The following is a 144179-nucleotide window of genomic DNA, read 5'->3' as shown; positions in this document are numbered from 1 at the left end:
CACTGGTAGTGTGAGATAGTTCTTATGATCTTCTAGATGGAAAGTCCTTACCAGGCCCGACTGTAGCAATGGAGATAACCCAGGATTGTGCCAGCTGGTGTTCCAGGAAAAGCTGGGTTGCTGAAGATAAAACAGCTGCTGTGGATACTGGCTGGAACCAGACTGTTGTTAGCACGGAGTGGATACTGGCTGGAACCAGTTAAATAATAAATGAACTTGGGAGCGATGAAATATGAACTGAAATGTAGAACTTGAGAGCGGAGAAATAATAAGAGTCAGGCTACACCGCAGGTGGAATGCTGGTGCGGGTCTCTATGGTGGAAGTCTTGAGACAGGAGCTGGAACCTGGAAGACAATCACAGGAGAGAGACAAACAGGAACTAGGTTTGACAACCAAAGCACTGACGCCTTCCTTGCTCAGGCACAGTGTATTTATACCTGCAGCAAGGAAGGGATTGGCTAGGCAATTATGCAGATTAACAATACTGAGAACAGATTGGTGGAAATGATCAGCTGACAGAATCCAAGATGGCTGCGCCCATGCAGACACTTGGAGGGAAGTTTGGTTTGTAATCCATGTGGTAATGAAAACAGTAATGGCGGCGCCGGCCACCGGAGACAGTAGGCGCCAGGCTGACAGATGCACATCCAACCACGCGGACACAGCAGAGGCCGCGGCTGACGTAATCGCCACTCAGACACTCTGCATGCAGAAGTTCAGGGACGGCGGCGGAGGCCGCGGGAGACGCCATGCCAGGTGTAATATGGCGTTTACTGTGACAGCGTCCCAGAGTGACAGGAGAGGATACAGGAATGTACACATCAGGATAACAGATGGAATCCGGTCCTGGAGCGCTGAGCCAGCCTTAGGAGGCATCTGATGGGTAAGAAATGGCGTCCAGATACCCGGATCGTGACAGCACCCCCCCCTTTAGGAGTGGCCCCAGGACACTTCTTTGGCTTTTGAGGAAACTTGGAATGGAATCTCCGGACCAAGGCAGGAGCATGGACATCAGAAGCATTGGTCCATGAACGTTCCTCAGGACCATAACCTTTCCAGTCAATAAGATATTGTAGTTGACCGTAACGGTGACGTGAGTCCAGGATCTTGGCCACTTCATACTCAACGCCTCGTTGAGTTTGGACTTTCGGAGTTGGAGGAAGTGAGGAATGAAACCGATTCAAGATCAGCGGTTTCAACAGGGAAACATGGAATGTCCTGGGTATTTTTAAGAAGGGAGGCAACTGGAGTCTGTAAGCAACAGGATTGATGACTTGTTCAATCTTGAAAGGACCGATATAGCGAGGTGCAAACTTCATACTGGGAACTCTTAACCTCAAATTCTTCGTGGATAACCATACCCGATCACCCACCTTGAGAGCAGGAACTGCTCGACGCTTCTTATCCGCAAACTTCTTGTACCTGAACGATGCCTTGAGCAGAGCTGATCGTACGCTCTTCCAGATATTGGCAAACTGATGCAAGGTGATATCCACTGCGGGGACAGAAGTTGCTGGAAGCGGTTGGAACTCAGGGACTTTAGGGTGGAATCCAAAGTTAGTGAAGAATGGTGTTGAAGCAGATGAAGAATGATACTGGTTGTTATGACAGAACTCGGCCCAGGGAAGTAATTGAACCCAGTCATCTTGAGAGGAGGACACATAGATGCGGAGGAAGGCCTCCAAGTCCTGATTCACCCTCTCGGTTTGACCATTGGTCTGAGGATGGTAAGCCGTGGAAAACTTTAGCTTGACTTGGAGGACTTGACATAAACTTCGCCAGAATTTGGCTGTGAATTGAACTCCTCGATCTGAGATAATTTCTTCAGGAAGACCGTGGAGTCGGAAGATCTCTTGTATGAATACTTGAGCCAACTTGGAAGCTGACGGAAGACCGGTGAGAGGAATGAAGTGTGCCATCTTGGTGAACCGGTCAACTACCACCCAGATGGTATTGAACTTGTTGCACATGGGTAAGTCTGTAATGAAATCCATCGACAAGTGGGTCCATGGTCGACGGGGAACGGATAGTGGAACCAGTTGCCCCGCAGGCGACTGGTGGGATACTTTATGTTGGGCACACTTTGGGCAAGATGCAATAAACTCCAAGACGTCCTTTTTCAGAGTTGGCCACCAATAGGACCTAGAGATAAACTCCAGGGTTTTTTGGATACCTGTATGTCCGGCAAAACGGGAAGCATGGGCCCAATGCATGAGCTTCTTCCTTAGCATCGGCTTCACAAAACTTTTCCCTGATGGGGGCGTAGAGTCCATCCCTACCGTGGAGAATGCCAACGGATTTATAATAGGATGCTTGTCTGAAGACTCTGACTCATTTTCTTGCTCCCATGAGCGGGAAAGGGCATCGGCCTTGCGATTCTGAGAGCCCGGACAGAACTGGAGTTTAAAGTCGAACCTGGAAAAGAAAAGTGCCCATCTGGCCTGACGAGGGTTGAGACATTGTGCGCCCTTCAGGTATAAAAGGTTCTTGTGGTCTGTAAGTATGGTGATTGAATGAGAAGCTCCCTCCAACAGATACCTCCACTCTTCTAGAGCGAGCTTGATGGCTAGCAACTAGTGGTCGCCAATGGCATAGTTGCGCTCAGCTGGGGAGAACTTCCGGGAGAAGAAACTGCAAGGGTGTAAATGGCCATCTTTAGCCCTCTGAGATAACACCGCTCCTACTCCAACGGAGGAGGCATCCACCTCTAAGATGAAAGGAGAGTCGATGTCAGGCTGTTTCAGAACAGGCGCAGAGATGAACCTTTGTTTTAAAAGATGAAATGCTTGCATGGCTTCTTCAGACCACTTGGACGGGTTAGCACCCTTCTTAGTGAAAGCAGTAATAGGCGCCACAATGGTGGAAAAGTCTCGTATAAACTTTCGGTAATAGTTGGCGAACCCTAAGAACCTCTGGACCCCTTTGAGGGTTAAGGGTACCGGCCAATTTTGGATTGCTTGTAGTTTCTCAGGATCCATCTCTAGTCCGGAACCGGACACAATGTACCCTAGAAACGGAATGGACTTGACTTCAAAGACGCATTTTTCTAATTTGCAATAGAGATGATTGACACGGAGACGGGACAGAACCTCTTTAACCCAAAAACGATGTTCCTCTAAATCGTTGGCAAAAATGAGGATATCGTCTAGATAGACCACGACATGACGGTATAGAATGTCTCTGAAGATCTCATTGACAAAATGCTGGAAGACAGCTGGAGCATTGCTCAATCCGAAGGGCATGACGAGGTACTCATAATGTCCGTCACGGGTGTTAAAGGCGGTCTTCCACTCGTCACCCTCACGGATCCGGATGAGATTGTATGCACCTCGCAAGTCCAGCTTTGTAAAGATGGTAGCTCCGCTAACTCTGTCAAAGAGCTCAGTAATCAGGGGTAAAGGATAACGGTTCTTGATAGTAATGTCGTTCAAACCTCTGTAGTCGATGCACGGCCGCAGACCACCATCTTTCTTTTTTACAAAAAAGAAGCCTGCGCCGGCTGGAGAAGAAGAAGGTCGAATGAACCCCTTTGCTAGGTTCTCTTTAATATATTCCTCCATAGAATGCGTCTCAGGCAGAGACAACGGATAAGTTCGGCCTCGAGGTGGGACCTTCCCTGGAACGAGATCAATCGGACAGTCCCATTCTCTATGAGGAGGAAGGATATCAGCAGAAGCTTTACTGAACACATCCGTGAAATCTTGATATGGAGGAGGTGGAACATCAGACGACCTGGGGGAGGAAGAACAGACAGGCAATACTTTAAACAAACATGCCTCAGCACAGGAGGAACCCCATGCCAGGATTTGCGTAGTCGTCCAATCAATTGTAGGATTGTGAAGACGGAGCCATGGAAGGCCCAGGACCACAGGATGTGTGGCTCTTGGAATCACTAAAAAAGAAATAAGTTCGGAATGAAGAACTCCCACTCTCAGACGAACTGGTAGAGTCCTTAAAGAAATAACTGCATCAAAAATTTTGCTGCCATCCAAGGCAGTTAAAGAAATGGACGAAGGAAGTCTCTCGGTGGGTAGGGACCACCGTTTAACATAGGCTTCGGTAATAAAGTTCCCAGCTGCTCCGGAATCAAGGAGGGCAATGACGTTCCGATAACGTTGAGCAACTTGAAGCGAGACTGGGAGATTACAATCTTGAGGAGATGGAGAGGAGATCATTACTCCTAGCCGGTCCTCTCCTTGGCGAGCTAGGATTTGGAGTTTCCCGGACGTTTGGGACAGGCATTAATGGTGTGAGACGGAGCTGCACAATAGAGACAGAGAAACTCGGAGAGACGTCTTCGGCGCTCAGCAGGAGTTAAACGGGAACGGCCAAGTTGCATGGGCTCATCTTTAGATGGTGACAGTTGACGAGGAGGAGGAGCAGAAGATTTTGGAGCAGATGATCTTCCACGCTCAGTTGCTCTCTCTCTGAAACGTAAATCAACTTTCGTGCAGAGTGAGATTAGCTCATCTAACTTAGAAGGTAAGTCTCTGGTAGCTAACTCATCTTTAATACGCTCAGATAAGCCATGCCAGAATGCAGCATACAGGGCCTCGTCGTTCCATGCCAGTTCGGATGCCAGGATCTGGAACTGTATCAGATATTGTCCTACAGTACGTGACCCCTGGCGTAAACGGAGAATCTCGGATGAAGCTGAGGTTACCCGGCCTGGCTTGTCGAAGATGCGCCTGAATGTTGACACGAAGGCAGTGTAGGAAGATAGCAGGGTGTCGGACCTCTCCCATAACGGTGATGCCCAATCAAGGGCTGAGCCACTGAGAAGAGAAATAATGTAGGCAATTTTGGTACGGTCACTGGGAAAATTGCCAGGTTGTAGCTCAAACTGAATCTCACACTGGTTGAGAAATCCCCTGCAGAATCTTGGAGATCCGTCAAATTTTGCTGGCGTTGGAAGATGAAGACGTGGAGCAGAAATGGGTAAGGTGGGTGGGGTTATAGCTGGAGTCACTGTGGTTGACGCACCAGACGCGCCTGATCCACGGAGAGTTGTCTGAATCCCATCCAGCCGAGTAGAGAGATCCTGGAGACAGCGGATGATGTGGCCCTGTGCAGCCTCCTGATGTTCTAGTCGGGCTGCCAGTTCTTGCATCGGCCTGGCCGCTTGATCCTGGTCTCCGGCTGGATTCATTAGGTCAGTGCTTACTGTCACAACTGAGGGCCTGAGCTGACGGGAGGCAGGGCCTGAGCTGACGGGAGGCAGCCTCAGTTGTAGGGGCTGAGATGTACCGGAACCTGGGAGGTTGTATCAGGCCCCTGGACATGTAAGTAACATGAATAATAACTGCCCGAAGGCGTGACCACGACAACTTGGATAAAAGTCAATGATGTTTATTATGACAACTCCGCAACACAGCAGCAGTAAAAGAAAACGTAAAAGTCAGCAAATAATAAATACAGTTCCTGGGTACTACAGGATGGCAGGAGCCACAGGGCACTGGTAGTGTGAGACAGTTCTTATGATCTTCTAGATGGAAAGTCCTTACCAGGCCCGACTGTAGCAATGGAGATAACCCAGGATTGTGCCAGCTGGTGTTCCAGGAAAAGCTGGGTTGCTGAAGATAAAACAGCTGCTGTGGATACTGGCTGGAACCAGACTGTTGTTAGCACGGAGTGGATACTGGCTGGAACCAGTTAAATAATAAATTAACTTGGGAGCGATGAAATATGAACTGAAATGTAGAACTTGAGAGCGGAGAAATAATAATACCGGTGGAGAGTGGTAAAGTGTAGAAAGGACACCGGCCCTTTAAGGGAAGCTGTACTCTGCTGGAAGCTGAGCTGGAAGCAGGTAATGTTGTAGCTGGAAATAGATGAATCCACAATGGATTGGAGAGTCAGGCTACACCGCAGGTGGAATGCTGGTGCGGGTCTCTATGGTGGAAGCCTTGAGACAGGAGCTGGAACCTGGAAGACAATCACAGGAGAGAGACAAACAGGAACTAGGTTTGACAACCAAAGCACTGACGCCTTCCTTGCTCAGGCACAGTGTATTTATACCTGCAGCAAGGAAGGGATTGGCTAGGCAATTATGCAGATTAACAATACTGAGAACAGATTGGTGGAAATGATCAGCTGACAGAATCCAAGATGGCTGCGCCCATGCAGACACTTGGAGGGAAGTTTGGTTTGTAATCCATGTGGTAATGAAAACAGTAATGGCGGCGCCGGCCACCGGAGACAGTAGGCGCCAGGCTGACAGATGCACATCCAACCACGCGGACACAGCGGAGGCCGCGGCTGACGTAATCGCCACTCTGACACTCTGCATGCAGAAGTTCAGGGACGGCGGCGGAGGCCGCGGGAGACGCCATGCCAGGTGTAATATGGCGTTTACTGTGACAGCGTCCCAGAGTGACAGGAGAGGATACAGGAATGTACACATCAGGATAACAGATGGAATCCGGTCCTGGAGCGCTGAGCCAGCCTTAGGAGGCATCTGATGGGTAAGAAATGGCGTCCAGATACCCGGATCGTGACACAGCCCTTGGAAGTTTCTTCCTTGAGTGACTGCCCCCCACCCTCGGAGGCTTGCATCCGTGGTCACCAGGACCCAGTCCTGTATGCCGAATATGCGGCCCTCGAGGAGGTGAGCACCTTGTAGCCACCACAGAAGAGACACCCTGGCCCTGGGGGACAGGGTGATCATCCGATGCATCTGAAGATGCGATCCGGACCACTTGTCCAGCAGATCCCACTGAAAGATCCTTGCATGGAACCTGCTGAAGGGAATAGCTTCGTATGACGCCACCATCTTTCCCAGGACTCGTGTGCAGTGATGCACCGACACCTGTTTTGGCTTTAGGAGGTCTCTGACCAGAGTCACGAGCTCCTGAGCCTTCTCCTCTGGGAGAAACACCTTCTTCTGGTCTGTGTCCAGAATCATGCCCAGGAAGGGCAGACGCGTCGCAGGAATCAGCTGCGACTTTGGAATCTTCAGAATCCAGCCGTGCTGACGCAACACTTCCTGAGAGTGTGCTACGCTGATCAGCAACTGCTCCCTGGACCTCGCCTTTATGAGGAGATCGTCCAAGTATGGGATAATTGTAACCCCTTGCTTCCGAAGGAGCACCATCATTTCCGCCATCACCTTGGTAAAAACTCTCGGTGCCGTGGACAGGCCAAACGGCAACGTCTGGAATTGGTAATGACAGTCCCGTACCACAAACCTGAGGTACTCCTGATGAGGCGGATAAATGGGGACATGCAAGTAAGCATCCTTGATGTCCAGAGACACCATAAAATCCCCCTCTTCCAGGCTTGCAATGACCGCTCTGAGCGATTCCATTTTGAACTTGAATTTCTTCAGATAAATGTTCAGGGATTTTAAATTTAAAATGGGTCTGACCGAACCGTCCGGTTTCGGTACCACAAACATAGTGGAATAGTAGCCCCTTCCCCGTTGAAGGGGGGGAACCTCTACCACCACCTGCTGGAGAAAAAGTTTGTGAATTGCCGCCAACACTATCTCCCTTTCCATGGGGGAAGTTGGTAAGGCCGATTTTAGGTAACGGTGAGGGGGCGTCACCTCGAATTCCAGCTTGTATCCCTGAGACACAATTTGTATAGCCCAAGGATCCACCTGTGAGCGAACCCACTGGTGGCTGAAATGTCGGAGATGCGCCCCCATGGCTCCTGGCTCCGCCTGTGGAGCCCCAGCGGCATGCGGTGGATTTAGTGGAAGCCGGGGAAGACTTTTGTTCCTGGGAACTAGCTGCATGGTGCAGCTTTTTTCCTCTACCCCTGCCTCTGGCAAGAAAGGACGCACCTCTGACCTTCTTGCTCTTCTGAGAACGAAAGGACTGTATTTGGTAATACGGTGCTTTCTTAGGCTGTGGAGGGACATAAGGCAAGAAATTTGACTTCCCAGCCGTAGCCGTGGAAACTAGGTCCGAGAGACCGTCCCCAAACAATTCCTCACCCTTATAAGGTAAAACCTCCATGTGTTTTTTAGAGTCAGTATCCCCTGTCCATTGCCGAGTCCATAAGACCCTTCTGGCAGAAATGGACATTGCGTTTACTCTAGAGCCCAGCAGGCAAATGTCCCTCTGGGCATCCCGCATATATAGGACCGCGTCCTTGATATGTGCCAGGGTCAGTAGAACAGTGTCCCTGTCCAGGGTATCTATCTCCTCAGACAGAGTATCCGTCCATGCAGCTACCGCACTACACATCCAGGCCGAAGCAATTGCTGGCCTCAGCAGTGTGCCAGAATGTGTATAAACAGACTTCAGGATAGCTTCCTGCTTTCTATCCGCAGGATCCTTTAGGGCGGCCGTATCCTGAGACGGCAGGGCCACCTTCTTAGACAAGCGTGTCAACGCCTTGTCTACCCTAGGGGAGGATTCCCAGCGTAACCTGTCCGTTGGCGGGATAGGATACGCCATAAGTAATCTCTTGGAAATTATCACCTTCCTGTCAGGGGAATCCCACGCTTTTTCACATAATTCATTTAATTCATATGAAGGGGGAAAAGTCACTTCATGCTTTTTCTCCCCATACATATAAATCCTCTTGTCAGGGACAGGATTTTCCTCAGAAATGTGCAATACATCCTTCATTGCTACAATCATGTAGCGGATGGCTTTAGTCATTTTAGGCTGCAACTTTGCCTCATCATCATCGACACTGGAGTCAGATTCCGTGTCGACATCTGTGTCAACTATCTGGGATAGTGTGCGCTTTTGAGACCCTGACGGCCTCTGCGCTGTAGGATCAGGCATGGGTTGAGACCCTGACTGTCCCAAGGTTACAGTTTTATCCAATCTGTTATGCAAGGAGTTTACATTATCATTTAACACCTTCCACATATCCATCCAATCAGGTGTCAGCACCGTCTGCGGCGACACCGCACTCAGCTGCACTTGTTCTGCCTCCACGTATCCTTCCTCATCAAACATGTCGACACAGGCGTACCGACACAAAGCACACACACAGGGAATGCTCTGACTGAGGACAGGACCCCACAAAGGCTTTTGGGGAGACAGAGAGAGAGTATGCCAGCACACACCCCAGCGCTATATAACTCAGGGATTACACTGTACCTTAGTGTTTACCCCGTAGCTGCTGTTAAATATATCTCTGCGTCTAAATTTATGTGCCCCCCCCCCCTCTTTTTTACCCTCTATTGCACCTGTATACTGCAGGGGAGAGCCTGGGGAGCGTCCTTCCAGCGGAGCTGTGAAGAGAAAATGGCGCTGGTGTGCTGAGGAAGAAGGCCCCGCCCCCTCAGCGGCGGGCTTCTGTCCCGCTTTAATGTGTAAAAAATGGCGGGGGCTCGGGCATATATACAGTCCCAGACTGTATATATGTCTATTTTTGCCAAAAAGGTAATTAATTGCTGCCCAGGGCGCCCCCCCCCTGCGCCCTGCACCCTACAGTGACCGGAGTGTGCGGTGTGCTGTGGGAGCAATGGCGCACAGCTGCAGTGCTGTGCGCTACCTTAAGTGAAGACAGGAGTCTTCAGCCGCAGATTTCGATGTCTTCATGCTTCTGCTGCTTCTGTACTTCTGGCTCTGCGAGGGGGACGGCGGCGCGGCTCCGGGAACGGACGATCAAGGTTAGGTACCTGTGTTCGATCCCTCTGGAGCTAATGGTGTCCAGTAGCCTAAAAAAGCGCTACCTAGCTGCCGTGAGTAGGTTTGCTTCTCTCCCCTCAGTCCCTCGTAGCAGAGAGTCTGTTGCCAGCAGAAGCTCTCTGAAAATAAAAAACCTGACAAAATACTTTCTTTTCTAGCAAGCTCAGGAGAGCCCACTAGGAGCACCCAGCTCTGGCCGGGCACAGATTCTAACTGAGGTCTGGAGGAGGGGCATAGAGGGAGGAGCCAGTGCACACCAGATATTACTGAATCTTTCTTTAGAGTGCCCAGTCTCCTGCGGAGCCCGTCTATTCCCCATGGTCCTTACGGAGTCCCCAGCATCCACTAGGACGTTAGAGAAAGCCATATGAAGAGCATGGTGGGGACATATGATGGGCATGTGGTGGACATCGAAGGTATAACAGGCATGGCAGAAATCTGATACATATACGGGGCACGACTCCGGCAATTATCTTGATTCTTTTGGTGCAGTCCCACTATCTTCCTGGAGTGCCATCTCCAATCAATCAATCTATCTATCTATCTATCTATCTATCTATCTATCTATCTATCTATCTATCTATCTATCTATCTATCTATCTATCTATCTATCTATCTATCTATCTATCTAATCTATCATCTATCGAAAACCCCCTGCATTTGACCCAGCGCTCTCTCACCCCCGTGTCACTGTTCCTACCCCTCGCTCTCATCCGTGTCACTGCTCCTACCCCTCTCTCTCACCCGTGTCACTGCTCCTACCCCTCGCTCTCATCCGTGTCACTGCTCCTACCCCTCTCTCTCACCCGTGTCACTGCTCCTACCCCTTTCTCTCACCCGTGTCAGTGCTTCTACCCCTCTATCTTACCCCTGTGACACTGATCCTACCCCTCTCTCTCACCCATGTCAGTGCTCCAACCCCTCTCACTTACCCGTGTCACTGCTCCTACCCCCCTCTCTCACCCCCCTTTGTGTCACTGCTCCTATCCCTCTCTCTCTTACCCTACTGTGTCATATCTCCCACCCCTCTCTCTCACCCCTGTGTGACTGCTCCTACCCCTCACCCCCCATGTGTGACTGCTCCTACCGCTCTCACAACCCTGTGTCACTGCTCCTACCCCTTTCTCCCCCCATGTGTCACTGCTCCTACCCCTCTCTCTAACCCGTTTCAGTGCGCCTACCCCTCTCACCCCTCTGTGTCACTGCTCCTACCCCCCTCTTTCACCCCCCTCTGTGTCACTGCTCCTACCTCTCTCACCACCCTGTGTCACTGCTCCTACCTCTCCCACCACCCTCTATGTGTAACTGCTCCTACCCTCTCTCATCCCCCTCTGTGTCACTGCTCCTACCCCTCTCTCTCAACCCTCTGTGTCACTGCTCATACCCCCGTCTCACCCCCTTGTCACTGCTCCTACCCAACTGTGTCACTGCTCCTACCTCTCTCTCTCACCCCCCTCTGTGTTACTGCTCCTACCCCTCTCTCCCCCCCATGTGTCACTGCTCCTACCCCTCTCTCTCACCCATGTCAGTGCTCCTACCCCTCTCTCTTACCACTGTGTCACTGCTCCTACCCCCTCTCCCACCCCTGTGTCACTACTCCTACCCCTCTTTCTCACCCCTCTGTGTGACTGCTCCTACCTCTCTCACCACCCTGTGTCACTGCTCTTACCCCTCTCTTTCACCACCCTCTGTGTCACTGCTCCTACCCCTCTCTCACCCATGTCAGTGCTCCTACCCCTCTCTCTTACCCGTGTCACTGCTCCTACCCACCTCTCTCACCCCCCTTTGTGTCACTGCTCCTACCCCTCTCTCACCCTCCTCTGTGTCACTGCTCCTACCCCTCTCTCACCCCCCTTTGTGTCACTGCTCCTACCCCTCTCTCTCACCCTCCTCTGTCACTGCTCCTACCCCTCTCTCACCACCCTCTGTGTCACTGCTCCTACCCCTCTCTCTCACCCCCCTCTGTGTCACTGCTCCTACCCCTCTCTCTCCCCCGTGTTACTGCTCCTAATCCTCTCTCACCACCCTCTGTGTCACTGCTCCTACTCCTGTCTCTCTCTCACCACCCTGTGTCACTGCTCCTACCCCTCCCTCTCCCCCGTGTTACTGCTCCTAACCCTCTCTCTCTCACCACCTTCTGTGTCAATGCTCCTACTCCTCTCACCCCCCTCATTCACTGCTCCTACCCCTCTCACCCCCTCTGTATCACTGCTCCTACCCCTCTCACCCCTCTCTGTGTCACTGCTCCTACCCCTCTCTCTCACCCCCCTCTGTGTCACTGCTCCTACCCCTCTGTCACCCCCCTCTGTGTCACTGATCCTGCCCCTCTCACCCCCCTCTGTGTCACTGCTCCTACCCGTCTCTCACCCCCCTCTGTGTCACTGCTCCTACCCCTCTGTCACCCCCCTCTGTGTCACTGCACCTACCCCTCTCTCTCCCCCGTGTTACTGCTCCTAACCCTCTCTCTCTCACCACCTTCTGTGTCACTGCTCCTACCCCTCTCACCCCTCTCTGTGTCACTGCTCCTACCCCTGTCTCTCACCCCACTGTGTCACTGCTCCTACCCCTCTGTCACCCCTCTCTGTGTCACTGCACCTACGCCTCTCTCTCCCCCGTGTTACTGCTCCTAACCCTCTCTCTCACCACCTTCTGTGTCACTGCTCCTACTCCTCTCACCCCCCTCATTCACTGCTCCTACCCCTCTCACCCCCTCTGTGTCACTGCTCCTACCCCTCTCACCCCCCTGTGTCACTGCTCCTACCCCTCTCTCTCAACCCTCTGTGTCACTGCTCATACCCCCGTCTCACCCCCTTGTCACTGCTCCTACCCAACTGTGTCACTGCTCCTACCTCTCTCTCTCACCCCCCTCTGTTACTGCTCCTACCCCTCTCTCCCCCCCATGTGTCACTGCTCCTACCCCTCTCTCTCACCCATGTCAGTGCTCCTACCCCTCTCTCTTACCACTGTGTCACTGCTCCTACCCCCTCTCCCACCCCTGTGTCACTACTCCTACCCCTCTCTCTCACCCCTCTGTGTGACTGCTCCTACCTCTCTCACCACCCTGTGTCACTGCTCTTACCCCTCTCTTTCACCACCCTCTGTGTCACTGCTCCTACCCCTCTCTCTCACGCATGTCAGTGCTCCTACCCCTCTCTCTTACCCGTGTCACTGCTCCTACCCCCCCTCTCTCACCCCCCTTTGTGTCACTGCTCCTACCCCTCTCTCACCCTCCTCTGTGTCACTGCTCCTACCCCTCTCTCACCCGCCTTTGTGTCACTGCTCCTACCCCTCTCTCTCACCCTCCTCTGTGTCACTGCTCCTACCCCTCTCACCCCCGTGTCACTGCTCCTACCCCTCTCTCTCACCCCCCTCTGTGTCACTGCTCCTACCCCTCTCTCTCCCCCGTGTTACTGCTCCTAATCCTCTCTCACCACCCTCTGTGTCACTGCTCCTACTCCTGTCTCTCTCTCACCACCCTGTGTCACTGCTCCTACCCCTCTCTCTCCCCCGTGTTAGTGCTCCTACCCCTCTCTCTTACCACTGTGTCACTGCTCCTACCCCCTCTCCCACCCCTGTGTCACTACTCCTACCCCTCTCTCTCACCCCTCTGTGTGACTGCTCCTACCTCTCTCACCACCCTGTGTCACTGCTCTTACCCCTCTCTTTCACCACCCTCTGTGTCACTGCTCCTACCCCTCTCTCTCACCTATGTCAGTGCTCCTACCCCTCTCTCTTACCCGTGTCACTGCTCCTACCCCCCCTCTCTCACCCCCCTTTGTGTCACTGCTCCTACCCCTCTCTCACCCTCCTCTGTGTCACTGCTCCTACCCCTCTCTCACCCCCCTTTGTGTCACTGCTCCTACCCCTCTCTCTCACCCCCCTCTGTGTCACTGCTCCTACCCCTCTCTCTCCCCCGTTTTACTGCTCCTAATCCTCTCTCACCACCCTCTGTGTCACTGCTCCTACTCCTGTCTCTCTCTCACCACCCTGTGTCACTGCTCCTACCCCTCTCTCTCCCCCGTGTTTCTGCTCCTAACCCTCTCTCTCTCACCACCTTCTGTGTCACTGCTCCTACTCCTCTCACCCCCCTCATTCACTGCTCCTACCCCTCTCACCCCCTCTGTATCACTGCTCCTACCCCTCTCACCCCTCTCTGTGTCACTGCTCCTACCCCTCTCTCTCACCCCCTCTGTGTCACTGCTCCTACCCCTGTCACCCCCCTCTGTGTCACTGATCCTGCCCCTCTCACCCCCCTCTGTGTCACTGCTCCTACCCCTGTCTCTCACCCCCCTCTGTGTCACTGCTCCTACCCCTCTGTCACCACCCCTCTGTGTCACTGCACCTACCCCTCTCTCTCCCCCGTGTTACTGCTCCTAACCCTCTCTCTCTCACCACCTTCTGTGTCACTGCTCCTACTCCTCTGTCACCCCCCTCTGTGTCACTGATCCTGCCCCTCTCACCCCCCTCTGTGTCACTGCTCCTACCCCTCTCACCCCCTGTGTCACTGCTCCTACCCCTCTCTCTCACCTCCCTCTGTGTCACTGCTCCTACCCCTCTCTCTCCCCCGTGTTACTGCTCCTGCCCCTCTCACCCCCCTCTGTGTCACTGCTCCTACTCCTCTCTCTCCCCCGTGTTACTGCTCCTAATCCTCTCTCACCACCCTCTGTGTCACTGCTCCTACTCCTGTCTCTCTCTCACCACCCTGTGTCACTGCTCCTACCCCTCTGTCCCCCTTCTCTGTGTCACTGCACCTACCCCTCTCTCTCCCCCGTGTTACTGCTCCTAACCCTCTCTCTCTCACCACCTCTGTGTCACTGCTCCTACCCCTCTGTCACCCCCCTCTGTGTCACTGATCCTGCCCCTCTCACCCCCCTCTGTGTCACTGCTCCTACCCCTCTCACCCCCTGTGTCACTGCTCCTACCCCTCTCTCTCACCTCCCTCTGTGTCACTGCTCCTACCCCTCTCTCTCCCCCGTGTTACTGCTCCTGCCCCTCTCACCCCCCTCTGTGTCACTGCTCCTACTCCTCTCTCTCCCCCGTGTTACTGCTCCTAATCCTCTCTCACCACCCTCTGTGTCACTGCTCCTACTCCTGTCTCTCTCTCACCACCCTGTGTCACTGCTCCTACCCCTCTCTCTCACCTCCCTCTGTGTCACTGCTCCTACCCCTCTCTATCCCCCGTGTTACTGCTCCTAACCCTCTCTCTCTCACCACCTTCTGTGTCACTGCTCCTACCCCTCTCACCCCCTCTGTATCACTGCTCCTACCCCTCTCACCCCTCTCTGTGTCACTGCTCCTACCCCTCTCTCTCTCACCCCCCTCTGTGTCACTGCTCCTACCCCTCTGTCACCCCCCTCTGTGTCACTGCACCTACCCCTCTCTCTCCCCCGTGTTACTGCTCCTAACCCTCTCTCTCTCACCACCTTCTGTGTCACTGCTCCTACTCCTCTCACCCCCTCTGTATCACTGCTCCTACCCCTCTCACCCCCTCTGTATCACTGCTCCTACCCCTCTGTGTCACTGCTCCTACCCCTCTCTCTCACCCCCCTCTGTGTCACTGCTCCTACCCCTCTCTCCCCCCCCCGTGTTACTGCTCCTAACCCTCTCTCTCTCACCACCTTCTGTGTCACTGCTCCTACCCCTCTCACCCCCCTGTGTCACTGCTCCTACCCCTCTCTCTCACCTCCCTCTGTGTCACTGCTCCTACCCCTCTCTCTCCCCCGTGTTACTGCTCCTGCCCCTCTCACCCCCCTCTGTGTCACTGCTCCTACCCCTCTCTCTCCCCCGTGTTACTGCTCCTAATCCTCTCTCACCACCCTCTGTGTCACTGCACCTACTCCTGTCTCTCTCTCACCACCCTGTGTCACTGCTCCTACCCCTCTCTCTCCCCCCGTGTTACTGCTCCTAACTCTCTCTCTCTCACCACCTTCTGTGTCACTGCTCCTACTCCTCTCACCCCCCTCATTCACTGCTCCTACCCCTCTCACCCCCTCTGTGTCACTGCTCCTACCCCTCTCACCCCCCTGTGTCACTGCTCCTACCCCTCTCTCTCAACCCTCTGTGTCACTGCTCATACCCCCGTCTCACCCCCTTGTCACTGCTCCTACCCAACTGTGTCACTGCTCCTACCTCTCTCTCTCACCCCCCTCTGTGTTACTGCTCCTACCCCTCTCTCCCCCCCATGTGTCACTGCTCCTACCCCTCTCTCTCACCCATGTCAGTGCTCCTACCCCTCTCTCTTACCACTGTGTCACTGCTCCTACCCCCTCTCCCACCCCTGTGTCACTACTCCTACCCCTCTCTCTCACCCCTCTGTGTCACTGCTCCTACCCCCCTCTTTCACCCCCCTCTGTGTCACTGCTCCTACCTCTCTCACCACCCTCTGTGTCACTGCTCCTACCTCTCCCACCACCCTCTATGTGTAACTGCTCCTACCCTCTCTCATCCCCCTCTGTGTCACTGCTCCTACCCCTCTCTCTCAACCCTCTGTGTCACTGCTCATACCCCCGTCTCACCCCCTTGTCACTGCTCCTACCCAACTGTGTCACTGCTCCTACCTCTCTCTCTCACCCCCCTCTGTGTTACTGCTCCTACCCCTCTCTCCCCCCCATGTGTCACTGCTCCTACCCCTCTCTCTCACCCATGTCAGTGCTCCTACCCATCTCTCTTACCACTGTGTCACTGCTCCTACCCCCTCTCCCACCCCTGTGTCACTACTCCTACCCCTCTTTCTCACCCCTCTGTGTGACTGCTCCTACCTCTCTCACCACCCTGTGTCACTGCTCTTACCCCTCTCTTTCACCCCCTCTGTGTCACTGCTCCTACCCCTCTCTCACCCATGTCAGTGCTCCTACCCCTCTCTCTTACCCGTGTCACTGCTCCTACCCCCCTCTCTCACCCCCCTTTGTGTCACTGCTCCTACCCCTCTCTCACCCTCCTCTGTGTCACTGCTCCTACCCCTCTCTCACCCCCCTTTGTGTCACTGCTCCTACCCCTCTCTCTCACCCCCCTCTGTGTCACTGCTCCTACCCCTCTGTCACCCCCCTCTGTGTCACTGCACCTACCCCTCTCTCTCCCCCGTGTTACTGCTCCTAACCCTCTCTCTCTCACCACCTTCTGTGTCACTGCTCCTACTCCTCTCACCCCCTCTGTATCACTGCTCCTACCCCTCTCACCCCCTCTGTATCACTGCTCCTACCCCTCTGTGTCACTGCTCCTACCACTCTCTCTCACCCCCCTCTGTGTCACTGCTCCTACCCCTCTCTCCCCCCCCCCCGTGTTACTGCTCCTAACCCTCTCTCTCTCACCACCTTCTGTGTCACTGCTCCTACCCCTCTCACCCCCCTGTGTCACTGCTCCTACCCCTCTCTCTCACCTCCCTCTGTGTCACTGCTCCTACCCCTCTCTCTCCCCCGTGTTACTGCTCCTGCCCCTCTCACCCCCCTCTGTGTCACTGCTCCTACCCCTCTCTCTCCCCCGTGTTACTGCTCCTAATCCTCTCTCACCACCCTCTGTGTCACTGCACCTACTCCTGTCTCTCTCTCACCACCCTGTGTCACTGCTCCTACCCCTCTGTCCCCCTTCTCTGTGTCACTGCACCTACCCCTCTCTCTCCCCCGTGTTACTGCTCCTAACCCTCTCTCTCTCACCACCTCTGTGTCACAGCTCCTACCCCTCTGTCACCCCCCTCTGTGTCACTGATCCTGCCCCTCTCACCCCCCTCTGTGTCACTGCTCCTACCCCTCTCACCCCCTGTGTCACTGCTCCTACCCCTCTCTCTCACCTCCCTCTGTGTCACTGCTCCTACCCCTCTCTCTCCCCCGTGTTACTGCTCCTGCCCCTCTCACCCCCCTCTGTGTCACTGCTCCTACCCCTCTCTCTCCCCCGTGTTACTGCTCCTACCCCTCTCTCCCCCCCATGTGTCACTGCTCCTACCCCTCTCTCTCACCCATGTCAGTGCTCCTACCCCTCTCTCTTACCACTGTGTCACTGCTCCTACCCCCTCTCCCACCCCTGTGTCACTACTCCTACCCCTCTTTCTCACCCCTCTGTGTGACTGCTCCTACCTCTCTCACCACCCTGTGTCACTGCTCTTACCCCTCTCTTTCACCACCCTCTGTGTCACTGCTCCTACCCCTCTCTCACCCATGTCAGTGCTCCTACCCCTCTCTCTTACCCGTGTCACTGCTCCTACCCCCCTCTCTCACCCCCCTTTGTGTCACTGCTCCTACCCCTCTCTCACCCTCCTCTGTGTCACTGCTCCTACCCCTCTCTCACCCCCCTTTGTGTCACTGCTCCTACCCCTCTCTCTCACCCTCCTCTGTCACTGCTACTACCCCTCTCTCACCACCCTCTGTGTCACTGCTCCTACCCCTCTCTCTCACCCCCCTCTGTGTCACTGCTCCTACCCCTCTCTCTCCCCCGTGTTACTGCTCCTAATCCTCTCTCACCACCCTCTGTGTCACTGCTCCTACTCCTGTCTCTCTCTCACCTCCCTGTGTCACTGCTCCTACCCCTCCCTCTCCCCCGTGTTACTGCTCCTAACCCTCTCTCTCTCACCACCTTCTGTGTCAATGCTCCTACTCCTCTCACCCCCCTCATTCACTGCTCCTACCCCTCTCACCCCCTCTGTATCACTGCTCCTACCCCTCTCACCCCTCTCTGTGTCACTGCTCCTACCCCTCTCTCTCACCCCCCTCTGTGTCACTGCTCCTACCCCTCTGTCACCCCCCTCTGTGTCACTGATCCTGCCCCTCTCACCCCCCTCTGTGTCACTGCTCCTACCCGTCTCTCACCCCCCTCTGTGTCACTGCTCCTACCCCTCTGTCACCCCCCTCTGTGTCACTGCACCTACCCCTCTCTCTCCCCCGTGTTACTGCTCCTAACCCTCTCTCTCTCACCACCTTCTGTGTCACTGCTCCTACCCCTCTCACCCCTCTCTGTGTCACTGCTCCTACCCCTGTCTCTCACCCCACTGTGTCACTGCTCCTACCCCTCTGTCACCCCTCTCTGTGTCACTGCACCTACCACTCTCTCTCCCCGTGTTACTGCTCCTAACCCTCTCTCTCACCACCTTCTGTGTCACTGCTCCTACTCCTCTCACCCCCCTCATTCACTGCTCCTACCCCTCTCACCCCCTCTGTGTCACTGCTCCTACCCCTCTCACCCCCCTGTGTCACTGCTCCTACCCCTCTCTCTCAACCCTCTGTGTCACTGCTCATACCCCCCGTCTCACCCCCTTGTCACTGCTCCTACCCAACTGTGTCACTGCTCCTACCTCTCTCTCTCACCCCCCTCTGTGTTACTGCTCCTACCCCTCTCTCCCCCCCATGTCACTGCTCCTACCCCTCTCTCTCACCCATGTCAGTGCTCCTACCCCTCTCTCTTACCACTGTGTCACTGCTCCTACCCCCTCTCCCACCCCTGTGTCACTACTCCTACCCCTCTCTCTCACCCCTCTGTGTGACTGCTCCTACCTCTCTCACCACCCTGTGTCACTGCTCTTACCCCTCTCTTTCACCACCCTCTGTGTCACTGCTCCTACCCCTCTCTCTCACGCATGTCAGTGCTCCTACCCCTCTCTCTTACCCGTGTCACTGCTCCTACCCCCCCTCTCTCACCCCCCTTTGTGTCACTGCTCCTACCCCTCTCTCACCCTCCTCTGTGTCACTGCTCCTACCCCTCTCTCACCCGCCTTTGTGTCACTGCTCCTACCCCTCTCTCTCACCCTCCTCTGTGTCACTGCTCCTACCCCTCTCACCCCCGTGTCACTGCTCCTACCCCTCTCTCTCACCCCCCTCTGTGTCACTGCTCCTACCCCTCTCTCTCCCCCGTGTTACTGCTCCTAATCCTCTCTCACCACCCTCTGTGTCACTGCTCCTACTCCTGTCTCTCTCTCACCACCCTGTGTCACTGCTCCTACCCCTCTCTCTCCCCCGTGTTACTGCTCCTACCCCTCTCTCTTACCACTGTGTCACTGCTCCTACCCCCTCTCCCACCCCTGTGTCACTACTCCTACCCCTCTCTCTCACCCCTCTGTGTGACTGCTCCTACCTCTCTCACCACCCTGTGTCACTGCTCTTACCCCTCTCTTTCACCACCCTCTGTGTCACTGCTCCTACCCCTCTCTCTCACCTATGTCAGTGCTCCTACCCCTCTCTCTTACCCGTGTCACTGCTCCTACCCCCCCTCTCTCACCCCCCTTTGTGTCACTGCTCCTACCCCTCTCTCACCCTCCTCTGTGTCACTGCTCCTACCCCTCTCTCACCCCCCTTTGTGTCACTGCTCCTACCCCTCTCTCTCACCCCCCTCTGTGTCACTGCTCCTACCCCTCTCTCTCCCCCGTTTTACTGCTCCTAATCCTCTCTCACCACCCTCTGTGTCACTGCTCCTACTCCTGTCTCTCTCTCACCACCCTGTGTCACTGCTCCTACCCCTCTCTCTCCCCCGTGTTTCTGCTCCTAACCCTCTCTCTCACCACCTTCTGTGTCACTGCTCCTACTCCTCTCACCCCCATCATTCACTGCTCCTACCCCTCTCACCCCCTCTGTATCACTGCTCCTACCCCTCTCACCCCTCTCTGTGTCACTGCTCCTACCCCTCTCTCTCACCCCCTCTGTGTCACTGCTCCTACCCCTGTCACCCCCCTCTGTGTCACTGATCCTGCCCCTCTCACCCCCCTCTGTGTCACTGCTCCTACCCCTGTCTCTCACCCCCCTCTGTGTCACTGCTCCTACCCCTCTGTCACCCCCCCTCTGTGTCACTGCACCTACCCCTCTCTCTCCCCCGTGTTACTGCTCCTAACCCTCTCTCTCTCACTACCTTCTGTGTCACTGCTCCTACTCCTCTGTCACCCCCCTCTGTGTCACTGATCCTGCCCCTCTCACCCCCCTCTGTGTCACTGCTCCTACCCCTCTCACCCCCTGTGTCACTGCTCCTACCCCTCTCTCTCACCTCCCTCTGTGTCACTGCTCCTACCCCTCTCTCTCCCCCGTGTTACTGCTCCTGCCCCTCTCACCCCCCTCTGTGTCACTGCTCCTACTCCTCTCTCTCCCCCGTGTTACTGCTCCTAATCCTCTCTCACCACCCTCTGTGTCCACTGCTCCTACTCCTGTCTCTCTCTCACCACCCCGTGTCACTGCTCCTACCCCTCTGTCCCCCTTCTCTGTGTCACTGCACCTACCCCTCTCTCTCCCCCGTGTTACTGCTCCTAACCCTCTCTCTCTCACCACCTCTGTGTCACTGCTCCTACCCCTCTGTCACCCCCCTCTGTGTCACTGATCCTGCCCCTCTCACCCCCCTCTGTGTCACTGCTCCTACCCCTCTCACCCCCTGTGTCACTGCTCCTACCCCTCTCTCTCACCTCCCTCTGTGTCACTGCTCCTACCCCTCTCTCTCCCCCGTGTTACTGCTCCTGTCCCTCTCACCCCCCTCTGTGTCACTGCTCCTACTCCTCTCTCTCCCCCGTGTTACTGCTCCTAATCCTCTCTCACCACCCTCTGTGTCACTGCTCCTACTCCTGTCTCTCTCTCACCACCCTGTGTCACTGCTCCTACCCCTCTCTCTCACCTCCCTCTGTGTCACTGCTCCTACCCCTCTCTCTCCCCCGTGTTACTGCTCCTAACCCTCTCTCTCTCACCACCTTCTGTGTCACTGCTCCTACTCCTCTCACCCCCCTCATTCACTGCTCCTACCCCTCTCACCCCCTCTGTATCACTGCTCCTACCCCTCTCACCCCTCTCTGTGTCACTGCTCCTACCCCTCTCTCTCTCACCCCCCTCTGTGTCACTGCTCCTACCCCTCTGTCACCCCCCTCTGTGTCACTGCACCTACCCCTCTCTCTCCCCCGTGTTACTGCTCCTAACCCTCTCTCTCTCACCACCTTCTGTGTCACTGCTCCTACTCCTCTCACCCCCTCTGTATCACTGCTCCTACCCCTCTCACCCCCTCTGTATCACTGCTCCTACCCCTCTGTGTCACTGCTCCTACCCCTCTCTCTCACCCCCCTCTGTGTCACTGCTCCTACCCCTCTCTCCCCCCCCCCCGTGTTACTGCTCCTAACCCTCTCTCTCTCACCACCTTCTGTGTCACTGCTCCTACCCCTCTCACCCCCCTGTGTCACTGCTCCTACCCCTCTCTCTCACCTCCCTCTGTGTCACTGCTCCTACCCCTCTCTCTCCCCCGTGTTACTGCTCCTGCCCCTCTCACCCCCCTCTGTGTCACTGCTCCTACCCCTCTCTCTCCCCCGTGTTACTGCTCCTAATCCTCTCTCACCACCCTCTGTGTCACTGCACCTACTCCTGTCTCTCTCTCACGACCCTGTGTCACTGCTCCTACCCCTCTCTCTCCCCCGTGTTACTGCTCCTAACTCTCTCTCTCTCACCACCTTCTGTGTCACTGCTCCTACTCCTCTCACCCCCCTCATTCACTGCTCCTACCCCTCTCACCCCCTCTGTGTCACTGCTCCTACCCCTCTCACCCCCTGTGTCACTGCTCCTACCCCTCTCTCTCACCTCCCTCTGTGTCACTGCTCCTACCCCTCTCTCTCCCCCGTGTTACTGCTCCTGCCCCTCTCACCCCCCTCTGTGTCACTGCTCCTACCCCTCTCTCTCCCCCGTGTTACTGCTCCTACCCCTCTCTCCCCCCCATGTGTCACTGCTCCTACCCCTCTCTCTCACCCATGTCAGTGCTCCTACCCCTCTCTCTTACCACTGTGTCACTGCTCCTACCCCCTCTCCCACCCCTGTGTCACTACTCCTACCCTTCTTTCTCACCCCTCTGTGTGACTGCTCCTACCTCTCTCACCACCCTGTGTCACTGCTCTTACCCCTCTCTTTCACCACCCTCTGTGTCACTGCTCCTACCCCTCTCTCACCCATGTCAGTGCTCCTACCCCTCTCTCTTACCCGTGTCACTGCTCCTACCCCCCTCTCTCACCCCCCTTTGTGTCACTGCTCCTACCCCTCTCTCACCCTCCTCTGTATCACTGCTCCTACCCCTCTCTCACCCCCCTTTGTGTCACTGCTCCTACCCCTCTCTCTCACCCTCCTCTGTCACTGCTCCTACCCCTCTCTCACCACCCTGTGTCACTGCTCCTACCCCTCTCTCTCACCCCCCTCTGTGTCACTGCTCCTACCCCTCTGTCACCCCCCTCTGTGTCACTGCACCTACCCCTCTCTCTCCCCCGTGTTACTGCTCCTAACCCTCTCTCTCTCACCACCTTCTGTGTCACTGCTCCTACTCCTCTCACCCCCTCTGTATCACTGCTCCTACCCCTCTCACCCCCTCTGTATCACTGCTCCTACCCCTCTGTGTCACTGCTCCTACCCCTCTCTCTCACCCCCCTCTGTGTCACTGCTCCTACCCCTCTCTCCCCCCCCGTGTTACTGCTCCTAACCCTCTCTCTCTCACCACCTTCTGTGTCACTGCTCCTACCCCTCTCACCCCCCTGTGTCACTGATCCTACCCCTCTCTCTCACCTCCCTCTGTGTCACTGCTCCTACCCCTCTCTCTCCCCCGTGTTACTGCTCCTGCCCCTCTCACCCCCCTCTGTGTCACTGCTCCTACCCCTCTCTCTCCCCCGTGTTACTGCTCCTAATCCTCTCTCACCACCCTCTGTGTCACTGCACCTACTCCTGTCTCTCTCTCACCACCCTGTGTCACTGCTCCTACCCCTCTCTCTCCCCCGTGTTACTGCTCCTAACTCTCTCTCTCTCACCACCTTCTGTGTCACTGCTCCTACTCCTCTCACCCCCCTCATTCACTGCTCCTACCCCTCTCACCCCCTCTGTGTCACTGCTCCTACCCCTCTCACCCCCCTGTGTCACTGCTCCTACCCCTCTCTCTCAACCCTCTGTGTCACTGCTCATACCCCCGTCTCACCCCCTTGTCACTGCTCCTACCCAACTGTGTCACTGCTCCTACCTCTCTCTCTCACCCCCCTCTGTGTTACTGCTCCTACCCCTCTCTCCCCCCCATGTGTCACTGCTCCTACCCCTCTCTCTCACCCATGTCAGTGCTCCTACCCCTCTCTCTTACCACTGTGTCACTGCTCCTACCCCCTCTCCCACCCGTGTCACTACTCCTACCCCTCTCTCTCACCCCTCTGTGTCACTGCTCCTACCCCCCTCTTTCACCCCCCTCTGTGTCACTGCTCCTACCTCTCTCACCACCCTCTGTGTCACTGCTCCTACCTCTCCCACCATCCTCTATGTGTAACTGCTCCTACCCTCTCTCATCCCCCTCTGTGTCACTGCTCCTACCCCTCTCTCTCAACCCTCTGTGTCACTGCTCATACCCCCGTCTCACCCCCTTGTCACTGCTCCTACCCAACTGTGTCACTGCTCCTACCTCTCTCTCTCACCCCCCTCTGTGTTACTGCTCCTACCCCTCTCTCCCCCCCATGTGTCACTGCTCCTACCCCTCTCTCTCACCCATGTCAGTGCTCCTACCCATCTCTCTTACCACTGTGTCACTGCTCCTACCCCCTCTCCCACCCCTGTGTCACTACTCCTACCCCTCTTTCTCACCCCTCTGTGTGACTGCTCCTACCTCTCTCACCACCCTGTGTCACTGCTCTTACCCCTCTCTTTCACCCCCTCTGTGTCACTGCTCCTACCCCTCTCTCACCCATGTCAGTGCTCCTACCCATCTCTCTTACCCGTGTCACTGCTCCTACCCCCCTCTCTCACCCCCATTTGTGTCACTGCTCCTACCCCTCTCTCATCCTCCTCTGTGCCACTGCTCCTACCCCTCTCTCACCCCCCTTTGTGTCACTGCTCCTACCCCTCTCTCTCACCCTCCTCTGTCACTGCTCCTACCCCTCTCTCACCACCCTCTGTGTCACTGCTCCTACCCCTCTTTCTCACCCCTCTGTGTGACTGCTCCTACCTCTCTCACCACCCTGTGTCACTGCTCTTACCCCCTCTCTTTCACCACCCTCTGTGTCACTGCTCCTACCCCTCTCTCACCCATGTCAGTGCTCCTACCCCTCTCTCTTACCCGTGTCACTGCTCCTACCCCCCCTCTCTCACCCCCCTTTGTGTCACTGCTCCTACCCCTCTCTCACCCTCCTCTGTGTCACTGCTCCTACCCCTCTCTCACCCCCCTTTGTGTCACTGCTCCTACCCCTCTCTCTCACCCTCCTCTGTCACTGCTCCTACCCCTCTCTCACCACCCTCTGTGTCACTGCTCCTACCCCTCTCTCTCACCCCCCTCTGTGTCACTGCTCCTACCCCTCTCTCTCCCCCGTGTTACTGCTCCTAATCCTCTCTCACCACCCTCTGTGTCACTGCTCCTACTCCTGTCTCTCTCTCACCACCCTGTGTCACTGCTCCTACCCCTCCCTCTCCCCCGTGTTACTGCTCCTAACCCTCTCTCTCTCACCACCTTCTGTGTCAATGCTCCTACTCCTCTCACCCCCCCTCATTCACTGCTCCTACCCCTCTCACCCCCCTCTGTATCACTGCTCCTACCCCTCTCACCCCTCTCTGTGTCACTGCTCCTACCCCTCTCTCTCACCCCCCTCTGTGTCACTGCTCCTACCCCTCTGTCACCCCCCTCTGTGTCACTGATCCTGCCCCTCTCACCCCCCTCTGTGTCACTGCTCCTACCCGTCTCTCACCCCCCTCTGTGTCACTGCTCCTACCCCTCTGTCACCCCCCCTCTGTGTCACTGCACCTACCCCTCTCTCTCCCCCGTGTTACTGCTCCTAACCCTCTCTCTCTCACCACCTTCTGTGTCACTGCTCCTACCCCTCTCACCCCTCTCTGTGTCACTGCTCCTACCCCTGTCTCTCACCCCACTGTGTCACTGCTCCTACCCCTCTGTCACCCCTCTCTGTGTCACTGCACCTACCCCTCTCTCTCCCCCGTGTTACTGCTCCTAACCCTCTCTCTCACCACCTTCTGTGTCACTGCTCCTACTCCTCTCACCCCCCTCATTCACTGCTCCTACCCCTCTCACCCCCTCTGTGTCACTGCTCCTACCCCTCTCACCCCCCTGTGTCACTGCTCCTACCCCTCTCTCTCAACCCTCTGTGTCACTGCTCATACCCCCCGTCTCACCCCCTTGTCACTGCTCCTACCCAACTGTGTCACTGCTCCTACCTCTCTCTCTCACCCCCCTCTGTGTTACTGCTCCTACCCCTCTCTCCCCCCCATGTGTCACTGCTCCTACCCCTCTCTCTCACCCATGTCAGTGCTCCTACCCCTCTCTCTTACCACTGTGTCACTGCTCCTACCCCCTCTCCCACCCCTGTGTCACTACTCCTACCCCTCTCTCTCACCCCTCTGTGTGACTGCTCCTACCTCTCTCACCACCCTGTGTCACTGCTCTTACCCCTCTCTTTCACCACCCTCTGTGTCACTGCTCCTACCCCTCTCTCTCACGCATGTCAGTGCTCCTACCCCTCTCTCTTACCCGTGTCACTGCTCCTACCCCCCCTCTCTCACCCCCCTTTGTGTCACTGCTCCTACCCCTCTCTCACCCTCCTCTGTGTCACTGCTCCTACCCCTCTCTCACCCGCCTTTGTGTCACTGCTCCTACCCCTCTCTCTCACCCTCCTCTGTGTCACTGCTCCTACCCCTCTCACCCCCCGTGTCACTGCTCCTACCCCTCTCTCTCACCCCCCTCTGTGTCACTGCTCCTACCCCTCTCTCTCCCCCGTGTTACTGCTCCTAATCCTCTCTCACCACCCTCTGTGTCACTGCTCCTACTCCTGTCTCTCTCTCTCACCACCCTGTGTCACTGCTCCTACCCCTCTCTCTCCCCCGTGTTACTGCTCCTACCCCTCTCTCTTACCACTGTGTCACTGCTCCTACCCCCTCTCCCACCCCTGTGTCACTACTCCTACCCCTCTCTCTCACCCCTCTGTGTGACTGCTCCTACCTCTCTCACCACCCTGTGTCACTGCTCTTACCCCTCTCTTTCACCACCCTCTGTGTCACTGCTCCTACCCCTCTCTCTCACCTATGTCAGTGCTCCTACCCCTCTCTCTTACCCGTGTCACTGCTCCTACCCCCCCTCTCTCACCCCCCTTTGTGTCACTGCTCCTACCCCTCTCTCACCCTCCTCTGTGTCACTGCTCCTACCCCTCTCTCACCCCCCTTTGTGTCACTGCTCCTACCCCTCTCTCTCCCCCGTTTTACTGCTCCTAATCCTCTCTCACCACCCTCTGTGTCACTGCTCCTACTCCTGTCTCTCTCTCACCACCCTGTGTCACTGCTCCTACCCCTCTCTCTCCCCCGTGTTTCTGCTCCTAACCCTCTCTCTCTCACCACCTTCTGTGTCACTGCTCCTACTCCTCTCACCCCCCTCATTCACTGCTCCTACCCCTCTCACCCCCTCTGTATCACTGCTCCTACCCCTCTCACCCCTCTCTGTGTCACTGCTCCTACCCCTCTCTCTCACCCCCTCTGTGTCACTGCTCCTACCCCTGTCACCCCCCTCTGTGTCACTGATCCTGCCCCTCTCACCCCCCTCTGTGTCACTGCTCCTACCCCTGTCTCTCACCCCCCTCTGTGTCACTGCTCCTACCCCTCTGTCACCCCCCCTCTGTGTCACTGCACCTACCCCTCTCTCTCCCCCGTGTTACTGCTCCTAACCCTCTCTCTCTCACCACCTTCTGTGTCACTGCTCCTACTCCTCTGTCACCCCCCTCTGTGTCACTGATCCTGCCCCTCTCACCCCCCTCTGTGTCACTGCTCCTACCCCTCTCACCCCCTGTGTCACTGCTCCTACCCCTCTCTCTCACCTCCCTCTGTGTCACTGCTCCTACCCCTCTCTCTCCCCCGTGTTACTGCTCCTGCCCCTCTCACCCCCCCTCTGTGTCACTGCTCCTACTCCTCTCTTTCCCCCGTGTTACTGCTCCTAATCCTCTCTCACCACCCTCTGTGTCACTGCTCCTACTCCTGTCTCTCTCTCACCACCCTGTGTCACTGCTCCTACCCCTCTGTCCCCCTTCTCTGTGTCACTGCACCTACCCCTCTCTCTCCCCCGTGTTACTGCTCCTAACCCTCTCTCTCTCACCACCTCTGTGTCACTGCTCCTACCCCTCTGTCACCCCCCTCTGTGTCACTGATCCTGCCCCTCTCACCCCCCTCTGTGTCACTGCTCCTACCCCTCTCACCCCCTGTGTCACTGCTCCTACCCCTCTCTCTCACCTCCCTCTGTGTCACTGCTCCTACCCCTCTCTCTCCCCCGTGTTACTGCTCCTGCCCCTCTCACCCCCCTCTGTGTCACTGCTCCTACTCCTCTCTCTCCCCCGTGTTACTGCTCCTAATCCTCTCTCACCACCCTCTGTGTCACTGCTCCTACTCCTGTCTCTCTCTCACCACCCTGTGTCACTGCTCCTACCCCTCTCTCTCACCTCCCTCTGTGTCACTGCTCCTACCCCTCTCTCTCCCCCGTGTTACTGCTCCTAACCCTCTCTCTCTCACCACCTTCTGTGTCACTGCTCCTACCCCTCTCACCCCCCTGTGTCACTGCTCCTACCCCTCTCTCTCACCTCCCTCTGTGTCACTGCTCCTACCCCTCTCTCTCCCCCGTGTTACTGCTCCTAACCCTCTCTCTCTCACCACCTTCTGTGTCACTGCTCCTACTCCTCTCACCCCCCTCATTCACTGCTCCTACCCCTCTCACCCCCTCTGTATCACTGCTCCTACCCCTCTCACCCCTCTCTGTGTCACTGCTCCTACCCCTCTCTCTCTCACCCCCCTCTGTGTCACTGCTCCTACCCCTCTGTCACCCCCCTCTGTGTCACTGCACCTACCCCTCTCTCTCCCCCGTGTTACTGCTCCTAACCCTCTCTCTCTCACCACCTTCTGTGTCACTGCTCCTACTCCTCTCACCCCCTCTGTATCACTGCTCCTACCCCTCTCACCCCCTCTGTATCACTGCTCCTACCCCTCTGTGTCACTGCTCCTACCCCTCTCTCTCACCCCCCTCTGTGTCACTGCTCCTACCCCTCTCTCCCCCCCCGTGTTACTGCTCCTAACCCTCTCTCTCTCACCACCTTCTGTGTCACTGCTCCTACCCCTCTCACCCCCCTGTGTCACTGCTCCTACCCCTCTCTCTCACCTCCCTCTGTGTCACTGCTCCTACCCCTCTCTCTCCCCCGTGTTACTGCTCCTGCCCCTCTCACCCCCCTCTGTGTCACTGCTCCTACCCCTCTCTCTCCCCCGTGTTACTGCTCCTAATCCTCTCTCACCACCCTCTGTGTCACTGCACCTACTCCTGTCTCTCTCTCACCACCCTGTGTTACTGCTCCTACCCCTCTCTCTCCCCCGTGTTACTGCTCCTAACTCTCTCTCTCTCACCACCTTCTGTGTCACTGCTCCTACTCCTCTCACCCCCCTCATTCACTGCTCCTACCCCTCTCACCCCCCCTGTGTCACTACTCCTACCCCTCTCACCCCCCTGTGTCACTGCTCCTACCCCTCTCTCTCAACCCTCTGTGTCACTGCTCATACCCCCGTCTCACCCGCTTGTCACTGCTCCTACCGAACTGTGTCACTGCTCCTACCTCTCTCTCTCACCCCCCTCTGTGTTACTGCTCCTACCCCTCTCTCCCCCCCATGTGTCACTGCTCCTACCCCTCTCTCTCACCCATGTCAGTGCTCCTACTCCTCTCTCTTACCACTGTGTCACTGCTCCTACCCCCTCTCCCACCCCTGTGTCACTACTCCTACCCCTCTCTCTCACCCCTCTGTGTGACTGCTCCTACCTCTCTCACCACCCTGTGTCACTGCTCTTACCCCTCTCTTTCACCACCCTCTGTGTCACTGCTCCTACCCCTCTCTCTCACGCATGTCAGTGCTCCTACCCCTCTCTCTTACCCGTCACTGCTCCTACCCCCCCTCTCTCACCCCCCTTTGTGTCACTGCTCCTACCCCTCTCTCACCCTCCTCTGTGTCACTGCTCCTACCCCTCTCTCACCCGCCTTTGTGTCACTGCTCCTACCCCTCTCTCTCACCCTCCTCTGTGTCACTGCTCCTACCCCTCTCACCCCCGTGTCACTGCTCCTACCCCTCTCTCTCACCCCCCTCTGTGTCACTGCTCCTACCCCTCTCTCTCCCCCGTGTTACTGCTCCTAATCCTCTCTCACCACCCTCTGTGTCACTGCTCCTACTCCTGTCTCTCTCTCACCACCCTGTCACTGCTCCTACCCCTCTCTCTCCCCCGTGTTACTGCTCCTACCCCTCTCTCTTACCACTGTGTCACTGCTCCTACCCCCTCTCCCACCCCTGTGTCACTACTCCTACCCCTCTCTCTCACCCCTCTGTGTGACTGCTCCTACCTCTCTCACCACCCTGTGTCACTGCTCTTACCCCTCTCTTTCACCACCCTCTGTGTCAGTGCTCCTACCCCTCTCTCTCACCTATGTCAGTGCTCCTACCCCTCTCTCTTACCCGTGTCACTGCTCCTACCCCCCCTCTCTCACCCCCCTTTGTGTCACTGCTCCTACCCCTCTCTCACCCTCCTCTGTGTCACTGCTCCTACCCCTCTCTCACCCCCCTTTGTGTCACTGCTCCTACCCCTCTCTCTCACCCCCCTCTGTGTCACTGCTCCTACCCCTCTCTCTCCCCCGTGTTACTGCTCCTAATCCTCTCTCACCACCCTCTGTCACTGCTCCTACTCCTGTCTCTCTCTCACCACCCTGTGTCACTGCTCCTACCCCTCTCTCTCCCCCGTGTTTCTGCTCCTAACCCTCTCTCTCACCACCTTCTGTGTCACTGCTCCTATTCCTCTCACCCCCCTCATTCACTGCTCCTACCCCTCTCACCCCCTCTGTATCACTGCTCCTACCCCTCTCACCCCTCTCTGTGTCACTGCTCCTACCCCTCTCTCTCACCCCCTCTGTGTCACTGCTCCTACCCCTGTCACCCCCCTCTGTGTCACTGATCCTGCCCCTCTCACCCCCCTCTGTGTCACTGCTCCTACCCCTGTCTCTCACCCCCCTCTGTGTCACTGCTCCTACCCCTCTGTCACCCCCCCTCTGTGTCACTGCACCTACCCCTCTCTCTCCCCCGTGTTACTGCTCCTAACCCTCTCTCTCTCACCACCTTCTGTGTCACTGCTCCTACCCCTCTCACCCCTCTCTGTGTCACTGCTCCTACCCCTGTCTCTCACCCCCCTCTGTGTCACTGCTCCTACCCCTCTGTCCCCCTTCTCTGTGTCACTGCAGCTACCCCTCTCTCTCCCCCGTGTTACTGCTCCTAACCCTCTCTCTCTCACCACCTTCTGTGTCACTGCTCCTACTCCTCTCATCCCCCTCATTCACTGCTCCTACCCCTCTCACCCCCTCTGTGTCACTGCTCCTACCCCTCTCTCTCACCCCCCTCTGTGTCACTGCTCCTACCCCTCTGTCACCCCCCTCTGTGTCACTGATCCTGCCCCTCTCACCCCCCTCTGTGTCACTGCTCCTACCCCTCTCACCCCCTCTGTGTCACTGCTCCTACCCCTCTCTCTCACCCCCCTCTGTGTCACTGCTCCTACCCCTCTCTCTCCCCCGTGTTACTGCTCCTAATCCTCTCTCACCACCCTCTGTGTCACTGCTCCTACTCCTGTCTCTCTCTCACCTCCCTCTGTGTCACTGCTCCTACCCCTCTCCCTCCCCCGTGTTACTGCTCCTGCCCCTCTCACCCCCCTCTGTGTCACTGCTCCTACCCCTCTCTCTCCCCCGTGTTACTGCTCCTAACCCTCTCTCTCTCACCACCTTCTGTGTCACTGCTCCTACTCCTCTCACCCCCCTCATTCACTGCTCCTACCCCTCTCACCCCCTCTATATCACTGCTCCTACCCCTCTCACCCCTCTCTGTGTCACTGCTCCTACCCCTCTCTCTCACCCCCCTCTGTGTTACTGCTCCTACCCGTCACCCCCCTCTGTGTCACTGATCCTGCCCCTCTCACCCCCCTCTGTGTCACTGCTCCTACCCCTGTCTCTCACCCCCCTCTGTATCACTGCTCCTACCCCTCTCTCTCCCCCGTGTTACTGCTCCTAACCCTCTCTCTCTCACCACCTTCTGTGTCACTGCTCCTACCCCTCTCACCCCCCTCATTCACTGCTCCTACCCCTCTCACCCCCCTGTGTCACTGCTTCTACCCCTCTCTCTCACCCCCTCTGTGTCACTGCTCCTACCCCTCTGTCACCCCCCTCTGTGTCACTGATCCTGCCCCTCTCACCCCCCTCTGTGTCACTGCTCCTACCCCTCTCACCCCGTGTCACTGCTCCTACCCCTCTCTCTCACCTCCCTCTGTGTCACTGCTCCTACCCCTCTCTCTCCCCCGTGTTACTGCTCCTGCCCCTCTCACCCCCCTCTGTGTCACTGCTCCTACTCCTCTCTCCCCCGTGTTACTGCTCCTAATCCTCTCTCACCACCCTCTGTGTCACTGCTCCTACTCCTGTCTCTCTCACCACCCTGTGTCACTGCTCCTACCCCTCTCTCACCTCCCTCTGTGTCACTGCTCCTACCCCTCTCTCTCCCCCGTGTTACTGCTCCTGCCCCTCTCACCCCCCTCTGTGTCACTGCTCCTACCCCTCTCTCTCCCCCGTGTTACTGCTCCTAACCCTCTCTCTCTCACCACCTTCTGTGTCACTGCTCCTACTCCTCTCACCCCCCTCATTCACTGCTCCTACCCCTCTCACCCCCTCTGTATCACTGCTCCTACCCCTCTCACCCCTCTCTGTGTCACTGCTCCTACCCCTCTCTCTCACCCCCCTCTGTGTCACTGCTCCTACCCCTCTGTCACCCCCCTCTGTGTCACTGCACCTACCCCTCTCTCTCCCCCGTGTTACTGCTCCTAACCCTCTCTCTCACCACCTTCTGTGTCACTGCTCCTACTCCTCTCACCCCCTCTGTATCACTGCTCCTACCCCTCTCACCCCCTCTGTATCACTGCTCCTACCCCTCTGTGTCACTGCTCCTACCCCTCTCTCTCACCCCCCTCTGTGTCACTGCTCCTACCCCTCTCTCCCCCCCCGTGTTACTGCTCCTAACCCTCTCTCTCTCACCACCTTCTGTGTCACTGCTCCTACCCCTCTCACCCCCGTGTCACTGCTCCTACCCCTCTCTCTCACCTCCCTCTGTGTCACTGCTCCTACCCCTCTCTCTCCCCCGTGTTACTGCTCCTCTCACCCCCCTCTGTGTCACTGCTCCTACCCCTCTCTCTCCCCCGTGTTACTGCTCCTAACTCTCTCTCTCTCACCACCTTCTGTCACTGCTCCTACTCCTCTCACCCCCTCATTCACTGCTCCTACCCCTCTCACCCCCTCTGTATCACTGCTCCTACCCCTCTCACCCCTCTCTGTGTCACTGCTCCTACCCCTCTCTCTCACCCCCCTGTGTCACTGCTCCTACCCCTCTGTCACCCCCCTCTGTGTCACTGCTCCTACCCCTCTCTCTCCCCCGTGTTACTGCTCCTAACCCTCTCTCTCTCACCACCTTCTGTGTCACTGCTCCTACTCCTCTCACCCCCCATTCACTGCTCCTACCCGTCTCACCCCCTCTGTGTCACTGCTCCTACCCCTCTCACCCCTCTCTGTGTCACTGCTCCTACCCCTCTCTCTCACCCCCTCTGTGTCACTGCTCCTACCCCTCTGTCACCCCCCTCTGTGTCACTGATCCTGCCCCTCTCACCCCCCTCTGTGTCACTACTCCTACCCGTCTCTCACCCCCCTCTGTGTCACTGCTCCTACCCCTCTGTCACCCCCCTCTGTGTCACAGCTCCTGCCCCTCTCACCCCCCTCTGTGTCACTGCTCCTACCCCTCTGTGTCACTGCTCCTAAGCACTCTCACCCCCAGCTGTGTTACTGCTCCTACCCCTCTCTCTCACCCCCCTCTGTGTCACTGCTCCTAAGCCCTCTCACCCCCAGCTGTGTTACTGCTCCTACCCCTCTCTCTCACCCCCCTCTGTGTCACTGCTCCTAAGCCCTCTCACCCCCAGCTGTGTTACTGCTCCTACCCCTCTCTCTCACCCCCCTCTGTGTCACTGCTCCTACCCCTCTCTCACCCCCCTGTGTGCCACTGCTCCTACCCCTCTCACTCACCCCTGTGTCACAGCTCCTACCCCTCATTGTTGCAACGTACCCGCAGGTTCCCGGCTCCCTCACCTCAATGCCCCGCCCCCTCCCCCTTACTTTGTGTCTTTAAGCAGAAGGAGTAGAGGAGGAGGGGGCTGGGCGCCAGCCGCACGTGACCCCTCCCATCCAATAGTACGCCACCCCCGGACAGCACCCCCCCAGCGCCGGAGAGGCCGGGCAGAGCCGGGAATGTAACATGGCGGAGGGATGCCCAGGAGCGGAGCATGTAGGACAATAAGAGGCCGCAGAGCAGGGGGGCATGCACCGGCCCTACACGTCCACACAGCCCCCCGAGCGTCATTCATTCCCTGCCTCCGCTGCAGCACGGCAGCACAATGGTGAGTGTGTGTCCCCCCAGCTGGGGTTATTTGTCTGCTGGCTGCGGCCTGCACTAGGGGGTGGTGCATGCAGCAGTGGCAGCAGATATGCATGCACCTAGCCCTGCACACATATGGGGGACTCATCTGGGATGAGTCTGTGGAGCCTGAGCTGGGCCTCTGCTTCTGGGGGCTGCAGATTTCCTATTCATTCCCATCCAGACCCAAGTTTCCCTCTATATTTGCTGAGAGACATCAGTGCACCCAGTGTGCAGAATGCTGGAGCTGCCTACACTGTAATTGCTATTGTCATTATAATTATTTCCCCATGCAGGAGTTCTATTCTTAGTAACTCATTCATATTATGTCCAGTGCAGGAGCTGTATACAGTGTAAGTGCTAATATTATTTATATGTTCCCAGCATCTGTGTGCCCATGGTGTCATGCAGTCTTTTGTGCCATCATCTGCAAATGCAGCTTATTCATATATTGCTCAGCAAATCTCCTCACTGCTGACTGACAAGTCTACTATACATGGCTGCCCCTATCTGCACATGCTGCTAGTCGTTGCTGTTACAATGTTTCTTAGACAGCATAGGTGGGTGTGTTGGATAAGATGGAATGATAGCACTTCTTTCCATGTGTTAGAGTGCTGGCCTGTTACATACATTTGTGCCTACTGGGAAGCTGCTACTGTGTGTGGCCTCCTAGAACCAGATCCTGGATCGGCTTTGTGTACGGTGCGTCTGCAATCAGACTTTTCTCTGCAACTTTGTAGCTTCTTAAAGTTGTTCAGGAGAATTTGCATAATTAATAAGGCCAGAGCGTGATGGGCGCTCTGCATGCTGTACAGGTTGCATTATATCCACCTCTCTACAAAACTTAAAACGGGCTCTCAAGACTCACTTCTTCACCAAACCCAGCCAAATCTCATCCTAACCTTCTGTTCCACATTCTCTATGTACCCCATCTGTGTCACCCCTGTCTGTCTACCCCTCCCCTTTAGATTGTAAGCTCTCACGAGCAGGGCCCTCTTCCCTCATGTGCTTATCCTTTGTCTTACTTTAATAATCTTCAACTGTACCACATCCAGCAGTCTTCTGCCACCTAATACTTATTCCAGTGTCATCTGCTGATGTAACTATGTTTATTTACCCTGTACTTGTCCTGTACTGTCATCAACTGTAAGTTGCTTTTTTCCTGTTTGATTATTTATGTACTCTGTAATTGGGCGCTGCGGAACCCTTGTGGCGCCATATAAATAAAGGATGATAATAACAATAATAGAGGGGCCTGTATGCATATTACAGTCATGCACATTAGTTCCTACACCAGCGGAGCTTACGATCTATATCACGTGGGCCCGCATACGCACTAGGGTTAATTTTGTTTTGTCAGATGCCAATTAACCTACCTGTGTGTTTTTTGTTGTTGTTGTGTTGTTTTTTTTTTTTTTTTTATGTGTGTGGGAGTAAACCAGAGGGCCTAGAGGAAAGCCATGCAAACACGAGAACATAAAAACTCCACACACATTGTGTTTTGGTCAGGAAATTTAAAACATGTTCTCCGTGCTTTAAAGGAAATCTTTCAGTCCCTGCCCCAGTAGAGCTTAACAATTTCTCTTTGGTGTGTACACTGGGGGATTTTTTCTTACGGTTTGACTATATAGTCAAAATTGTAAGAAAAGTTAGTGCAGATCGCAAGGTGAAAGTCACCTTGCGATCCCGATTTGATGTCGATGCGCGGTCGGCATCGCAAGAATAGATAGACTGTGCAGGCAAGTCAATTTTGACTATCTCTATAGAAGAGATAGTCAAAATTGACACTTAGCCAAAATCAAAATCGCACATATTCAGTATCGCAAGCAGTGTCATTATGTGCTTGCGATGCCGACCTAGCCCCTGTCGCATAGTGAGAATTGGGCATAGCCCGAATCTCGCCGTGTGTGCGCCATTTCTCTTGATTTATTTATTTTCCATTTGTATTCGCTTTCTAAAATATCCTTTCTAAAGTTGTGTTGACACTGTTAAGATCCTTGCTTTACCCGTTTTTTTTTGTTTTTGTTTTTATACTGTGCGGTTTCCTTTGAACTCCCACAGAGCCCAGATAGGACAGATTTTGACTATCTGTACTTTCGATTTTGTCTATGTACAATTTTGACTAAGTACCAATTTTGCCTATAGTTTGTACTAGATTGTACACTAGATAGTCAAGATTGACTTGCCTGCACAGTCTTTCTAGCCTTACGATACCGACCCAGCGGGAGAGGGCATCTGGATCGAATCGGGATCGCAAGCTGCCTAACACCATGAGATATGCACTAACTTTCCTTAAGATTTTGACTATATAGTCAAAATATTACAGATTTATATCCCCGTGTGTGTGTGTGTTCGGTTATTGTCTTATGATGGGTGCTAGGCTTTCATAGATATATGGCAATGGGCGCAGTTTTTGTTCCAAGCCATTCTGATACTTTAAAGCAGTGCCTGCTAACTACAGTACATACAAATATATTTTAGGTTTTAGTTTTTACTTTGCAAATGAGTTGTAGGAATGCTCTCTGGGAGGGTCCAAAAGCACCTCCTTGTTGGAATTCCTTCTATTCTTTCTTTCTATGTCTCCTGCCCATCTGTGTTCAAACCAATCTACAGTTGTGTGTCTTGTAGTCACCCCCACTGATGAGCAAACACAAATCAGCTGAAAGATATATAGAAATACCAGGGCTGCAAGCATTGGGGTATGGCTCCCCTCCTGAGTGTGACCCATGCAACCTCTTATCATTTCTTTTCACCATTCCTGTAACTTTGTTAGAGGTGTGATCTAGGGATGGACATCGGACACAAAGCTTCAAATGATGGCTGGGCTTCCGCCATCAAATCTTTTGATGCAATGAAAACTGACCATCGCATCAAAAGTATTTGATAAAAAAGAAATTAATGTAATTTGGCCCTGGGCAAAAAAAAACCTGTTTGTACATGTGCGGGATGGATTGGGGACGTGATCATCGCAACACCATCAAATGATAACCATTTGATGGCGGCAAACGTCGGAATGCCACCGTCGAATGGTAAAATTGCTTTGCAGTAAAAACATTGATGGCTGCTTTATTCAGACTTGAGGTTGCCCTGGGGATTCAGTATGAAAAGCCGGCGGTCAGGATCGCAGCAGTGCCAACAAGGGTGCATTAAGTACTGTTACCTCCCTACCCTACACCCTAACCCTTCCTGTCTGCAGCCTAACCCTCCCCTCTCCTATTGGTGCTTAACCCTAACCTCCCGCCAGTGGTGCCTAAACCAAACCCTCCCCCCTTAATGCCTAACCCTAACTCCCCCTCTCTGCAGCCTAACCCCCCTCCCACCCCTTCCCGCAACCTATACTTACCTTCGGGATCGTGACTGATCCTTTCGGGATTCCGTCGTTTGTGTTCCGACGGCTGTCTGTATTATGGGTGCCAGGATCCTGACGGCGGGGATCCTGAAAGTGTACCTGCTCTGGGATTGTAGGGTTCCTCTTGTGGCATGTGCTTGTGTTGCTCTAAGCCAGTGATGGCTAACCTTGACACGCCAGCTGTTGTTGAACTACACATCCCAGCATGCCCTGCATCAGTTTTAGCATGGCCAAAGAGCAAACCTGTAGCAGGGCATGCTGGGATGTGTAGTTCAACAGCTGGAGTTGTCAAGGTTAGCTATCACTGCTCTAAACAACAACCGCCCTTCATTTGTTTTCCAGAGAACTTGGTACTAGTATGAAACTAGAAAATTGAAAGGTATAAATGTAGATGCAATTTAGATGAAACCACTTTTGTTACCCCTGGTACAACTCTGCCTTTATGCTTGTGCCTAGTTTGCCTATATGGTGATTCCTAGGTGGTCCTCTGTGGAGCAGAGACTGGCTCTGTGTTGGTGGCAGCTCTGTGATTATATGCTGAGGGTCCCGGAATGGTCACTGTAAGGATAATGCAGTTACAGGTCAGTTTGGATAACTCTGCCTCCCTGGATCCTGAAGTGTGGATACATTTATCCAGTTCTGATCATGTGTTTGTGTCATTAGCGTTCTCCCGAGCTTTAAACAGCGGGAAAGGAGCTCTTGATGTGTAGTAAAAGGTGGTAAAATGGCACCATAGGAGGTTTTATTTTTTCTTAAAGTGCCTGAAATCCTTGGTGATGATATTGCCTGCTGTGCACATCTATTTCGTGTCTAAAACGCTAAAAAGAGAATTTAGATTGCAAAGTCCTGGCCCAAGATACTGGAAATGTGACTGTCGTTGTAAATATTGTATTTTCACAGCCAGGAATCTGCAGGATTTCTATGGATGTATAGTCGGCATAATTTTGTTTCTTGCTTCATACAAGTTGTATGTGGTGTTAGCACTGCAAACGCATCCAGTGTTATCTGGTGTCTGCTGTATGAAATCATTTTGTTAGAGGAGAATAAAATAAATGTCTGTATTATCCCTGCATTCGTTTCTAGCCTAGCTGTGTTTTGCCCTTCTAGCACCAAACCGATTTCCACACTTTCATAATTTGTCAGTGATGGGGCCACTGAGACATCCGTAGGGCCTGTGTACTAAGGGGGCGTGGCCTTACTACCTGCATTTTTCTTTACTACTCCCTGGGCGGGATTCAAATCTTTTATCGCCCCCGATCTTCCGTCTAAAGTGATGGGAGATCGCGGGGCGATATTCTAATGACCCCCGTTTTCTCGCTGATCGTGCCCATAAGAGCAGCTAAACCCGACTAAAGACATGAGCGCAATCGTGAAAAGTCCCGTTTGGGCGTCCAAACGGGTAATTTTTCACGCATTTCAGCTCGCCACCCCTGGGGGTGGCAAGCTGAAATGCTGATATCGTGACCATCGGCAGTAACATTTGAATACTGCCGGCGGGCGCGATGGGGACGGGAGGGGGCAGAAAAGATTTGAATCCCGCTTATATGTTGTTCTATACTACTCTATGGGCTGGATTCAAATCCTTTATCGCCCCTGATCTCCCATCTAAATTGACGGGAGATCACGGGGCAATATTCTAATGACCCCTGTTTTCACGCTGATTGCGCCCACTAGAGACTGGTTTAGCCGCATAAAGCAGCTAAACCGACTAAAGTCCTGGACGCGATCGCCGATGGTCGCGATATCAGCATTTTAGCTCGCCACCCCCAGGGGTGGCGAGCTGAAATGCGTGAAAAGTGACCCATTTGGACGCCCAAACGGGACTTTGCACGATCGCACCCATGTCTTTAATCGGGTTTAGCTGCTTTACGCGGCTAAACCTGGCTCTTATGGGCGCGACCAGCGCGAAAACAGGGGTCATTAGAATATCGCCCTGCGATCTCCTGTCACTTTAAACGGGAGATCGGGGGCGATAAAAGATTTTGAATCCCGCCCTATATGTTGAATTGCTAACCCAGAGAAGTACACTGTAAGGTTAAGTACCTCTTGTACGGTATGTTTTTGGATTGTGGATCTCTTGCTCATTGTTGAGGTCTTGACTGGGAGGTTGTGCAGTTCTGATATTAGGACCTTGGATCAGCGCCTGAAAACAAAATCTGTGGCTACTCTGGTCCTTCTGGGTGCATCTCTCTAGGGACACTGTATGACTAAGGATGCTGCTGTGAGAGTGTGGATAGGAAACCACTTTGGGAGGGATACGGTCATTAGGTCGACATGCGTTAGGTCGACAGGGTCACTAGGTTGACTGGTCAAAAGCTCGTCATGAGTTTCACTTTTTTTTGCATTTTTTTTGAACTTTTTCATACTTTTCCCAATCGTAGTCCATGTGGACTATATAGTTGCTCGCCATACGAGGGGACACGGTGCACTAATTGGGGTTCCCGGTCACTTTTAGAAGAAAACGACACCAAAAAAAGTAAAAAATCTCATGTCGACCACTAGTGGTCGACCTAATGACTATCGACCTAAATGTTGTCGACCTAACGTCCCATACCCCTTTGGGACAGGAGCCATTGGAAAGTGGACATCGAAGAGGCGTCCATGTTGTGTCTAGAACGGTATTCGCAGCACTCCTTGTGCCTTGTCACCAGTTTCCCATGAATTTCTAGGCTGGATATTGATCTACAAGGTTATTTTCATTTTAGTAACTTTTTGTTTTAGAATAATTTTTTGATTGCCTGCAGGGTTCCTAGTCTTGATCCTACTCCCCCCTTCCCCACCCTGCCGCTCCTGGTTGTTTGGCGATTGGGAAGTGCATTCTGTTTATGGTCCTGCATCGTTACATAAAACGGGATCATCAATGTGGAATGACCCTTTGGTCAAGGACTCCGAAGAGGAATGTTTCTGATTGATTAAACACCACTGAGCACCTTGGTGGATGTAATGCTAATTTAATCTCTCCTTTGTTTCGGGCCACCACTTCCACAGCACTGTACTGTTGAAGGGCGTTCCTGCCTGTAAGCGGCCTTTAGCAGAGATGAGCAATTTTCAGAGACTATTTAAAAGAACCATGGGACTTTTTTCATTTGTAAATTTTTGTTTTTTTTAATTTTACATCCAATAATGTTTGAGAAGAACACCCTCCAGACGTTTGGGCGTGGGTGTTCATGTCTTATGTAGTACGCACGGCTGCATGAAATAATTTTGTTGTAGGATAAGAAGAGGACTGTATAATATTTGTGCATCCCTTTCTAGCCTGGCTATGTGTTACCCTTTTAGCACCAAACCAATTTCCACACCTATGTAATTTGTCGGGGACTAACAGAGACTCTGAGACATCCATGGGGCCCGTGTACTAAGAGGGCATGGCCACACTCCCTCCTACAAAATCTATGTAAAGTATAATGACACTGTGTGCTGCAAAGGGGGGCCCTCCAATAGGACCGGTCCGAGTAATTAGTACCCCTCTTCTCTCTTCACCCCTGGTCAGGGATTGCACTTAACTAAAGTTCTGTTCTTTGTGTTTTTAGCTATAGCTATATTTCTGATGTTTATTACATACATTAATTTACATAGTTCCATCATGTACTGTTGCGCTTTACAATTGGGAACAAGACGTTAATAAAACAAGACTGGGTAATAACAGACAGAGGTAAGAGGGCCCTGCTCACAAACTTGTAATCTGTATGTAGGATAACACTAGTTTAATACATTAGAATAAGCACTACACATTATATAATGGTTCAGCCAGTTTGTAAGGGTAAGAAGTAGTGTCAACTCCAGGAATCTGGCAGGGAGCCGGACTGAGGGGGGCATATGTGTGTGCGTGCGGTGAAAAGGGGGCGTGGCCTTGTAAAATAGGGGCCATGGCCGTTCTACATCATTGAAGCGGGCGGTGCGGCCCACAGACGTTATTACAGGGGGTGTGGGCGGCGTCACTGTTGGGGGCGTGCGTGCTGGGCTTCCCCCAAGCTCTCTTCCACAGCGTGAATGGATCTTTACACGCTGGGGGAGCAGGAAGCGGATGGCTGTTTTAACAGGGTGCCGCAGGAAGGGCAGGGGTGGATCTTGCCCTTAAAAAATTGGGCAGGGCGCGGCACCCTGCTAAAACAGCCTAGCGTGAACACTTAAGAAGGGCTTGGTGGGCTGTATGATTCAGTCATACAGCAGGGTCTAGGATTAGAGAGCTGTTTCAGTATAAGAAGTGAACACATGCAAGTTTTGTGTGAACTGTGTAGAGGGACAGTAATTGGGTTATAGACGCTCAAATAACGTTTTCTGGGATATTTAATGTGCATGCTTTGTTTGCTGTTCAGTCCGGTGAGAAGGAAGATAGGGGCAGATGTATTAACCTGGAGAAGGCATAAGGAAGTGATAAACCAGTGATAAGTGCAAGATGATAAACGCACCAGCCAATCAGATCCTAACTGTTCATTTACATATTGGAGCTGATTGGCTGGTGCCTTTATCACCTTGCACATATCACTGGTTTATCACTTCCTTATGCCTTCTCCAGTAGAAGGTGCAAAAGGCCCTGAAAGGGATATGTGTGGATGCCATCCTGTAGCCTGTCAGTATTCCTCTACCAAGGTATTTGTACTGTGTAGTGATCCTTATTTTACAGTATGTCTAAACTGATTTTGCTAGTGTCTTATAAAATCACGGGCGCTGTAGTTGCTATGTAGGAGTTTTCCCTCACTTCTCTATTAAACAATCATCTGCGCGTTTCCCATCCTAGCATGTTACATTGGTCCACACGCGTGTTTGATGAAGACTGGGCATGGACGGGTTAATGGAGTTTACCCGCCTCAGCTGTTCACCATTGATGTTGCCTGTGGCTGGGGACCTGGGCTGTCCTATCAGGGTGAGCACAGGGAAACTTTTTGGGGCTGCCTGTAACACTGATGCATTCATGAGAGGCGGTAAATAGAACGCATTCACAGGAAAGAAAAGTCGGACCCCTGCGACTAAAAGTCTCTCTACTGCCAGGGGCTCGTGGTGCTAAGGGAAAGTATATAGTGGTCTGTGCATGTGTGTGTGTATACATATATAATCTCTGAGCATATCTGTATATGACATTTCATCACATATTTGTATCTTCCTATACAAGTGTATTGTGCCACAATGCTATGAGGCTAAATGAAAGCTCTGTATGTGACCTCCCCCTGTTACATACACAGATTAAGACCCCCTGAATACCAGCTGCATCAGTGGAGCTCCATACAGATGAAGCGTGCAGGCTGTAGTACAGTCCATTCTCCAGAACAGAGGGAGTCTTTCCCTCCGCCAGGTTATAGTAAGGCAGGGTTTATAAAAGTGGGTCATCATGTGAAATACATTCCATAGGGGTCGATTCAATTAAAGGTGAATTGAATAGAGGAGCTCCCGCAGCTATTCAGTTCAGCACAGTGTTATCCGACTAGAGCAGGGCTGGCCAACCAAGTCAAAGAGCCAGAAGAGATCTGTAGTCAAGGGTAAGAGCTGCTATCATGCGTGCGCGTAAAAATGGGGGGGTGGCCTAGTTGTCACAAAGCCACACCCCATTTCTGTGCGCACACCTTTCGGTATGACGTTTGTAGGAGTATGACCTTGTGTCATAACCCCATTTATAGTCATGTCCCCACAGTGCTACATACATGTAATGCCCCAGAACAGTGCCACATACATATAAAACTGGCAAAAAATAGTGCCCCCACAGTGCCAGCTACACACACGCCACCCCAAGTGCTAATCACGCTGCAGTGCCACATACAAATTATTCCCCAGTGCAGTGCCACACACAATGCCCCCAATAAAGCTCACCACCTGCTGTCGCTGGGCTGCTGTCCTGGGTTGATGCTGAGGGCTGGCCATCTGGGAGGCTACAGCAGAGCTGCCGCCCGCCCTGTGAGCCTGAGGGGAGGTGAGCGCACGCCTCCCCTGCCCCTCAGCAAGTCTCTTTTATGCATATTAATTATGGCGCCAGCCCGTGAGTCAATCGGAGCTTTCAATCCGGCAGCCAATCAGTGGTCACGAGCTCTGATTGGCTCACGGGCCGGTTCTCTTAGCAGGGTGCCAGGCAGCGGGAGGCAGGAGCGGGGAGCTGAGCCGCATGCAGAGGTGGAAAGAGCTGCGTGTTGGCCACGACTGGACTAGAGGATGTCTTCAGAAATTCTACAAAACTAGTTCCGTGATGCGGTTTTGTGCCCTAGTGCTGCGCAGACAGAGAATGACAGTTCTCGTGACTAAACACCTTGTTTAGTCTGCGAGCACGGGCATTCTCCGACATAGCATCACGCTGAATTGAATAGCTCTGGGAGCTCCCTCTCGGCACTATTCAATGCGCTATAAATTGAATCAACCGCCATTGATTCAAATGGAAGTGTCTACTTGCCAGGTTTGTAGTATATGCTTATTTTAGCACATACTTTTAAGCTTAGGCTGGTAGTTAAATAATCAGGGGCCAAAGAGCCCCAGGTTTCCACTTATCGGCAATAGGCTTTACCAGCTGGGGAGGGGGTGCATACAGTATGGGAGTACCCACGCCATAGTGCCAACCGGCCCTGTGCTGGCTAGAATCCCATCATCTGTAGAGCTATATAAAGTACTCACTGATTGACTAAGGGAAACTTACACCGAGTGTACTGCAACCACACGTGTATTATGTACATAAAAGTTGTAAGCTCTTCAGCCTTTTCTTTATTTCCCTACTTCTCACAGCACTTGCACGTACCCCTGTAATGTGTCCCTTGCATCTCACCCTTGTCACTATGTATGTACCGGCTGCTAATTTGCTTCTGGTACATACTCTCTCTATTCCTATGTTAGGATTTCCCATCCTGCCCCGTGCATCTCTCAGGAATAGTCTCAGGGCTTCCTGCAGACACCGCATGTGCCACATCTCCCCACATGTTTTCCAAATGACTGAAGTCTGGAGACTGACCGGCATCCTGATACCCCCCCATGTGTGTACCTCATGGGTGATGTCGGGTGCTTTGAGTTGTTGTTGTTGTCTTGCCTAAATATCCAAACTCACTCCAGCGTCTCTATCATCAGTCCTCAGGACGTTTCCTTTTAGGAGTTACTGATTATAAGTTGTATTTCTCTAACGTCCTAGTGGATGCTGGGGACTCCGAAAGGACCATGGGGAATAGCGGCTCCGCAGGAGACTGGGCACAAAAGTAAAAGCTTTAGGACTACCTGGTGTGCACTGGCTCCTCCCCCTATGACCCTCCTCCAAGCCTCAGTTAGATTTTTGTGCCCGAACGAGAAGGGTGCAGTCTAGGTGGCTCTCCTGAGCTGCTTAGTGAAAGTTTAGTTTTAGGTTTTTTATTTTCAGTGAGACCTGCTGGCAACAGGCTCACTGCACCGAGGGACTAAGGGGAGAAGAAGCGAACTCACCTGCGTGCAGAGTGGATTGGGCTTCTTAGGCTACTGGACATTAGCTCCAGAGGGACGATCACAGGCCCAGCCATGGATGGGTCCCAGAGCCGCGCCGCCGTCCCCCTTACAGAGCCAGAAGAGCAGAAGAGGTCCGGAAAAATCGGCAGCAGAAGACATCCTGTCTTCAATAAGGTAGCGCACAGCACCGCAGCTGTGCGCCATTGCTCTCAGCACACTTCACACTCCGGTCACTGAGGGTGCAGGGCGCTGGGGGGGGGGGCGCCCTGAGACGCAATAAAAACACCTTTTTTGGCAAAAAATACATCACATATAGCTCCTGGGCTATATGGATGCATTTAACCCCTGCCAATTTTTCCATAAAAAAGCGGGAGAAAGGCCGCCGAGAAGGGGGCGGAGCCTATCTCCTCAGCACACTGGCGCCATTTTTTCCTCACAGCTCCGTTGGAGGAAGGCTCCCTGACTCTCCCCTGCAGTCCTGAACTACAGAAACAGGGTAAAACAAGAGAGGGGGGGCACTAATTGGCAGATAAATATATACAGCAGCTATATCAGGGAAAAACACTTATATAAGGTTATCCCTATATATATATATATATATATATATATATATATATATATATATATAGTCACATGCCAAACACTCAAGATGAGGGTTAAGACAGAACCAGCACTCTGCGTGATTTTTCAAGATAAATTTTACTCCAAGCAGTGTTTCCAAACAACGGTAATCACATCGACATCAGCATAAGGAACAAAGGCATATACTCATCACTGGTAACATCCCAAACAGCCGTTTTCGGTGAACAACCTTCCTCAGGGGAATAACCATGCATATGATCTAGCTGCCATGTGAAAAAAGTGCTTGTGTGCCGTGCAACTATTGCATCAGTTGTGAGCTTCTTATGTATGCTCACAATATCATACTCACCACCAGCACCTGGAGTCCAATGCCGCCATCAGGGACCCATCAGCTCATCAAACACGTTTCCCGGGGCGCAGGCCGTGGAACGCACGCCGGTTACCACGTGACCGGAAGTCCCGGCACGTGGAACGCAGGGTGCGTGTCACACGGCGGAAGTGTCCCCAGTCCGTGCAGAGCAGGTCGACAATGGTTCCCCAGGCAACATAAAGCGTCCACCAAGGTTCTGGTGGCGATGACTGGAATACAGCAGCAATGAAATAACCATGTGATGCAAGATTAGTTAAAAAATAACATAATTATGAGCATGTATTGATAACGACGTTAGATGTAACTAACGGTAACAAAGTTAATTAAGTGTGTTATGTTAGAAAATGCTCATAATAATGTAAAGAAAAAAGAAAAGATTATAAAGAAAATGAAGAGTGATGCAGCAAACATGAGGGATACTTATTGAAAACTGTAAGTGTAGAAACACAGAGATACACAAAAAGAGCATTAGTTTACAAAACGTCAAGAAAATTGGACACACTAATCACTGTGTCCTCCATCAAATAGAGGGATCCATCAGACTACTGCACCATAACACAACTATCAATAGGACATTAGGGCATCATAGGATCCAACGAATCACTGCATCCTACAGGAAGGGTACCATAGAGAACTCTTCGTTAAGCCCATGTGGCGTCATGGAGTCCATCTGATAGATCCAACGACATTCCTGCTGAAGTAGCAGTCTGTGTCTATCCCCTCCTCTCCTCAAGGGGGGTACATGATCAATCGGCATGTAGGTGAAGTCACTCATCTTGTGTCCAGCAATGACAAAGTGCTTAGCAACAGGGGGTGTACTGCCATCAACCTTCTGGTAAGCTTTTTTAATCGAGGATCTATGCATGGCTATTCGCTCCTTGAGCATCCGTATGGTTTTACCAATGTACAGCTTCTTGCATGGACAAATAATCATGTATGTCACATACTTGGTTTCGCAGGTCATTCTATGTTTCAGGGTGTATTTGATACCCTTAGACGGATGATGGCAGAACTTGCCAGTTAGCATGAAGCTACAATTGACGCATCCGTGACATCGGTAAGCACCTGATTGAAGCTGTAGCCACTGAGTTCCTCTGCCCACTCGTGGGCTGATGTCCGAGAAGGTTATGCGTTCCTTCATATTGCGACTCCGTCTATAGCAAAAGCGTGGCAGTTGTACACAATGTTGTCCCATCACGGGATCTGTTTGCAATATATGCCAGTGTCTCCGAATAGATTGTCGGGCATTATTAGATGAAATTGAATATGTACTGGCAAATACCAGTCGCTCAGAGTCAGTTTTTGCCCGAGGTTGTAGTAGATCCTCACGTGAAAGTTGCATGCACTTGTCAATGGCCTGGCGTACTTCGTTCTTCTGATAACCCCTATCTATGAAGTTGTCACCCATCTTGATGAGGGCCTCACGCAGTGACCTCCGATCAGAGGTAATTCTGGCCACACGGACCAGTTGGGAGTAGGGTAAACCTCTCTTTAATGATGTGGGGTGAAAGCTTGATGCAAGTAGGAGAGAGTTCTTATCAGTGGGCTTCCGATATATCTCTGTGGTTATGGAGCCATCATGCACTCGTACATTCACGTCGAGAAAATTGATCACAGACGTGTCATGAGTGCAGGTAAATCTGATGGATCCCGGGACACTGTTAAGTAAGTCAACAAACTCCAGCAACATCCGTTCACCCCCAGTCCACAGTATAAACAGGTCATCAATATAACGAACATAAAAACTGATGTACCTAGAAAAAGTAGCGTCACCCATAATGTATCTCCGTTCATACTGATACATGAACAGGTTGGCATACGATGGGGCCATATTGGACCCCATCGCTGTGCCCTTCAGTTGTAAATAAAACGAATTGTTAAACAAAAAATAGTTCTTGTGGAGTACAACTTCCATCAACAACAAAATAAACTCCAATGGGGGACCCTTATACTGTGGACTGAGGGAGACAGACTCTTTAACAGCAGACAGACCCTCGGTATGCCCAATGTTGGTGTACAGGCTGGCGACGTCAAGCGTCGCCAGTATACAACCACTTGGAAGCACACCAACGGTATTCAACTTAGAAAGAAAATCAGTGGTATCCCTGATATAGTATGGGGTAGCCTGGACCACTGGTTGAAGATGGAAATCTATAAATTGGGAGATTGGTTGACCTAAAGACCCACGAGAAGAGATGATGGGCCTTCCCGGGGGTTTGGAGAGAGATTTATGCACTTTTGGCAGAATGTATATTAAGGGAATTTTAGGGAAATCCTGTCGCAGAAACTCAGTAGTAGGTTCGTCAATCCAACCATTAATAAGGCCTAAAGAGATAATAGAATCAATTTCTCTCTTATATCTTTCTGTCGGATCACTGGGAAGAGATTTATAGCACTGTGTGTCGGACAGTTGCCGTAAGATCTCATCAATATAATCCTGACGATTCATCATTACAATTGCCCCGCCCTTATCCGCGGGACGTATGATGATCTCAGGATTATCGCGTAAAGTTTTAACGGCCTCGGCTTCCTGTCTAGACAAGTTAGAATAATGCATGCGTCCCTTACGTATTGAGGCCAGAGTCTCATCTCGGACTAATCTCATAAAGGTCTCAATAGAAGCATTACTGGGTGGGGGATCAAAGGTACTCTTACCCCTGAAGACCAATTGTTGTCCAGTTCGTTCACCCTTAGAAGAAAAGAAATTTTTTAACCGCAACTGTCGTTGGAATTTGTATAGTTCAATTTCACAGTCGAATTTGTTTTGTCGGTATGTCTGTACAAATGACAGTCCCTTAGAGAGAACAGTCATTTCTAGTTCAGAGGGTGAATAACCGGACAAATTGATCACTGTTACTTCCTGCCTCCCCTCTGATTTTTGTTTGTGCTTTTTATGTCTCCTCCCCCCTCGCCTGCAGGGTTTTTTGGGTTCTTGTTGCCCCTTGCTAGACTCCTTGTATTTGCTCTTTTGTCTAAAAAAGCCGCTGAGCTTTTATTATAAGAGGAGTGATCCGAGTCGCTCTGTGAAGTATGTGACTCAATATCAGTAAATTGTGGATCATTCCTTCTCCTATATCCTGGTCCAGCCCTCCAAGGTCGTCGACCAGAGGAAGAGTGTACCCACGGATAAACCCTGGATTCTTTATAATCGTCCTTTACTTTCCTGTATTTAGATTTTTTAAAGGCCAAAAGATCACTTTTAAAAGTGGTCAAATTATCTTCCAATTGTGCCAACCAATCTGTAGAACTGTCTGCTTTCAGTGCTTCAAGACCCTGTGTTTCACAAGATACAATCTCCTTTTTTACACTATCAATTTCACTATTGACCTGTTGGACAATTAATACCATAAGATCAAAACTGCACTGATTAAGTATCAGGCACCACTGTCTGCAGAACTCTTTATTGTTGCGGCCTATGGTGGGCTGATTCCTAATTCTCAGACCGCGTGGTATAAACTTTTCTTTATGATATTGTGAGAGCGTGAGCCCATGCAGCTCTAGTTCAATTAACCTCTTGCGTAATTTCAAGAGGTCACTGTTAATCTCAGACGGTGTGTCAATATCAAAAGCAAGTTGATCCGTGGTATTAAATAGAATCTTGGTCACATCTTTGTCTAAAAATCTCTTAGTGCCTGTTAAATCCCCTATGTCACTCTCCATGCCGTATTCAAGAGAGAGACAAAGTGCAAGTGCCACAAAACAATACAACTGTACAGAAATACACACAAAAAGACAAATACAAAAATAATCCACTAAAAAATTGATAGTGGTGCAGCTCCAAACATAATTTAGCAAAGTCACAGAACAAAGTCCCGGGAAGCCGCACTGACACTCTCCATTAATTAAAAAGCAGGTGTCCGGTTAAATTCATGGATAGAGTCACATGCCAAACACTCAAGATGAGGGTTAAGACAGAACCAGCACTCTGCGTGATTTTTCAAGATAAATTTTACTCCAAGCAGTGTTTCCAAACAACGGTAATCACATCGACATCAGCATAAGGAACAAAGGCATATACTCATCACTGGTAACATCCCAAACAGCCGTTTTCGGTGAACAACCTTCCTCAGGGGAATAACCATGCATATGATCTAGCTGCCATGTGAAAAAAGTGCTTGTGTGCCGTGCAACTATTGCATCAGTTGTGAGCTTCTTATGTATGCTCACAATATCATACTCACCACCAGCACCTGGAGTCCAATGCCGCCATCAGGGACCCATCAGCTCATCAAACACGTTTCCCGGGGCGCAGGCCGTGGAACGCACGCCGGTTACCACGTGACCGGAAGTCCCGGCACGTGGAACGCAGGGTGCGTGTCACACGGCGGAAGTGTCCCCAGTCCGTGCAGAGCAGGTCGACAATGGTTCCCCAGGCAACATAAAGCGTCCACCAAGGTTCTGGTGGCGATGACTGGAATACAGCAGCAATGAAATAACCATGTGATGCAAGATTAGTTAAAAAATAACATAATTATGAGCATGTATTGATAACGACGTTAGATGTAACTAACGGTAACAAAGTTAATTAAGTGTGTTATGTTAGAAAATGCTCATAATAATGTAAAGGTGTAAAGAAAAAAGAAAAGATTATAAAGAAAATGAAGAGTGATGCAGCAAACATGAGGGATACTTATTGAAAACTGTAAGTGTAGAAACACAGAGATACACAAAAAGAGCATTAGTTTACAAAACGTCAAGAAAATTGGACACACTAATCACTGTGTCCTCCATCAAATAGAGGGATCCATCAGACTACTGCACCATAACACAACTATCAATAGGACATTAGGGCATCATAGGATCCAACGAATCACTGCATCCTACAGGAATATAGCGCTCTGGTGTGTGCTGGCAAACTCTCCCTCTGTCTCCCCAAAGGGCTAGTGGGGTCCTGTCCTCTGTCAGAGCATTCCCTGTGTGTGTGCTGTGTCGGTACGTTGTGTCGACATGTATGAGGAGGAAAATGGTGTGGAGGCGGAGCAATTGCCTGTGTTAGTGATGTCACCCCCTAGGGAGTCGACACCTGACTGGATGGTCTTATGGAAAGAATTACGTGATAGTGTCAGCACTTTACAAAAGACTGTTGACGACATGAGACAGCCGGCAAATCAGTTAATACCTGTACAGGCGTCTCAAACACCGTCAGGGGCTCTAAAACGCCCGTTACCTCAGGTCGATACAGACACTGACACGGACACTGACTCCAGTGTCGACGGTGAGGAAACAAATGTATTTTCCAGTAGGGCCACACGTTACATGATCACGGCAATGAAGGAGGTTTTGAACATTTCTGATACTACAAGTACCACAAAAAAGGGTATTATGTGGGGTGTGAAAAAACTACCCGTAGTTTCTCTAACGTCCTAAGTGGATGCTGGGGACTCCATAAGGACCATGGGGAATAGCGGCTCCGCAGGAGACTGGGCACATCTAAAGAAAGCTTTAGGACTATCTGGTGTGCACTGGCTCCTCCCCCTATGACCCTCTTCCAAGCCTCAGTTAGATCTCTGTGCCCGAACGAGAAGGGTGCACACTAGGGGCTCTCCTGAGCTTCTTAGTGAAAGTTTTAGATTAGGTTTTTTATTTTCAGTGAGACCTGCTGGCAACAGGCTCACTGCATCGAGGGACTAAGGGGAGAAGAAGCGAACTCACCTGCGTGCAGAGTGGATTGGGCTTCTTAGGCTACTGGACATTAGCTCCAGAGGGACGATCACAGGCCCAGCTTGGATGGGTCCCAGAGCCAGAAGGCAGAAGAGGTCCGGAAAATCGGCGGCAGAAGACGTCCTGTCTTCAACAAGGTAGCGCACAGCACTGCAGCTGTGCGCCATTGCTCTCAGCACACTTCACACTTCGGTCACTGAGGGTGCAGGGCGCTGGGGGGGGGGCGCCCTGAGACGCAATAAAAACACCTTGGATGGCAAAAAAAATGCATCACATATAGCTCCTGGGCTATATGGATGCATTTAACCCCTGCCAGAATCCATAAAAAAGCAGGAGAAAAGACAGCGAAAAAGGGGCGGAGCCTATCTCCTCAGCACACTGGCGCCATTTTCCCTCACAGCTCCGTTGGAGGGAAGCTCCCTGTCTCTCCCCTGCAGTCACTACACTACAGAAAGGGTTAAAAAAAGAGAGGGGGGCACTAATTGGGCGCAGTATTAACTATACAGCAGCTATAAGGGGAAAAACACTTATATAAGGTTATCCCTGTATATATATATATGTATATATATATATATATATATATAGCGCTCTGGTGTGTGCTGGCAAACTCTCCCTCTGTCTCCCCAAAGGGCTAGTGGGGTCCTGTCCTCTATCAGAGCATTCCCTGTGTGTGTGCTGTATGTCGGTACTTTTGTGTCGACATGTATGAGGAGAAAAATGATGTGGAGACGGAGCAGATTGCCTGTAATAGTGATGTCACCCCCTAGGGGGTCGACACCTGAGTGGATGAACTGTTGGAAGGAATTACGTGACAGTGTCGGCTCTGTATAAAAGACAGTGGTTGACATGAGTCAGCCGGCTACTCAGCTTGTGCCTGTCCAGACGTCTCATAGGCCGTCAGAGGCTCTAAATCGCCCGTTACCTCAGATGGCAGATATAGACGCCGACACGGATACTGACTCCAGTGTCGACGGTGAAGAGACGAATGTGACTTCCAGTAGGGCCACACGTTACATGATTGAGGCAATGAAAAATGTATTACACATTTCTGATAATACGAGTACCACCAAAAAAAGGGGTATTCTGTTCGGTGAGGAAAAACTACCTGTAGTTTTCCTGAATCTGAGAAATTAAATGAGGTGTGTGATGATGCGTGGGTTTCCCCCGATAACAACGGATAATTTCTAAAATGTTATTGGCATTATATCCTTTCCCGCCAGAGGTTAGGGTGCGTTGGGAAACACCCCCTAGGGGGGATAAAGCGCTCACACGCTTGTAAGGGCTCTACCTTCGCCTGAGATGGCCGCCCTTAAGGATCCTGCTGATAGAAAGCAGGAGGGTATCCTAAAAGGTATTTACACTAGTGATGAGCGAGGTTCGGTTTTACTCGGTTTTACTCGGTTCTCAAAACGGCATCTTATTGGCTATCCAAAACACGTGACATCCGTGAGCCAATAAGATGCCGTTTTGAGAACCGAGTAAAACCGAATCCGCTCATCACTAATTTACACACATACTGGTGTTATACTGCGACCAGCAATCGCCTCAGCCTGGATGTGCAGTGCTGGGTTGGCGTGGTCGGATTCCCTGACTGAAAATATTGATACCCTAGATAGGGACAGTATATTTTTGCCTATAGAGCATTTAAAAGATGCATTTTTATATATGCGTGATGCACAGCGGAATATTTGCCGACTGGCATCAAGTCTAAGCGCGTTGTCCATTTCTACCAGTAGAGGGTTATGGACACGTCAGTGGTCAGGTGATGCGTATTCCAAACGGCATTTGGAAGTATTGCTTTATTAAGGGAGGAGTTATTTGGGGTCGGTCTTTCAGACCTGGTGGCCACGGCAACAGCTGGGAATTCCACGTTTGTACCTCAGGTCGCCTCAACATGAGAAGACGCCGTATTATCAGGCGCAGTCTTTTCGTGGACAAGCGGGCAAAAGGTTCCTCATTTCTGCCCCGTGACAGAGGGAGAGGAAAAAGGCTGCAGAAATCAGCCAGTTCCCAGGAACAGAAACCCTCTCCCGCCTCTGCCAAGCCCTCAGTATACGCTGGGGCTTTACAAGCAGAATCAGGCACGGTGGGGGGCCCGTCTCAATGAATTTCAGCGCGCAGTGGGCTCACTCGCAAGTAGACCCCTGGATCCTTCAGGTGATATCTCAGGGGTACAAATTAGAATTCGAGACGTCTCCCCCTCGCCGTTTCCTAAAGTCGGCTTTACCGATGTCTCCTTCTGACAGGGAGACCGTTTTGGAAGCCATTCACAAGCTGTATTCCCAGCAGGTGATAATCAAGATACCCCTCCTGCAACAGGGAACGGGGTATTATTCCACACGGTTGTGGTACCGAAGCCGGACGGCTCGGTGAGACCGATTCTAAATCTAAAATCTTTGAACACTTACGTACAGAGGTTCAAATTCAAGATTGAGTCACTCAGAGCAGTGATTGCGAACCTGGAAGAAGGGGACTACATGATGTCTCGGGACATCAAGGATGCTTACCTTCATGTCAAAATTTACCCTTCTCACCAAGGGTACCTCAGGTTTATGGTACAGAACTGTCACTATCAGTTCAGACGCTGCCGTATGGATGGTACACGGCACCCCTGGTCTTTACCAAGGTAATTGCCGAAATGATGATATTCCTTCGAAGGAAGTGAATTTTAGTTATCCCTTCCTTGGACAATTCCCTGATAAGGGTAAGATCCAGGGAACAGTTGGAGGTCGGTGTAGCACTATCTCAGGTAGTGTTGCGGCAGCACGATTGGATTCTCAATATTCCAAAATCGCACCTGGTTCCGACGACGTGTCTTCTGTTCCTAGGGATGATCCTGGACATAGTCCAGAAAAAGGTGTTTCTCCCGGAGGAGAAAGCCAGGGAGTTATCCGAGCTAGTCAGGAACCTCCTAAAACCGAGCCAAGTCTCAGTGCATCAATGCACAAGGGTTCTGGGTAAAATGGTGGCTTCCTACGAAGCAATCCCATTCGGCAGATTCCACGCAAGAACTTTCCAGTGGGACCTGCTGGACAAATGGTCCGGATCGCATCTTCAGATGCATCAGCGGATAACCCTGTCACCAAGGACAAGGGTGTCCCTCCTGTGGTGGTTGCAGAGTGCTCATCTTCTAGAGGGCCGCAGATTAGGCATTCAGGACTGGGTCCTGGTGACCACGGATGCCAGCCTGCGAGGCTGGGGAGCAGTCACACAGGGAAGGAATATCCAGGGCTTATGGTCAAGCCTGGAGACATCACTTCACATAAATATCCTGAAGCTAAGGGACATTTACAATGCTCTAAGCTTAGCAAGACCTCTGCTTCAAGGTCAGCCGGTGTTGATCCAGTCGGACAACATCACGGCAGTCACCCACGTAAACAGACAGGGTGGCACAAGAAGCAGGAGGGCAATGGCAGAAACTGCAAGGATTCTTCGCTGGGCGGAAAATCATGTGATAGCACTGTCAGCAGTATTCATTCCGGGAGTGGACAACTGGGAAGCAGACTTCCTCAGCGCGACCTCCACCCGGGAGAGTGGGGACTTCACCCAGAAGTCTTCCACATGATTAAAAACTCGACAGGTATTGCGCCAGGTCCAGGGACCCTCAGGCAATAAGCTGTAGACGCTCTGGTAACACCGTGGGTGTACCAGTCAGGGTATGTGTTCCCTCCTCTGCCTCTCATACCCAAGGTACTGAGATTGATAAGATGGAGAGGAGTAAGCACTATATTCGTGGTTCCGGATTGGCCAAGAAGGACTTGGTAACCGGAACTTCAAGAGATGCTCACGGAGGATCCGTGGCCTCTACCACTAAGAAGGGACCTGCTCCAGCAAGGACCCTGTCTGTTCCAAGACTTACCGCGGTTGCGTTTGACGGCATGGCGGTTGAACGCTGGATCCTGAAGGAAAAAAGGCATTCCGGATAAAGTCATCCCTATCCTGATCAAAGCCAGGAAGGATGTAACTGCAAAAACATTATCACCGCAATTGGCGAAAATATGTTGCGTGGTGCGAGGCCAGTAAGGCCCGACGGAGGAAATTCAACTGGGTCGATTCCTACATTTCCTGCAAACAGGAGTGTCTATGGGCCTGAAATTGGGGTCCATTAAGGTTCAAATTTCGGCCCTGTCAATTTTCTTCCAAAAAGAACTAGCTTCAGTCCCTGAAGTTCAGACGTTGTAAAATGGGTACTGCATATACAGCCTCCTTTTGTGCCTCCAGTGGCACTTTGGGATCTCAATGTAGTTTTGGGTTCCAAAAGTCACATTGGTTTGAACCACTTAAATCTGTGGAGTTAAAATATCTCACATGGAAAGTGGTCATGCTGTTGGCCCTGGCCTGGGCCAGGCGCGTGTCAGAATTGGCGGCTTTATCCTGAAAAAGCCCTTATCTGATTTTCTATTCGGACAGGGCGGAATTGAGGACTCGTCCTCAGTTTCTCCCCAAGGTGGTTTCAGCGTCTCACCTGAACCAACCTATTGGTGGTGCCTGCGGCTACTAGGGACTTGGAGGCCTCCAAGTTGCTAGACGTTGTCAGTGCCCTGAAAATATGTTTCCAGGACGGCTGGAGTCAGGAAATCTGACTCGCTGTTTATCCTGTGTGCACCCAACAAGCTGGGTGCTCCTGCTTCTAAGCAGACTATTGCTCGTTGGATTTGTAGTACAATTCAGCTTGCACATTCTGTGGCAGGCCTGCCACAGCCAAAAATCTGTAAATGCCCACTCCACAAGGAAGGTGGGCTCATCTTGGGCGGCTGCCCGAGGGGTCTCGGCTTTACAACTTTGCCGAGCAGCTACTTGGTCAGGAGCAAATACGTTTGTAAAATTCTACAAAATTGATATCCTGGCTGAGGAGGACCTGGAGTTCTCTCATTTGGTGCTGCAGAGTCATCCGCACTCTCCCGCCCGTTTGGGAGCTTTGGTATAATCCCCATGGTCCTTACGGAGTCCCCAGCATCCACTTAGGACGTTAGAGAAAATAAGAATTTACTTACCGATAATTCTATTTCTCATAGTCCGTAGTGGATGCTGGGCGCCCATCCCAAGTGCGGATTGTCTGCAACACTTGTACATAGTTATTGTTACAAAAATCGGGTTATTATTGTTGTGAGCCATCTTTCAGAGGCTCCTCTGTTATCATGCTGTTAACTGGGTTCAGATCACAGGTTATACGGTGTGATTGGTGTGGCTGGTATGAGTCTTACCCGGGATTCAAAATCCTTCCTTATTGTGTACGCTCGTCCGGGCACAGTATCCTAACTGAGGCTTGGAGGAGGGTCATAGGGGGAGGAGCCAGTGCACACCAGATAGTCCTAAAGCTTTCTTTAGATGTGCCCAGTCTCCTGCGGAGCCGCTATTCCCCATGGTCCTTACGGAGTCCCCAGCATCCACTACGGACTATGAGAAATAGAATTATCGGTAAGTAAATTCTTATTTTTTCCTGAATCAGATGAATTAAATGAGGTGTGTGATGAAGCGTGGGTTTCCCCCGATAAAAAACTGCTAATTTCTAAAAAATTATTGGCATTATACCCTTTCCCGCCAGAGGTTAGGGCGCGTTTGGAAACACCCCCTAGGGTAGATAAGGCGCTCACACGCTTATCAAAACAAGTGGCGTTACCGTCTCCTGATACGGCCGCCCTCAAGGAACCAGCTGATAGGAAGCTGGAAAATATCCTAAAAAGTATATACACACATACTGGTATTATACTGCGACCAGCAATCACCTCAGCCTGGATGTGCAGTGCTGGGGTGGCTTGGTCGGATTCCCTGACTGAAAATATTGATACCCTGGACAGGGACAATATATTATTGACTATAGAGCATTTAAAGGATGCATTTCTATATATGCGAGATGCACAGAGGGATATTTGCACTCTGGCATCAAGAGTAAGTGCGCTGTCCATTTCTGCCAGAAGAGGGTTATGGACGCGACAGTGGTCAGGTGATGCGGATTCCAAACGGCATATGGAAGTATTGCCGTATAAAGGGGAGGAGTTATTTGGGGTCGGTCTATCGGACCTGGTGGCCACGGCAACGGCTGGGAAATCCACCTTTTTACCCCAGGTCACCTCTCAGCAGAAAAAGATACCGTCTTTTCAGGCTCAGTCCTTTCGTCCCCATAAGGGCAAGCGGGCAAAAGGCCACTCATATCTGCCCCGGGGCAGAGGAAGGGGAAAAAGACAGCCTCTTCCCACGAACAGAAGCCCTCCCCCGCTTCTGCCAAGTCCTCAGCATGGTGCTGGGGCCTTACAAGCGGACTCAGGCACGGTGGGGGCCCGTCTCAAGAATTTCAGCGCGCAGTGGGCTCACTCGCAAGTGGACCCCTGGATCCTGCAGGTAGTATCTCAGGGGTACAAATTGGAATTCGAGACATCTCCCCCTCGCCGGTTCCTGAAGTCTGCTTTACCAACGTCTCCCCCCGACAGGGAGGCGGTATTGGAAGCCATTCACAAGCTGTATTCCCAGCAGGTGATAATCAAGGTACCCCTCCTACAACAGGGAAAGGGGTATTATTCCACGCTGTTTGTGGTACCGAAGCCGGACGGATCGGTGAGACCCATTTTAAATCTGAAATCCTTGAACACTTACATAAAAAGGTTCAAGTTCAAGATGGAGTCACTCAGAGCAGTGATAGCGAACCTGGAAGAAGGGGACTATATGGTGTCTCGACATCAAGGATGCTTACCTCCATGTCCCAATTTGCCCTTCTCACCAAGGGTACCTCAGGTTTGTGGTACAGAACTGTCACTATCAGTTTCAGACGCTGCCGTTTGGATTGTCCACGGCACCCCGGGTCTTTACCAAGGTAATGGCCGAAATGATGATTCTTCTTCGAAGAAAAGGCGTCTTAATTATCCCTTACTTGGACGATCTGATAAGGGCAAGGTCCAGAGAACAGTTAGAGGTCGGAGTAGCACTATCTCAAGTAGTACTACGACAGCACGGGTGGATTCTAAATATTCCAAAATCGCAGCTGATTCCGACGACACGTCTGCTGTTCCTAGGGATGATTCTGGACACAGTCCAGAAAAAGGTGTTTCTCCCGGAGGAGAAAGCCAGGGAGTTATCCGACCTAGTCAGGAACCTCCTAAAACCAGGCCAAGTGTCAGTGCATCAATGCACAAGGGTCCTGGGAAAGATGGTGGCTTCTTACGAAGCGATTCCATTCGGCAGATTCCACGCAAGAACTTTTCAGTGGGATCTGCTAGACAAATGGTCCGGATCGCATCTTCAAATGCATCAGCGGATAACCCTGTCTCCAAGAACAAGGGTGTCTCTCCTGTGGTGGTTACAGAGTGCTCATCTCCTAGAGGGCCGCAGATTCGGCATTCAGGATTGGGTCCTGGTGACCACGGATGCCAGCCTGAGAGGCTGGGGAGCAGTCACACAGGGAAAAAATTTCCAGGGCTTGTGGTCAAGCATGGAAACGTCACTTCACATAAATATCCTGGAACTAAGGGCCATTTACAATGCCCTAAGTCAGGCAAGGCCTCTGCTTCAGGGTCAGCCGGTGTTGATCCAGTCGGACAACATCACGGCAGTCGCCCACGTAAACAGACAGGGCGGCACAAGAAGCAGGAGGGCAATGACGGAAGTTGCAAGGATTCTTCGCTGGGCGGAAAATCATGTGATAGCACTGTCAGCAGTGTTCATTCCGGGAGTGGACAACTGGGAAGCAGACTTCCTCAGCAGACACGATCTTTACCCGGGGGAGTGGGGACTTCACCCAGAAGTCTTCCACATGATTGTGAACCGTTGGGAAAAACCAAAGGTGGACATGATGGCGTCCCGCCTCAACAAAAAACTGGACAGATATTGCGCCAGGTCAAGGGACCCTCAGGCAATAGCTGTGGACGCTCTGGTAACACCGTGGGTGTACCAGTCAGTATATGTGTTCCCTCCTCTGCCTCTCATACCCAAGGTACTGAGAATCATAAGAAGGAGAGGTGTAAAGACTATACTCGTGGCTCCGGATTGGCCAAGAAGGACTTGGTACCCGGAAATTCAAGAGATGCTCACGGAAGACCTGTGGACTCTACCTCTAAGAAAGGACCTGCTCCAGCAGGGACCGTGTCTGTTCCAAGACTTACCGCGGCTGCGTTTGACGGCATGGCGGTTGAACGCCGGATCCTGAAGGAAAAAGGCATTCCGGGTGAAGTTATCCCTACCCTGATCAAAGCCAGGAAGGATGTATCTGTGCAACATTATCACCGTATTTGGCGTAAATATGTTGCGTGGTGTGAGGCCAGGAAGGCCCCTACAGAGGAATTTCAACTGGGTCGATTCCTGCATTTCCTGCAAACAGGACTGTCTATGGGCCTCAAATTAGGGTCCATTAAGGTTCAAATTTCGGCCCTGTCAATATTCTTCCAAAAAGAACTAGCTTCAGTTCCTGAAGTTCAGACGTTTGTCAAGGGGGTACTGCATATACAGCCTCCTTTTGTGCCTCCAGTGGCACCTTGGGATCTCAATGTAGTTTTGGGATTCCTAAAATCACATTGGTTTGAACCACTCACCACTGTGGACTTAAAATATCTCACATGGAAAGTGGTAATGCTGTTAGCCCTGGCTTCAGCCAGGCGTGTATCAGAATTGGCGGCTTTATCCTATAAAAGCCCTTACCTAATTTTTCATACGGACAGGGCAGAATTGAGGACTCGTCCTCAATTTCTCCCTAAGGTGGTTTCAGCATTTCACTTAAACCAGCCTATTGTGGTGCCTGCGGCTACTAGGGACTTGGAGGATTCCAAGTTGCTGGACGTAGTCAGGGCCCTGAAAATATATGTTTCCAGGACGGCTGGAGTCAGAAAATCTGACTCGCTGTTTATCCTGTATGCACCCAACAAGCTGGGTGCCCCTGCTTCTAAGCAGACGATTGCTCGTTGGATTTGTAGTACAATTCAGCTTGCACATTCTGTGGCAGGCCTGCCACAGCCAAAATCTGTAAAAGCCCATTCCGCACGGAAAGTGGGCTCATCTTGGGCGGCTGCCCGAGGGGTCTCGGCTTTACAACTTTGCCGAGCAGCTACTTGGTCAGGGGCAAATACGTTTGCTAAATTCTACAAATTTGATACCCTGGCTGAGGAGGACCTGGAGTTCTCTCATTCGGTGCTGCAGAGTCATCCGCACTCTCCCGCCCGTTTGGGAGCTTTGGTATAATCCCCATGGTCCTTTCGGAGTCCCCAGCATCCACTAGGACGTTAGAGAAAATAAGAATTTACTTACCGATAATTCTTATTTCTCATAGTCCGTAGTGGATGCTGGGCGCCCATCCCAAGTGCGGATTGTCTGCAATACTTGTACATAGTTATTGTTACAAAAATCGGGTTATTGTTGTGAGCCATCTTTTCAGAGGCTCCTCTGTTATCATGCTGTTAACTGGGTTCAAATCACAAGTTGTACGGTGTGATTGGTGTGGCTGGTATGAGTCTTACCCGGGATTCAAAATCCTTCCTTATTGTGTACGCTCGTCCGGGCACAGTATCCTAACTGAGGCTTGGAGGAGGGTCATAGGGGGAGGAGCCAGTGCACACCAGGTAGTCCTAAAGCTTTTACTTTTGTGCCCAGTCTCCTGCGGAGCCGCTATTCCCCATGGTCCTTTCGGAGTCCCCAGCATCCACTACGGACTATGAGAAATAGAATTATCGGTAAGTAAATTCTTATTTTGTTATACTCTCCACTCTGGTAATATGTCCTGCATCTGTCGGCCACACAGCCGCGGAAGAGAAATACTCCCCTCTCCTGTTGCTTTCCAGTGGGCTGTGTGTCCTGACTACGTCCAAGTCTTAACTCCCTTTACTTTATTGCCAAATGTATCCTGTGCGGTTGTGATGGACAACAGTAATTGGTTTTGTCAGTCTGAAGCAGGATGCTGCATTTTGGGATTAGCCCCTAGATAATGTTTCCACTTTTGTGTCCACGGTGGACCACTGTGAGCCGCTACACAAGTGTCAGCTGTGGAGTCTGCTCTTTATATCTGACCAGTTTATAAGCCGTCCTCTGAGAGTTTTTGGTTTCTTCTAGGTCACGGCGTCACTACTGTTCCCCTTAACCTCCTTTAGTTAATGGTTGGTTTTTTTTTTTGCTCCCAAAACTCCAAGCTAACCTGTCCATTTATCTTTATTTTCAAGGTCAGTGTGTTCTTACAGGAGCCCATGGTTGTTGAAAATAGGCACAAAATAGAGGACAGAGGGGTGAAAGTATGTATTCTACAGACTTCAGAAATGACGAATGCGTCAGTCAATGGAGGCCTGTAAAACTGTGCCACTGATTCAATACATAGCCAAACTGACGCCAGATCCAGCACTTACCTTTGGTGCTGGATGTTAACTGTTCCGCCTATAAAATATAACGTCAGAATAAATTTTCTCTGACGTCCTAGTGGATGCTGGGACTCCGTAAGGACCATGGGGAATAGCGGCTCCGCAGGAGACAGGGCACAAGAATAAAAGCTTTAGGATCAGGTGGTGTGCACTGGCTCCTCCCCCTATGACCCTCCTCCAAGCCTCAGTTAGATTTTTGTGCCCGAACGAGAAGGGTGCAGGCTAGGTGGCTCTCCTGAGCTGCTTAGAATAAAAGTTTAATTTAGGTTTTTTTATTTTCAGTGAGTCCTGCTGGCAACAGGCTCACTGCATCGTGGGACTAAGGGGAGAAGAAGCGAACTCACCTGCGTGCAGAGTGGATTGGGCTTCTTAGGCTACTGGACATTAGCTCCAGAGGGACGATCACAGGTACAGCCTGGATGGGTCACCGGAGCCGCGCCGCCGTCCCCCTTACAGAGCCAGAAGAGACGAAGAGGTCCGGTGAAATCGGCGGCAGAAGACAATCCTGTCTTCAGACTAAGGTAGCGCACAGCACCGCAGCTGTGCGCCATTGCTCTCAGCACACTTCACACTCCGGTCACTGAGGGTGCAGGGCGCTTGGGGGGGAGCGCCCTGAGACACAATATAAATGATAATACCTTAGGTGGCAAAAGAATACATCACATATAGCTCCTGGGCTATATGGATGTATTTTAACCCCTGCCATTTTTACACAAAAAAGCGGGAGATAAGGACGTCGTGAAGGGGCGGAGCCTATCTCCTCAGCACACAAGCGCCATTTTCCCTCACAGTTCCGCTGGAAGGACGGCTCCCTGACTCTCCCCTGCAGTCCTGCTTCAGAATCAGGGTAAAAAAAGAGAAGGGGGGGCACTATTGGCAGCAAATGACAATATAAACAGCAGCTATAAGGGAATAACACTTATATAAGGTTATCCCTGTGTGTGTGTATGTATATATATATATATATATATATATATATAGCGCGCTGGGTGTGTGCTGGCAGACTCTCCCTCTGTCTCTCCAAAGGGCTCGTGGGGTCCTGTCCTCTATCAGAGCATTCCCGGTGTGTGTGCTGTGTGTCGGTATGTGTGTGTCGACATGTATGAGGAGGAAAATGATGTGGAGGCGGAGCAATTGCCTGCGTTAGTGATGTCACCCCCTAGGGAGTCGACACCTGACTGGATGATCGTGTTCAAACAATTAAGTGATAATGTCAACACTTTGCAAAAAACTGTTGACGACATGAGACAGCCGGCAAATCAATTAGTGCCTGTCCAGGCGTCTCAGACACCGTCAGGGGCCCTAAAACGCCCGTTACCTCAGTGGGTCGATACAGACCCAGACACAGATACGGAGTCTAGTGTCGACGGTGATGAGTCGAACGTAATGTCCAGTAGGGCCACACGTTACATGATCACGGCAATGAAGGAAGCATTGCACATTTCTGACACTACAAATACCACTAAGAAGGGTATTATGTGGGGGGTGAAAAAACTACCAATAGTTTTTCCTGAGTCAGATGAATTGAATGAGGTATGTGATAAAGCATGGGTTTCTCCCGACAAAAAACTGCTAATTTCTAATAAATTATTGGCACTATATCCTTTCCCATCAGAGGTTAGGACACGTTGGGAAACACCCCCTAGGGTAGATAAGGCGCTCACACGTTTATCTAAACAAGTAGCGTTACCGTCTCCTGATACGGCCACCCTCAAAGAACCAGCTGATAGAAGGCTGGAAAATATCCTAAAAAGTATATACACACATACTGGTGTTATACTGCGACCAGCAATCGCTTCAGCCTGGATGTGCAGAGTGCTGGAGTCGCGTGGTCGGATTCCCTGACTGAAAATATTGATACCCTGGATAGGGACAATATATTGTTAACTATAGAGCATTTGAAGGATGCATTACTATATATGCGTGATGCACAGAGGGATATTTGCACCCTGGCATCAAGAGTAAGTGCTATGTCCATCTCTGCCAGAAGAACGTTATGGACGCGTCAGTGGTCAGGGGATGCGGATTCCAAACGACATATGGAAGTATTGCCGTATAAAGGGGAGGAGTTATTTGGGGCTGGTCTTTCGGACCTGGTGGCAACGGCTGGAAAGTCCACCTTCTTACCCCAGGTCACTTCACATCAACAGAAAAAGACACCGTCTTTTCAAACTCAGTCCTTTCGTTCCCATAAATACAAGCGAGCAAAAGGCCATTCCTTTCTGCCCCGGGGCAGAGGAAGGGGAAAAAGACTGCACCATGCAGCCGCTTCCCAGGATCAGAAGCCTTCCCCTGCTTCTGCCAAGTCTTCAGCATGACGCTGGGGCTTTACAAGCAGACTCAGGCTTGGTGGGGGCCCGTCTCAAGAATTTCAACGCGCAGTGGGCTCACTCGCAAGTGGATCCCTGGATTCTACAGGTAGTATCGCAGGGGTACAAACTGGAATTCGAGGCGTTTCCCCCTCGCCGGTTCCTGAAGTCTGCTCTGCCAAAGTCTCCCTCCGACAGGGAGGCAGTTCTGGAAGCCATTCACAAGCTGTATTCCCAGCAGGTGATAATCAAGGTACCCCTCCTACAACAAGGAAAGGGGTATTATTCCACGCTGTTTGTGGTACCGAAGCCGGACGGCTCGGTGAGACCAATTTTTAAATCTGAAATCCTTGAACACTTACATAAAAAGGTTCAAATTCAAGATGGAATCACTCAGAGCGGTGATAGCGAACCTGGAAGAAGGGGACTATATGGTGTCTCTGGACATCAAAGATGCTTATCTCCACGTCCCAATCTACCCTTCTCACCAAGGGTATCTCAGGTTTGTAGTACAAGACTGTCATTATCCGTTTCAGACGCTGCCGTTTGGGTTGTCCACGGCACCTCGGGTCTTTACCAAGGTAATGGCCGAAATGATGATGATTCTTCTTCGAAGAAAAGGCGTATTAATTATCCCTTACTTGGACGATCTCCTGATAAGGGCAAGGTCCAGGGAACAGTTAGAAGTCGGAGTAGCACTATCACAGATAGTGTTACGTCAGCACGGGTGGATCCTAAATATTCCAAAATCGCAGCTGATTCCAACGACACGTCTTCTGTTCCTAGGAATGATTCTGGACACAGTCCAGAAGAAGGTTTTTCTCCCGGAGGAGAAGGCCAAGGAGTTATCCGAGCTAGTCAGGAACCTCCTAAAACCAGCCCAGGTGTCAGTGCATCAGTGCACGAGGGTCCTGGGAAAAATGGTGGCTTATTACGAAGCAATTCCATTCGGAAGATTCCATGCAAGAACGTTTCAGTGGGATCTACTGGACAAATGGTCCGGTTCGCATCTTCAGATGCAGCAGCGGATAACCCTGTCACCAAAGACAAGGGTGTCTCTCCTGTGGTGGTTGCAGAGTGCTCATCTTCTAGAGGGCCGCAGATTCGGCATTCAGGATTGGATCCTGGTGACCACGGATGCAAGCCTGAGAGGCTGGGGAGCAGTCACACAGGGAAAAAACTTCCAGGGCTTGTGGTCAAGCATGGAAACATCTATTCATATAAACATTCTGGAACTACGGGCCATTTACAATGCCCTAAGTCAGGGGTGTCCAACCTTTCACCTTCCCTGGGCCACATTAGAAGATGAAAATTTGTTTTGGGCCACAAATAAAATAAAATAACAGTAACGATACCTGATCATCCAAAAAAACCATAGAAAACATAGTTAACATATTAAACTTACTTGTAGCTGTGCCCCTGTAGCTGCGTCCCTTGTAGTTGTGCCCCTGTAGCTGCGCCCCTTGTAGCTGCGCCCCTTGTAGCTGCACCCCTTGTAGTTGTGCCCCTTGTAGTTGTGCCCCTTGTAGTTGTGCCCCTGTAGCTGTGCCCCTGTAGCTGCCCCCTTGTACTGTGCCCCTTGTAGCTGCGTCCCTTGTAGCTGTGCCCCTGTAGCTGCGTCCCTTGTAGCTGTGCCACTATAGCTGCCCCCTTGTAGTTGTGCCCCTTGTAGCTGTGCCCCTTGTACTGTGCCCCTTGTAGTTGTGCCCCTGTAGCTGCCCCCTTGTACTGTGCCCCTTGTAGCTGCCCCCTTGTACTGTGCCCCTTGTAGCTGCCCCCTTGTACTGTGCCCCTTGTAGCTGCCCCCTTGTACTGTGCCCCTTGTAGCTGCCCCCTTGTACTGTGCCCCTTGTAGTTGTGCCCCTTGTAGCTGCCCCCTTGTAGTTGTGCCCCTTGTAGCTGCCACCTTGTACTGTGCCCCTTGTAGTTGTGCCCCTTGTAGTTGTGCCCCTTGTAGCTGCCACCTTGTACTGTGCCCCTTGTAGTTGTGCCCCTTGTAGTTGTGCCCCTTGTAGTTGTGCCCCTGTAGCTGCCACCTTGTACTGTGCCCCTTGTAGTTGTGCCCCTTGTAGTTGTGCCCCTTGTAGTTGTGCCCCTGTAGCTGCCCCCTTGTACTGTGCCCCTTGTAGTTGCGCCCCTTGTAGTTGTGCCCCTGTAGTTGTGCCCCTTGTACTGTGCCCTTGTAGCTGTGCCCTTGTAGCTGTGCCCTTGTAGCTGTGCCCTTGTAGATGTGCCCCTTGTAGCTGTGCCACTATAGCTGTGCCCCTTGTAGCTGCGTCCCTTGTAGTTGTGCCCCTGTAGCTGCGCCCCTTGTAGCTGTGCCACTATAGCTGCGCCCCTTGTACTGTGCCCCTTGTAGTTGTGCCCCTGTAGCTGTGCCCCTTGTACTGTGCCCCTTCTAGTTGTGCCCCTTGTAGTTGTGGCCCTGTAGCTGCCCCCTTGTACTGTGCCCCTTGTAGCTGCCCCCTTGTACTGTGCCCCTTGTAGTTGTGGCCCTGTAGCTGCCCCCTTGTACTATGCCCCTTGTAGTTGTGGCCCTGTAGCTGCCCCCTTGTACTGTGCCCCTTGTAGTTGTGGCCCTGTAGCTGCCCCCTTGTACTGTGCCCCTTGTAGCTGCGCCCTTGTACTGTGCCCCTTGTAGCTGTAAAAAAAAACACACACACGCACAAACACATACTTACCGCTCCTGCAGCGCTGCCTCCGTCTCCGTCCGCCGCTCCACGTGTTCTTGTACAACCAACTTCTCCCCTGGGCTCCTCTACTCTCGCGCTGCTCAGTCACGTGTGCCGCTATGCAGCAGAGGAGGGCTACACTGTGACTGACAGCGGAGAGGGCGTGAGCTGGTGCTGGTCCCAGCAGCAGCAATCCAATCAGGATGTGCTGACAGCCTGCTGGGGCTGGCTCAGCCTCACATGTGGTGTCCGTACTCCGGTAAAAAAAAACCTCTGCTGCAGTGCTGCTCCTGGGCCGCATTACTAGCCGACTTGGGCCGCATGCGGCCCGCGGGCCGCGGGTTGGACAAGCCTGCCCTAAGTCAAGCGAAACCCCTGCTTCAGGGTCAGGCGGTATTGATCCAATCGGACAACATCACGTCAGTCGCCCACGTAAACAGACAGGGCGGCACGAGAAGCAGGAGGGCAATGGCAGAGGCTGCAAGGATTCTTCGCTGGGCGGAAAATCATGTGATAGCTCTGTCAGCAGTGTTCATTCCGGGAGTGGACAACTGGGAAGCAGACTTCCTCAGCAGACACGACCTTCACCCGGGAGAGTGGGGACTTCACCCAGAAGTCTTCCACCTGATTGTAAACCGTTGGGAAAAACCAAAGGTGGACATGATGGCGTCACGTCTAAACAAAAAATTAGACAGATATTGCGCCAGGTCAAGGGACCCTCAGGCAATAGCGGTGGACGCTCTGGTGACACCGTGGGTGTACCAGTCAGTGTATGTGTTCCCTCCTCTGCCTCTCATACCAAAAGTACTGAGAATCATAAGAAGGAGAGGAGTAAGAACGATACTCGTGGTTCCGGATTGGCCAAGAAGGACTTGGTACCCGGAACTTCAGGAGATGCTCACGGAAGACCCGTGGCCTCTACCTCTAAGAAAGGACCTGCTCCAGCAGGGGCCTTGTCTGCTCCAAGACTTACCGCGGCTGCGTTTGACGGCATGGCGGTTGAACGCCGGATCCTGAAGGAAAAAGGCATTCCAGATGAAGTCATCCCTACCCTGGTCAAAGCCAGGAAGGATGTAACCGCAAAACATTATCACCGCATTTGGCGAAAATATGTTGCGTGGTGTGAGGCCAAGAAGGCCCCTACAGAGGAATTTCAACTGGGTCGTTTCCTCCATTTCCTGCAAACAGGACTGTCTATGGGCCTAAAATTAGGGTCCATTAAGGTTCAAATTTCGGCCCTGTCGATTTTCTTCCAAAAAGAACTGGCTTCAGTACCTGAAGTTCAGACATTTGTAAAAGGGGTACTGCATATACAACCTCCTTTTGTGCCTCCAGTGGCACCTTGGGATCTCAATGTTGTTTTGAGGTTCCTTAAGTCACATTGGTTCGAACCACTCACCACTGTGGACTTAAAATATCTCACATGGAAGGTGACGATGCTGTTAGCCCTGGCTTCAGCCAGGCGTGTGTCAGAATTGGCGGCTTTATCATATAAAAGCCCTTACTTAATTTTTCATTCTGACAGGGCAGAATTGAGGACTCGTCCTCAATTTCTCCCTAAGGTGGTTTCTGCTTTTCACATGAACCAACCTATTGTGGTGCCTGCGGCTACTAGGGACTTGGAGGACTCCAAGTTACTTGACGTTGTCAGGGCCCTGAAAATATGTTTCCAGGACGGCTGGAGTCAGAAAGTCTGACTCGCTGTTTATCCTGTATGCACCCAACAAGCTGGGTGCTCCTGCTTCTAAGCAGACTATTGCTCGTTGGATTTGTAGTACAATTCAACTTGCACATTCTGTGGCAGGCCTGCCACAGCCTAAATCTGTAAAAGCCCATTCCACAAGGAAAGTGGGCTCATCTTGGGCGGCTGCCCGAGGGGTCTCGGCTTTACAACTTTGCCGAGCAGCTACTTGGTCAGGGGCAAACACGTTTGCTAAATTCTACAAATTTGATACCCTGGCTGAGGAGGACCTGGAGTTCTCTCATTCGGTGCTGCAGAGTCATCCGCACTCTCCCGCCCGTTTGGGAGCTTTGGTATAATCCCCATGGTCCTTACGGAGTCCCAGCATCCACTAGGACGTCGGAGAAAATAAGATTTTACTTACCGATAATTCTATTTCTCATAGTCCGTAGTGGATGCTGGGCGCCCATCCCAAGTGCGGATTGTCTGCAATACTTGTACATAGTTATTGTTAACAAAATCGGGTTATTGTTGTTGTGAGCCATCTTTTCAAAGGCTCCTTCGTTGTTATCATACTGTTAACTGGGTTCAGATCACGAGTTGTACGGTGTGATTGGTGTGGCTGGTATGAGTCTTACCCGGGATTCAATATCCTTCCTTATTATGTACGCTCGTCCGGGCACAGTATCCTAACTGAGGCTTGGAGGAGGGTCATAGGGGGAGGAGCCAGTGCACACCACCTGATCCTAAAGCTTTTATTCTTGTGCCCTGTCTCCTGCGGAGCCGCTATTCCCCATGGTCCTTACGGAGTCCCAGCATCCACTACGGACTATGAGAAATAGATTTATCGGTAAGTAAAATCTTATTATAACTTTGCCCAACAATTTATCTGCCTATCCAGTCCATATTAGGTGCATGGCTCCATTGTTTCTTGAAGGCAACCCAGTACTCTAAGGTTAACTTTTTTTCGTACTCTGGTGGCCATTGTATCCGCGTGGCTTGGGTCACAGGCTAGAGGACATTCAAATGGAGTTGGTCCCTACATTGCTGCTATAATAGTCCCTGCATTTCCGGAGATGCTTACACTACCTTTGGTAACACAGCTGCCGTAATACAACCAACAGAGCATGCAGTAAGCATTTGAAACTGCCAACCAATCGGCTCCTAACTGTCACTTTTTCAAACCCAGCCTGTGACATGGCAGTTAGGAGCTGATTGGCTGATACTTTATCTCTTTCCACACTACAAGGCTTAGTGCATATCCTCCTTAGCGATGTTGAGCGTTAAGGGGACCAAATGTGCCGATTTTCTCCAGTTGCTGCTTTAGAACCATCTATAAAATTGCAGAAAAATGTCTGGCAGTCTGAATTCCAATTCATCCCAGAGATGCTTGATGGCGCTTCCACATCCGACTCTTCATGGTTCTCTGAGGCTCATGTGCCTCTGCTCAGCTGTGGAATTCCAGTTCATGAAGTCCAGGGCTTACAGTTCTTGTGCTGCCATTGCTACCGGAAGCTGTTTGGAGCTTGGCAGTAAGTGCAGCAGGACGGACTAGTTCTGCCTGCTACGCGTTACAGCACTAGGCGGTCCCGTTCTAAGGGCTTATCGGCCTTATCCCTTCATGGCCAAGTTGTTGTATCGCCCAGATGTTTCCACCTCACAATAACTGCACTTACAGGTGACCGGGGCACCTTCTAGGATAAAGACATTTCATCAACTGGCTTGTTTTACGTTAGCCCATTTTCTACTGCTGGTATCTGGTTAAGTTACCGGCAGTCGGAATACAGAGACTGGTCTGAAGACCGACGTCTGGATCTCAACATCGCTCACAAAGCTGGTGCCAGAATCCTGACTCTCTGCATCCCGATCATGCATAAGCCGCGGAGGGTTAAGGCTAGGCTTTGCGGGAAGGTGTGTGTGTGCGTTCAGCTAGGTTTAGACCAGGGGTGGGGAACCTCAGGCCCCCGGGCTGTATAAAGGCCCTCAGCCACTTGATCCGGCCCGGCTAGGCTCACCTAACCGCGGAGATGCCGGGCGCCCGCTGAGATTTTGTTACTAGCAGGCGCCCAGCTTCTTATCCTCAACAGCAGTCGAAGGCAGGAGCTCGCTCCTGAGCTCCGGCTTCCGGCTCTGGCAGTGTGCGCGTGCGGCTGTGCGGTGCTATGGGACAGATGTCATGACGTCTCTCCTATAGTTCTGAGGAGTGGGCGGCCAAGCGGAGGGCAACAGTCTGGAAGCAGGAGCGGGGCTGGTGAGTATTGTGGGTTTTTTTCTTTTAATGTGCGTGTGTAAGCGGCGCTACTAGAGGGCAAATCTAATGGAGCATATTTCATGGGGCATAACAAGTGACTGGGGGCATATGTACTGGGGCATAACAACTGACTGGGGTATATCTATGAGGGGCATAGATACTGACTGGGGGCATAGCTACCGACTTAACTACTGGGGGCAGGCTAATTTTTAAGTTGACACTTTTTGTATGGCCCCCGAAGAATTTTATAAATATCCAAATGGCCCTTGGTAGAAAAAAGGTTCCTCATCCCTGGTTTAGACTATAGGGTTAGGCTGCAGGAGGTGTGTGTTTGGGAGGGGGGGCCATTTAAGGACAGGCTGCGGGGGTGGGAGGGTTGGGGTTAGGCACTAAGTAGGGAGGTTTATCATTAGGTGTTGGGGGGGGGGGGGGGGTGTTATCATACGTACTTAAAGTGTCTGGGGGGGGGGGGTAGTTCAAATGTTATCGCACCCTCGATCTCTAGTCTAAAGTGACGTGTGATTGAAGGGCGATATTCTAATGCCCCATATTATCACCCCCTATCGCGCCTATTAGAGTTGGCAAAGCACCTAAACTCAACTAAAGTAATGGGCGCGAGCATGGAAAGACCCGTTTGGGCGCCCAAATGGGTCTCTCTACGTGCATTTCAGCTCACTACCCCCAGGGTAGCGAGCTGAAATTAGCTTGTCGTGCCCGTCCACAGTAACATTAGAATACTGCCGGCGGGCGCGATAGGGGGCGGAGATTTGAATCTCGCGCTATGAATCCTGACCATTGGGATGCAGCTGTTTGTGTTTTGATCTCCCGGATCCTGATACCCTCCCCTACTGCTGATGTGTGACTATGGATCTGTATCCGATGAGATGGGGCATGTACATACCTGTGTATGTCTGCTGCTGATGCTCATTACCCAGAAATCTATTGCTCTTTCTCGCCTCTGTATAACGGCCATATACATTGCCCCCTATTGCATCATTAAAATAAAAAAAAAATAATAATTATATATATATATATATATATATATATATATATATATATATATATATATATATATATATATATATATATATATATATATATATATATATATATAGTGTGTATGTGGGGGAGGGGGTATGAGAACACGACTATAATTCCTACAATACACATTAATAACAGTCTACACTGGCCATGCTGTGGGTATAACGCTGTCTCTGTTGTGGAAGTGTTGTATCTCCGGATCAGCTAATGCAGACTGGAAACGCTAGAGCCCTGCATTAGGCGGGTGTCCTTTGATGAATGGTCCCATCCTATTCTTCTGACCTGGTGACCGAGGCTCCAGAGAAGCATCTAATTAGAGCAACGGAGGGATGGGCTATCTCATGGGGAGGGGGCTTCTCTTTGCTTCTTTGTTGGACCGAAAAACACAAGTCTTGTTCTGTGATCAGAGTTAATTCTGGACATGTATGTGCTGTGCATGCACACGTTAGTTTAAATGACCAGCAAACTGCACCGTTTGCATTTATGGTTTAATTGACATTATGAGAATAACCTCTAACAAATATATAAGTGAAGGATTTCGGGAACCGAAAGCGGACCTGTTGTGCAATTATCAGTACAATGTAAACGTCACAAACCTAGCTGCAATGCACAGTGGTCAGTACACGTGCCATTGTTCGAGAAGATCTGCTGTAAGTCTCCTCTCCGTCTTCTCCTTCCTTTGCCACTATGTAAAGTAGCCGCTGGTTTGGGTTGGGTAGAAGGTCCAGCGATGCTTATCCCATGTGATCATTCGGAGCCAAAGGTTTCAATATAGGGCAAGTACAAGGTATATAAACATTTCTACATCAGTGGACATGGCACAGATATAAGCATTATGGTGGCTGAAACTGAGGGCTAGGTGCCCACACACCGACAGATTTTTTTTTAAACGATGTGGGCACTTCCGCCCGATCCAAACGACACATCGTTTAAAAACAGTCTGTGTGGGCATGTCAACGACGCGATGCGCACACCTGCGGGTTTTCGTCATCTCCTCAGATCTCTTCAACATGCAGAAGAATCTGTCCTTTCTAGGAGGCTTGATACATGTCACCCTGCATTAGACGGGTGTCCTTTGATGAATGGTCCCATCCTATTCTTCTGACCTGGAGACCGAGGCTCCAGAGAAGCATCTAATTAGAGCAGCAGACCTAATGCTTATATCTGTGCCATGTCCATTGATGTAGAAATGTTTATATACCTTTTTATACTTGCCCTATATTGTCTTTTACTATAAGTCACTTCTTATTTTGTTCACTTGTTTTTGTACTTTGTTAGACGCTGCAGACCCTTATGGCGCCATATAAATAAAGGAGGATGATGATGATAAAAGAACTAGTTAATGTTAAGCATTAGTCCTACTTATCACTTATTATAGGAATACAAAATGGGAAATGCGAAATCACTTTTCAGAGAAAAGCACGCACACAAAGGAGGAGTTAAGCATTAGCACTGGGTGTGCCACTGGCATTAAATATTTTAAATAAAATAGGCTTTTTTAAAGGGGTTTGGTGTGTGTGACTGGTGGTCAGGAGACCGCCAGTCACAATACAGACTGCAGGATCCCGGCTGTTACATGGCCGGCGGGGGAGACTAGCACAACGCAGCCCCTTGCGGGCTCACTGCGCTTGCCACAGGTTCTATTCCCGCTCTATGGGTGTCGTGGACACCCACGAGTGGGAATAGTCCCTGTTGGTCGGCATGCCGACCAGTAGGATTTTCAGATGCCAGGATACCGGCGTCGTTATTGTGACCGCCGGTCACATAACCGCAAACCTACCGACCCTGAGGACATCTAGGAAAAATGAGGACGGATGCTTAAAGGCATTTAACGACGCTATGTGAATAAACCGAAAAAATTGTTCTGTGAACCTTCTTCCCTTTTTTTTTTTTTTTTTTTTCTTCCCTATGTTTATTTTCCTCTGCTTAAGGTGGTTCTCTGGGCCCCTTCCCTTTCTATCCTCACAAAGCTTTTGAAGCTGTTCGGCTGTCGTTTTTTGATGCATTCTCTGTCAGTACATGGACGGCCTGAGGATTCCGCACAGTCCTGCTTACTGAGAAAGGAATGCTCTTATTTAAGAACACTGCCTAGCAATTATGCATCCACCCTGTGTCAGGACAGCGGAAGCCCAAAACAAGACTGCTCAAAAGATGATAAAGTATTACATTCATGCAAAATACTTTTTTTTTTTTTCTTCTATAGGCATCTATCACAGCAATTCAATTGTTGCTCTGATCAGATGCCCATTAGCTGCGACAGACAAATTTCAGCTTGCAGCCCCCGGAGGTGGCGAGTTGAAATGTGCTAAAAGTCGTCTGTTTGTGTGGCCAAACAGCATTTTCCCTGTCTTGCCCATTACTTTAGTTATGCCGCTTTACACCGCTAAATCCTGTGTCCAATTGGACATAAGTGCAATAATTACAGGGCGCCCATTAACACGCTGGGAAAACCCATTGATTTTGCAGAGTACGTCGAATACATGAGTTTCCACATGTTAATTGAATAGCCTGCCACCATGTGGCACACTGATTAACCGGTAATTAGCTGCATGGTAAACCCCGCGAAATACCGACACCGGAATCACAACCAGCACAATCCTGACATATTCTCCCTCCGTGGGTGTCACCCATAGTGGGAGAATAAATTAGTGTGCCAAGCATAGCGAGGCACCGTGCCCGCAAGGGGCTGCGTTCCGCTCGCCATCCCTGTCGGGATTGTGCTGGTCGGGATTCCGGTGTCGGTATTTCGACCCCTGGGATCCCGTCCAGCGGGATTTCGTACTGATCCCAACCCCACAACGAATTGAATTGCCCCATTGAAATTAGGAGTTAGCTGCCACATGTCTCCCTTTATGGATGAGCAGCAGTTAGCTCCTGTTTTGTGCTTTTATTTATTTTTTGATCTTCTTGAATGGCACGCAATTAGCGAACAATTGAATAGCTACTAACAGGCGCCCAAACAACAACTGAATTCCCCCATGAAAAGTTAAATGGGATCACCATTTATTTATCCGCACCCTCTAGACCAGACATTTTCAACCCTTTACAACTCACGGCACACTGAACATGATTTAAATATTGCCAAGGCACACTCAGATATAATGGTGATGCATGGTGCAGTTGCGTGTCCTAGGATGTCATGTCGCAGCTTCTCCATAGGTAACGCCTGAGCCACATCTGAGAAAGCCAGAAGAGCCCAACACTGCCCGGGCCCAAAATTAGAACTGGCTCTGCAACCACTAATCCCACCGGTATTGATCGTTCTAGGGCCTCAGTAGCAGCAAAACACTGACGGGCCTGGCTGTGCTTCTATGGCGGCACACCTGGAGACTGCTCAGGGCACACTAGTGTGACACAGTGGTTGAAAAACAGTGCTCTAGACTGTAAGCTCTCCTGACAAGTGGCCCCTCTGTAGCCTTTGTTTCATGCCAGCCCGGTCCTGTTCTCTTGTGTGCTACTATATTTTGTGTCATTTTGTACATGTGCAGCGCTGCAAAGTTTTGTAGCACCTTACATAAAAGCAATGACTGTGATTTATGACCTTTATAAATATCTGTTCTAAATCTGCTGAGTCTCTGAATGGACCGTTCTATAACCCCCCAGTAACGATGGCAGCTGCGCGCTTCTGAGAGCGTCCTGGGTGGAATACATAAGACGTAGACTGTCAGTGAGACCTTGGGACAGCCGCTGAGATCAGCAGAATGGTTAATGAGCCGAGGTGTCCTGCGGGTTCCACGCTGGGCCCAGGTGTCTGTGTTACCGATTTGCTGCAGAAATGCACCTTCTAATACCCCTACTTTCAAGTGTATTATATAGATGTTTCTGTGACTCTCTAGAAAGGGATTAAACTGTAACCCAGCGCAGAAATACTACACCACATCCTTCCCTCACTCTGGGTGGCCTGCAAGGAGAGTGGGGGTCCAGCTACAGGGCAGTGTCACCTGAAACGAAGACCCTTTTATCCTCCTCCCTGCACCAGCTGGATTACGGTCTGCAGGTCATTGTTGGGTTACAATAACATCGCCCTTTTTCAGGCCTGAGACCAGTCAGCAATAATCCAGTGTCCACTCTTCCCATATCCAATCTAACACCCCAAACCTCTCTAGTTCTGCTGACTCCCAAAGAGATTTTTTGTTTTTGTTTTTTTTGTTCTGTTTGAATTAAATATAGAGTTTACTCCGGACCGGAGCTGGTGCAGATAAATAGACAGGAGCTCCAGAAACGCCCCAAATCATATTATTCTGATTGGTGTAAGCTCTGACCAAGTGGTGGGGGTCTGTTACAGATGTTACCACTCCTGCCCTGAAGTGCTGGGTGCAAATCCAGCCTTGGCACCATCGTCTGCCCAGACCCCCCCCCCACCATACCCCTTCAGCATCAGTAAGAATAAACCAAAAGGTTGTTTCCATTGCAAGCATTAGTAGGAAAATTACACTCTTGTAGTAAAACTAGTAATACCGTATGATTGAACTTCCTTCAATTCAAGTACATTTTAGCAAAACCATCTGATGCGCTCTTTTAGAATAATACCCCACCTGTAGTCATTACAAATACTAGATCTAGAGACGCATTAGGGGCCCAATTCAGCGCGACACCTAAATCTTCCAAAATTCTTTGTCAGCTGCAAACGGACGTCTATTGCGAATATCCAGCCCTAATGTCGTGCTCAGTCTGAGTGCAGAGTGCTGATCAGTGAGGGGGCTGCTATAGCGATACACCACGTCTGAAAATATGCCCCCGTCGCTGATCTCTGCTCGGCCTGAACACTACTAGGGCGAATCACACAGATATCTGCGACTGCACTGCCCCTAGCGCTCTGTCCGCTAGAGCAGCTGTCGTCGGCAGGTGTAGTATATGGTGTAACTCTGGCTCCATGCCCAGATGCCACCCAGTATCGCCCATTTAACAGCTGGAGAGCTACAACCAAGATGCACCTGACTCGTGTGTTCTCTGCCATGAATACAGTCTACAAACAGATTGCTTGGTGCGGCCGTATTAGAACTTGTGTGTGAATTGGAATCAGAGCCCATAGGTGTATAATACTGCATGTTGCATACATGCATACCCCACGGTTTCAGCAGTTTTCTGCAACTCGTATGTTACCATTTGTCCTGTGTATTCTTCAATGTTCCACTCGGAGCAATAAAATATGCCTTGGACAGGTAATTTCTTAATCTAACCCCCCCTCCATTATGTATCGCTAATATGCTTCTGATTTACCTGAATCAGAAGAATATCACACATACTGTACATGCATTTCACCATGCACACCTTACCAGGTTTCCCCTTTATGTTACTCACTCACTGCAAGGCGTGTGCATCTAGATTGGTATATCTGTGTGTAGCCAAAATCAGGTCAGTTAAAATAGTTTTAATTTTTCGTTAAATAAAAGCAAGTAAAATGGGTGACAGTGACACACCCACTCACCGTCACTGTGTGTAGTGTTCAGACAGCTCAAAGCTTCCATGGCCCTGTTCATTGTCTTAGTGAGGCTGCTCCAGTAGTGCTCCACTTGTCCAGTACTTGCAAGAGCTATATTAGGGGGAGTTCTGCTGGCACAGGCCCTGAACTGTGAATAATTTGCTTGATGAAGCACTGATAGACAGGCACCTCATCTCTGCAACTTATGGGACGCTGGCTGGCTTGCAGTAAACTCACATTTGTGTCTTGGTGATGGCCTTTGTTTAATACTGGCTCCGTTTAAGAATTGCATTTAATTAGGAATGATTACTGTATCATTTATATTGCCCTATTACTGTCAGACGTTATATATATATATATATATATATATATATATATATATATATATATATATGAGAGCATTTTTGTCCTTTACATTTGGCGTTATTTGTATTTTGCAGCTGTTGTATCTTCTGCACCAAAGTATGACTTGTATAATACAGATGTCTGATGTTAGATTTGCATCTGATTGGTTCTAATGGTCTTCTCTTTTTCCTTTTCTTACAGTTGATAGTTGAGAAGACAACGGACTACCCTTCCACGGAGTATTCTCTAGTGGAAGATGTCGCCCTTCACTTTACCTGCTTGATGGACAGACTGAACGAGCAGCGCCTGTTCCAGCCAGACCTCTGCGATGTGGACATTGTACTGGTCCAGCAGAAGAGCACCTTCCCTGCTCACAAGGGGGTGCTCGCTGCCTACAGCCAGTTCTTCCACTCACTCTTCACCCAGAACAAGCAGCTGCAAAGGGTGGAACTGTCCCTGGAGGCCTTGACGTCTCGAGGCTTCCAGCAGATACTCAACTTCATCTACACCTCTAAGCTATTAGTCAATGGCTGCAACGTGCAGGATGTCTTAAATGCTGCCGCCGTGTTGCAGATGAACGAGATTGTGACGTCATGTCAGGAGCTGATCCACAGCAGGTCATTGAACCTGTCCATGGCGAACGATATCTTGGATGCAGAGGACAGTAGAACGGACACTGCCGCTGTGATGCAACCACAGTTTTATAGGGAAATAAAGCAGGAGGTTGATGCGCCTCCAACAAAAATTTATGCCCGGGAGGGAAACGATCCCTACTCTGTTAGAGTAGAGGACAGTGTAAGTAAAGGACATAATATACCCAACGCTGGATCACCGAAACAGTATTTTAAAGATGAGGACAGGAGTGCAGCAAGAATTTGTAAATTAGAAGGAGCTGATTCGGAGGAGGACCTGGAAAGCCAAGAGTCCTACAACCGAGAACAGATAATCGTAGAGGTCAACTTAAACAACCAGACATTAAATGTCTCCAAAGGGACAGAGGGTAAGGGTTCTTCAGACTCTGTGGCAGTTCTGGACCGATCAGATGGGGATGATCGAGGCTCAGAAGAAGATGGGGATGACGAGAATGAAGAAGAAGGTGGGATGGAAGAAGAGGAGGATTTTCTTGACATGTTAGAAGACGAGGAAGAGGAGGTCCTGCCGAGCGAAGAGGAAGATGCAGAAGAACCACAGGAGGAGGAGGAGGAAGAAGAGGAGGAAGAAGAAGAAGAAGAGGAGGAGGAAGAAAAGGACAATGCTGAATCAGTGGAGGTGCCCAAAGATGAGAACTCCCCTGGCGAGGGAAGCAAGTCGCCAAGTGATAACAAGTCTACCAAGTTGAGGAAAGGCGCAAAAGGATCACGCAGCCGAGGTGGTGGTGGTGGGAGGAGGCGGAAGAAAGGACAGGATGGATTGGGGCAAAAAGCCAAATTTGAGGAGAAGCAGCACTTCCCATGTAAGAAGTGCCCTAGAGTGTTCAATAATAGGTGGTATCTGGAGAAGCACATGAATGTCACCCACAGCCGCATGAGGATATGTGATAAATGCGGCAAGAGGTTCCTTTTGGAGAGCGAGCTGATGCTTCATCACCAGACAGACTGTGAAAAGAATATACAAGTAAGTGTCTCCCAGCCTAATGCACTTGCGAATCTGAATAAGCTCTAGGAGGTATAAATGCTGATTTTGTTTCTAGTGATTGGAGGTAAGTCAGCAGTATGTGGTTTGGTTAATGTTGCCTTACTGTACGTTTCTCTGCCTTACACTGAAGTTATATCCAAAAGTTATTGATTGGCGTTTAAGTGGTAGCTGGAGTTTTCTGCTCAGAAAGGGAAGGTTTTACTGAATGAGTTATGCGTTCCATACATAAGCGTTTTATGGCATGGATACCTTGGTTAATGTTGGTGTGCGGGATAAATATAATGGGTCTGTTTTCTAATGACCAAACATGCACGCACTTTCCAGACCCGACCATTTATCAAGTTATGGTGAATGATGATCCTTCCCTACCTGTCTGGGTTCCTTGCCTTTTTATGATGCAGCCTACTAAAGTCCTCTAAAAGTTCACCAATCTTCCCGCATGTTGCCCTGACAACCTACTGTTCCTTAATACCCTTTTCAGACTGAAATCCTGGCAATTTCCCGGGCCGTTTTTCCGGTCTCTGCCTGACTTCAAACACCCCCCCCCCCCCCCCATTTTGTCTGGGTGAAGGGGTCAACCCAGGTCAGAATTCTTGAGTCTCCAACCCTGGTAAATTCCCTAGTCGAAGTACCGTGAATTTCAACCTGGGTTGACCCTTTCACACAGAAAACGGACCTGTGTTTTTTGGCAAATTACCGGGTGGAACTGCTTCACCCGTGAATTTCATTGTCTTTGTAAAAGGGGTTCATTCTGAGTTGGTAGCAAAGCAAAAAGAGCAAGGAACTTTGCCCTTTGGTAAAAACCATGTTGCAGGTGGGGCAGATGTAACATGCAGAGAAATTTTTGATTTGGGAGGGGTGTGTCCAATCTAAATTGCAGTTTAAGTGGGTTACAGTCGTTAGGTCGACAGTCATTAGGTCGACCACTGAAGGTCGACAATGCCATTAGGTCAACATGCCAAAAGGTCGACATGAGTTTCGCGTTTTATGTCTTCATTTTTTGGATTTTTTCATACTTGGCGATCCACGTGGACTACGATTGGAACGGTAATCTGTGCCCGAAGCATGGCGAGCGGACACTGTGCACTAATTTGGGTTCCCCGTCACTTCACTGAGAAAACGACGCCAAAACCAGTCAAAAACCTAATGTCGACCTTTTGACCTGTCGACCTAGTGCGTGTCGACCTTCCATGGTCGACCTAATGACTGTCGACCTAAGATGTGTCTATCCAACGACTTATACCCGTGTAAACATAAAGCTGACCAGTGTTTGTAGGCTACATGCAAAAATAGCCAGTATTTACCCTGCATGCAAGAAGAGTACATGTATTGCAACATGGTTTGTTCCAGATACAAAGTTACTTGCTTCTATTGCTTTGATTCCAGCACACAATCGGCCCCTAATCTAAGCTCAGTAACTTCTACTAATGAGGAATATCGTACTGTAAAATGGCCAACCCCATGACCTTATTTTAACTATCTTTGCGTCTGAGGGGGGTGCGGGCAGCACCTGGGGGTCAACCACCGAGGAGTGACACCAAAATGCAGACTCCTCAGTCACAGGAGTGCTGCACTGTGACATTACGTGCAGCACTCAGCTCCTGTCACAGTGGCAGCACAGCCAGATGGGTCTCCGGGAATACTGGGCACGCCCTTAGAGTGCTGAAAACAGGTATTGGGCTACTAGGCCACACCCCTTCCCAGGAGGCCACACCTCTTTACAGGTGCTGATGGTGGAGTAGCCTTTCCAGCGCACTACGTGTCAGTGACACCCGGCTCCTTCCTTATACAAGTAGTGTTATTTTTCTGTGCGTTTTTGTAATAGTGCCAGAAATCCGTTGTGTATATGTAGCATTTTCTTAAGGGTTAGGTTTTTGAGTGATGCTATGCTGCTTGCTTGGATAAGATGAAAGCACACATACCAGACGTGTACATATTCCCCCATACCATTCTTACACAGGACAGAAGGAATGCCATCTGCCATTTTTCGTTATTTATTGTATATTTCCTATAGCACCAACATATTGCCAGCACTGGACAGAGAATATTTGATCCACACCAGTCCCCGTCGGACTGGAGCTTACAATCTATGGGGGCGATTCAGACCTGATCGCTGCTGTGCGGTTTCGCACAGCGGGCGATCAGGCACTAACGGCGCATGTATATGCACCGCAATGCGCATGCGCGTCGGACAGCAACAAAGGGCATCGCCACTCAGCGACGGGTTGGTGCAAAAAATCCGATCGTACGTGCGTTCGCAAGGTGATTAACAGGAAAAGGCTGTTTGCGGTGGCAACTGACCGTTTTCAGAGTGTCCAGAAAAATGCAGGCATGCCCAAGTGTTTTCAGGGAGGGTATCCGACGTCCGCTCTGGCACAGACGATGAACGATGCGCGTCCCTGCTGTCGTTGGTTTTTTCATACTTTTTCAATGCAAGCCAATTTGGATGATATCGCTCATCGTCCAAATCGCACTAATCGTCCAGTGTCTAGGGTCCATGAGTGCTGGAATCCCATCGTAACACACAATCCAGATTTTAGGCCAGGAAGCTCACATAGAAAGGAACAAGCATTGGTTATTTGCAGCACTGTCGGGCCTGGCCAACCTGCGGCGCTCCAGCTGATGTGAAACTACAATTCCCAGCATGCCCTGACACCGTTTTGCTGTTAGGAAATGCTAAAACTGTGGCAGGGAATGCTGGGATGTGTAGTTGCACAACAGCTGGAGAGCCACAGGTTGGCCAGACCTGGTGTAAGTAATAGGGGGAGACCTGGGATCTGTAATATACATCTGGTACAATAAATGCGGAGTTCCCAGTGGGAGAGCACTCTAGAGGCCAAATTACCATGAAAAATGTAGTGTTTGCTTTAAACTGTGGAATCTCTCAGATACGGTAATAATACCTTTTATCTGGCGATGTTGCCGTAACTGGCCGTTGTGTGCTCAACGGCAATGCCTGGTTACACATAGCCGATAACTGAATCCCTCTCCCCTTCATATTATTTCTCTAACGTCCTAAGTGGATGCTGGGGACTCCGAAAGGACCATGGGGAATAGCGGCTCCGCAGGAGACTGGGCACAAAAGTAAAAGCTTTAGGACTACCTGGTGTGCACTGGCTCCTCCCCCTATGACCCTCCTCCAAGCCTCAGTTAGATTTTTGTGCCCGGCCGAGAAGGGTGCATTCTAGGACTCTCCTGAGTTTCTAAGAAAAAGTTTAGTTTTAGGTTTTTTTTTTTCAGTGAATCCTGCTGGCAACAGGTTCACTGCACCGAGGGACTAAGGGGAGAAGAAGCGAACTCGCCTGCGTGCAGAGTGGATTGGGCTTCTTAGGCTACTGGACATTAGCTCCAGAGGGACGATCACAGGCCCAGCCATGGATGGGTCCCAGAGCCGCGCCGCCGGCCCCCTTACAGAGCCAGAAGACTGAAGAGGTCCGGAAAATCGGCGGCAGAAGACGTCCTGTCTTCAATAAGGTAGCGCACAGCACCGCAGCTGTGCGCCATTGCTCTCAGCACACTTCACACTCCGGTCACTGAGGGTGCAGGGCGCTGGGGGGGGCGCCCTGAGACGCAATAAAAACACCTTAGATGGCAAAAAATACATCACATATAGCTCCTGGGCTATATGGATGCATTTAACCCCTGCCAATTTTTCCTTAAAAAAGCGGGAGAAAGGCCGCCAAGAAGGGGGCGGAGCCTATCTCCTCAGCACACTGGCGCCATTTTCCCTCACAGCTCCGTTGGAGGGAAGCTTCCTGACTCTCCCCTGCAGTCCTGCACTACAGAAACAGGGTAAAACAAGAGAGGGGGGGCACTAAATTGGCAGATAAATCTATACAGCAGCTATATAAGGGAAAAACACTTATATAAGGTTATCCCTATACATATATATATATATATATATATATATATATATATATATATATATATATATATATATATATATATATAGCGCTCTGGTGTGTGCTGGCAAACTCTCCCTCTGTCTCCCCAAAGGGCTAGTAGGGTCCTGTCCTCTATCAGAGCATTCCCTGTGTGTGTGCTGTGTGTCGGTACGTTGTGTCGACATGTATGAGGAGGAAAATGGTATGGAAGCGGAGCAATTGCCTGTAATAGTGATGTCACCCCCTAGGGAGTCGACACCTGACTGGATGGTCTTATGGAAGGAATTACGTGATAGTGTCAGCACTTTACAAAAGACTGTTGACGACATGAGACAGCCGGCAAATCAGTTATTACCTGTACAGGCGTCTCAAACACCGTCAGGGGCTCTAAAGCGCCCGTTACCTCAGATGGTCGACACAGACCCAGACACTGACTCCAGTGTCGACGGTGAGGAAACAAACGTATTTTCCAGTAGGGCCACACGTTACATGATCACGGCAATGAAGGAGGTTTTGAACATTTCTGATACTACAAGTACCACAAAAAAGGGTATTATGTGGGGTGTGAAAAAACTACCTGTAGTTTTTCCTGAATCAGATGAATTAAATGAGGTGTGTGATGAAGCGTGGGTTTCCCCCGATAAAAAACTGCTAATTTCTAAAAAACTATTGGCATTATACCCTTTCCCGCCAGAGGTTAGGGCGCGTTGGGAAACACCCCCTAGGGTAGATAAGGCGCTCACACGCTTATCAAAACAAGTGGCGTTACCGTCTCCTGATACGGCCGCCCTCAAGGAACCAGCTGATAGGAAGCTGGAAAATATCCTAAAAAGTATATACACACATACTGGTATTATACTGCGACCAGCAATCGCCTCAGCCTGGATGTGCAGTGCTGGGGTGGCTTGGTCGGATTCCCTGACTGAAAATATTGATACCCTGGACAGGGACAATATATTATTGACTATAGAGCATTTAAAGGATGCATTTCTATATATGCGAGATGCACAGAGGGATATTTGCACTCTGGCATCAAGAGTAAGTGCGCTGTCCATTTCTGCCAGAAGAGGGTTATGGACGCGACAGTGGTCAGGTGATGCGGATTCCAAACGGCATATGGAAGTATTGCCGTATAAAGGGGAGGAGTTATTTGGGGTCGGTCTATCGGACCTGGTGGCCACGGCAACGGCTGGGAAATCCACCTTTTTACCCCAGGTCGCCTCTCAGCAGAAAAAGACACCGTCTTTTCAGGCTCAGTCCTTTCGTCCCCATAAGGGCAAGCGGGCAAAAGGCCACTCATATCTACCCCGGGGCAGAGGAAGGGGAAAAAGACTGCAGCAGGCAGCCTCTTCCCAGGAACAGAAGCCCTCCCCCGCTTCTGCCAAGTCCTCAGCATGACGCTGGGGCCTTACAAGCGGACTCAGGCACGGTGGGGGCCCGTCTCAAGAATTTCAGCGCGCAGTGGGCTCACTCGCAAGTGGACCCCTGGATCCTGCAGGTAGTATCTCAGGGGTACAAATTGGAATTCGAGACGTCTCCCCCTCGCCGGTTCCTGAAGTCTGCCTTACCAACGTCTCCCTCCGACAGGGAGGCGGTATTTGGAAGCCATTCACAAGCTGTATTCCCAGCAGGTGATACTCAAGGTACCCCTCCTACAACAGGGAAAGGGGTATTATTCCACACTGTTTGGGGTACCGAAGCCGGACGGCTCGGTGAGACCTATTTAAATCTGAAATCCTTGAACACTTACATACAAAGGTTCAAATTCAAGATGGAGTCACTCAGAGCAGTGATAGCGAACCTGGAAGAAGGGGACTATATGGTGTCTCTGGACATCAAGGATGCTTACCTCCATGTCCCAATTTGCCCTTCTCACCAAGGGTACCTCAGGTTTGTGGTACAGAACTGTCACTATCAGTTTCAGACGCTGCCGTTTGGATTGTCCACGGCACCCCGGGTCTTTACCAAGGTAATGGCCGAAATGATGATTCTTCTTCGAAGAAAAGGCGTCTTAATTATCCCTTACTTGGACGATCTCCTGATAAGGGCAAGGTCCAGAGAACAGTTAGAGGTCGGAGTAGCACTATCTCAAGTAGTACTACAACAGCACGGGTGGATTCTAAATATTCCAAAATCGCAGCTGATTCCGACGACACGTCTGCTGTTCCTAGGGATGATTCTGGACACAGTCCAGAAAAAGGTGTTTCTCCCGGAGGAGAAAGCCAGGGAGTTATCCGACCTAGTCAGGAACCTCCTAAAACCAGGCCAAGTGTCAGTGCATCAATGCACAAGGGTCCTGGGAAAAATGGTGGCTTCTTACGAAGCGATTCCATTCGGCAGATTCCACGCAAGAACTTTTCAGTGGGATCTGCTGGACAAATGGTCCGGATCGCATCTTCAAATGCATCAGCGGATAACCCTGTCTCCAAGGACAAGGGTGTCTCTCCTGTGGTGGTTGCAGAGTGCTCATCTTCTAGAGGGCCGCAGATTCGGCATTCAGGACTGGGTCCTGGTGACCACGGATGCCAGCCTGAGAGGCTGGGGAGCAGTCACACAGGGAAGAAATTTCCCAAACAACACAAACAACCATTTGTACATTTTAATCCTGCACATTGAGATGAAAGTGGCTGCTTCATGTTAACTTCAATCAGATGGCTCTGCCTTATTTTCATATACTGCAGTTGCCAGGGGAAACTGGTAAAGTCAGTGGTACATAATGAGCCAGCATTGTGTGCGTTTGTGGTCTGGGGACACTTGTACACATTAATCGGTGACCAAGAGTTCGATGATATTGGAAAATGAAACCTAAACAAAGGATTGTGGCCATTCTGAGATCTTTGTATCAGTCATCCATGCTACACATATATACCAGTTTATGGTACATGTCGGATTTTTGGGGCAGTAGATGCTTCCAAGCAACAGTCAGGAGGTTATCCATCATCTGGTAAATAGGAGGTATTGACCTGTACACACCCGCCTGCAATATTTACTAATGAATTAGGTTTTATATGTTCTGTAAATGGATAAAATAAATATTAATAACAATATATGAGGGATGAACTGCTATTTTCCAATTTACAGCGACATGACTGTACAGTTTGACCATGTGCACTGCATATGGCAAGGTTATGCAACCTGTGGTACACCAGCTGGTATGGAACTACACGTCCCAGCATGCCCTGCTACAGTTTTGCTGTCGGGACTAGGGGGGCAGGGAAGGGGGGGTGCGTTCGGGACTTGCTAACCATTAGGGTGTGCAGTCCACAGCCTAAATATTGGCAATTAGGGTGTGGACTGCACACCCTAATTGCAGACATATGGGGAGGTATAATGCTGTCATACTGAGACTTTTGGTTCCACACAAAGAGGAAGACTATGCAGATGAGCACTCTAGTACCAAGCACTGCAAATCAGAATAATTCTAATAAACTCTGCAATCTAACATACAGCAACATTGAGGTGCTTGGTGTAGTACCATGCTGTGGACTTGTACCTTAGTGTTAGGGACCCACCAGATGAGGTCACCTTGACGTACGTTGGTCGGTCCATATTTTTTGGCCAAACATTATGGCAAGCACCTAACTTAGGGCGTAATTCAGACCTGTTCGCTGGGCTGTGATTTTTGCAGCCCTGCGATCAGATAGTCGCCGCCTACAGGGGGAGTGTATTTTCACTGTGCAAGTGTGCGAACACATGTGTAGCAGAGCTGCACAAACTGATTTTGTGGAGTCTCTGTGCAGCTCAGGACTTACTCAGCTACTGCGATCACTTCAGCTTGTTCCGGACCGGATTTGACGTCAGACACCCTCCCTGCAAACGCTTGAACACGCCTGCGTTTTTCCTGACACTCCCTGAAAATGGTCAGTTGCCACCCACAAACGCCCTCTTCCTGTCAGTCTCCTTGTGATCCCTGTTGCTGCTGTCCGTCGCGCCTGTGCATTGCAGTGCATGCGCAGTACAGACCTGTTTGCCCGCTATGCGAAAATGCACAGCAGCAATCAGGTCTGAATTACCCCCTTAGAGTGCAATACTGATTACTCGGATTGGCAGTGCTTGCTACTATAGAGTGTGCATTTTCTTTCTGTGTAAAACTGTGGGAGTGCATGCTGGACTATATAGTTCCACATGTTGCCGAACCTGGCATATGGAGTTTATACTTCTAAATTAATTTATAAAAAAAAAAGTTATATAAAATATAACACTAGGATCGGGAGTGTATCTAACCTACCAGGGGAGGCAAGTAGATTGTTTGTGGGATAATTTCCTTTAGCGTCCAGTTTAGCGGGAGTTAAATCCTAGGACCATTGCTGTGTGACACATGTATGGCTTGCTGCAGCCTTCAGCTGTCTGAGTCAGGAGGACCATATATTACACTGTAGACCTTTGCTTTCATTGTAACTTGCAATAAAGTGATCAGACCTAATTGATGATTGACAGCTATAAACTGCATCACCTTTGAACTTTGTTATTATGTTCTACTCTCTCTCCCGTGCTATAATGATCTATATAGGTCCTGGCTTTCCATAGACTGCAGTCTCCACAGTGGCCTCTGCAGGCAAAGACGTGGTACTGCAGCCCTTTAAACATCCTCAGGAGGAAGGCTGCAACACAATTATGGATTACTATTTAATGAAATAACAAATGTTACAAATGTATGTGCGCAACAAAATTAGCGTGCAGATACAAGTGTGCAGATGAGAAGTGTATCCCACACATCAAACAAAGAATAACATGTAAACAGAATATATGCACACCAAATCGCAGCGCTCACCAAATACCATGATAACCCACGTGCATGATGAACATGGTGGTAGGAAATAAAAACATTCACCCTTAATAGGATGATACTACTCAATATCAGAATGGATGGAGGATTCTTTTTTCTCTTTAGAGATCCTTTTTCCTTCACATAGAGGGTATGGGCAGGACTGATTAATCCTTTGCAGGACCTGAAAAGATAGATACCTCTTTCCCCAGGAGGGATGGGATGGGATGGAATGAGAGGTATTAAAGGCAACAGACCATAGTGTAGTATGTTTAAAAAACACGCACAGTTTTTAATACTACAGATTACACTCACAAGAATGATTTAAAACAGCATAACATGGAAAATTCCATCAAATGGCACAGCGGACATATCACCATGAGTATCCCAGAACCACAGGTGTAAAGAGTGTGGAATACTGGCTGGCTCTCCGGATGCCAGGCAGCATACAGGATCAGTCCCCAGGCAGATGTTACAGTCCGTATGTGTCCAAGACCAGGTGCAAAAGGAGCCACGCTTAACGCGTATCGGACGTTAAGTCCTTCATCAGAAGCGTGGTTCATTGGCTCCGTTAGTCCATTTATAAAGGCACATCAATTAGTGATAGACTCAGCTGTCCTCGATTCCCCATTAAACTCCGCACTCCTGGAGAGGCGCATGCGCCGCCGTCGTCACCAACCGGAACCGGAAGTACGTCATGCGTTCCAGGAAGTGATTTACTTGCTTCCCCATAGCCGCGACGGTCAGCTCTATTTGCGTTCCATTTATCAGGAAGTCCTGAAGGCTGCCCTCCATCACCTCAATGGGGATATGCTTTATTCTTAAGGGGAGGATATTAGGTCTCCATGTGTCAACTGAATCTATACAGAGTCCCAACAAGTGAGTCCCGGACTCATAAAATGACCTAAAAACAGAATTAAAAAACAATTACTAATAATAAAAAAAAAAATGCAGGATAATACAAACGGGTCTTATACGCATATACAGCTAGGTGAGAAAGCATTTCAGTTCAAAGTCGCCGTTAAGACCTTTAGGGACCATAGTTCCCAGACGATGTATACATTTCATCTCGGCCTGAACAAGCCTTTTTTCTAGGTCTTTCGTTCTCCATTTTTGTTGAACCACTTGCACACCCCAAAAGTTCAGCAAACAACAAGTTTTGGAGCCAGCTACTATTTAATGAAGTAGTCTGCTAATATATCTTTAGTTTTGCATTTTCCTATTTAAACATCAGATTCTGTTGTGTGGCTTTTTTATTGCTAATTTTTTATGGACTTTATTGAAGCTCACCCCCCCGTCTGTAACTTAGACCTAAAATAGGGAAAACGGGAATATCTGTAATATACCGCATCATTTTACTACTGTTTTTGTATTCGATAGTGCCAATTGAAACTGCCTTAGATGGATCAAACTAGAATGAAGTAAAACAGTTTTTGGGGGGTTTATGTATTAAGTAGTGAAAGCAGTGGTGAAGTGGACCAGTGGAGTGGTTGCTATGGGTAACTCTTCCACAAGTCCACTCTATACTTTTCGATATGTCAACCGCTTAAGTTGTTCACTAGTTTTGGGTCGAGCTAATCTCTGCCTTATAAGAGCTGATGTCCAGTGATTTCAGCTTTAGGGTTCAGCATATGCAATAGACCCATGTACTGTATAGGCGTCCATTGAACACTGCATCTATGCTGGGAGGAAGAGGAGCAGCAGAATCCGTGTAAAAAAACAAAAAAAAACGCTCCTGGCTGTGGCCTGGTGGGACAGTCTGGTTCCCGCATGTTTGAAGTCTAACCTTAACACTAAGGTTAAATATTGAGTCATGTGACATGCCACGCTTCACATTCTTCATGTTTGAAAAGCAGTATGTGAAAGCAGAGCTTCTCGGCCGTGAGGTCTCCTAGGTAACTGAAATGCTCAGTAGAGATTTAGTGGTTGTGTCCCAGATTGTAAATACACCAATGTCACAGCAATTTTGGATGGATGGATTGCGGTTTGGGATTTTATACACAGTCTCCATGGCGATGCAGTCCCTATTGAGGTGTTTTAAAAAAAAATTAAAAAAAAATTATTATTATTATAAACGTTCCTGTATTAAGGAGCTGGGAGGGAATTCTTCATTCCGCTTCTCTACGTGTGCAATAGGTGCCAGGTGCAACCTCCATGTTTAATACAGGAAGATGTCTGTGGCAGGGCTCGGTTGCCCGGTACAGCATATTGCGGCAGGTCCTGCGTGCCGGTCTGTGATTCTTTCAAGGACAACAGCTCTGTGTACAAATGACATTCTGCTTTGGGTCACAATCTGCCGCCCAGCTCGCTGCCTCATTGAGCCTCATATTGTGTAGAGGAATCGCTAATGTCCCATGAAACGTCTTACTAGCCCCATCTGTTTCCATATGTCTCCTGGTAATCGGGCTCCAGAGCAAGTTCTTTTTTTAGTAATGCAAGAGGTTTTTCTGCAGTATTTCTGGATATTATGTTAGTATAATATGCGTTTATTTTAACACGTTGGTTGCTGCTGCAGTTGTTTGGTTTGTACAAGTCTTATTGCCATTCGTTTGGCCACTTACTGTAGATATTTGCTGATAGGTATAAAGGACAATACTGGGAATGATGTATACTCTAACGCCTAATTACTTTTTATTGTATTTTTTCCCTTTAAGTGTGTAACGTTGCACTGCCAATTAGTACATTGTGGTAGTGTTGGACCTTTTCCCCCTGCCCCCGTTTTGAGCCTTTTCCTTATTGGAGTCATTCTATAGGGGATGTTTGAAAAGCTTTTGTGAGACATTCTGAGTATGTATAAACCACCTGCTGCATGAGCCTATGTAACGCACCTCCTATTAGCCCGACATTCTACTCTACGCCCTTATCTCACGTGCGACGTGTCATTGTGGTGGTTATTCTTTCCTGCAATTTGTCGTCCCAGTAGTATAATATTCCTGATGGAGCGCATCCATTGCGAGGTCCGGCATATGTTGCTGTGTGTGGAGTAGGTCATAGAACTTCCTACTACTGATATTTACCTGTGGCCTTACAGTCAATGGGCACAATTCAATTCACAGAGAGTTGAATAGCGCCAGGAATTAGCTCCCGGGGCTGTTCAATACAGCGCGGTGGTAATGGAGGGTACACACTAGAAGATATATCTGCAGATCAATGGATGTGCAGACATACTGTATCTGTAGCTGGATCGGGTAGTGTGTTACATACATACTGCCAGATCCGCCGTGATTGACGTCACGAACTGGGTGGGCATTTACATGTGCCCACCCATTACAAACGTCAGTCACCGGCGGCCTCTCCAGCATGTGTACAGGCGCTTGGCTGACCGCCCACAGACACACAACGATGCATATATATTATATATAAATATATTGGTCACCTGGTCTCTAGGTCAACCACACTTAGGTCGACCACTATTGGTCGACATGCATTAGGTTGACATGGTCTATAGGTCGACTTGAAAAAAGGTTGACATGATTTTTTTTCTTATTTGAAAAATGTTTTGATCTTTTTCATACTTTACGATCCACGTGGACTACGATTGGGAACAGTAAACTGTGCCAAGAGCAGTGAGGCACCTTGCCCGCAGCATGGTGAGCGAAGCGAGCTATGCGAAGGGACATGGTGCACTAATTGGGGTTCCCGGTCACTTTACAAAGAAAGTGACACCAAAAAAATAAAAAATAAAAAACATGCTGAACTTGTTGATGTCGACCTATTTCAGGTGTCGACCTAGTCACTGTCGACCAATAGTGGTCGACCTAATAACTGTCGAACTAAGTGTGGTCGACCCTGTGATCCACACCAAGTCATGGTGTGTGCTGCAGGGCCGACGCGATATGTCTGTGAACGACCGTGTTTACAGACATATCGTTGGTACACACTGGCCGACGGGCCAGCGATATTTCGGCCATTCAATAGAACAGCCAATATATCAGCCAGTGTGCAGCCAGCATGAGTCGGAGAATGCCTGTTCTGTCCCGGATTAAGCGGTATCTTTTGTCGTGAGAACCGACATTCTCCGACTTAAGTGCCTGGCACGATGCTGTTTCCGCCACGCTAAGGGCAGAAATCATCATCGCGCTGAGCACTTTTGTCGGATTTGTGCTCGCATCCCTCCGAAGGTGTGAGAAGAAATCCCGTCGGCGGGTGTCACAGGATGTTTGAATAGCCCCGGGAGCTAATTCCTGGCGCTATTCAACTCCCTGTGAATTGAAGCGTGCTCACTTTATGATGCAGATGACACTGACTTCTGGGTGTGGTTCATTAGGTCGACCCGAACTATGTCGACAGTCATTAGGTCGACAACTATTGGTCGACAGTGAGTAGGTCGACACCTGGAATAGGTCGACATGCTCATTAGGTCGACACGAAAAATGTCAACATGATTGATTTGTATTTATTTTTTGGGTGTCGTTTTCTTTGTAAAGTGACTAGGAACCCCAGTTAGTGCACAGTGTCCGCCCACCATGCTTTGGGCAGGTTACTATTCCCAATCCTAGTCCATGTGGATCGTGACGTATGAAAAAGTAAAAAAAATGAAAAGAATTTAGTCATGTCGACCTTTGCCATGTTGACCTAAAGATCATGCCGACCTAAAGCCCAGATACCCTGACTGCTAACGGCCTGTGAGAGGCGCCATACCCTTCACAGTTCACCCAGCTCTTATACATCTATAAGGCACACAACCTATTCTTATATTGTTTTTTTTATTTCATAATGAATATAACTGACTGGCCAGACACAGTGTTTAATCTGTTTGACCTTGTCAGCATCTACAAGCAAGCAATGCCCTGATCTCTCTGAAAACCTTTCTCATGTAATTCATGCGTTCTGATCCTCTGATGGCACCTTCTGGGTATAGCATTATAGGGGTTATCCGGATACAGCAGGTTGTGATGGGGTACGGATGACCATCGATGATTCAAAATCATCAATGGTCTCATACCGATGATAACTACCATTGATGGGGGAGAACCAGATAGATTCCCGCCATTGATGGTAAAGAGCTATCAATTTTTTTTTTTCTCTTGGGTGTCAGGGACTCGGAGCATACCTGAGCAGACTGGCAGCCCCCGTCTTGCACCCCACACGCACGGTTTAGATCCATGATCGCCGGCTGCTTTGCAGACCAGCGGAGATCACAGGATCTCCCAACTGCCCCCCCCCCTCCTGCAGTTGGAAAGAGGGAGCACAGCGTGAGTGAAGTCACCGCAGTGTAGCTTTGAGTTACACATTGCTGCGCTCTCTGAGTGGCCGGCATGGTGGCGCTTGCAGGCAGTCATGCGGCTGACGCGGCCCAGGCTGCAGGTGCAAGTCCCACCCCTGTGCTCAAGTTTAGGTACAGGGAAAGCACAAACAATAGTTAGGGAATGCAGCTCTGGCAGGGGGTGCGCTCGGACCTGGGCAGCAGCCTGATTTTTGGTGTACGCAACACTGGAAGAGATACTATTATTATTTATACCCCCCTAATGTCACCAGCATCCATATATACCGGGAGGGGATTCTCCTACATCAGCTTTCTATCTGTTATGCTGACAATGGGGAACCTGTATCTTTTTTTTTTTTTAAACAATTTTAAATTTGAGTTACAGTTGTCCACCATTTAATAACAATAATAAAAAGCAGGGGCGAAGGGACAGAGAAGAGGGGCAGCTGGGGGGGTGTAGGGACTGGGGCAGTGGGACATAGGGGCAGCGGGGGGGCCTAGGGACAGAGTGAGAGGGGCAGCGGGGGGGCCTAGGGACAGAGTGAGAGGGGCAGCGGAAGGGGGGGGGGGGGGGCTAGGGACAGAGTGAGAGGGGCAGTGGGGGGCATAGGGACAGAGTGAGAGGGGAAGCCAAGGGCATAGGGACAATGAGGGGGGCATAGGGACTAGGGGATGTAGGGACAGAAAGTGCTGGAAAAGACTTAGGGACACAGCGTGACAACAAGGATAGGCTGCGGGGAGAGGTAAAGCAGTTGGCATCCCGACAGACGGGATCCCGGCGATCCATATACAGACACAAGGATCCCCAAGTAGGACGCCATGTTGGCATCTAGGTACCAGTCCTGCTCGGGATGCCGGTGTCACATTGCCGACAGCCGGCATCCTGATCGTCCGAACAGCAGGACGCGCTGGTGTCCTGCCTAGGGTGCAGGGTCGGGAGGGATGGTTAGGGTTAGGCGTCAAGCAGGGAGGGTTAGGTTTAGGCAGCGGGGAAGGGAGGGCTAGGCTAAGGCAACAAATGTGTGTGTGTGTGTGTGTGGGGGGGGGGGGGGGTGTTGGGCACCCACAAGGGAGAGTCAGGGTAGGGGGCCGAGGAGGGTTAGGAGGCTTTCTGGTGGCCTGTCGGGATTATGTTGGATGGGATGCCGCCTTCGCTATACTGACAGTTGGCATCCCATCCATCGGCAAATCATATTAAACCGGGTGGAGGGTAAAAGTTAGGCTGTGGGAAAGAGAGGGTTAGAGTTAGGCTGGGGGCTCAGGGTTAGGCTGCGGGCTAGAGAGGGTTCGAGGTAGGCTGCGGGCTGGAGAGGGTTCGAGGTAGGCTGCGGGCTAGAGAGGGTTCGAGGTAGGCTGCGGGCTAGAGAGGGTTCGAGGTAAGCTGCGGGCTAGAGAGGGTTCGAGGTAGGCTGCGGGCTAGAGAGGGTTCGAGGTAGGCTGCGGGCTAGAGAGGGTTCGAGGTAGGCTGCGGGCTAGAGCGGGTTCGAGGTAGGCTGCGGGCTAGAGAGGGTTCGAGGTAGGCTGCGGGCTAGAGAGGGTTAGAGGTAGGCTGTGGGCTCAGGGTTAGGCTGCGGACTAGAGGGTTGGAGGTAGGCTGCGGGCTAGAGAGGGTTCGAGGTAGGCTGCGGGCTAGAGAGGGTTCGAGGTAGGCTGCGGGCTAGAGAGGGTTCGAGGTAGGCTGCGGGCTAGAGAGGGTTCGAGGTAGGCTGCGGGCTAGAGAGGGTTCGAGGTAGGCTGCGGGCTAGAGAGGGTTGGAGGTAGGCTGCGGGCTAGAGAGGGTTGGAGGTAGGCTGCGGGCTAGGGAGGGTTGGAGGTAGGCTGCGGGCTAGAGAGGGTTGGAGGTAGGCTGCGGGCTAGAGAGGGTTGGAGGTAGGCTGCGGGCTAGAGAGGGTTGGAGGTAGGCTGCGGGCTAGAGAGGGTTAGAGGTAGGCTGGGGGCTCAGGGTTAAGTTGCGGGATGGGAGGGGTAGGTGGGGAGGGTACGCATGCTTACCTGACCCCTATCGGGATGCTGAGCATCAGGATGCTGCTATCTGTCTTGTGACTGCCGGCATCTTGTATCACACCCGTCCTTGTCTATACCCCATCATAGTGTCACAACACACTTGTAACTGGCCTGCGTACCTCTGTACTGCCACCAACCTCAAATGCTGACACTGTCTACACCAGACACTATAAATACACCCTAATTAGATCAGGATTAAGTATGACTGGGAGTTATAGGACAGGCAGGAATAATTGTGTGGTCTATAGAGGGACCGGGGCTCTCATATAATTGAGTGTTCTGTAATGTAATTGTTTAGCCCCAGTATGTTGATTAGAATGTTGTGTGTAGTGTGAATCCAGCGCATTCTGTGCCAGTAGTGCCATCCACCTGCTCAGTATATTTCTCATAGCAAAATAATGGCAGATGGCCTCTTCATAACATAGAGCAGTCCCTCTATCTTGCCGATTGTGACATAGGACCTATTACTGTGTTTAGCAAGCTGCTAATACTTATACACTGCTCAAAAAAATTAAGGGAACACTAAAATAACGCATCCTAGATCTGAATGAAATATTCTTATTAAATACTTTGTTCTTTACATAGTTGAATGTGCTGACAACAAAATCACACACACATTATCAATGGAAATCAAATTGATTAACCCATGGGGGTCTTGATTTGGAGTCACACTCAAAATTAAAGTGGAAAAACACACTACAGGCTAATCCAACTTTGATGTAATGTCCTTTAAAACAAGTCAAAATGAGGCTCAGTAGTGTGTGTGTCCTCCACGTGCCTTTATGACCTCCCTACAACGCCTGGGCATGCTCCTGATGAGGTGGCGGGTGGTCTCCTGAGAGATCTCCTCCCAGACCTGGACTAAAGCATCCGCCAACTCCTGGACAGTCTGTGGTGCAACGTGGCGTTGGTGGATGGAGCGAGACATGATGTCCTAGATGTGCTCAATTGGATTCAGATCTGGGGAACGGGCGGGCCAGTCCATAGCATCAATGACTTCGTCTTGCAGGAACTGCTGACACACTCCAGCCACATGAGGTCTAGCATTATCTTGCATTAGGAGGAACCCAGAGCCAACCGCACCAGCATATGGTCTCACAAGGGGTCTGAGGATCTCATCTCAGTACCTAATGGCAGTCAGGCTACCTCTGGCGAGCACATGGAGGGCTGTGCGGCCCCCCAAAGAAATGCCACCCCACACCATTACTGACCCACTGCCAAACCGGTCATGCTGGAGGATATTGCAGGCAGCAGAATGTTCTCCTTGGCGTCTCCAGACTCTGTCACGTCTGTCACATGTGCTCAGTGAGAACCTGCTTTCATCTGTGAAGAGCACAGGGCGCCAGTGGCAAATATGCCAATATTGGTGTTCTCTGGCATATGCCAAACGTCCTGCACGGTGTTGGGCTGTAAGCACAACCCCCACCTGTGGACGTCGGGCCCTCATACCACCCTCATGGAGTCTGTTTCTGATCGTTTGAGTAGACACATGCACATTTGTGGCTTGCTGGAGGTCATTTTGCAGGGCACTGGCAGTGCTCCTCCTGTTCCTCCTTGCACAGAGGCGGAGGTAGCGGTCCTGCTGCTGGGTTGTTGCCCTCCTACGGCCTCCTCCACATCTCCTGATGTACTGGCCTGTCTCCTGGTAGCGCCTCCATGCTCTGGACACTACGCTGATAGACACAGCAAACCTTCTTGCCACAGCTTGCATTGATGTGCCATCCTGCATGAGCTGCACTACTTGAGCCACTTGTGTGGGTTGTAGACTCCGTCCCATGCTACCACTAGAGTGAAAGCTCCACCAGCTTTCAAAAGTGACCAAAACATCAGCCAGAAAGCATAGGAGCTGAGAAGTGGTCTGTGGTCACCATCTGCAGAACAACTCCTTTATTGGGGGTGTCTAAATCACGAGGAAAATAATTTCATTCAAAACAGTGTTACACTATATATATTTTTTTTCTTTATTTCATGCATCACACCTTCTTGAAGTAAAATCAAGTATACAGTCGACTGATGAGGACGACATTGAAACCTTCTGAATAAGGATTGCACTGCATTGTTTTTTGCATCATTGAATACAAGCGCCCAGGATGGTATACCTTCCAAAAAACTTGGTGTATTTGTTCATGTGTTTTGAAATGTTTGGTGACATCTAGGGTGGTAAACCATCTAGGGCAGCTTTGACCTTTTAGCGCCAGTATAGTAGGGATTCTCTTTTTTTTCCTGTTTAACAACTAAACACTGCCTCCTAAATCAACTATACTACGGATTATGACTTGACAACCTATCCAATGATGTCTGAATGATGTGTATCTTAAATGCGATGTCTGTGCATGTAATACTGCACTATAATGTAGATAGGGAATACGCCACGCAGCAGGAGATACGTAGCATGAGTGAGCTGACAGATTCTGTGCAACTCGGTTAGCGTCAGGTGCCCCCCCCCCCCCCCCCCCCCCCCCGAAAATGTCTTATTCCCATCACTAAGCGAACACGACACAGAAGCAGACTCTGCTGATTAAAATTATATGCAGCATGCCTATATTCTCTATGCAACCGCTGCTGTATCTGTATATGAAATGCTACTTTTGTGTTTTCTAGTAAAACACTGTAGCATAGCATTTTGTATGCAGTTACAGCCACGATTGCATACAGAGCATAGGCATGCTGCATATCATTTTAATCAGCATAAGGTGATTGTGTGTCCTGTTTGCATCCATTTTAATGGAAAAAGTCCCATAAAAAGACACTCGGAAGCTGTCAAGTTACGCCATGCCAGGGCGGTTTAATGTGCAGAGAGGTTAGATGTAAGTGGACACCTCTATATGTTAATATCGGCTCTAAGAATTGCATCATACAGTTCTGTACTTTTTTTTTTTTTTAGGTGATATGAACACGTATTGGGGTCTTTTTACTAAGCCTTGAAGAGAGATAAGGTGGACAGAGATTAAGGGGGACATTTACTAAGCAGTGATAAGAGCGGAGAAGTGAGCCAGTGGAGAAGTTGCCCCATCAACCAATCAGCAGCTCTGAATAATTTTATAGTATGCAAATGATAGATGTTACTTCAGTGCTGATTGGTTGCCATGGACAACCACTCTACTGGCTCACTTCTCCACTCTTATCACTGCTTAGTAAATTTCCCCCAAAGTACCAGCCAACCAGCTCCTGTCATTTTTCAAACCCAGCCTGTAGCATGGCAGTTGGGAGCTGGTTGGCTGGTACTTTTTTCTCCGTCTGCTTTATCTCCATCCAAGGCTTAGTAAATAGACCCCTTAAACTGAAATGTTACAGTATGAGACATGCTTTGGATCTATGTAAAGGATTGCAATGTAGCAAGTAAATACAACAGCCTTATTACAGTAATCTTTCAACAAATATGGCTATAGCCATTCTATAGTAAAACTATCTGTATATACAATATATGTAGACAAAAGTGATTGGACATGGACAGCAAATATATCAATGAGATTTTATTAACGTCAGTTCTCTGTAGGTCCACCACGTGCAGTAATTACTGCAGACTCTTGTTGGCAAACTGTACACAAGTTCCTGGACAGGATGTGGTATGGAAGGTAGATAGTAACTAGGTCGACCACTATTGGTCGACACGTTCTCTAGGTCGACATGAGTTTAAAAAAAAAAAACAATTGGTGTAGTTTTCTTCGTAGAGTGACCGGGAACCACAATTAGTGCACCGTGTCCCCTCGCTCCGCTGCCGCTGCGCTTGGCACAGGTTCCTGTTCCCAATTGTAGTCCACGTGGATCGTTGAGTATGAAAAGGTTCAAAAAAAGAAAAAAATCATGAAAAAAATCATGTCGACCCTTTGGCCTGTCGACCTTGTTACTGTCGACCAATAGGGGTCGACCTAGTTACTGTCAACCTAGGGACCAGATCCCCCTGGACAACAGGTATGTTTTGCCATTCCGCCTGATGGCCTATTTCAGCATGGGCTGTAGATGTGCATAAAATTGCACTACTACAATGCCGCATCGATGCCCCGCGGACGCCTCTGCCATCGCATCTCACTGTGTGTGCACGTGCAGTGCGGCTTCTGCGCGTGCGCACACTGCAAAAGCGCTTCAGCATGCGATGCGTTCCATGCTGAAGCGGGCCCTAAGTACAGTGACCACCTGCACACTGAAGAAGGTTGAGTCAGTCTAGAATGCACCCATTGCTCCAATTCGTCCCAGAGGTTCTCAGTGGGGTTTAGATCTGGACTACTGCATTTTCTGTATACCAGTCCTGGAAACGTGACATTGCACAGCCCGTGGTGATCCTCATTTCAAAGTTGGTTAGCTTCTAAGGGCAAGCCATTTCATTAGCAAATGATCTAATCAGTGGCCCTCTACCTATTTTATACCTTCAAAAACACTGGTCTGCTGCTGGAGTACACCATTTCACTTGTGCGGCGGGGGGGGGTTCAAACCACTTTTGTCTACATAGTGCAGATGTTAAAATATAGCTGTATATGATATCTCTGACAAATGAAAATATAGAAGGACACAGTAGTGCATACAATCACCTATACACATACAGGGGTGTCCTTCCTCATCTAGTCTCCTTACATAACAAGTGGCGGCACACAGGGCACCAGCTCCCGCACGACTCGGTCAGTGCACAGTGTCTTTTCCCCCTGAAAATGCATCTTATTCGCATCGCAATGCGAATACAATGCACAACTGACCTTTACTAATTAAAATGATATGCAGTATGACTACAGTATGGGATGTAGTTAAAATGCCGCTGGACAGGGTCCAGACGGTTGAAATCGTGACGCCGGAATCCTGAATGACTGCATAATGCCGGCGATGGAACTTGGAATCCTGGTGCCAAAATACAGAGGTCCCGAAACCCCAACCTTCTTGCAGCGGGAAGCGATCTCTTCTTGAAAGGCTTTCCACCAGATTTTGGAGTATTTTTGTGGGAATTTGGGCCCAGTCATTCTGTAGAGCATTTATAAGGCCAGGCACTGATGTTGGACGAGTAGGCCTGGCTCTCAATCCGGAAAGTATTCACAGCGCTTCACTTTTTCCACATTTTGCTATGTTACAGCCTTATTCGAAAATGGAATAAATTCATTTTTTCCCTCAAAGTTCTACACACAATAGCCCATAATGACAACGTGAAAAAAGTTTTGTTTTTTAAAGATTTTTGCAAATTTTATTTAAAAAAAACAAACAAAACAACTAAAATCACATGTACATACGTATTCCCAGCCTTTGCTCAATACTTAGTTGATGCACCTTTGGCAGCAATTACAGCCTCAAGTCTTTTTGAATATGATGCCACAAGCTTGGCACACCTATCTTTGGGCAGTTTCGCCCATTCCACTTTGCATCACCTTTTTTTGAGAACCCAGTCCATAACTATGTTGAAGAGCATGGACGATACTATGCAACCTCGCTTGACGCCAGTTGAGATTGTGAATGGTTGGGACATTTGGCCCGCATATTTGATTCTGTTTGATCTGTTGTAGAGAGCTTGAAGCATCTTAAGGGTTTTATGTGGGATGTTCTCCGCCTTGAGGGCGCACCAAACCGAATCTTGATCACTGTCAAAGGCTCATTTAAAGTCAACAAAAACTAGAAAAAGTTCTTTCATTGTAGGTGTGATACGAGTATTTGCCTGATAGTGAAGATATGGTCACTGCATCCTCTACTGGGCCTAAATCCAGCTGCTTTTTCTCTGCAGGTGCTTTCTAGTGTGTTTCATAGCCTTGAGTCTATAAATGATGATAATTTGCTGGATGATGTTAGAAAACTTATGTCTCAAGTTTTTACAATTTGTATAGTCACCTTTGTTGTGAATGGGAATTATTATGGCATCCTTGAAGACTTCTGGCACACAGTCTTTCCAGGTAATTGCATATGTCTCTCTAAGGGGGTAATTCAGAGTTGATCGCAGCAGCAAATTTGTTAGCAGTTGGGCAAAACCATGTGCAGTGCAGGGGGGGCAGATATAACAATTGCAGAGAGAGTTAGATTTGGGTGGGTTATTTTGTTTCTGTGCAGGGTAAATACTGGCTGCTTTATTTTTACACTGCAATTTAGATTTTAGTTTGAACACACCCCACCCAAATCGAACTCTCTCTGCACATGTTACATCTGCCCACCCTGCAGTGCACATGGGGCCTAATTCAGACCTGATCGCTAGGCTGCATTTTCGTACAGCCTGCGATCAGGTCTGAACTGCGTATGCACCGCAGTGCGCAGGCACGTCGGTTCGCATCGACTGGGAGTGCCGGTCCGCGACAGGATGGCGTGAGAAAAGCGATCGCAAAGTCGATTGCATGGTGAATGACAGGAAGAGGCCGTTTGTGGGTGGCAACTGACCGTTTTCAGGGAGTGTCCAGAGAAACGCAGGATGGACCAGGCATTTGGAGGGAGGGTTTCTGAAGTCAGCTCCGGCCCCGATCATCGCACTGGAAGAGTAAGTCCTGGGCTGTGCAGAGACTGCACACACTTTTTCTGTTTGTGCAGCTCTCTGCACATGCGATCGCACCCCTGCACAGCGAGCCCCTTTCCCCCCCTGTAGGCGGCGACTACCTGATCGCAGGGATGCAAGAAACGTACCCTAGTGATCAGGTCTGCATTAGGCCCCTGGTTTTGACCAACTACTAACAAATTTGCTGCTGCGATCAACTCTGAATTACCCCCTAAGTTGGTTTTCTATTACTTCTCCTTCTGCTGGGATGTTATCAATGCCTGGTGCTTTTCCATTCCTTAGCTCTTTAATTGCTTGTCTAATTTTGTCTGCATTTTGGAGGTTATCCGTTATGTCGCTACAAAATTGAAGGTCATGGTTTTCCAGTAACTCAGGCTTTTGTTTCAAGCCTGGGGCAATTTAATAGGTGTTTAACGAATTCTTGCAATCTTTCAAGTTTGCCGCTCATTGATTTAATATGTTGGTCATTTAGATCTTTAACGTTTGTGATGGAGGTTCTATATTTTCCATTGCATATGCCTAATATGCTGTACAGCGGCCGTGATTCATGCTTTCTACCGGCCTCTCCCATTTATTGGGCTTTTCCTATCCGCCATGCTGCTTTTATTGGCTTTGAGTTGTTTTGAATTTTGTTGAAGGTCAAGTTTGTTTTTAATGTTTTTAACTTGCACATGTTCTTCTAAGGTGGTGGTAGAGATCCATGGGGCTCGATTCAATTCAGCAACAGTTGAATAGCGCCGGGAATTAGCTCCCGACGCTATTCAATTCAGCTAAAGCTAAGTCGGAGAATGCCCGTTCTCGCCGACTTAACAGGTAGTTTTGTCAGGAGAACGAGCATTCTCCGACTTAACTACCCGCGGCGATGCTGATCCCCGATCCCCGGGCTGAGAGAAGAATTCCCGACAATTGAGGGTAATTAGTCGCTGTATTGAATAGCGCCGGGAGCTCATTCCTGGCGCTATTCAACAGTTGCTGAATTTAATCGACCCCATGGTTTGATCTTTCTCTGTTTAATTGGGCATGTTTGAGTAGCTCAGGGTATAAAGGTCTTTTTAAGATGTTAAAGTCTTTAATTGGTGAGGGTTTCAAGGAGTTTGGCGCTTTTAGGTGGATTTTTGGCCTTGCTCATCCTAACTGATGATCTGATCCAGTTGATGTTCCACACATTTCTCTCGCGTCATGAAAGACACTCTGAAACAATTTTTAGATGAGGAAATAATCCAGCATACTATTGTCTCTTGCATTATTGGAGAACCATGTTAAGAGATGGTTTTGTGAGTGTTGGAACCAGGTTCTACATATTACAAGATTGTTGTGGTTGGCAAACATAAGTAAGCAAAGAACATTATCGTTTTGGTGGGCCCATCTGTTTGGGCCTAATGTTCTTATCCAACCCAGCCAGTCTGGGCCTGTTTGTGCATTCAGATCGCCACATACTATGGTTTCCCTATTGTAGAAAATATCTCTGTCTTGGTCATTGCTTGTCTCTGGTGCATATACATCAATCAAGGCCATGGGCATAGTTGCAGAGCGTTCTAGAATGGCCATACGGTCTGATATTGCCTGGAAAAAGGTGACAAACTTCTTTTAGTTTGGACTGTAGCATGAAACCAACTCCTCCTAGTAGAATTATCTCCACCCAAATAATACATATTAAAGCTTGTTGTGCATTAGGTATTGTGAACAGCACATTTTTTGACTAGGAATTCTAGGTTCTTTTTTTGTGGCCACATCTATGTTGCATTTCTCATCAGCTAAAAGGTTAATTTTGCCTGCTTGGCAGCCAGATCGGATATTCCATGTGCTTAGAATTTAAAGTTTGTTTTGCATTTGACAGCTTTGAGGCTGGTAGCCCATCTTTCACCACGGGCCCAGCTGCCTCTGACGCATCGGTTCTGAGCTAGTTTTTGCTGCGTTTTTTGAGACTTTTCCTGCCAATGGTTATGTAGCTGGGCGTTACAGTACCTTCAAAGCGGGAACCACCCCTCCCCATTTATCTGGGCTTGGGATCGGCTATGAGAATCACATAGGCTGAAGGGCCCTACACCCTGGCAGATAACACTGCACAATATGAACGTTCTCGTTCATTAATGAATGAGAACTCGTTCATATCGTGCAGTGTGTAGGCACTAACGATGAACGATGCGTGGCCCCGCGCTCGTTCATCGTTGGTGCCCCTTCGCTTTTGCATGCAGGCCAATATGGACGAGATTGTCCATATTAGCATGCATTGCTATGGCGCCGGGTGACGGGGGAGTGAAGAAACTTCACTCCCCCCATCACCTCCCCATATCGGTTATGCCCCTGGATTGTGTTTAAAGTAGCACAGGTTGTCTATGCAAGATCATATACTGTGTTATACGTGCATAACTTATGAAGGTGTGAGTATTATAACTAGCTTCTGCGGGTTTTAAGGTGCATACACACTGAGCGTTTTTGCCCAGCGTGTATGCACAGCGATGATCACTGACATCGCTGGGCTGAAAAGTGCTCAGTGCATACACACTGAGTGCTTTTCCCTGCTGCCCAGCGATGTCAGTGGGGGTGAACGGCTTTCCATAACAGGACGCTATGGAAAGCCGCCCACCCCGCCGTTTATCTACTGGTAATACCAGCAGGTGAACGGCTGCCGCCGGCGATGAAGCGGGAGCGCGCATCAGCGCTTTATCGCCGGAGCATACACACTGGGCGACTTTAAGCTGAAAGCAGCTCAACACACCAAAAGTGACCTGCTCTCAGCTCAAAATCGCCCAGTGTGTATGGGCCATTATTTAGATGTTATACTTTTATTTTCACTTTGCACAATTACAAAATACAAAAAATAAAAATAAAAATTATTCAATTATATATTTGCTCATTTTTAATTCCCCCTTTGGGCTCATTGAGCAGTTGGGTAAAAACGTGTTTTTTGTTTTATGTTTTTCATGCAGTGTGCACCTGTCATTTCAATGCATTGTGCTGGTAATGCACGAGTGACAAGTGTAAGGAATACTGCGTTCGTTTTAAATAACACATGGCTGATAAATACAGTATAAGAACGCAATATTAGGAGGGTGATGTTTGAAAAAGCACAGTTACAATTGATGTGGCACTTAATTGCAGTCGGCTTTTCACTCGAATAATAGGTTGTTAAAAGATATGCCCTGGGTAACTGTGGCAGAAATGGCAGCTTCAGTGTTATGAATAAGGAGACGCAAGGGGTTAATCCTGCTTTTGCAAGACGTGAGATATATACATATAAAATGTGACAGCGCGTACAGACTGCCAGATGTGTCTGCTTTGTTGGGTAGCTGTGGAAGGAATAATAATTTGCAATTTTTTTTATTTTTCTTTTTTTTTTCATTCTTTGTAATTGTAATTATAGACAACAGGCGAATTGTGTATGAAATTAACAATTGTCTGCGTCTTGGTATATAATTATTGCAGCTTTTCCATAGTACAGTCTTATTTGATGCTATTATTGTACTACATGTCAAAACAGAACATAAGTGAGAAAGACTGGAAAAGTGCCTGGGTTCCTCGTGCATTACATTATATTACATCTCCTTGCGCAATTTGTGCAACAAGAAATGCAGCATTTAGTAAATATTTGATACTACACTCTGACAGTCTGTTTTTGTATTGTTCTCCTTTACTTGTGAGTAAATACATTGGACATTCCAGTCGATGAGAGTACGTGATATATTTTATTAAAGATCGTTGTTGTTTTTTTTTTTTTTTTTGGTGGGTGGGGTGGGGGGTCCTAATCCATTTTTTTTTTTTTTTTTTTTTTTTTTTAAATATATATCCATTTTTATGTGGTGTATTCAATTGATGTCTGATCCTTTCCGACGGAAAGGATCCGACATTTCAGTATTCAATTAGCGGCAAAATCAGGCTGGATTTGGCTGTTCCCGACAATGGCAATTCGACTTTTTTTTAAAGTCGGATTGACATTGTTGGAAACGGTGCTAAAACCTGTCTGATTTGTCCGTGATAACGACAAAGCACGTGAATCCGCGGCTATTCCGCCGATCCACGTGTTTTCTGACAAGTCGGAATTGCCGACTTGTCGAAAAAACGGCAGGGGGATTGAATAGGTCGGAACAGTTTCCGACCTAAAAAAGTCGGAAACTGCTGTCTTTCCGACCAAACGGCAGTTCCGACTACGATTGAATACCCCCCTTAATCTGTATTTCTCTGACGTCCTAGTGGATGCTGGGAACTCCGTAAGGACCATGGGGAATAGCGGCTCCGCAGGAGACTGGGCACAAAAGTAAAAGCTTTAGGACTACCTGGTGTGCACTGGCTCCTCCCCCTATGACCCTCCTCCAAGCCTCAGTTAGATTTTTGTGCCCGGCCGAGAAGGGTGCACACTAGGGGCTCTCCTGAGCTTCTTAGTGAAAAGTTTTAGTTTTAGGTTTTTTATTTTCAGTGAGACCTGCTGGCAACAGGCTCACTGCATCGAGGGACTAAGGGGAGAAGAAGCGAACTCACCTGCGTGCAGAGTGGATTGGGCTTCTTAGGCTACTGGACACCATTAGCTCCAGAGGGACCGAACACAGGCCCAGCCTCGGAGCTCGGTCCCGGAGCCGCGCCGCCGGCCCCCTTACAGAGCCAGAAGCGAGAAAAGGTCCGGAAAAATCGGCGGCAGAAGACATCAGTCTTCAACAAGGTAGCGCACAGCACTGCAGCTGTGCGCCATTGTTACTCAGGCACACTTCACACTCCGGTCACTGAGGGTGCAGAGCGCTAGGGGGGGCGCCCTGAGCAGCAATGTAAAACACCTTGGCTGGCATAAATACACCACATATAACCCCCAGGGCTATATGGGTGTATTTTAACCCCTGCCAGAACTCGCCTAAAAAGCGGGAGAAAAGGCCGCCGAGAAGGGGGCGGAGCCTATCTCCTCAGCACACAGGCGCCATTTTCCATCACAGCTCCGCTGAAAGGACGTCTCCCTGACTCTCCCCTGCAGTCCTGCACTACAGAAAAGGGTAAAAAAGAGAGGGGGGGCACTAATTTGGCGCAGTTTTATACTAACAGCAGCTATAAAGGGAAAAGCACATTTTATAGTGGTATTCCTGTATATATATAGCGCTCTGGTGTGTGCTGGCATACTCTCCCTCTGTCTCCCCAAAAGGCTAGTGGGGTCCTGTCCTCTATCAGAGCATTCCCTGTGTGTGTGCGGTGTGTCGGTACGATTGTGTCGACATGTTTGAGGAGGAAAATGAGATGGAGGCGGAGCAATTGCCTATTATACAGTTGTCACCCCCTAGGGAGTCGACACCTGAGTGGATGAGCTTGTGGAAGGAATTGCGTGACAGTGTCAGCTCCTTACGACAGACAGTTGACGACATGAGACAGCCGGCTACTCAGCTTGTGCCTGTCATGGGGTCTCAAACGCCATCAGGGGCTTTAAAACGCCCGTTACCTCAAATGGCAGACACAGACACGGATTCTGACTCCAGTGTCGATGATGAGGAGACAAACGTGACTTCCACTAGGGCCACACGTTACATGATTGAAGCAATAAAAAATGTATTGCATATATCTGATAATACAAGTACCACTAAAAAGGGTATTATGTTTGGTGAGAAAAAACTGCCTGTAGTTTTTCCTGTATCCGAGGAATTAAATGAAGTGTGTGATAAAAAACTAATAATTCCTAAAAGGTTATTGGCATCGTACCCTTTCCCGCCAGAGGATAGGGCACGTTGGGAAACACCCCCTAGGGTGGATAAAGCGCTCACACGCTTGTCTAAACAGGTAGCACTACCCTCTCCTGATACGGCCGCCCTAAAGGAACCTGCCAATAGAAAACTGGAGAATATCCTAAAATGTATATACTCTCACACGGGTGTTATACTGCGACCAGCTATCGCCTCAGCCTGGATGTGCAGTGCGGGCCTGGCGTGGTCGGATTCCCTGACTGAAAATATTGATACCCTAGATAGGGACAGTATATTACTGACTATAGAGCATTTGAAGGATGCATTTCTATATATGCGTGATGCACAGAGGGTTATTTGCCGACTGGCATCAAGAGTTAGTGCGCTGTCCATTTCTGCAAGAAGAGGTTTATGGACGCGGCAGTGGTCAGGTGATGCGGATTCTAAAAGGCTTGCCTTATAAGGGGGAGGAGTTATTTGGGGTAGGTCTATCTGACCTGGTAGCCACGACAACTGCTGGAAAATCCACATTTTTACCCCAGGTAGCTTCTCAACCTAAGAAGACGCCATATTATCAGGCGCAGTCCTTTCGGCCCCATAAAGGCAAGCGGGCAAAAGGCGCCTCATTTCTGCCCCGTGGCAGAGGGAGAAGAAAAAGGCTGCAACAAACAGCCAGTTCCCAGGAACAAAAGCCCTCTCCCGCCTCCGCAAAGTCCTCAGCATGACGCTGGGGCTCTACAAGCGGACTCTGGCACGGTGGGGGCCCGTCTCAAGAAGTTCAGTGCGCAGTGGGCTCACTCGCAAGTGGACCCCTGGATCCTTCAGGTGGTATCTCAGGGGTACAAATTGGAATTCGAGACGTCTCCCCCTCGCCGTTTTCTAAAGTCTGCTTTACCGACGTCTCCCTCAGACAGGGAGGCAGTATTGGAAGCCATTCACAAGCTGTATTCCCAGCAGGTGATAATCAAGGTACCCCTCCTACAACAGGGAAAGGGGTACTATTCCACACTATTTGTGGTACCGAAGCCGGACGGCTCTGTGAGACCAATTTTAAACCTAAAATCCTTGAACACTTACATACAAAGGTTCAAATTCAAGATGGAGTCACTCAGAGCAGTGATTGCAAACCTGGAAGAAGGGGACTATATGGTGTCTCTGGACATCAAAGATGCTTACCTACATGTCCCAATTTACCCTTCTCACCAAGGGTACCTCAGGTTTGTGGTACAGAACTGTCACTATCCGTTTCAGACGCTGCCGTTTGGATTGTCCACGGCACCCCGGGTCTTTACCAAGGTAATGGCCGAAATGATGATACTCCTTCGAAGGAAGGGAGTTTTAGTTATCCCTTACTTGGACGATCTCCTGATAAGGGCAAGATCCAGGGAACAGTTGGAAGTCTGAGTAGCACTATCTCAGATAGTGCTGCGCCAGCACGATTGGATTCTCAATATTCCAAAATCGCAGCTGATCCCGACGACACGACTTCTATTCCTAGGGATGATCCTGGACACAGTCCAGAAAAAGGTGTTTCTCCCGAAGGAGAAAGCCAGGGAGTTATCCGAACTAGTCAGAAATCTCCTAAAGCCAGGCCAAGTCTCAGTGCATCAATGCACAAGGGTCCTGGGAAAGATGGTGGCTTCTTACGAAGCAATCCCATTCGGCAGATTCCACGCAAGAACCTTCCAGTGGGATCTGCTAGACAAATGGTCCGGGTCGCATCTTCAGATGCATCAGCGGATAATCTTGTCACCAAGGACAAGGGTGTCTCTCCTGTGGTGGTTGCAGAGTGCTCATCTTCTAGAGGGCCGCAGATTCGGCATTCAGGACTGGGTCCTGGTGACCACGGATGCCAGCCTGAGAGGCTGGGGAGCAGTCACACAGGGAAGAAATTTCCAGGGTTTGTGGTCAAGCCTGGAGACATCACTTCACATAAATATCCTGGAGCTAAGGGCCATCTACAATGCTCTAAGCCTAGCAAAACCTCTGCTTCAAGGTCAGCCGGTGCTGATCCAGTCGGACAACATCACGGCAGTCGCCCACGTAAACAGACAGGGCGGCACAAGAAGCAGGAGGGCAATGACAGAAGTTACAAGGATTCTTCACTGGGCGGAAAATCATGTGATAGCACTGTCAGCAGTGTTCATTCCGGGAGTGGACAACTGGGAAGCAGACTTCCTCAGCAGACACGACCTCCACCCGGGGGAGTGGGGACTTCACCCAGAAGTCTTCCACATGATTGTGAACCGTTGGGAAAAACCAAAGGTGGACATGATGGCGTCCCGCCTCAACAAAAAACTAGACAGATATTGCGCCAGGTCAAGGGACCCTCAGGCAATAGCTGTGGACGCTCTGGTAACACCGTGGGTGTACCAGTCAGTGTATGTGTTCCCTCCTCTGCCTCTCATACCCAAGGTACTGAGAATCATAAGGAGGAGAGGAGTAAGGACTATACTCGTGGCTCCGGATTGGCCAAGAAGGACTTGGTACCCGGAACTTCAAGAGATGCTCACAGAGGACCCGTGGCCTCTACCTCTAAGAAAGGACCTGCTCCAGCAGGGACCCTGTCTGTTCCAAGACTTACCGCGGCTGCGTTTGACGGCATGGCGGTTGAACGCCGGATCCTGAAGGAAAAAGGCATTCCGGATGAAGTCATCCCTACCCTGATCAAAGCCAGGAAGGATGTAACCGTACAACATTATCACCGTATTTGGCGTAAATATGTTGCGTGGTGCGAGGCCAGGAAAGCCCCTACAGAGGAATTTCAACTGGGTCGTTTCCTGCATTTCCTGCAAACAGGACTGTCTATGGGCCTAAAATTAGGGTCCATTAAGGTTCAAATTTCGGCCCTGTCGATTTTCTTCCAAAAAGAACTGGCTTCAGTTCCTGAAGTTCAGACGTTTGTCAAGGTGGTACTGCATATACAGCCTCCTTTTGTGCCTCCAGTGGCACCTTGGGATCTCAATGTAGTTTTGGGGTTCCTAAAATCACATTGGTTTGAACCACTCTCCACTGTGGACTTAAAATATCTCACATGGAAAGTGGTAATGCTGTTAGCCCTGGCTTCAGCCAGGCGTGTCTCAGAATTGGCGGCTTTATCCTATAAAAGCCCTTACCTAATTTTTCATGCGGACAGGGCAGAATTGAGGACTCGTCCTCAATTTCTCCCTAAGGTGGTTTCAGCGTTTCACTTGAACCAGCCTATTGTGGTACCTGCGGCTACTAGGGACTTGGAGGACTCCAAGTTGCTGGACGTAGTCAGGGCCCTGAAAATATATGTTTCCAGGACGGCTGGAGTCAGAAAATCTGACTCGCTGTTTATCCTGTATGCACCCAACAAGCTGGGTGCTCCTGCTTCTAAGCAGACTATTGCTCGTTGGATTTGTAGTACAATTCAGCTTGCACATTCTGTGGCAGGCCTGCCACAGCCAAAATCTGGTGGGCTCATCTTGGAAGGAAGGAAGGAAGGAAGGTGGGCTCATCTTGGGCGGCTGCCCGAGGGGTCTCGGCTTTACAACTTTGCCGAGCAGCTACTTGGTCAGGGGCAAACACGTTTGCTAAATTCTACAAATTTGATACCCTGGCTGAGGAGGACCTGGAGTTCTCTCATTCGGTGCTGCAGAGTCATCCGCACTCTCCCGCCCGTTTGGGAGCTTTGGTATAATCCCCATGGTTCTTACGGAGTTCCCAGCATCCACTAGGACGTCAGAGAAAATAAGAATTTACTTACCGATAAATCTATTTCTCGTAGTCCGTAGTGGATGCTGGGCGCCCATCCCAAGTGCGGATTGTCTGCAATACTTGTACATAGTTATTGTTACAAAAATCGGGTTATTATTGTTGTGAGCCATCTTTTCAGAGGCTCCTCTGTTATCATGCTGTTAACTGGGTTCAGATCACAGGTTGTACAGTGTGATTGGTGTGGCTGGTATGAGTCTTACCCGGGATTCAAAATCCTTCCTTATTGTGTACGCTCGTCCGGGCACAGTATCCTAACTGAGGCTTGGAGGAGGGTCATAGGGGGAGGAGCCAGTGCACACCAGGTAGTCCTAAAGATTTTACTTTTGTGCCCAGTCTCCTGCGGAGCCGCTATTCCCCATGGTCCTTACGGAGTTCCCAGCATCCACTACGGACTACGAGAAATAGAATTATCGGTAAGTAAATTCTTATTTTAAATCGAACATTAATAATGTTATTAGGCTTTGGGCACAATTCAATTCTGAGAGAGCCAATTCCCGGCGCTATGCATTACAGCCCAGTGTAAGTCGGAGAATGCCCGCTCTCCCGGACTAAACAGGGTGTTTTGTTGGAAGAACCAGCATTCTCCGACTTAAGTGACCGGCACGATGCTGTTTCTGACGCGCTAAGGGCTCAAATCGCCATTGCACGGACACTCTTGTCTGATTTGTGCTCGCACCACTTTGGGGTCTGGTGTCACAGGCGCTGTATTGAATAGCCCCAGGAGCCAATTCCCGACGCTGTTCAAGTCTCAGTATTGAATCGTGGCCTATGATTTGGTTTAGGTTACATCTTTCAATAAAAAACAATTTGTTACAGCTTATTGCTAGTACATCTGAATATATGTAGATAGACTAAACATTAATACATACAAAGTACACTCATAAATAGATGAAATTGAAAATAAGTTAATGTTAAGCATTAGTCCTACTTATTACTTATTATAATAAAAAAAAAAGCTGAATAGTAACGCCAAATGGAAAATGTGAATGCACTTTTCAGAGAAACACGCGCGCGCGCACAGTTAAGTATTAGCACTGGGCATGCCACTGGCATTAAACATTTTGAATAAAATACACTTTTCTTTAGTATAATAGGCTTTTTTTTTTAAGAAGTCACGGCACCATACCTATAGTCACACCATACTTTTTTTTTTTTTTTTTTTTTAGACATGGTTTAAACCAGCCAACCTTGGTTGCTGTGCTGGTTCCTTTATTAACTGTTTGTGGCGATGAGCATGGTTTCATAGTCGAGTAAAAATTCATTTTCCTGTAACTATGCTAGCAGTATTGTTTCTGTACTGTGCGTGTATATGCATTTGCCTGAGTATGTGTGTGTTGCCATTTACCGCACAGTACTGTGTTTGTTTGTTTCTCTAACGTCCTCGAGGATGCTGGGGACTCCGTAAGGACCATGGGGATAGACGGGCTCCGCAGGAGACATGGGCACTTTAAGAAAGAATTTAGTTCCTGGTGTGCACTGGCTCCTCCCTCTATGCCCCTCCTCCAGACCTCAGTTTGATACTGTGCCCAGAGGAGCTGGGTGCTTTTCAGTGAGCTCTCCTGAGTTTACTGATAGAAAGTATTTTGTTAGGTTTTTTATTTTCAGGGAGCTCTGCTGGCAACAGACTCCCTGCATCGAGGGACTGAGGAGAGAGAAGCAGCCCTACTCTCTGAAGCTAGGTCCTGCTTCTTAGGCTACTGGACACCATTAGCTCCAGAGGGATTGGTACGCAGGATCTCACCCTCGCCGTCCGTCCCAGAGCCGCGCCGCCGTCCCCCTCGCAGAGCCGGAAGATAGAAGCCGGGTGAGTATGAGAAGAAAAGAAGACTTCACAGGCGGCAGAAGACTAAATGATCTTCACTAGAGGGAACGTACAGCACTGAAGCTGTGTGCCATTGCTCCACAAACCTCACATACTCCGGTCACTGTAAGGGTGCAGGGCGCAGGGGGGGGCGCCCTGGGCAGCATTTGGGACCTCCTGTTGGCAAAAGTACACATATATACAGCTGGGCACTGTATATATGTATGAGCCCCCGCCAAAATTACTGTATAAGCGGGACAGAAGCCCGCCGTCGAGGGGGCGGGGCTTCTCCCTCAGCACTCACCAGCGCCATTTTTTCTCCACAGCACCGCTGAGAGAGAGCTCCCCGGACTCTCCCCTGCTGATACACGGTAGAAGAGGGTTGAAAAGAGAGGGGGGGGGGGGGCACATAATTAGGCGCAAAAACTATACATACAGCAGCTACTGGGTTAACATTAAGTTACTGTGTTATTCCTGGGATATTATAGCGCTGGGGTGTGTGCTGGCATACTCTCTCTCTGTCTCTCCAAAGGGCCTTGTGGGGGAACTGTCTTCAGAAAGGACATTCCCTGTGTGTGTGTGTGTGTGTGTGTGGTGTGTCGGTACGCTTGTGTCGACATGTCTGATGAGGAAGGCTATGTGGGAGAGGAAGCAAATTAATGTGGTGTCTCCGCCGACGGCGCCGACACCTGATTGGATGGATATGTGGAAGGTTTTAAATGATGTTAATTCCTTGCATAGAAGATTTGACAAGGCTGATGCATTGGGGGGACAGTCAAGGTCTCAACCCGTGCCTGACCCTCTGTCGCAGGGACCGTCAGGGTCTCATAAGCGCCCACTATCCCAAATTGTTGACACAGATACCGACATGGATTCTGACTCCAGTGTCTATTACGATGATGCAAAGTTACAGCCAAAATTGGCTAAATCCCTTCGATATATGATTATAGCAATAAAAGATGTTTTGCACATCACAGAGGAAACCCCTGTCCCTGACACGAGGGTGTATATGTATAAGGGAAAAAAGCCTGAGGTAACTTTTCCCCCCTCACACGAACTGAATGAGTTATGTGAAAAAGCTTGGGAATCTCCAGATAAGAAAATGTAGATTTCCAAACGGATTCTTATGGCGTACCCTTTCCCGCCAACGGATAGGCTACGATGGGAATCCTCCCCTAGGGTGGACAAAGCTTTAACACGCTTATCCAAAAAGGTAGCCCTGCCGTCCCAGGATACGGCTACCCTCAAAGATGCTGCTGACCGCAAACAGGAGGTTACCCTGAAGTCCATTTATACACATTCAGGTACCTTACTAAGACCGGCAATTGCGTCGGCCTGGGTGTGTAGTGCTGTAGCGGCATGGACGGATACCTTATCTGAGGAATTGGATACCCTAGATAAGGATACTGTATTATTGACCCTGGGGCATATAAAATACGCTGTCCTATATATGAGAGATGCTCAAAGAGACATTAGTCTACTGGGTTCTAGAATAAACGCTATGTCGATTTCTGCCAGAAGGGTCCTGTGGACTCTGCAATGGACAGGTGATGCCGACTCAAAAAGGCATATGGAGGTTTTACCTTACAGGGGTGAGGAATTGTTCGGGGAAGGTCTCTCGGACCTGGTCTCCACAGCTACAGCTGGAAAGTCAAATTTTTTGCCTTATGTTCCCTCACAGCGTAAGAGAGCACCGCATTATCAAATGCAGTCCTTTCGTTCACAAAGAAACAAGAAAGTCCGAGGTGCGTTCTTGCCAGAGGTAGGGGCAGAGGAAAGAAGCTGCACAACACAGCTAGTTCCCAGGAACAGAAGTCCTCACCGGCCTCTGCAAAATCCACCGCATGACGCTGGGGCTCCACTGGCGGAGTCGGGCCCGGTGGGGGCACGTCTTCGGAATTTCAGCCACATGTGGGTTCACTCCCAGGTGGATCCTTGGGCAATAGAAATTGTGTCTCAGGGTTACAAGCTGGAATTCGAGGAGGTGCCTCCTCGCCGGTATTTCAAATCGGCCCTACCATCTTCCCCCCAAGAGAGGGAAATAGTGTTAAACGCAATACAAAAATTGTATCTTCAGCAGGTGGTGGTCAAGGTTCCCCTCCTTCAACAGGGAAGGGGTTATTATTCGACCATGTTTGTAGTCCTGAAACCGGACGGTTCGGTCAGACCCATATTGAATTTAAAATCTCTGAACCTATACTTGAAAAGGTTCAAGTTCAAGATGGAATCGCTAAGAGCGGTCATCGCAAGCCTGGAAGGGGGGGATTTTATGGTGTCACTGGACATAAAGGATGCGTACCTTCATGTCCCCATTTATCCACCTCATCAGGTGTACCTAAGATTTGCGGTACAGGATTGTCATTACCAATTTCAGACGTTGCCGTTTGGTCTCTCAACGGCCCTGAGGATTTTCACCAAGGTAATGGCGGAAATGATGGTGCTCCTGCGGGAGCAAGGTGTCCCAATTATCCCGTACTTGGACGATCTCCTCATAAAAGCGAGATCAAGAGAGCAGTTGCTGAACAGCGTATCTCTTTCACTGAAAGTGTTACAGCAACACGGCTGGATTCTCAATATTCCAAAGTCGCAGTTGGTTCCTACGACTCGTCTACCCTTCTTGGGCATGATTCTGGACACGGACCAGAAGAGGGTTTATCTCCCGATAGAGAAGGCCCAGGAACTCATGACTCTGGTCAAGAACCTATTGAAACCAAAACAGGTGTCAGTGCATCATTGCACTCGAGTCCTGGAAAAGATGGTGGCGTCATACGAGGCCATTCCCTTCGTTAGGTTCCATGCGAGGACTTTCCAATGGGACCTACTGGACAAGTGGTCCGGGTCACATCTTCAGATGCATCGGTTGATCACCCTGTCCCCCAGGGCCAGGATGTCACTACTGGGGTGGCTGCAGAGTACTCACCTTCTCGAGGGCCGCAGATTCGGCATTCAGGACTGGATCCTGGTGACCACGGACGCAAGCCTCCGAGGTTGGGGAGCAGTCACACAGGGAAGAAATTTCCAGGGTCTTTGGTCAAGTCAAGAGACTTGTCTTCACATCAACATCCTGGAGCTAAGGGCCATATACAACGCCCTACGTCAAGCGGAGACCTTACTTCGCGACCGACCAGTTCTGATCCAGTCAGACCACATCACTGCAGTGGCTCATGTAAACCGCCAAGGCAGCACAAGGAGCAGAGTGGCAATGGCGGAAGCCACCAGAATTCTTTGCTGCCCGGAGAATCATGTAAGCACACTGTCAGCAGTGTTCATTCCGGGAGTGGACAAATGGGAAGCAGACTTCCTCCGCAGACACGACCTACACCCGGGAGAGTGGGGACTTCATCCAGAAGTCTTCGCACAGATTGTGAGTGGGAACTGCCACAGATAGACATGATGGCGTCCCGCCTCAACAAAAAGCTACAGAGGTATTGCGCCAGGTCAAGAGACCCTCAGGCAGTAGCGGTAGACGCCCTAGTGACACCGTGGGTGTTCCGGTCAGTCTATGTATTTCCTCCTCTTCCTCTTAGACCAAAGGTGTTGAGGATAATAAGAAGAAAAGGAGTGAGAACAATCCTCATTGTTCCAGATTGGCCAAGACGAACCTGGTATCCAGATCTGCAGGAACTGCTCACAGAAGATCCGTGGCCTCTTCCTCTAAGACAGGACCTGTTGCAACAGGGACCCTGTCTGTTCCAAGACTTACCGCGGCTGCGTTTGACGGCATGGCGGTTGAACGCCGGATCCTAGCAGAAAAAGGCATTCCGGTTGAGGTTATCCCTACGCTGATAAAGGCTAGGAAGGAAGTAACAGCAAAACATTATCACCGTATATGGCGAAAATATGTTTCTTGGTGTGAGACCAAGAATGCTCCTACGGAAGAATTCCATCTGGGCCGTTTCCTTCACTTCCTACAAACTGGAGTGAATTTGGGCCTTAAATTAGGTTACATTAAGGTCCAGATTTCGGCCCTATCCATTTTCTTTCAAAAAGATTTGGCTTCTCTCCCAGAAGTTCAGACTTTTGTAAAGGGAGTGCTGCATATTCAGCCTCCTTTTGTGCCTCCGGTGGCACCTTGGGACCTTAACGTGGTGTTGAGTTTCCTAAAGTCACACTGGTTTGAACCACTTAAAACGGTGGAGTTGAAATATCTCATGTGGAAGGTGGTCATGTTATTAGCCTTGGCTTCGGCTAGGCGAGTGTCTGAATTAGTCGCTTTGTCACATAAAAGCCCCTATTTGGTTTTCCATTTGGATAGAGCAGAATTGCGGACCCGTTCGCAATTTCTGCCAAAAGTGGTTTCATCTTTTCATATGAACCAACCTATTGTGGTGCTTGTGGCTACATGTGACTTGGAGGATTCCGAGTTACTTGATGTGGTCAGGGCTTTGAAAATTTACGTAGCCAGAACTGCTAGAGTCAAGAAAACTGAAGCGCTGTTTGTCCTGTATGCATCCAACGAGATTGGTGCCCCTGCTTCAAAGCAAACTATTGCTCGCTGGATTTGTAACACGATTCAGCAAGCGCATTCTACGGCTGGTTTGCCGTTACCAAAATCGGTCAAGGCCCATTCCACTAGGAAGGTGGGCTCTTCTTGGGCGGTTGCCCGGGGGGTCTCTGCACTACAGCTGTGTCGAGCTGCTACTTGGTCGGGTTCAAACACTTTTGCAAAATTCTACAAGTTTGATACCCTGGCTGAGGAGGACCTCATGTTTGCTCAATCGGTGCTGCAGAGTCATCCGCACTTTCCCGCCCGTTTGGGAGCTTTGGTATAATCCCCATGGTCCTTACGGAGTCCCCAGCATCCTCTAGGACGTTGGAGAAAATAAGATTTTACTTACCGGTAAATCTATTTCTCGTAGTCCGTAGAGGATGCTGGGCGCCCGTCCCAAGTGTGGACTTCTTCTGCAATACTTGTATATAGTTATTGCTTCAATAAGGGTTATGTTATAGTTGCATCGGTCTTGATCTGATGCTCTGTTGTTTTTCATACTGTTAACTGGGTAGTTATCACAAGTTATACGGTGTGATTGGTGTGGCTGGTATGAATCTTGCCCTTGGATTAACAAAATCCTTTCCTCGTACTGTCCATGTCCTCTGGGCACAGTTTCTCTAACTGAGGTCTGGAGGAGGGGCATAGAGGGAGGAGCCAGTGCACACCAGGAACTAAATTCTTTCTTAAAGTGCCCATGTCTCCTGCGGAGCCCGTCTATCCCCATGGTCCTTACGGAGTCCCCAGCATCCTCTACGGACTACGAGAAATAGATTTACCGGTAAGTAAAATCTTATTTTTTTAGAGGTTTTTTTTTTTTTTCTCCCCTTCCTACAGTTTTTCTCTGAATGCTTAGCCCAGGTTTTGGGGGAAATTTGTTTTATAAGTTGATATTACTCTTTCTCCTATCATGAGAAGCCTTAACCTCGGTGGCTGCTTCTCTTGCAGTGTTTAACGTGTGGGAAAACCTTTAAGAAGCTCTGGTCTCTTCATGAACACAATAAAATCGTACACGGTTATGCTGAAAAGAAGTTCTCCTGTGACATTTGTGAAAAAAAATTCTACACTATGGCCCATGTCCGAAAGCACCTGGTTGGTGAGTAGTGCGTGTGTAAGTGGGGGTGGGGGGGGAAACACTTCCACTATTGAGCTGATAAATTGTGCGAAGGCAGCAACGCTTTGCTAGGAGGGCAGTGTTAATGATTAGTGTTAAAAGTCTCAGAAGAAAATTATGTTCTTTATAACTTATAGGTTAACATTTTGGGCACTATGGTACTGTTTAATTTTTATCTGTTAATTTTTGGTTTCTAACAGCTCACACAAAGGACATGCCTTTCACGTGTGAAACCTGTGGAAAGTCCTTTAAGCGAAGTATGTCTCTGAAGGTCCATTCTCTGCAGCACTCCGGGGAGAAGCCTTTCAAGTGTGAGGTGAGATGCTGGATTATTTACAAAGGGGTGATATCTTGAAGTCTGGTCTAAAACCAGCTACACATTAGTACTTGTGAGGGAACAGGGTCATGAAGTGTCACATTTTGTGGGCTGAACATTGGTTTATGAGGTGGCTTAGTGTTTGTATAAGTTTCAGCTGAATTGAATGACTGAATTCTCATTAATTTTTCTTCAGCCGACAAAATTGCAGTTTCCGATGTATGTGTGCACAACGTATGTGCTCTAAAGTGCTTTTTAGGTTTCTTAATCCAGTAAAATATATGTAACTATAATGTATGAACTTTGTTTTTCAACTAAATACATTAGATAGAATTCAAACAACTTAAGTATTTTATAGAAATATAATTGTTAAAATTGTTTGGAATTTGCTTGCCCCGGACGAGCCCCCACGTACTCCAGTAGAACCCTATCTTCGATAGCTAATTTATCATGACTGTTTGGTATTGCTGACTCTTTATTTTCTAATTCATGTGTTTTTAAATGAAGCGTCTCAGACATGATAGCACAATGATTATACTTAAGAATTACAGCTCTGCAGAATCTTATTTATTGCTGTTAAACATGCAGTGCATTAAAATCCCTGTCACATACTTGTCACTATCTTATTGTGAAATGAGGACTGGACCCAGCTTGGCTTTAATAGGTCCGTTGTAGGAATTGAATTGTAAGACATGGTCACGTCCAGTGTGATGTGATCCCTGGACATGTCCAGTGTGAGGGAGGTTTTCACATTTAGTTGTGGTGATGTTGCCCATTTTGCAGCATGACTGTATAGAAGTTGTGATTAGATATGTGTCTTGGACCTCTCTAGCGGCAGTTTTGGTTTTCTCTCTGCAGAACTGCCACGAGCGTTTCCAGTACAAGTATCAGCTGCGATCACACATGAGCATCCATATTGGGCACAAACAATTCATGTGCCAGTGGTGCGGCAAAGACTTCAACATGAAACAGTATTTTGATGAACATATGAAGACCCATACCGGTAAGGAAAGTAAGGACATTCATTTAATATTGTTTATTCTCTCCCTATCCAAAACATTTTAATACTATCACTCCATTCCTATGTCCACCCATCTACCTACCTGACTTCCCTTACATAAACCTAACCCTAGTCTATAGCTAACTATTTTACCTGCTCTCCTAGTGCCTTGTGTTATGTCCTTTACTCCTAATGTCCTGTGTTGTGCCCTTTATTCCTAATGCCCCTTCCAGTGTCTGAATCAACTTCTACAGCCACCATCCCCTTTCATACCGAGAACTTGTCTCCTTTTCTGCCACATATACAGTTTCACACCTCCCCTATGCCCAGTATCATGCTTCTTGTTCTTCAACCATCCAGGTTACACACCACTTTTCTCTTCCTGTCCCATATGAGTCGGGCCCTGCTCTCCTGCTGTGTTCTGTTACTCCCCTGTCACACCTCGCTCTTTCTGTGTTCTGTTACACCCCTGTCACACCTTTCTCTCTTGCTGTGTTCTGTTACTCCCCTGTCACACCTCGCTTTCCTGCTGTGTTCTGTTACTCCCCTGTCACACCTCGCTCTCTTGCTGTGTTCTGTTACTCCCCTGTCACACCTCGCTTTCCTGCTGTGTTCTGTTACTTCCCTGTCACACCTCGCTTTCCTGCTGTGTTCTGTTACTCCCCTGTCACACCTCGCTCTCTTGCTGTGTTCTGTTACTCACCTGTCACACCTCGCTCTCTTGCTGTGTTCTGTTACTCCCCTGTCACACATCCATGGCTTATCTATAATGGATGCAAGGTGTGCGGCGCACATGGGCCCATGGGTTAAGGGAGGCCCACACCCTGCACCCATTTAACTATACTTACCTCTCTGTCAGCCCGGTGCTTGCTGCAGAGTGGCAAGAAGCAGGGGGAAAATGGCCGCCGTGGCGTTTTCCAGGGATTTGCGCATGCACAATACAGATATCCTCAGGAATGCGGCATGGATGCCATGTTTCCGGAGACCTGCGCACCATTGCTCTCCCGCTGTGTTCTGTTACTCCCCTGTCACACATCGCTTTCCTGCTGTGTTCTGTTACTCCCCTGTCAAACCTCGCTCTCCTGCTGTGTTCTGTTCTTCCCCTGTCGCACATCGCTCTCCTGCTGTGTTCTGTTACTCCCCTGTCGCACATTGCTCTCCTGCTGTGTTCTGTTACACCCCTGTCACACCTCGCTCTTGCTGTGTTCTGTTACTCCCCTGTCACACCTCGCTCTTGCTGTGTGCTGTTACTCCCCTGTCACACCTCGCTCTTGCTGTGTTCTGTTACTCCCCTGTCACACCTCGCTCTTGCTGTGTTCTGTTACTCCCCTGTCACACCTCGCTCTTGCTGTGTTCTGTTACACCCCTGTCACACCTCGCTCTTGCTGTGTTCTGTTACTCCCCTGTCACACCTCGCTCTTGCTGTGTTCTGTTACTCCCCTGTCACACCTCGCTCTTGCTGTGTTCTGTTACATCCCTGTCACACATCCACGGCTTATCTATAATGGATGCAAGGTGTGCGGTGCACACGGGCCCCTGGGTTAAGGGGGCCCACACCCTGCACCCATTTAACTATACTTATCTCTGTCAGCCCGGTGCTTGCTGCAGAGTGGCAAAAAGCAGGGGGAAAATGGCCGCGCTTTTTTTTTTGCAGGGATTTGCGCATGCGCAATACAGATATCCCCAGAAATGCGGCATGGATGCCATGTTCCCGGAGACTTGCGCATGTGCTGTAGGCTCTGGCACACGCCGGAGAGGAGAGGTCCAATCGGAGACTAAACATGGGCCTTCCTCCTCTCTTAAAGTGCCAGTGCACACATCGTTCTCCTTCTGTGCTCTGTTACTACCCCCATGTCACACATCTCTCTCCTGCTGTGTTCTGTTACTACCCCCATGTCACACATCTCTCTCCTGCTGTGCTCTGTTACTACCCCCATGTCGCACATATCTCTCCTACTGTGTTCTGTTACTACCCCCATGTCACACATCTCTCTCCTGCTGTGTTCTGTTACTACCCCCATGTCACACATCTCTCTCCTGCTGTGTTCTGTTACTACCCCCATGTCACACATCTCTCTCCTGCTGTGCTCTTTTACTACCCCCATGTCACGCATCTCTCTCCTGCTGTGTTCTGTTACTACCCCCATGTCACACATCTCTCTCCTGCTGTGTTCTGTTACTACCCCCATGTCACACATCTCTCTCCTGCTGTGCTCTTTTACTACCCCCATGTCACACATCTCTCTCCTGCTGTGCTCTTTTACTACCCCCATGTCACGCATCTCTCTCCTGCTGTGTTCTGTTACTACCCCCATGTCACACATCTCTCTCCTGCTGTGTTCTGTTACTACCCCCATGTCGCACATATCTCTCCTGCTGTGTTCTGTTACTACCCCCATGTCACACATCTCTCCTGCTGTGTTCTGTTACTACCCCCATGTTACGCATCTCTCTCCTGCTGTGTTCTGTTACTACCCCCATGTCACACATCTCTCTCCTGCTGTGCTCTTTTACTACCCCCATGTCACGCATCTCTCTCCTGCTGTGTTCTGTTACTACCCCCATGTCACGCATCTCTCTCCTGCTGTGTTCTGTTACTACCCCCATGTCACACATCTCTCTCCTGCTGTGTTCTGTTACTACCCCCATGTCACACATCTCTCCTGCTGTGTTCTGTTACTACCCCCATGTCACACATCTCTCTCCTGCTGTGTTCTGTTACTACCCCCATGTCACACATCTCTCCTGCTGTGTTCTGTTACTACCCCCATGTTACGCATCTCTCTCCTGCTGTGTTCTGTTACTACCCCCATGTCACACATCTCTCTCCTGCTGTGTTCTGTTACTACCCCCATGTCACACATCTCTCTCCTGCTGTGCTCTTTTACTACCCCCATGTCACACATCTCTCTCCTGCTGTGCTCTTTTACTACCCCCATGTCACGCATCTCTCTCCTGCTGTGTTCTGTTACTACCCCCATGTCACACATCTCTCTCCTGCTGTGTTCTGTTACTACCCCCATGTCGCACATATCTCTCCTGCTGTGTTCTGTTACTACCCCCATGTCACACATCTCTCCTGCTGTGTTCTGTTACTACCCCCATGTTACGCATCTCTCTCCTGCTGTGTTCTGTTACTACCCCCATGTCACACATCTCTCTCCTGCTGTGCTCTTTTACTACCCCCATGTCACACATCTCTCCTGCTGTGTTCTGTTACTACCCCCATGTCACACATCTCTCTCCTGCTGTGTTCTGTTACTACCCCCATGTCACACATCTCTCTCCTGCTGTGTTCTGTTACTACCCCCATATCATGCATCTCTCTCCTGCTGTGTTCTGTTACTACCCCCATGTCACACATCTCTCTCCTGCTGTGTTCTGTTACTACCCCCATGTCACACATCTCTCTCCTGCTGTGTTCTGTTACTACCCCCATGTCACACATCTCTCTCCTGCTGTGTTCTGTTACTACCCCCATGTCACACATCTCTCTCCTGCTGTGTTCTGTTACTACCCCCATGTCACACATCTCTCTCCTGCTGTGTTCTGTTACTACCCCCATGTCACACATCTCTCTCCTGCTGTGTTCTGTTACTACCCCCATGTCACACATCTCTCTCCTGCTGTGTTCTGTTACTACCCCCATATCATGCATCTCTCTCCTGCTGTGTTCTGTTACTACCCCCATGTCACACATCTCTCTCCTGCTGTGTTCTGTTACTACCCCCATGTCACACATCTCTCTCCTGCTGTGTTCTGTTACTACCCCCATGTCACACATCTCTCCTGCTGTGTTCTGTTACTACCCCCATGTCACACATCTCTCTCCTGCTGTGTTCTGTTACTACCCCCATGTCACACATCTCTCCTGCTGTGTTCTGTTACTACCCCCATGTCACACATCTCTCTCCTGCTGTGTTCTGTTACTACCCCCATGTCACACATCTCTCTCCTGCTGTGTTCTGTTACTACCCCCATATCATGCATCTCTCTCCTGCTGTGTTCTGTTACTACCCCCATGTCACACATCTCTCTCCTGCTGTGTTCTGTTACTACCCCCATGTCACACATCTCTCTCCTGCTGTGTTCTGTTACTACCCCCATGTTACGCATCTCTCTCCTGCTGTGCTCTGTTACTACCCCCATGTTACGCATCTCTCTCCTGCTGTGTTCTGTTACTACCCCCATGTCACACATCTCTCTCCTGCTGTGTTCTGTTACTACCCCCATGTCACACATCTCTCTCCTGCTGTGCTCTGTTACTACCCCCATGTTACGCATCTCTCTCCTGCTGTGCTCTGTTACTACCCCCATGTCACACATCTCTCTCCTGCTGTGTTCTGTTACTACCCCCATGTCACGCATCTCTCTCCTGCTGTGTTCTGTTACTACCCCCATGTCACGCATCTCTCTCCTGCTGTGTTCTGTTACTACCCCCATGTCACACATCTCTCTCCTGCTGTGTTCTGTTACTACCCCCATGTCACACATCTCTCTCCTGCTGTGTTCTGTTACTACCCCCATGTCACACATCTCTCCTGCTGTGTTCTGTTACTACCCCCATGTCACACATCTCTCCTGCTGTGTTCTGTTACTACCCCCATGTTACGCATCTCTCTCCTGCTGTGCTCTGTTACTACCCCCATGTTACGCATCTCTCTCCTGCTGTGCTCTGTTACTACCCCCATGTCACACATCTCTCTCCTGCTGTGTTCTGTTACTACCCCCATGTCACGCATCTCTCTCCTGCTGTGTTCTGTTACTACCCCCATGTCACACATCTCTCTCCTGCTGTGTTCTGTTACTACCCCCATGTCACACATCTCTCTCCTGCTGTGTTCTGTTACTACCCCCATATCATGCATCTCTCTCCTGCTGTGTTCTGTTACTACCCCCATGTCACACATCTCTCTCCTGCTGTGTTCTGTTACTACCCCCATGTCACACATCTCTCTCCTGCTGTGTTCTGTTACTACCCCCATGTCACACATCTCTCTCCTGCTGTGTTCTGTTACTACCCCCATGTCACACATCTCTCTCCTGCTGTGTTCTGTTACTACCCCCATGTTACGCATCTCTCTCCTGCTGTGCTCTGTTACTACCCCCATGTTACGCATCTCTCTCCTGCTGTGTTCTGTTACTACCCCCATGTCACACATCTCTCTCCTGCTGTGTTCTGTTACTACCCCCATGTCACACATCTCTCTCCTGCTGTGCTCTGTTACTACCCCCATGTTACGCATCTCTCTCCTGCTGTGCTCTGTTACTACCCCCATGTCACACATCTCTCTCCTGCTGTGTTCTGTTACTACCCCCATGTCACACATCTCTCTCCTGCTGTGTTCTGTTACTACCCCCATGTCACACATCTCTCTCCTGCTGTGTTCTGTTACTACCCCCATGTCACACATCTCTCCTGCTGTGTTCTGTTACTACCCCCATGTCACACATCTCTCCTGCTGTGTTCTGTTACTACCCCCATGTTACGCATCTCTCTCCTGCTGTGCTCTGTTACTACCCCCATGTTACGCATCTCTCTCCTGCTGTGCTCTGTTACTACCCCCATGTCACACATCTCTCTCCTGCTGTGTTCTGTTACTACCCCCATGTCACGCATCTCTCTCCTGCTGTGTTCTGTTACTACCCCCATGTCACACATCTCTCTCCTGCTGTGTTCTGTTACTACCCCCATGTCACACATCTCTCTCCTGCTGTGCTCTGTTACTACCCCCATGTCACACATCTCTCTCCTGCTGTGCTCTGTTACTACCCCCATGTTACGCATCTCTCTCCTGCTGTGCTCTGTTACTACCCCATGTTACGCATCTCTCTCCTGCTGTGTTCTGGTACACGCCCCACCCACCCCATGGGGCAGATGTATTAAGCCTGGAGAAGTGATAAAGCAGTGATAAGTGGAAGGTGATAACTCACCAGCCAATCAACTCCAATATGTCAATTGACAGGTGGTAGCTGATTGTCTGGTGCGTTATCACCTTCCACTTATCACTGCTTTATCACTTTTCCAGGCTTAATACATCTGCCCCGATGTCACTCATCGCTGTGCTGCCTTCCACCATCCTTGTACATGAGACTACTAAACCCAACATGCGAGTTGCCTTGTGTATACATGTGCATCATTAGTATTCACACGCATGTGTGTAAAGGTTTAAAGGCTCCCTACAGAAATAGGTATTAAATAATTTCCTGTTTGTATGTGTAATGTACGATACTGCAAATGCTTTGTACATAATGCTAAATGCATTCACGCTGTCCCCATTATACACACACACACACACACACACACACACACACACACACACACACACACACACGTTGTGAAAAAGGCTTTTTTAATCTGTTTGATAAAATAAAAATCAATTAGCATGGTTGGCTTAGTGGCCGTGTTTTATTTGCTTTTCTATTGTAAAATATCAGTCTGTTGTGTCTTCACCCACCGAGAGTCCCTTTCAGTTTAGTGGGGTAGGCATGACTGCTATGAAACAGAACGCAACTTCTATCTGCAGTACTGTCCCCCCACCCAGCACTGCAGGATGGTACGGTCCTGTGTGGAGACTCGTTTAATAGTGAGCATCTGTTAAATGAGGACAGGGAGTTGCCGGAGGGTGGGATTAGCGTGTCCCCTATATAGAAATATGATTTTAATAAGCTCCATTCAACAACACTTCTGAGGCCGGCACGAGGCTCTGTGCTTATTTCCTGTACTATGAAAGCAGTGGCCAATTCGGGTAGTATATATTGCACTCTAGGGTCCATAAGCAATAGGCCTGGGTATGTGAGCCTAGTGGGTAAGGTAACGGTGATAGAGATCTGATGAGCGGGAGTTTACGCCTGAGCGTATCTGTTAGGAGCGGCCCAATGTGTAATATTCTCTTAAAATAGCTTAATTCCACCTTTACAGGAGTATGTACTGTGGATGGGCTGCTTCTGGAGCAGGAATACTCAACCAATGTCCACAAATACCACTAATAGGTCATGTTTTGTGATATGGCCTAATTATTGACCCAGCAAAATAGATTAGCTCACCGTTGGATGATCAAAGAAATCCTTAAAGCGTGACCTGTTGCCGATACTTGTAGATCAGGGTTGGGAACCCTATTTCTATAGCATGTGAAAAACCTTCCCATGATTGCAATACATTAAAATGACCTGTAGAAAGAAGAGGAATCCTGTTATCTGTATTAATGTCTGAATGTTCACGCAGTGCTACACAAGAGAAGCTACTGTACAGCACTATGACGGTACCAAATACTACAGTGTACAGTCCGAGCCCTGCAACCAGGAACATGTGCTTGTGGAACTGTAACCTTCATTACAGATCTCTGAGGACATAATAAAGAGATCTCCTTGTGTTCTGCAAAGATCACTAAGATTTGGGGTTTTGATTCTCCCGCCCCCTCTTCCCTTCTCATTTACTTGGCTGTAGCTCTTAGCGGGTATAACAAGCAGTGGTACTTCGCTGGAGCACTACGGGGAGATATAGGTTGCTTCAGCCCTTCTGTACTGTGTAAAGGGTTAGATATGGCCTTGCGGAAGGGTTGCAGTTTGTTTCCATAGGCCCAGGTACTTACTTGGTTGTATGTTGAGAGTTTTACTTGGGGGGTTTACATGTATGTTGTGTATAAGTCTTGCCAGTGACCAGTGTCTGCCCCATCCCTGTTCCCTTAACTTTTTTTTTTTAGGAGAGAAACCTTTCATCTGCGAGATCTGCGGCAAGAGCTTCACCAGTCGGCCTAACATGAAGCGTCACCGCCGTACACACACCGGAGAGAAACCATATCCCTGCAATGTGTGCGGCCAGCGCTTCCGTTTCTCCAACATGCTGAAAGCGCACAGGGAAAAGTGCTTCCAAGGCGGCAATCCCCCAACTCCCGGCAGTCCCGGAACAGCAGCGAGTCTCTCCGCTTCCTCACAAAGCGGCAATTCACCAGGTCAATCAAGCCCAGGCCTCTCCCCCACCTTACCACAGCACCCACTATCTCTGCCGCTTCTCCACTCCCTCCCACACAGCATGCCTCCCCCCTCACATCACCTTCCTCCACCACCTCCTCTATTCCCTGCTGGCCGCATAAACTCAAATACCAACTAGTCCCTCCTAAGACTGGCCTGACCGCCCTGAAGTGCTCCCCCAAGGAACGAAACGCGTTGGGTTCCTGATCCTTTCGTTTTTCTGCTCTCTACATTTGTGGCTCAGTCTCCAGTGCAGATAAAACACATCATGTTATTCTTCAGCTCCCACCCTACTTACGCTTCTCTTGCACATAACCTGCTCGCAGCATCGAAATGGGAAAGTGAGGACTAAGGGCTACAAGCAGTCATCTTGGTACAGTGCTTTTTTTCTTCTTTTATAGTACCTATTAACTTTAATATGGTCATATGGTCAATACCTGCTTTTCCTGACTTTTTTGTTTCTTTTGGTCTTTTTCTGTTCTTTATGTATGTGATACAGTAATCCACGACGCGTTTTGCACCCTGGTTAAGCCATGTTTAAACTGGCGATAGACTCGAACCTAGATAAAAATTAAATAATTCTTCCCCCTGGACTCCTGGAATTATCACACAGATGAGGAAAAATGTGGTTCTACCGCTCTTGCTCATGGAAGACTTGAGCAGCCCTTGCAGACAGTCTGTGCGCACTGCAGAAAAAGGCGTACAATCCTCCTGTGGACACTTGCTAAACAGCCTTGGCTAATCTCCGCTACATGACACAATCGCCCTTCAACTGACGAGAGTAATGTACAGACCGGAACTGCAGCACCTCCTGGCCTCCCTACTCTCCATTACTTTGGTTTAATAAACCAATCTTTGCACCCCCTCAAAAAACCAATACAAAACCTCTGTATTTGACTACCTGTCCTCGTCATTTCACCTTGGTTGCAATTAATTGTATACCATTTCCGATACAAGTTATGAAGGCGATGGGATGTTTTCTGTTACATCAGCATGAATTTAGATTGTGTTTTTATCTTTTTGTCTTTTTTTTTTTTTTTCGGCATATGCATTTCATTTTGCTGTTTTGGGTCTTGATAATCCATTATATTTCTGAACTAGGACGTATCGTGGAATGACTGCTGGAAGGCAGGAGAATTGGGCGACACTGCTTTTAAAGGTTGTGCGGCACAGTTAGGATGTTGATAGTTGCTGCTGGTCTGCGTCTTATTATGAGTAAACTGAACCAGACACCTGCCTACAGTCCTATAGGCTCCTTTATGTAACATGCTTTTAAAATACTACTAAACTTAAAATGTAAGTTGCTTTGTATGCAAGAGCTGCTACGACAGTCTACAAATACATATTCAAACTTTTTTAGGATGTTGTCAGACTAAAAATACTTCAGGTTAGTGCTGGGATCATGGGGTAGGCATGTGTGCTACGCATGTGAAACTTCCTGTTGGTGCCTCACTGCATGGTAACTAATGGATTGATTGGCTCCCGGACATTATGTGCGGGTATGTTAATTCACAGATAAACGTAGCAATGATGCTCAAATCCACTGATTTTGTATCGTGTGTCGCAACCCTCAGCCACCTGAGTAAGCCTCAACTTACTCAGACTGCCTCTGCCGAGGACAGGAAATTTGCGTCCACACATGCGCTTGGCCTGGCTTCCACACTCTTACAAGACAGGGCCAACATGTCCCCGCTTTGTGTAACTGCTCCCATCTCCAACCCCCCCCCCGACCCGCAAACATTGGAGATTTATGTAAACCATCTGGTTTATGTACTTCAGTGAACCGGGCCCTTAGTAGAATGTGTTCATTTGCACATAGCAGTAGTAGGCTGCTGGAAGTTGTACTGTTATAAGTTCTTGACACCTGATGAAGATTTAAGGACTTGTGAGTTGCAATATTCCATCTCACCGTTTCCTTTTAGATCATTGGCGCAATGCTTTACCAGTTTCAGACTCTAGACCAGACATTCCCAACCACGGTCCTCAAGGCACACCAACAGGGCAGGTTTTAGTGATATCCAGGCTGCAGCACAGATGGTTAAATCAAAATAACTGAGCTACTAATTAAGTCACCTGTGCTGAAGCCTGGATATCACTAAAACCTGCACTGTTGGTGTGCCTCGAGGACCGTGGTTGGGAATGCCTGGTGTAGACTCTGCTTCAGAATTAACCCTGCTGGTCCCATTTTATAATATTTAATCACAAATGATATTAGCAATTGACAGTTCGTTCCCTTTTCTGTTGGCTTGTGGGGAGAAATTTAAACCTATATTAATGTTTCCAAACTGTGGGGTCTATTTATCAACAAGTGATAAAACGTGTTTTGATTGATCAAACTTGTTGCGTATGATAAATGGTGCCCCAGCTAAATTTAAACAATGACGGGAGCTGATTGGCTGGAGCACCATTCATCATACGCAATGACTTTTCTCATTCACCACAAGTTTTATCACTTGTGGATAAATGGTCCTTTGTTTGTGTGTGCGCTGGTGGCTTCAGCTTACCTGTTTTTAGATAATTGTGAAAATATAGAGGGGGAGATGCATCAAACCTATCAGCGCCTAACTGTCATTATTCAAGCACAGCCTGTAAAATGACAGAAGCTGATTGGCTAATACTCTCTCCATTTTATCTCTCTCAAAAGTTTGATAGAGCTCCCCAGAGTGTCTGTATTCCACTCCTTAATCACGAAACAGGTGCGGGATCCGTTCACTTTGTTACAACAATGTTGTACCTCTCGGCAAACCATAATAAAATTAATAACGATGCAATTTCAGCTTTCCAGGTAAAAGATGAAATGGACTGGACATGTTCTTCGACATAAAACGCACAGAACTGTTACTTCCATTTTAAAATGTCAACCCCCAAGTTTTGTGGTCCTAGAGGCGGCTTTCTGCCTGTGAATATAAAATAAATAAATATATATATATATATATATATATATATATATTCTCTGTATTGGAAAGTCTGGTATCCAAAATATTCCACAATCCACAAAGCATGACATAGATAATGACCGCTTTTGATTTCTGCCAGTTCAGTGTACATAAAGTTTGTTTTATGCACAATATTGTTAAAAATATTGTATACAATGACATCCAGGTTGTGTGTATATGAAACATACATGCGTTGTGTGTTTAGACTTGGGCCCCATCCCCAAGATATCTCACTATAGTGTGGAAATATTCCTAATTACAGAAAAATCCAAAAGCATTTCACATATGGCAGTCAACCTGTATGACGTAGGGGGTGGGGTAGGAAACCGCTTAAATCTTTGCCATGGAGCCAGGCCACAGGAATCACCATAGTGCATTTGTCACGTGTCACTTTAGAAAAGAGTGTGGAAAGTTCCTGGTTAGTTGTCACTGGTGCACTACGAACGCTGTCTGTTAACGGAGACGCTTCATCCAAATAAGCTTAAGTGACATTATGTGCACATTGAAATATAAGTAATGAGCTTGTTTAACTTATTTATTGAGAATTTTGGGTTTGGTTTGTCTGTATGTGGAGGCAAACTATTGCAGTCACTGGAGAAGTTTTGATTATGGCCTGTAGCTCCATCTACTGGTGAGCTGTTGGTACTGCACAGCAACAAACAGGGCTTCTGGATAATCGGAGCACAGGATTCTATCACATGCAGATACTGTAATTTAAACAAAACTGCATCCTGCTGCTTTTAAGAAATATGCTCCAGTCTTTCACATGAAGTAGTCACTTATTTATAAGATTTTTACCCTCTGCAGTTTTAAAGCTTGCTTCCCAACCTTTCCCAATTCTCCACCTTCCCTCTGAAGCGACACTAACTAAAAATGTGAAATAATCTGGGTCAGCGAAGTGTAGTTCTCTTGTTTTCTTAATAAAAATCACCACAGGACACTAATCTATATTAAGAATACACCCCCCTTAACTCAGACAAAAGAGGAGACCATTCATAAGTTTACATTATTCAGCCAAATTAGACTTTCAACACCTTTTGAAGCCAGATGGACTTTATGATCATGGTGTACCCCTCTGCATTTAGCTGCGAACTCTTGGAGAGTTCTCGTCTCTGTTGCACTATTTGTATATGGATGACCCAAAAGTGTGTGATTTTTTTTTTTTTAATTCCAACCTATAATTATGGATTTTAAAAGCGGGAACACTGGCGTTTCCGATGTAAATATCATCAGTTCATCTGTATCCAGGATGGTGCCACAGCTTACCAGCTCTGCAATCCTCTCCCTCTGTCCTGTCAAATGACATCACCTGTCTTCTGGCCTCCAGCGTAAAAGTCTGAAGATCTTGGACGTTGCAAGAACAGAGGTTTCATCATTCAACCATTGGAATGGACCATATATGTTCAGCTGGGAAAGGACTGTTCAAATGGGGACTGCCATCTTGTGTTGTCAAGGACTAAAGAACAGTAGCAATCATGTACCAGGCCAACTTCTGAGGTGGTTAAACCCTGTTTAGCTTAACTGTGCCTTTCCCAGTTCACGCCACTTTGGGAGGGCATAATGTTTCCATAACCCAAATATCTCTCTACACCCATGGCAGTTCAGAACTTTGTCACCATCCTCGTGCAAACCTTTTTTGGAAGCTGGCCCCAGGACACTTGGCGTAACTGAATGCAAAGCATTCTGGGAGTTTGGAAGGTGTGCACAGTGGCGCCATGTTTTAGCCTCTCTAGATAACTCTCAACAACACTAGATATTGTTGGAAAGAGACATTTTGTCAATATTTCCCTAATGTATGAAAAAACATTTTTTCACTATATCGTTCGCTTACATTTACAGCTTTTTGCTGTCTCACTGTATTATTGGACGTTAACGGTTTTCATGTCCTTTTTAGTGCTTTCAAGTGGAAAGACGTTAATTAGAGGAGGTAGGAGGTCAGCAATGTAGTTGTAGAAATTGTTAGTGAGCAACTATTGTCCAGAGCACAATTTAGACAGATGTGTTTGTGGGGATGATGAAATCTAAACCACTTGCCTATTGCCGATCTGAAAAAACGACAAAATGTTCTTTCCTTTTTAAATAGCTATAAAATATCTTGACAAAAATAAAAACTACATTTGAACATGTCGTGTAAGATTATTTTATTTTTCAACGAGAGACTTGTTTTTGCCTTTTTTTAAAAAAACGTATTTCTCTAACGTCCTAGTGGATGCTGGGAACTCCGTAAGGACCATGGGGAATAGCGGGCTCCGAAGGAGGCTGGGCACTCTAGAAAGATCTTAGACTACCTGGTGTGCACTGGCTCCTCCCACTATGACCCTCCTCCAAGCCTCAGTTAGATTTCGTGCCCGGCCGAGGTTGGATGCACACTAGGGGCTCTCCTGAGCTCTTAGAAAGTTATAGTCTTAGAATTTGTTCTTTTCAGTGAGACCTGCTGGCAACAGGCTCACTGCAGCGAGGGACTAAGGGGAGAAGAAGCGAACTCGCCTGCTTGCAGCCGGATTGGGCTTCTTAGGCTACTGGACACCATTAGCTCCAGAGGGATCGACCGCAGGCCCAGCCTTGATGTTCGGTCCCGGAGCCGCGCCGCCGTCCCCCTTACAGAGCCAGAAGCAAGAAGATGGTCCGGAAAATCGGCGGCATGAAGACTCAGTCTTCACCAAGGTAGCGCACAGCACTGCAGCTGTGCGCCATTGCTCCTCTCACACACTTCATACTCCGGTCACTGAGGGTGCAGGGCGCTGGGGGGGGGGCGCCCTGAGGCAGCAATAAAAACACCTTGGCTGGCAAAAATACCTCAATATATAGCCCCAGGGGCTATATATGAGGTAAATACCCCTGCCAGAAGTCCATAAAAAACGGGAGAATAGGCCGCGAAAAAGGGGCGGAGCCTATCTCCTCAGCACACTGGCGCCATTTTCCCTCACAGCTCCGTTGGAGGGAAGCTCCCTGGCTCTCCCCTGCAGTCTACAAGGGTTAAAAAAAAAAAGAGAGAGGGGGCACTAAATTTAGGCGCAGTATACATTATATATATAGATATAAAGCTATAGGGGACATAACTCAGTTAGTCCCTGCAGTATATAGCGCTCTGGTGTGTGCTGGCATACTCTCACTCTGTCCCCCCAAAGGGCTTTTGTGGGTCCTGTCCTCGTTTAGAGCATTCCCTGTGTGTCTGCGGTGTGTCGGTACGGCTGTGTCGACATGTTGAATGAGGAGGCTTATATGGTGACGGAACAGAGGCCGATATATGTGATGTCGCCCCCTGTGGGGCCGACACCAGAGTGGATAGAGAGGTAAAAGGTATTAACCGACAGTGTCAACTCCTTACATAAAAGGGTGGATGACGTAACAGCTGTGGGACAGCCGGCTTCGCAGCCCGCGCCTGCCCAGGCGTCTCAAAGGCCATCAGGGGCTCAAAAACGCCCGCTCTCTCAGATGGCAGACACAGATGTCGACACGGAGTCTGACTCCAGTGTCGACAAGGTGGAGACATATACACAATCCAATCCGTGACTTGATCCCGGCAATAAAAAATGTGTTATACATTTCTGACTTTAACCTCTATAAATGGGTTTTAGGTTTGGGGAGAAATAACAGGCAGTGTTTTGTTCCCCCATCAGATGAATAAATGAAGTGTGTGAAAAGCGTGGGTTCCCCCGTTAAGAAACTGGTAATTTATAAAAAGTTACTGATGGCGTACCCTTTCCCGCCAGGAGGATAAGTTACGCTGGGAGATATTCCCTAGGGTGGATAAGGCGCTCACACGTTTGTCAAAAAAGGTGGCACTGCCGTCTTAGGATACGGCCACTTTAATAGGTACCTGTTGATAAAAAAAAAAAAAAAACAGGAGGCTATCCTGAAGTCTGTATTTACACACTCAGGTACTAAACTGAGACCTGCAGATAGTGCTGCTGCAGCGTGGTTGGTGACCCTGTCAAACAGGGATAATAGTTGGCAAACATAAAAACATATTAAAGACGTTGTCTTATATATGGGGGATGCACAGAGGGATATTTTGCCGGCTGGCATCCAAAATAAATGTAATGTCCATTCTGTCAGGAGGGTATTAGAGACCTGTCACTGGACAGGTGATGCTGACTTAAAAAGCGCATAGAGAGCCTTATAAGAGTGAGGAATTATTTGGGGATGGTCTCTGGGACCTCGTATCCACAGCAACTGCTGGGAAGAAATAATTTTACCTCAGGTTTCCTCACAGAAAAAGGTACAGTCCTTTCGGCTTCAGAAAAGCAAGCGGGTCAAATGGCGCTTCCTTTCTGTACAGAGACAAGGGTAGAGGGAAAAAGCTGCACCAGTCAGCCTGTTCCCAGAATCAAGATTCTTCCCCCGCCTCCTGTGAGTACACACCATGACGCGGGTGCTCCACAGGTGTAGCCAGATACGGTGGGGGGCCGCCTCAAAAATTTCAGCAATTAGTGGGCTCGCTCACAGGTGGATCCCTGTTTCTTCCAAGTAGTATTTCAGGGGTACAAGCTGGAATTAGAGATGTCTCCCCCCAGCCGTTTCCTAAAATATGCCTTGCTGACAACTCCCTCAAGCAGGGAGGCTGTGCTAGAGGCAATTAATAAGCGGTATTCCCAGCAGGTAATACTCAAGGTGCCCCTACTTCAACAAGGACGGGGTTACTATTCCACACGGGTTGGGGTACCGAAACCGCATGGTTCGGTGTGACCCATTTTATATTTAAAATCCTTGAACATAAAAAAATTCAAGTTCAAGATGGAATCGCTCAGGGCGGTTATTGCAAGCCTGGACGAGGGGGATTACATGGTATCCCGGGACATCAAGGATGCTTACCTGCATGTCCCCATTTACCATTCTCGCCAGGAGTACCTCAGATTTGTGGTACAGGATTACCATTACCAAGTCCAGACACTGCCGTTTGGACTGTACATGGCACCGAGGGTGTTTTATCAAGGTAATGGCCGAAATGATGATACTCCTTCAAAAAAAGGGAGTTGTAATTATCCCGTAATTGGACAATCTCGTTATAAGGGCGAGGTCCAAGGAGCAGTTGGTAGTCGGGGTAGCACTATTTTGGAAAGTGCTACAACAGCATAGGTGGATTCTAAACAGTCCAAAGTCACAGCTGGTTCCTATGACACGTCTACTGTTCCTGGGGATGGTTCTGGACATAAACCAGAAATAGTGTTTCTCCCGGAGGAGAAAGCCAAGGAGTTGTCATCTCTAGTCAGAGACCTCCTGAAACCAAAATAGGTAGCGGTGCATCATTGCACGCGAGTCCTGGGGAAAATGGTAGCTTCTTACGAAGCAATCCCATTAGGCAGGTTCCATACAAGAACTTTTCAGAGGGACCTGTTGGACAAGTGGTCCGGATCGCATCTTCCGATGCATAGGCTGATAACCCTGTCTCCAAGGACCAGGGTATCTCTACTGTGGTGGCTGCAGAGTGCCCATCTTCAAGAGGGCCGCAGGTTCGGCATACAGGACTAGGTCCTAGTGACCATGGATTCCAGCCTTTGAGGCTGGGGGGCAGTCACATAGGGAAGAAACTTCCAGGGACTTTGGTCAAGTCAGGTTATTTCCCTACACATAAATATTCTGGATCTGAGGGCCATTTACAATGCCCTGAGGCCAGCAAGGCCTCTGCTTCAAAACCAGCCGGTACTGATCCAATCAGACAACATCACGGCAGTCGCCCATGTATTCAACAGGGCGGCACAAAAAGCAGGATGGCGATGGCAGAAGCCACAAGGATTCTCCGATAGGCGGAAAATCATGTGTTAGCACTGTCAGCAGTGTTCATTCCCGGAGTGGACAACTGGGAAGCAGATCTTCTCAACAGACACGACCTCCACCCGGGAGAATGGGGACTTCCTCCAGAAGTCTTCCAATAGGATTGTACACCATTGGGAAAGGCCACAGGTGGACATGATGGCGTCCCGCCTTAACAAAAAGCTATAAAAGATATTGCTCCAGGTCAAGGGACCCTCAGGCGATAGCTATGGACGCTCTGGTAACACCGTGGGTGTACCAGTCGGTTTAGGTGTTCTCCCCTCTGCCTCTCATACCAAAGGTACTGAGAATAATAAGAAGGCGAGGAGTAAGAACGATACTCGTGGATGGCCAAGAAGAACTTGGTACCCAGAACTTCAAGAATTTATATCAGAGGACCAATGGCCTCTGCCACTCAGTCAGGACCTGCGGCAGCAGGGGCCCTGTCTGTTCCAAGACTTACCGCGGCTGCGTTTGACGGCATGGCGGTTGAACGCCGGATCCTGAAGGAAAAGGGTATTCCGGAGGAAGTAATTCATACGCTTACTAAAGCCAGGAAAGAGGTTACAGCAACTCATTATCACCGCATATGGCGAAAATATGTTGCATGGTGTGAGGCCGAAAGGGCCCCAACAGAGGAATTTCAACTAGGTCGATTTCTGCATTTCCTGCAAGCAGGAGTGACTATGGGCCTTAAACTGGGTTCCATTAAGGTACAGATCTCGGCTCTGTCGATTTTCTTTCAAAAAAGAACTAGCTTCAGTACCTGAAGTTCAGACATTTATAAAAGGAGTGCTGCATAGTCAGCCCCCGTTTTGTGCCTCCTGTGGCACCTTGGGATCTCAACGTGGTGTTGAGTTTTCTTAAAATCACTTTGGTTTGAACCACTAAAAACCGTGAATCTGAAATATCTCACATGGAAGGTGGTTATGTTATTTGCCTTGGCTTCTGCCAGGCGAGTATCAGAATTGGCGGCTTTGTCTTGTAAAAGCCCTTATTTGATTTTCCATATGGATAGGGCAGAATTGAGGACTCGTCCCCAGTTTCTCCCTAAGGTGGTGTCAGCGTTTCACCTGAACCAGCCTATTGTGGTGCCTGCGGCTACTAAGGATTTGGAGGACTCCAAGTTGCTAGACGTTGTCAGGGCCCTGAAAATATATGTTTCCAGGACGGCTGGAGTCAGAAAATCTGACTCGCTGTTTATCCTATATGCACCCAACAAGCTGGGTGCTCCTGCTTCTAAGCAGACTATTGCTCGTTGGATTTGTAGTACAATTCAGCTTGCACATACTGTGGCAGGCCTGCCACAGCCAAAATCTGTCAATGCCCATTCCACAAGGAAGGTGGGCTCATCTTGGGCGGCTGCCCGAGGGGTCTCGGCTTTACAACTTTGCCGAGCAGCTACTTGGTCAGGGGCAAACACGTTTGCAAAATTCTACAAATTTGATACCCTGGCTGAGGAGGACCTGGAGTTCTCTCATTCGGTACTGCAGAGTCATCCGCACTCTCCCGCCCGTTTGGGAGCTTTGGTATAATCCCCATGGTCCTTACGGAGTTCCCAGCATCCACTAGGACGTTAGAGAAAATAAGAATTTACTCACCGGTAATTCTATTTCTCGTAGTCCGTAGTGGATGCTGGGCGCCCATCCCAAGTGCGGTTTATCTGCATTACTTGTACATAGTTATTGTTAACTAAATCGGGTTATTGTTGAGCCATCTGTTGAGAGGCTCTATTGTTTCATACTGTTAACTGTGTTTCATATCACGAGTTGTACGGTGTGATTGGTGTGGCTGGTATGAGTCTTACCCGGGATTCAATATCCTTCCTTATTGTGTACGCTCGTCCGGGCACAGTACCTAACTGAGGCTTGGAGGAGGGTCATAGTGGGAGGAGCCAGTGCACACCAGGTAGTCTAAGATCTTTCTAGAGTGCCCAGCCTCCTTCGGAGCCCGCTATTCCCCATGGTCCTTACGGAGTTCCCAGCATCCACTACGGACTACGAGAAATAGAATTACCGGTGAGTAAATTCTTATTTTTTCTTTTTACATAAACATTCTTGTTTTCTTGTTCGCACTCATCCTAAAGAGGGCGTGGTGTGGCTAGTCGGCATTCATTATGTCAACACCTGAATGTCGACAAGTTCTGAATGTTGACAGCATTTCAACAGTCGTTGGCTTGACCAACCATGTCAATGTACTCTTAGATCGGTTTCTTTAAAATGTTAACATTCAGAATGTTGACACTTAACATGCCAACACCAGTATATTGATGTGTTTTGTTGCTTGTTTTAACCGAAGCCTAACCCATACCCTAAAAATGAGCAAAAAACGTTCCACATTTTAATCATGTTGACCTAAGCGTATGTTGATATACTGGTTGTCGACACAACATCCGTGTTGACATTCCAACTGACAACATTCTGGTGTCAACATCCTTAATTTTGACTTGCTGACTGGATACTCTTAAAGAAAAACTTTTGTTTAAAACGGAATACTTTTATCCTTGAAACGTCCTCCCTTCAAGTGACTGAACTGTTGTTGGTCCAAGGTTTGGGTTTTCCACCCTTAGATCCATCAGCACTGATAAGGCTACACACAATGGCTCAACACACCAGAGAATTGTAAATACATTTGTCATTTGGTTGCTGGGAAAGGGCTACTGTTACAGTAGGTGGAATATAATGAAGTCCAAGTTTGGTGGCCGTGCGGGATGTTAGTCGATCTTGGAGGTTTTTTATTATTTTTTTTAAAGGGCGTACAAGGCATGGTTTAGTCTTGTACATGATTGCCCTCTTAAAACTAAAAGTCAGAGTCCGCCAAACTGACTTAATTACATCCTGCCCAATAAGTTTTAGATTAAGTCCTTTATGGGGGATCTGAACCTAATATGATAAGAACACTTCTCTTGAAATATAGGGGCTGATTCTAATAGTCATGTGTTCCTGATGAAGCCCTGCACAATGTTTTTTTGTTTGTTTTTTTACCTGCAAACTATTTAAGACGTTATTTACATTGTGCACACTTATTCTGGAATGCTTTACATGGAATATTTGACCAGAAGAAACCCATGTACACATGAGAAGAACATACAGAGTCTTGGTTAGAATTGAACCCAACACCTCAATGCTCTGAAGCAGTAATGCTAACCATTACACCAACCATGCTGCTCTTTAGTAAGCGGATTTTTTTTTTAAAAAGCCATCAATGCACCATCAGAATAGCAACAACTTCTCAATTATGTGAAATTCCAAATATATTGCACCACATAGAAGATGGGATGTAGTCTAAAGCTCGTCAATAACTATGTCTGCATTCAGAAATTGTGGGCAGACCTCATGTTGACATTCTTAGAATACACGCAGGTAAAATGTTGGCATTGCCAGAATGACATTGGAGTTAGGCTGCGAGGGGGTGGGCATTGGGTACCAGAGGGAGGTTAATGCCATAGGTCGTCTGACCCGGAAGTCATAGTCCTATGACCCCCAGGAGCCTGAAGATGCTGCTACAGCCGCCAGGAGAAGGTATATCACCCCTTAATGGAAATGTAGAACCTGCTTTCATAGAGCTTCCCCTGGATCCTGTGATGCTGCTGCTGTTATATTTGATGGGGTGATTGTAAGTAATTGTGTACTTTGAATTTCTGCATTACTGTAAAGATTAATCGTTTCTGTGAGTATCGGTCTACACTCAGTTTTGTCAACAAATTGGAAGACAACTCTTGAAGTTAATGGTTCTCTATCTCCGCTGACAGGACACTGAGCTCCTGAGGGTGCTGATCGCAAGCCCACGAGGCAACTGCTCAGCACGGCCGCTACCCCATAACAGAGCCAGAAGTACAGCGCCGGCGGCCCGGTTAGCGGGTCGCTGGCGGGAATTGCAGCTCAAGGGTGGGAGCGCAGCTGCTCCGGCAGGCGCAGACACACTGTGTAGGCGCTTGAGGGGCGTCCTGGGGCAGCGCAATTTACCCTAAACTGGTCACTCTGCTAATAGGGGTTAATCCCTGCTGTTAGTAACAAACACCTAAACACCTCAGGTCAGTATAAACAACTTAGTGCAGGAAGCCATGCGCCATTGCAAGGGGCGGGACTTACGTTCAGAGCGGATCCAGCACTCACCAGCGCCATTTTCTCCCTGTAGATCATAAGACAGAGACGCCGATGTGGAGCTCTGCCCTCCACATAACTCCAGCATACCTCTGCGGTACCAGGGTGTTATAGACGGGGGGGGGGGGGGGGGGGGAGAGTGTGATTATAGTACTGATTACCCTATTAAGGTTAATTAGTCAGCGCCAGGCTTTTATCATAACTGCCTACAAGGGCTCTGTGTGGCTGACTCCTTTTACTCTGTGACTTTCTGAAGGTACTCTGGGGGAAACTGTGCCTGACATTTTCCTGTGTGTATATCCACTTTACCATGTCTAGGGACTCTGTCCTGTGCTGTAGAATGTGTATCTTCTCCTGATGAGTCTATCCCATGTACTTGGGACTGTAATGTGCTTTCCCAGCCTTCGGAATCCGAACCCCCATGGGTGGATTCCTTAAGGGGAAGATATCCCAGATTTCTACAAGGATGTCACATACTGAGAAAGAGACGCAGTTTTTGAGAAATCTGTAGAAGGTTTGAAGTATTCAGCTCCCACTACTTCCTCAAACACCCCACCTACATACCCGAATAAACGTACACTTGCCCAGATAATGCAAGTTGACACTGGTATCGACTCTGATACAGGGGACGGTGATGGGGATATGCAGGGGGAGATGCATCCCTTCTAGAGGGGTGCAGCTAATGATTAAAGCCATTAGGGATGTTTTACATATTTCTGAGAAGGTTCCTGAGCAGGAGGAATCTTATTTTACCGAAAAAAAGAAATCCTTGCTTAACTTCCCTGCTACTAAAGAGTTAAACTCTTTATTTGAAAAATCCTGGGAAAACCCACAGAAGAAATTCCAGATCCCTAAAAGATATCTCATTGCTTTCCCTTTCCCTGAAGAGGATAGAAAGAAGTGGGAAAACCCACCTATAGTAGATGCTTCTGTATCTAGGTTGTCTAAAAAGGTGGTTTTACCTGTCCCTGGTTCAACTGCCTTTGAAAGAGCCGGCTGACTACAAGATTTAGACTACGCTCAAATTACTATACACTGCTACTGGGGTGGCTTTAAGGCCCACTATTGCTTGTGTGTGGATTTCTAAGGCCATAGTAAAGTGGTCAGGCACATTACTAGAGGACTTAGATACTATGGATAGGAGTGACATTGAATTGTTTTTACGTCACATACAGGATTCTACAGGTTTCATGGTGGAGGCCATGAAGGACCTTGGCATGCTAAACGCAAGAGCTACTTCCATGGCGGTCTCGGCGCGCAGAGGACTCTGGCTATGCCAATGGACGGCGAACGCAGAATCCAAGAAAAGTGTGAAGAACCTACCCTTCACAGGTCAGGCTCTGTTTGGGGATGCATAGATCTCCACGGTAACTGTGGGTAAGTCAACCTTTCTTCCCTCAGCAACACCACCGACTAGGAAATCTTATCCTATGTCTACACTGCAGTCCTTTCGGACCGCGAAAGATAAGAAGTCCAAACCCCCTTCCACTTTCTTTAGGGCTGGTTGGGGAAAATCCAGAAAACCTGCACCAACAGGTTCTCAGGAAGAGAAACCAGGTTCTGCTTCCTCAAAATCTTCAGCATGACGCTGGACCTCCCAGCCTGGAGATCGGGCAGGTGGGAGCGAGACTAAACAATTTCAGTCACATCTGGGCGTCATCATGCCCAGACCCCTGGGTAAGAGATATTGTTGCCCAGGGGTACAGACTGGAGTTTCAAGATCTCCCACCTCACAGATTCTTCAAATCAGGCTTACCAGCTTCACTGACAAAGTGCTATCCTACAGGAAGCCATTCAAATGTTATTGTTCCAGTGCCACCTCACCTAAAACACAAGTGTTACTACTCAAACCTGTGTTTGGTACCGAAGCCGGATGGTTCGGTAAGGCCGATATTAAACCTAAAGTCATTGAACCTATACTTTAGGGAATTCAAATTCAAGATGGAGTCTCTGAGAGCGGTGATCTCAAGTCTGGAGGAGGGGGAATTACTAATATCCCTGGATATCAAGGATGCGTACCTTCACATTCTGATCTGGCCACCTCATCAGGCTTATCTCAGATTTGCGCTACTGGACTGTCACTATCTGTTCCAGGCACTGCCATTTGGTCTCTCCACAGCACAGAGGGTGTTCACAAAGGTCATGGCAGAGATGATGCTACTCCTCCGAAGGCAGGTAGTGAACATAATTCCATATCTGGACGATCTGCTGATAAAAGCATCTTACAGGGAAAGGTTGTTATAGAGTATTGCTCTATCGACTCGACTACTCCAGGATCATGGGTGGATCCTGAACCTTCCAAAGTCGCATTTGGAGCCGACGAGGAGACTGCCTTTCCTGGGGATGATACTCGACACGGAAGTGCAGAGGGTGTTCCTACCAATGGAGAAAGTGTTGGTGATCCAATCAATGGTACGGGATGTCCTGAAGCCAGCCCGGGTGTCGGTTCATCAGTGCATTCGCCTTCTGGGAAAGATGGTAGCCTCCTACGGGCTCTACAGTACGGGAGATTCCATGCGAGGTCCTTCCAGCTGGATCTCCTAGACAAATGGTCGGGATCACATCTTCACATGCACCAGTGGATACGCCTGTCGCTGAAAGCCAGAATTTCACTCCTCTGGTGGCTGCAAACTTCTCACCTACTCGAGGGCCGCAGGTATGGGATTCAGAACTGGATCCTTCTAACCACGGATGCAAGTATCAGAGGTTGGGGAGCAGTCGCCCAAGGGGAAAATTTCCAAGGAAAGTGGTGAAGTCTGGAATCCATCCTTCCGATTAAATATTCTGGAACTAAGGGCCACATTGGCTTTCTACAAGCGGCACATCTTCTGCAAGATCAGGCCATTCAGGTTCAGTCGGACAATGTAACGGCAGTGTCTTACATAAACTGACAGGGTTGAACGAAGAGCAGAGTGGCAATGTCAGAGGTAACAAGAATCCTCCTCTTGGCAGAAAAGCACGCGGTGGCGCTGTCAGCAATCTTCATTCCGGGAGTGGACAAAAGGGAAGTGGACTTCCTCAGCAGACACGATCTCCATCCAGGAGAATGGGGCCTCCACCCGGAGGTGTTCGCAGAGGTGACAAGCCGATAGGGTGTACCTCAGACATGATGGTTCCAGGTTAAGAGCCCCACAAGCTGTGGCGGTGGACGCACTGGTAACTCCGTGGATGTTCCAGTCAGTGTATGTGTTCCCTCCACTTCCACTCATCCCAAGGATTCTCAAACTAATAAAAAGAACAGGAATTCAGGCAGTCCTCATTGCTCCGGACTAGCCAAGAAGTGCTTGGTACGCGGATCTTCTGGAATTACTGCTGGAAAACCCGAGGTCTTTCTCTTCGCGAGGACCTTCTACAACAGGGGCCATTTGCCTATCAAGACATACCCCGGCTACGTTTGACGGCATGGAGGTTGAACGCCAGATCTTAGCTCGGAAGGGCATTCCGAACAAGGTCATCCCTACCCTGATACAGGCTAGGAAGGGAGTAACGTCTAAACATTACAATCTGATTTGGAAAAAATGTGTCTTGGTGTGAATCCAAGACGTTTCCTATGGTGGAGTTTCAACTGGGACTGTTTCTCCTCTTTCTGCAAGCAGGTGTGGATGTGGGCCTACGCTTGGGATCCATAAAGGTCCAGATTTCAGACTTGTCCATTTTCTTCCAGAAACAATTTGGCTTCTCTCTCTGAGGTTGACATTCTTGAAAGGGGTTCTGCACATCCAACCACCTTTTGTGTCTCCTATGGCACCTTGGGATCTTAATGTGGTGCTGCAGTTCCTGCAATCGGATTGGTTCGAGCCTTTACAGGAGGTGGATGTCAAGTTTCTTACTTGGAAGGCAGTCACACTGTTGGCATTAGCATCTGCTAGACGTGTGTCGGAATTGGGAGCATTGTCATGCAAGAGCTCCTACTTGATTTTCCATAAGGATAGAGCTGAGCTA

At 49.4% G+C, this 144179-nt stretch overlaps 1 protein-coding gene across 2 annotated transcripts; it reads left to right on the top strand.

The window, feature by feature from the left end:
- The first annotated feature begins 33796 nt into the window (after window positions 1–33796).
- ZBTB47 (zinc finger and BTB domain containing 47) lies at window positions 33797–132502 on the top strand. Of its 2 annotated transcripts, none has more exons than XM_063924354.1 (6): window positions 33797–34014; window positions 77621–79033; window positions 117992–118139; window positions 118358–118473; window positions 119332–119476; window positions 127177–132502. In XM_063924354.1, exons 1-6 carry the CDS (start codon window positions 34012–34014, stop codon window positions 127581–127583), a joined length of 2232 nt encoding a protein of 743 aa, XP_063780424.1. In that variant the 5' UTR covers window positions 33797–34011; the 3' UTR covers window positions 127584–132502. The 2 variants fall into 2 exon arrangements, with proteins under 2 accessions (XP_063780424.1, XP_063780423.1); XM_063924353.1 differs by having other exon boundaries at window positions 119332–119485.
- The last annotated feature ends 11677 nt before the right edge of the window (window positions 132503–144179 follow it).

Source organism: Pseudophryne corroboree, chromosome 5, assembly GCF_028390025.1.
Source record: "Pseudophryne corroboree isolate aPseCor3 chromosome 5, aPseCor3.hap2, whole genome shotgun sequence".
NCBI classification, from domain to species: domain Eukaryota; kingdom Metazoa; phylum Chordata; class Amphibia; order Anura; family Myobatrachidae; genus Pseudophryne; species Pseudophryne corroboree.
This window is presented reverse-complemented; position numbering and strand designations above follow the sequence as displayed.

Bases quoted from the DNA above. Each gene is read 5' to 3' on its own strand.
- ZBTB47 (XM_063924353.1), top strand. The intron at 118,140-118,357 runs GTGAGTAGTGCG...GGTTTCTAACAG, and splicing joins TGTCCGAAAGCACCTGGTTG to CTCACACAAAGGACATGCCT. The intron at 118,474-119,331 runs GTGAGATGCTGG...TTCTCTCTGCAG, and splicing joins AGAAGCCTTTCAAGTGTGAG to AACTGCCACGAGCGTTTCCA.